This window comes from Lissotriton vulgaris, chromosome 5 (genome assembly GCF_964263255.1).
Source record: "Lissotriton vulgaris chromosome 5, aLisVul1.2, whole genome shotgun sequence".
Taxonomy (NCBI): Eukaryota; Metazoa; Chordata; class Amphibia; order Caudata; family Salamandridae; genus Lissotriton; species Lissotriton vulgaris.
Window position 1 is genome coordinate 1,513,727,662 of NC_141693.1, and position 144,179 is coordinate 1,513,871,840.

The 144,179-nt window shown below is 45.4% G+C and overlaps 1 protein-coding gene across 1 annotated transcript; it reads left to right on the forward strand.

Annotated features, from left to right (window-relative positions):
• Window positions 1-41,905: 41,905 nt before the first annotated feature.
• On the forward strand, window positions 41,906-72,698 carry CYB561D1 (cytochrome b561 family member D1). Its single transcript, XM_086923565.1, has 3 exons — window positions 41,906-42,878; window positions 53,579-53,616; window positions 65,063-72,698. The coding sequence occupies exons 1-3, from the start codon at window positions 42,704-42,706 to the stop codon at window positions 65,564-65,566; spliced, it is 717 nt and encodes a 238-aa protein (XP_086779691.1). The 5' UTR covers window positions 41,906-42,703; the 3' UTR covers window positions 65,567-72,698.
• Window positions 72,699-144,179: the final 71,481 nt, after the last annotated feature.

A 144,179-nucleotide genomic window follows, 5' to 3' on the forward strand; every position in this document is an offset into this window, starting at 1 on the left:
CCACATAAGAAATGCTGCGATCTTTTCAAAGTTAGAAATCAAATAAACTTTACATCTGGTTAGAGTCAGAGAGAGAGGACAGCTCTCTGCACTAAGGGAACTATTCACAAAGAAAACTTACACGTAGGTAAATCTACATGTGTAGCTTTACTCTTACATTTTTGAATAATTTTACCACTATCGGCAATTCACCATTTACAAGTGTAAAGTTACTTAAAAGTGTAGTTATATGTCACCAGCCCTTAAAATAGGAGGTGGAGTCAGTGAAATAGTCAAATATAGGTATAAAGTTACGACTGGCAGTGATCTTACAACTGCATTTGTGGTTCCGCACATTTGCCTCAGACTGCCGTAATTGGGGTAAAAATCTATCTTGGTAAAGTATAGGGAAAAATGTAAAGTTTTATTAACCTTCTAAAAATGTTTAAAATGTTTGTAAGTTAAATGTTAATGTAATTGTACTTTATTTTATGTAAAAAATATATTAAAATGCTACAGCATTATCTTACATTAAAATACAAAAATGTATATTTTTAAATATATTAAATAAAAATAAAACTATTGTCCTTAAGTTCAATTACAAAAAAATCCCACTTAAAGAAAGCAATATTTTTTGTAATATGTATTTAAAATTATTAAAAGTGATTTATAGAATTAACAGTAATTTAATTACTCTAATAAATATTAACGTTACATTAATTTTTACATTTAAAATGGTTAACAACATATTTACAAATTCTTTTACGCAATTTTTTAGACATTAAATACAATTTATTTAAATGTTAAAACATGGTACGTAGCTTAATTTATTTGAAAATTAGTTCCTAAAGGCTGTTATTTTATGTCCCTACCCTACATCCATTATTTTCTATTGGAGGGTGTTGCAGTACCAGTGGCTGGCTATGTGTGATGCTGGATAATTTCTAAATAGGTCCCAAGTTTGCATTATTTGAATAACAGGTCTTGTTTTTTTAACTCTCCAATGTTCTTTTTAATCCTCTAGCGCAGCTTTTCAATATTTTATTAGTAACGTATTTCAGGGATTTTTGTATGTGTTTTGTATTGTCTATATAGATGACTTCTTGATTTTTTCTAAGACACTGGAGACCCACATTTTACATGTGAATGCAGTGTTGCAATGTTTAAGAGAGCATCATCTTTGCGCTAAAGTGTGTAATGCCTTTTTCATGCGACAACAGTGGAATTCTGGGAGGTACATCACTACACCTGAAGGCATAGAGGTGACTGAAATGAAAGCAGCAATGATAGTGCAAAGGCTGATACCTACTTCAGCTAAGGCAATTCAGATATTTTTAAGTTTTGCTGTAGTAGATTCATTCTTTGGTTTTCTAAATGTGTAAGGCCCCTTCTCAAATTATCAAGGAAGGGATTCTTTTTGTCTGGTCAAAAGAAGCACATCAAGTATTTTGTTTTTTGAAGGAACCTGTTTCTAGTGCTTGATTTTTCAACATCCCAGTGTGGAGTGTCCTTTCTTTGTTGAGACGGATGCTTCGTATCATACAATGATAAGGAACTACTGCCCATAAAGAAGTCTTTTAAGGAATGGAGGTATTATTTTTTTGGTGGCAGAGAACTGTAGAGGTATACCCAGCTCAAATGAATTTACATTTCTTTAAGTCAACCTCACACTTACTGCTAGGCGTGATTTATTTTTCTCTGACTATGATTTTGTGATTTTGTGATCAAAAGAATGGTAGGGCTGATACCTTATCAAGACAAGTCAGTTGGAGAATATAAACCTGGTGACCAAGGATCCACCATAAATCTTACCTAAAAAAATGAGTTGACTGATCATTCATGGAAAGGATGAAGTGAAAGAAAGTGTAGAGGTGGCAATCACAAGAAGAGGTGCAGTACTGTCTTTACGGATGTCGCCCATTGGTGCACAGGGCTGACATTTCCAGTGCATATATCTTCAGGCACAAGGACAGGAATTTGGAAGATAAAATGAGTCAGTTATGTCATCAAGAGCTTGGAGGCACAGAAACAATTATAGACATTGTGAGGCCCAAGAGGACACGTGTTATATTTAGTGTTACAGCTGTGTTCTGAATCAATAGAACAAATTGCTGTTCTTACATAAAGACTGCCAGTGCTTTTACAAGCGTTTAGACTGATCACTAGTTGGCTCTTCACTTCCACTTGTGGAAGCCACCTTGGTGCTGCTTGCTGAAGATGCATTGTGGTGCACTGCTGCCCATGCTGCTGTTGAACACAGATGGCAAATCGCTGAAACACAAAATGAAATCAATTCCAACTGTTATCAGTGCTGCACATATAGCTGTCACTCGGACTACCTAACTCTTGGTATGCCTCTGGTTTTGCCTGGATGATTCCGGAAACCAAATTCATCAATGGTATTGCTGGAGAAAAGATTTTAATTTGATGTTGATGCTTTGGGTGCTGAGAGCATAATTCACCTGAAGGGACCCCTCATGCATTGTCTGGGGCCCGACACAAGTGATATCCTCTTGGAATTAGCTGATGCTGACACTGGCACCTAAGACAGACTCAAACACTGCCTCATGACAACTCCAAGCAGCAAACAATTGTTTCCTATGAAAGATGCAAGTTCTATTTAGTGCATGAAAATCCTGCTGAGAACCTTGGATCCTTTGTCACAAGCCTGAAAGAGAGCATTAAACACAGAAAGCACATTAAATATATTGTTGGGGAGGCACTGATGTCATAAATCATAATTATGTGAATTGTCACTCATGAAGAAGCACTTTAGAAGACCTTCCATACTGAGGGCATACAAGCATGCCCACCCAAGTGGCCTAGCGTCACTTGGGTGTGCTTCAACACCTGCAATTGCAGTGGAGCTGGTAGTGAAATGTGGGGTGCAACCAAAAAGAATGTGAGTGTTAAAATTGTCCTGGTATTCTTTTATGTAGAGTTTTAATAAAAAAGTTACTGGACAAAAATAAAAAATAAAGTTGAGATAGTAGTAGGGAAGTTACGGCCTACTTATCTCTATTTTATGTGTTGGTCGACATGTTTCTACCATCAGGGGAAAATCCCCGGTATTCCTCAGGACCAAAACAAGGAAGTGGGTGGTATGTGCCCACCTACTTCCCCGTGCTCGCTGCTTGGGCGACCATGCAGCGAGCACGGGGAAGTAGGTGAACCGCCTGATTCCGCCAACACAACTATTATGTTGTTACCGGCATAGCGCCCTACTCCTGCTTGATGCAGCTCGACTTGAGCTACAGCATTGTTTTGCAGCACCCTTAATTTTAGGTGTGCGTCCCAGAAGATGATTTTTCTTCTGGTCGTTCAAGGATTTAGGACTGGGTGTGTCTTTTAGGGGGCACATACCACCCACTTCCTTGTTTTGGTCCTGAGGAATACCGGGGATTTTCCCCTGATGGTAGAAACATGTCGACCAACACATAAAATAGAGATAAGTAGGCCGTAACTTCCCTACTACTATCTCAACTTTATTTTTTATTTTTGTCCAGTAACTTTTTTATTAAAACTCTACATAAAAGAATACCAGGACAATTTTAACACTCACATTCTTTTTGGTTGCACCCCACATTTCACTACCAGCTCCACTGCAATTGCAGGTGTTGAAGCACACCCAAGTGACGCTAGGCCACTTGGGTGGGCCCCGATGATGAAGCAAGTCACCACTAGGTGGTGAGTGAGGGGTTTCCTAACAAAGGAACAATGTTTCCTGAGTTTAAACAAAAGCCTTCATTTACCCTCATCGGGTAGTACTCCTCCATTTTGTTCTTTTGAACCTTGACCAAGGGAATCAGGAGTATTCCCCGTCCGACGACTACGGACACAACTCCTTACTCTCCTACTTGTTTTCCAAGGCATACAAGCATGGCCAGGGTTCGCACACAACGGAACTTCAAGGACAGGTGATGGCTCACAGTAGACACAGGAAGGCACGAGCAGTGCCCTCCGCTTTGTAAAAAGAACAAGTCCCTGACTGCATCCGCTGTGAAGCAAAGCTCTTGCTGTGAACAGAGCCTCTGACATGCTAAAATGTATTCAGCAATTTGAACACTTTCTAAAGGTATGAAAGCATCCCAACATGGATTCTTCTTCCACACATCAGCAATCTCAACTGACAACGTAAGAGAGGAGGCCTCAACCACGAGATCGGAGAAGTCACAGCTCACAGTACTTTATCAAGGCAATGGCTGCCTCTTGAATGGCTAGCGACACACCTGAAAGGTTTCAGAACATCATCCTAACTGAGTAGGAGGCCATACACTGGTGCATGATATTGATGTTACAAAAATTAACATCCTTTTACTGTTTGACATAGGAGCCTCCATCAATGTTGGGAATGACAAAAAACCCAGAAGCATGCTCAGAGATTTAGAGCTACAGAAGACCAGGGTAAAGATCTACCCCCTATGTCTGCTTGACTCATTCACTGCCTTGCCAAGGTTATTTATTTACCAGCTTTGTCTCATTAAGGTCACCCAGGTAAATGTGATGGCTAAGTGGCTCAAGATGCTTCTGAAACAGGATGTTTATTGAGTTTCTGCTCCGCTGTCAAGATGAGTCTTCTTCAGGTACTCTGCCGACTCATTGCTAAAATGAAATCATTGGAGGAAACAGATGTAGGAAAGCTTTTCCTGAAATAATTCCATGGTTTAGGAAAACGGTACGGCTGACATATCAGACTGCATGTTGATGGGACTTGCTCCCGCTAATAAATTCATACAGACAGAGCGGTACCTTGCCGCATGCATTCAGGCCATGATTCACCAATTAACACTAAAAAACAAAAGTGATCATCAGCTGGATCTGAAGTAATCATCAGGCTACCCCACCACATATGCCACAGCACTCATGAGTTTTCTTAGGTACAAACACATTCGTTTTGGTGTACCTTCACCAGTGGTAATTTTGCAGGAAGAAATACATCCAGTAGTAAGGGGCATTCCCAAATGTCTAAACTACACTAATCAGACCCTGGTACTTAAGAAGACGAAACCCCAACATGATTACACCCTGGTGAAGGCCTGCAGTGCTAAACAATTTCAAGCAAACGTGTATTATGTCATAGAGAAGTCTTGTACACTACCCCAGGCTGACACCATGAGGGTGTACCAGGAAGATGTAACCCTACAAGCAGCGTCGGAGAGGGCTTGGAAGGTGCGTCATCACTCCAAGGATCAGAGATCTGAGGTTGCACGCTCATGTTCAGAGTGAACTGCCTGCTCCATAAAGGCCTCGTTCTGCAGGGATACACGGATGGCCCTTAGCCAAGCACGGTGAAGCCAGGCGATGTATGCTTAAATAAAACTGTTGCGTCATTTGGTATACCTGCAGTCAAGGCCGACAAAGGCCCCTGGTAAACAGCATGGAAATCGGAGACTTTACTAAATGCATTGCCTTCGACCGCTGCTTAACTACAAGTGGTCAAGCTCTGATGTACTCTGTCAGACATTAAGGGAATGTCAGTCAGTCTTAACTTTATTCAATCAACAAGGACCATAAAATGGCAAGCAAGTATAAAAACATCATGGAACATCTAGAAATAATCTACTCACATGGGGACATGGGCTCACAATCAATTGAATAAACAAAAAAAACATTAAGCAAATGCATTAGGGACTAACACATTCCAAATGCATTCACCTTTCGATCCCCAGCAAAATTCGATTAACAAATATAAAAGTAGACACATAAACACATGATGAAGAATTTTGTTTTACTTCAAAATACTAAACGTAGACCTTGCTAAGGTCTCAATGGATAACAAAAGCACATAAGTGATGCATGAAGACATCTCCTCACCTGATGTCTTTCTTCTTTGCTCCTCCAGTTCACTTTCTTCACCCCTTCTTTTCCTTGGTTTACCCCAGTTCTTAATTTCGGTTGTTTTGCCCTCTTTAAGCCATCCACCCCTAGATAGACTATGTTGTTACAGGTCTGATCTGTGCATATTGATAGGTCCAGAGGGAGAGGAATATGGAGCTATTCATAAAGTTAACTTGCGAATAATTTACACATGTAAACTTGCTCTTACATTTATCAGTAACGTTACTACTCTGGGCTATTCACAAAATATGAGTGTTAAGTTGCTCAAAAGTGTAGATCCCCTGAAACAGGGGATGGGGCCACTTTTACAAGTGTGATTTGCTACTGCTAAAAAGAAACTGTAGGAGGATGTAGCCGTACGGCTAGAGCGGTCGACCTTGGAGCTGGGGTACCGGGTTAGAGCCTCGGCAACTACTCTCAACATCCTGTGATTCTGGGACAATCACTTAATCTCCCCCTGCCTTACAAAAATGAATGTGTACATCTGTAACGAAAATGATGCTCATGTAAAAAGCTCTGATACCTGATATCTTCGGGCCTAATTTGCACTATATAAAAAATAAACGGTAGTACTGAAGGAATCAAATTTTACAAGGCCGGACTATACTTACCAATAGCCCATATATAACATAAAGGAATAATAAGGCAGTCGGCAATGGAGAAGGTCGAATCGTTTATTCAATCAAATACAAACCCTGTCAGGGGAGCCTCGGTCTACACGACCCATGGAGGTGTGCAGAGGAGACTGACGAAATACAAGTGATACAATACATATATACGTTTTCACACATTCAGGTTAACACCCTACAAGGAATAACACAAGTTGTCAGTAAGCCAGCAGTAAAACCCATATAAGGCACCACTAATTGCTAGTAGCTAAGCTGAAGCTATTCCGGGGGCAGGTCAGTGAGGCGTCTCGTCTATCTAAAACCCGGGGAGTACAGGAACGGGCTCTGCTAGAAGGCACGCATCCCACAAGAGGGGCAGGTGCGACCTTGGGTTTCCCTGAGCTGCACACAAAAGATCAGAGAAGCAGACTGAGAGGTTCAGCATGGTTTCGTACCAAGAGCTAACCCATGTGACTTCTGGGAAACAGTACATGAACAAAGGGAAACGAAACAAAGTGGCCCTAGCTATATCAATAGGTCTAAACGGGCCTACATGAATCTATCATTGAGCTAACATATATAGTATAATACTATGCGGTTATTCACACGCATATAAGGTTATATGGTACATAGTGAGCCAATCATGAATATATATATAATTTTATATCCCAACAGACGGCCCTTTTGGCCTACTATGGCCAATATAACTACTTCACTCTACAAACACCCCTTCATCGATCTGCATGAGGTCTGTTACCTCCTTCTGAATCATTTGTTTCTCTACTTTTTCCTGTCGAGAAAGGGTCAGAGAAGACGTTATCTTATTGGCACAAAAGGTACAACATGCTGGGCCACATTGGAGGCATAAACAGCATGTGAAAATAATCCCAAATGCTCCTGCCAAGACCATGAATATCTTCCAACCCCAAGTAGCTAAGAGGCCCCAGAACCATCCACTGAGGGACCAAGTACCGTTCTCTTCATGAAGCTCACTAGCTAATCGATGTAATTTTTTAATGGCGAGATGTATGGTAGGGGCCGAATCGGAAATAAAAACGCAACAAGAGCTGCCGATCACGCGACAAGATCCGCCCCTATCTGCTAGGATGACGTCTAACACCATCCGATTTTGAAGAGAAACAAGCCTCTTAGCCTGAAGCTCAACAGTGAGGTTGGTCAAAATCTCGGTCGTGGTTTAAACCACATTTTCCACAATTCTAGACAAGCGCCTTATATTTCGACTATTAAAAATCGGACCCCAGAATGGGACCAGGCCCTTTCAAATGTCTTCAAACTGCTGCAGCGGGGTATCTGTCTGATCAGTACTATCAGTATCATAGCTCCTAATAGTCCGATTAGATTCTATCTCTCTCTTCATTAGCTGATGAGTCCTATGGTAATCGGAAGGGGCAATATACACAGGGGGATAAAGAAAGGATAGATAACACCGTCCTGCCCATCCTCGTGGAAGCCAAGTATAAGTATTTTCCCTGCACACAAAATATACATTAGGGGGAGTGATCATCGGGGGAGTACTGTCGGTCTGCAATGTATAGGTGTAATTACAGGTACTACTCCCTACCTTAATGTGACCTCGCCCCCTAATACAAAACAGAGAGGTGTAATTTATTATGGGGATTGGCAGGGCTCTATCATTTGTAACATTGCGTTCCTTAAAATGCTGAAAATACAAAGTAGAATTAAAAAGTTCAAAATCCTGCATCTCTTCCTTCAACCAGATATCATTTTTGGAATCAGTATATACATTCATACAGGCGTTTGGATCCAAGGAACCCTGACCTTCATCCCCTTCAGCATCAAATCCTTGGTGTCGCTCTATATATTTTAAAATGGCTTCATAATCCCTTTCAGAATATATTTTGGGATTTGCAACATAGTGTGAATACATCAACGATAACATCTGCCACCACGCTTCACAACTAGCTAAATACGACAAAGGGAGAGAGATGAATAACTCATGTTGATGCATGACTGACGGTAACAAGCCACAAACCCAGCAGTTCGTTTTGTTTGTGGTACTGTGGGTCTGATGCAACATTTCAATAAAAACATTCTTTGAATAGGTTTCCCTATGCCTAGGCTTATGCGGAATAATTAAACAACAGGGGGTGGTGATGGACAGAGTTTCTGAATTAAGCAGAATACTCTCACCCAGTCAAGAGATCAGGGCTTAATCCAACACCGTTTTTTAGCTCACTGCACCATCCCAGCTCAGAACCTGGCTATATGCAAATTAGTCTGTCCCTGGCCCAGTGCATCATGGGAACAGGGCGAACCAAACTACCAAGCCAATTCTTTCACTGGGAAGGAAACAAGCTACCGGGGACCCGTTTCTGGCATTTCAGCAGTCTTCGGCCCGGCTTGCTTGAATCCTGATGGTGCAATGAGCAAGGGACTCACGTCTGAGTATACCCTTCCACGCTTATGGTCGACAAAATAATTAAACAACAGGGGGTGGTGATGGACAGAGTTTCTGAATTAAGCAGAATACTCTCACCCAGTCAAGAGATCAGGGCTTAATCCAACACCGTTTTTTAGCTCAGTGCACCATCCCAGCTCAGGACCTGGCTATATGCAAATTAGTCTGTCCCTGGCCCAGTGCATCATGGGAACAGGGCAAACCAAACTACCAAGCCAATTCTTTCACTGGGAAGGAAACAAGCTACCGGGGACCGGTTTCTGGCATTTCAGCCGTCTTCGGCCCGGCTTGCTTGAATCCTGATGGTGCAATGAGCAAGGGACTCACGTCTGAGTATACCCTTCCACGCTTATGGTGGACAAAATAATTAAAAAACAGGGGGTGGTGATGGACAGAGTTTCTGAATTAAGCAGAATACTCTCAACCAGTCAAGAGATCAGGGCTTAATCCAACACCGTTTTTTAGCTCACTGCACCATCCCAGCTCAGAACCTGGCTATATGCAAATTAGTCTGTCTCTGGCCCAGTGCATCATGGGAACAGGGCAAACCAAACTACCAAGCCAATTCTTTCACTGGGAAGGAAACAAGCTACCGGGGACCCGTTTCTGGCATTTCAGCCGTCTTCGGCCCGGCTTGCTTGAATCCTGATGGTGCAATGAGCAAGGGACTCACGTCTGAGTATACCCTTCCACGCTTATGGTGGACAAAATAATTAAACAACAGGGGGTGGTGATGGACAGAGTTTCTGAATTAAGCAGAATACTCTCACCCAGTCAAGAGAACAGGGCTTAATCCAACACCGTTTTTTAGCTCACTGCACCATCCCAGCTCAGAACATGGCTATATGCAAATTAGTCTGTCCCTGGCCCAGTGCATCATGGGAACAGGGCAAACCAAACTACCAAGCCAATTCTTTCACTGGGAAGGAAACAAGCTACCGGGGACCGGTTTCTGGCATTACAGCAGTCTTCGGCCCGGCTTGCTTGAATCGTGATGGTGCAATGAGCAAGGGACTCACGTCTGAGTATACCCTTCCACGCTTATGGTGGACAAAATCATTGCATACCGCCATTGTCTAACCCAGGGTGGTGTGGAGTGCAAAAAAACGATGGATTTGGGCCCAGATCATTGGACTGGGGTGAATGTGTGACATTGATCCACATTCTGTCCATCACCTGTTTTGTTTGCAAATTCCGCCCTAAGTGCGCTGGGGATGCTCAGACGTGGGTCCCAGGCACTCCACACCACTGGAGTCAAGCTAGCCGGGCTGATGAGAGGTGTTACCTCGAAACCGGTCCGGTCCTCGGATGCTTGATTCCGTTCTGGGAAGGACATGGCTTTTGTAGTTCGGACTGGACTGTTCCCATGGGGCACAGGGTCAGAGCTGATTTGCATATCGCCATTGTCTAACCCAGGGTGGTGTGGAGTGCAAAAAAACGATGGATTTGGGCCCAGATCCTTGGACTGGGGTGAATGTGTGACATTGATCCACCTTCTGTCCATCACCTGTTTTGTTTGCAAATTCCGCCCTAAGTGCGCTGGAGATGCTCAGACGTGGGTCCCAGACACTCCACACCACTGGAGTCAAGCTAGCCGGGTTGATGAGAGGTGTTACCTCGAAACCGGTCCGGTCCTCGGATGCTTGATTCCGTTCTGGGAAGGACATGGCTTTTGTAGTTCGGACTGGACTGTTCCCATGGGGCACAGGGTCAGAGCTGATTTGCATATCGCCATTGTCTAACCCAGGGTGGTGTGGAGTGCAAAAAAACGATGGATTTGGGCCCAGATCCTTGGACTGGGGTGAATGTGTGACGTTGATCCACATTCTGTCCATCACCTGTTTTGTTTGCAAATTCCGCCCTAAGTGCGCTGGGGATGCTCAGACGTGGGTCCCAGGCACTCCACACCACTGGAGTCAAGTTAGCCGGGCTGATGAGAGGTGTTACCTCAAAACCGGTCCGGTCCTCGGATGCTTGATTCCGTTCTGGGAAGGACATGGCTTTTGTAGTTCGGACTGGACTGTTCCCATGGGGCACAGGGTCAGAGCTGATTTGCATATCGCCATTGTCTAACCCAGGGTGGTGTGGAGTGCAAAAAAACGATGGATTTGGGCCCAGATCCTTGAACTGGGGTGAATGTGTGACATTGATCCACATTCTGTCCATCACCTGTTTTGTTTGCATAGGCTTATGCGGAGGCAGAGAATAAAAGAGGTGTTCCTCTGGGGCAGGAGTAGTTTTCAACAATTTCTGCACTGGATGCTGAAATTCCAAGTATACAAACACACACATCATTATAACAGTAATTATAACAATAAAAGCAACGAATGCCATCTTCACTCTGGTGGGCCATCCGAAAACAGTTACATATTATGAACATGGCGCCGAGGGGCGAGTGATCGTTCATCTTCCATCATAAATCTATCACTCCCTTCTCACATCCGTAAAGAGGACGACTATGCAAGATTCAGGAGAAACATTAAGACCTGGCTTTTTGAGAAATGATTTGTCCACTCTTCTGCTTTCCATACCTTTTGCTCAGCCATAATGTCTCGGCACCGGGAAACCCTTTGTGGGTAGCTGCGTGCCTTATAAATGCAAAAAATAAATAAATAAATAAAGGGAAACATACTCTCTAAAAGTCCAAATCTATCTCGGTCCCTTGCTAAAAGTCCAAAACTAATCTTTGTATCCACAAAGAACGCACACCACCAGAGGGTTTCTTCTTCCCACTAAGGGATCTTCTCCCTGTGTCCGTTTTTTAGAGCCTCAAAGGCAGACCCTTATCTCTCATCCAAGAAAAAGCAAACTTTCAGATTCCAAAAGCACGATCGCAGCCCTTAACTCAGTATTTCTTTCTGAACAGAGCCTTATTACACAATGTTCCAAGCTCTCTGCGAGTGCAGTCCAGTGTCTCGCTCAGCACCCCAATCACTCTACTCGATGTTTTTCATCACAAAGTCTTGGTCTAATTTCTTCCATTAGAGAGTGGGGTCCCGCGCTGTTTTCGGGGCCGCAGATCGTATCGACAACGGCTAGGTTGCTCCTGGTCAGAGAACAATTCAGTGGCATGGGTAACAAACTCGGTCACCCCCTGTGATGCCTCGGGACTGGCAGTCGCTTCTGATTGAGCTATCTCACCTTCCCCTTCAGGCAACACTTTACTTGATTGCCCTTTTTCCTGAGCATCCGAAAAGGGCGCAAAGCTTTGTATCAACTCCCCTTCCTGATTCGGCACTCCGTCTTTGTTCAGTCGGTCAGAAGGCAGGGGCAGCGGGAGGTGCTTGACGTGGCTCACGTGTATCCAGTGTTTGCGACCGTGCACCTTCACCGCCATCCTCGTGACCAGGATGATTTGATAGGGCTCGGACCATCTGGGCTCCAAACTCGATGTCCGTTGACATTTCTTCACCAGTATCCACTGGCCGGGCTCCAAACGATGTCCAGGACCCTCCGGTAGTGGCTGCAATGTGTCCGATACCTGTTGATGAATAGAACGCAGATCTTTAGTCAAAGCATAAAGGTAATCTGTCATCAACGGATAATCAATATCCCTAAAAGATCTGGGCCTAGGGACTCCCCACACATTTGCGGGACGGCCAAATATCACCTCATACGGAGACAAACCAGTTCTAGAATGAGGAGTCGTTCTAAGGGACAGTAAGGCTAATGGAAGGGCATCGGGCCACTTCAATCTAGTGTCTGCACAGATTTTGGACATCTTGAGCTTCAAAATACCATTATATTTTTCAACCAAGCCCGCTGATTGTGGGTGTCTAGCAGCATGGAACTTTTGCCTTATTTTCAATCCATCACAAACACTTCGTATAAGTAAGGCATTAAAATGGGGCCCGTTGTCCGACCAGATAATTCGGGGCAAACAATATGTAGGGAAAAATTCCTTGATTAGGACCTTAGCAGTGGCAATTGCCGTGGCATCTTTGGTGGGGTAGGCCTCGACCCATTTACTGAAAGCTCATACCACCACCAATACATACTTCAAATTATTTACACGTTCCATTTGTATGTAATCTATCTGTATGACTTCAAAAGGCAAGGATGGCGGGCAAAATTGCCACTCAGAACAGATTCTCTACCTCCAGGGTTATGTCGTAAACACACCGGGCAATATTTAACAATGTGGGCTGCTATTTTGGAAATGTTTGGGTTATTCCATACTGGGTCTAATACTGCGCTAATTCCTTTAGCGCTGATATGGGCCGGGCCATGCGCCATGGTGACTACTGCATATACCAATGCATTAGGGAGCAACCATCACTGCTTCTCAGATCGGTCTATCCAACATCCATTCTCATTTAGTTTCCCAATCTCTCGTTCCCACCTCTGCATCTCTTCAATAGTCGCTTCCTTCTGTAACTCTTTCACACTTTCACTGGTATTATCAAAAAGGGATGTTTTGGTGGTCCATCGGGCAGATGTATTAAGAAACACGGGACTTCCTTTAGCCTGAGCCGTTTCCTTTGCTACTGAATCGGCAAAGGCGTTCCCCTTTCCAGTAGAATCTACAACCTTCTTGTGAGCACTGCATCTAACAATGGCCAACTTCTTTGGTAAGGTTAAAGCAAATAATCGATCAATCAAGGGACCATGTTCAATTTTCTGGCCATGCGTAGTAAAGAAACCCCACTCCCTCCACAGCCTCCCAAAACTATAGGTAACGCCGAAGGCGTACTGGCTGTCTGTAAAAATATTCACCCTCAAACTTTCACTCAATTCGCAGGCTCTTAACAAAGCTATTAGTTTAGCTGGTTGGGCTGAGTGGTGTGAAATCCTTGTGGTTTCCACTACTGTCTTCAAAGTGGTAATGGCATATGCAGCTGTTGCAGTGCCATCTGGTAACTTAAAACAAGAGCCATCCACATACAATTCCCTGTATGGTTCAAGTAAAGGGGTGTCAGTTAAATCTACACGCCCCTTTGTTTCTTCTTCCGTTCTAAATACACAATCATGGACATCAACTCTTTCATCTTTCTCAGGGAGAGGCAATATTGTGGCTGGATTCAAAGTGGTGCATCTTTTAATAGTAATGTGAGGGGCAAACAATGTCAATTCATATCCTGTCAATCTGGCACTCGTCAGGTGCTGGGTCTTAGTTCTACTCAAAAGGATATCCACAGCATGCGGTACCATGACTGTGAGATCAGTGTTCAGGACTATTCCTTCTGATTGTCGGATGGCCAATGCTACTGCAGCAGTGGCCCTCAGACAACTTGGGAGGGCTTGTGCAACAGTGTCTAAAACTGAAGAGAAAAATGCACTGGGTCTCTGTTTTCCACCAAAAGTCTGTGTTAACACTGATAATGAACAACCGTCCACGTCGTGCACATAAAGTGAAAAAAGGCTTTCGGTAATCTGGAGTTCCCAACACAGGTGCAGAACAAAGAGCAGACTTTAAAGATTCAAAGGCTTCTTGACATTCATCCGTCCAGGGCAGGGGTTCATGCACATGTTTGGTTGTCAATTGCAACAAGGGTTTAGAGAGAAGTGAATAGTTAGGAATCCATTGACGACAATAAGAGGTTATTCCAAGAAAAGCACGAACATCACGTTGAGTACGAGGTACAGACATGTTAGTTATAACAGATATTCGTTCAAGAGTTAATCGCCTCCCCGCTTTCGACAGAAAATGGCCTAAGTAGTTCACTTCCTGTCGACAATATTGAAATTTAGAAAGGGACACTTTATTTCCTTTCTTAGCCAAATGGTGTAACAATTTCACCGTGGCCTCTTTGCATCCCTCTTTAGTATCAGAGGCCACTAGAATATCATCTACGTACTTAATAATGGTATTTCCGGCTGGCAAAACTAGTTCATCGAGAAATGCTTTTAATGCTTGGCTATAAATACTGGGACTTTCAGTATAGCCTTGGGGGGCGCGTGTAAATCTAAAACTTCGGCCAGCCAATGAGAATCCGAAGATATGCCTGCTATCTGGGTGAATCGGGATGCTAAAGAAGGTATTCTTCAGGTCTATTACAGAGAAATACTCAGCTGTGGGAGGAATCATAGTCAAAATAGCAGTTATATCGGGTACCACTGGATTCTGTGGAACCACTATTTTATTAACCTCTCGAAGGTCAATCACAAAACGATATGTGTTCTTATAATCTGGAGCACCATCAACTGGGGCTTTCTTCAAAATTGGTAAAATCGGGCTATTACAAGTGTTTGCCGTTGTTTCTTCCACTACCCCCTTTTGGATAAGGTTGCAAATAATGTTTAACATAGCCCGTTCACCTTCGGGTCAAATTTTATACTGTGGAATGCGAGGCAGCTGCGCATTAGGTTTCAGGGTAATGGACACAGGGGCTATCTTTAACAGACCAACCTCAGTGTCTCCTGTTGCCCACAGAGTCTGAGGAATTGTAGAGAATTCAGGGGGAAGATGTTCACTTTTCGTAAAATATTGAGTGTACGTCAAAGAACGTTTCTGCATTGTCAAATATACACCATTCGGTGAACAATAAATTCGAGCATGCAATTTCTTCAAGATATCTAAACCCAAAAGATTCTCACCACAATTTGACGTCAACAGAAAAGGTGACTGTATAGAAATAGGACCTACAGTGAAAGGCAAAGGCTTAGAAATGGGGCTTACCACAGGTATTCCAGAGAATCCTACTGATACATTATTTTGGCCAGACAGAGCAGCCCCTGGGACCATTGTATGAGCAACTGAACTATTCATTGCTCCAGTATCCAATAGGAATTTTCCTGATGCACCCAACAGTTCCCCTTGTACATAAGGTCCCTCTTGGTCAACTGGTACTGTAATGTAGCCCCCTCTCTGTCCTTGGCTGTCCCAGGCATAATCTTGTCCATCGTACCGTCCTCCCTATAATTCTCATTATAGTATTGCCTGCTTTGTGGACTATCAAAATAGATCTTTCGAGAATCCTCATCTTCCCTTCGCATGCTATTTCGATCGATAGTTCCCCGGCCCCGTCCTCGTCCCCTGCCGGGGCCGTTTCTTGCCAACAACAAAGGACAGTCCGCCCTCCAATGCCCCTCCTGCTTACAGTACGAGCATCGATTAAGGCCAATATTCGGGGGACCTCCTCTTTCTCTGCCTGCAGCTATTCCCCTTTGGAAGGAACCACGCCTACCTCGTCCCGCATTTTGTCCTCTGCTAACTTGCTGCAACAAGACTCTAGTCTTTAAATCTTTCGTCTTCTTTTCAGTCCTTTCCTTGCTTTCATTTTCTCGGTGCTCATAATACTGAGCCATACTGAGGATCACGGACGGGGTGGCCATAGTCCACGTACTCTCAGCTGCCTGGAGGCGAGACATAATCTCTGGTAACAAATTTGTCACAAATCCATTTACAAACAGTCGTATTCCCCCATCTGTGGATAAATCCTGTCCGCTAAAATCTATGAATGTTTTCTCAAACTTGGTGAAAAAATCTGACACACTCTCATCCTTCTTTTGTTTACATGCTGTTAACTTATCCCAATCTATTTTCTTAGGAGGGAGGAGGGTCTGCATAAAGGTAATATTTTGTTGGGTACTGCTAAAATTTAATCTTGAGGTTTCTCTCCAGGTTTTCGTTCTTTATCTCAAGTCTTCAGTTGATCCCACATCCCCCCTAGCTCGGGAGCGTGATCTGTATCATGTATCTGTCTCCAAATATCAACCGGGATCAAAAGGCCAAAAAATAACTCAATGTCTGGAATAGTCATAATGGCGGAATTGGCAGCCACGGCCAATTCCTTGTAATAGGCTGTGAAATTCTTACAAGGGTCAGGGAGCTGGGCTTTCAATGTAAGGACCTCGCTTCGTTTCCAAGGGGTATAAACACATTGTTCCTGAAGCCTTGCATCCACTCTCGCTCTGGTAACATTGCCCCCGGCGTCCTTTAATTCAGGTAATTCCGGAAAGAAGAGAGGATGTACCTCTCTCATAGGATTCTGGGTTCCCCAATCAGCACATTTCTGATGCATTCGTTCTCGATACTGTAAGAGAGTTGCTACATTCTGATATACTTCATCAGACTGCAATTGGAATTTGTGGGCTTGGGGCCAGATGTAGGAGCCCTAATACCGGTCGGTAACGGCCGAAATTGGCCGTTACCGACCGGTATTAGGGTTTTCAGATGTAGGGGGCCTATATTTTACAGATTCTGTAAATTTACCGAAACTGTAAATTTACAGAATCGGTAAAATACCGAATCGGTATATTTACCGATTCGGTAAATCCACATGTAGGTGGCACTCCTAAGAGTGCCACATGCCCTTAAGAATCGGTATTTTACCACACAATCCTATTGAGACTCTGTAAATAGGAATTACCTACATCTGGCCCTTGATCTCTTATATCCCTCAGTATTTGAGGAGCGAACCCTTCCCATAGCGAAATTAATCGGATCGCCATATTTTCTAAAGCCAGTTGCTGAGCAACGGGTTCAAAATCTTTAATAGTGCTCAAGATGTCCTCCATTGTATAAATGGCATTCCGCATCCATTGGGACGCCTGATTTACTATAGCCCTCCTTTCCTCCATACCTAACGAAGATCTAGTAAAAATCCGTTGGTCACTCGAATCAGACCCAAGACGCTTAGGCGTGGTATCTAAGGTAGCCAAAGCTCGAGGATCTATAGCGCTTCGAGCCGGAGGAGAGAGAAATACTGGGTGTAAAGTGGAAGGGACGACTGAGTCTGGTTGTAACAAAATCAAGGGTGAGGTAGTTGGTCGGAGTGAGGGAGGGGGAAGCAGAGCACTCCCTACAGACCAGTCAGGCGGGGCTGTAGCCGCTGCTCCCATAGGGTCCTTAATGACCAACGCGGCCCCGGGGCAATCTATTCGGGCCAAGGGCACTGCTGGATATAAACCCTGTGGAGCAAAAGGAGGAGGCGGACGAGTTTCTAATAAATCCTACATCTCATCTCCAGTATCAGGCCGGGCCACATAACTTTTATCTGTTTCCAAACTGAACTGTCTGTCCATTTGGGCAATATTTTCCTCTACCTTTCCTTTATCGTATGCTATGGCTTTTTGAGTTACAGTCTGCCCAGATTTAATCTTTGCCAGTTTCTCTTCCCTTATTCGCCGTCGTTTAGCCTCTTTCAACCATAGGTGCAAGGAGTCAAACATCGACTGGCGACTCTTCTTCATAAACATTTTATTTTTAAAGTAATTAATCTTTTTCTCATCGAACGACCCTGTTAGAGGCCATTGTAAGTCAGTATTATCACTTGTGTACTTGTGCCATAAAGTATTAAACAAAATCGGTGTAAGACCATGTTTAACATACATATCAAAACTGGGGCTTCCCTCAGGAGGGGCAGGCTGTCTTTCTTCCAACCGAGCACCTCTCCGACAGCAGCACCCAAAACATATTTTGCTGAAACAAGGCATGACAACAACAATATCACAATTCTTATTTATAAGTTTTCAATCATTCCTTTCATGCGGGCACGCCGTCTTCACCATTCACTCTCTCATACTCTTCCTATTCTCCAACCATATAAAGTGCTGTAAAGCGCGTCAGGGTAACACTGAGCTCAATACAAATTCAAATGCAAATGACATGTCTTCTGATACGAACAGAGCCCGTCGACTCTCGTTCGGGGAATCAATTCAAAAATAATTCCAGACCAATCCAAAATTCAACCACAAATAAGCCACTCGGCAGGAAAACCACAAACCCACTCCCTAGGTATCCACTGGTCGCATTCTGGTTGGGCCGGTGTTTTGGGGCGAGAAGCTCCAGAACCCTAGCTTACCCAGTTGCTCCCAGGGCTTCCTCGGAGTGACTTTGGCTGAGCGAGCACTTCGTGCTCCGCAAGGCACCAAGTATTTTCTTCAATATTCACCAAACAAATCCATGAGGTGTCTGCCCGTGCAGCCCCTGCACCGCAATGTCAGACCCCTTCTGATTCCCTTGTGGACCAGCTTCCCCGACCACCAACAAAAAGCAGACTGCTATTACCAAGCGAACACTTCTTCCAAGCGTCCGTTGCCCAATTTAATTAAAAGGCTCACTCACCTGGTGCACTCAGGCCGATCCCGACTTCTCCACTGCCGATTTCTAGACAGACCGACACAGTCTGTTCTTCTCTCGGGTTAAGCCCGTAGGACTCCAGCGTAGGGTCTTCAGCAGCTGGGAGGGATACTGGGCTCGAGGGCGGAATCTCCAATTGTCTTACCACAAGCGGGTGTTTCAGATCAAAATACTGCTTGTCCACCCACTTGGCCAGAACTCCTCCCTGTCCCTTCTACTCCTGTTTGCAGAAGGGGACGACCCTATCGTGGAGTCCCGGCGGAGTCGCCAACTGAAGGAATCAAATTTTACAAGGCCGGACTATACTTACCAATAGCCCATATATAACATAAAGGAATAATAAGGCAGTCGGCAATGGAGAAGGTCGAATCGTTTATTCAATCAAATACAAGCCCTGTCAGGGGAGCCTCGGTCTACACGACTCATGGAGGTGCCCAGAGGAGACTGACGAAATACAAGTGATACAAAGCATATATACGTTTTCACACATTCAGGTTAACACCCTACAAGGAATAACACAAGTTGTCAGTAAGCCAGCAGGAAAACCCATATAAGGCACCACTAATTGCTAGTCGCTAGGCTGAAGCTATTCCGGGGGGAGGTCAGTGAGGTGCCCTCTCGTCTATCTAAAACCCGGGGAGTACAGGAACGGGCTCTGCTAGAATGCACGCATCCCACAAGAGGGGCAGGTGCGACCTTGGGTTTCCCTGAGCTGCACACAAAAGATCAGAGAAGCAGACTGAGTGGTTCAGCATGGTTTCGTACCAAGAGCTAACCCATGTGACTTCTGGGAAACAGTACATGAATGAAGGGAAACGAAACAAAGTGGCCCTAGCTATATCAATAGGTCTAAACGGGCCTACATGAATCTATCATTGAGCTAACATATATAGTATAATACTATGCAGTTATTCACACACATACAAGGTTATATGGTACATAGTGGGCCAATCATGAATATATATATAATTTCATATCCCAGCAGATACGTCAAGCACCACATGTGGCCACCACTGATACTGCAACACCTTCCTATACAAACTAATATAAGGTAGGATCTTAAAATAAAAATTCATAAGAACTACTGTTAAGTTATTAAAAATATAAATGAATATAAATAAAAAAGAAATCATATTTTTTTTCATTATAAAATATTTTAACAACCTTTTTGAATTTAACATTTAGGGGCTGATTCCGAACCGGGTCGAAAAAGCTCTCCGACCGAGCCAGATCCGGAGTGTTTTCTGCCCGAGCCGGAGTCCTGCAGTACGACCGAGCGAGTACGATGCGGCTGTATGCTGCCGGACTCGGTTCGGTCGGACTCCTATAGAAGTCAATGGGAGCCGGTAGTACGACGCGTACATAGGCTCCCATTGACTGAATGGGTACGTCTCGCACAAGGGCGCCCCCTACAGTGGGTATGCGTCGGTGCCATCCTGAGTTGGGTAGACCCTTGGGTCTCCCCCTGTGTCTGAGTCATAGGGTCCGAAGTGGACCCCCAAAGGCAACTTTCTGGAGGTTTTGCAAGCCGGACACTCCGGCTCGCACCAGCTGTCCGACGCATGCATCGTACTGGCTCGGTCGTAAATCGCATCCATTGCACGCCACGGTTAGCTGACAGCCGAGACGTACGGAGCGGGTTGGACCCGGAAACAACTCGGTCGGTGAATTTCACGTAGCTCGCATCGTACTTGCTGGCTCGTTCAGCTGTACGAGTCGGGCGGAAAACACACGTACGGCTCATAGTTTTTCCGGCTGGATCGCGTTTGGTGCCCTTCAGACCCGGATCGGAATCGGACCCTTAATGTAACATTAGATTATAATATAATACAACTGAATTACTATTAATTGATTCTATACAACACTTTTAATAATTATTAATGCATTTGGATACTCCTTGGAGTAACAGTGCGCTATGCGTGTCCTTTCACTCATGCATAATAACAGTTTTTTTTTTACTTTAGATGGGGATTTATTTTCTAACTTAATTTACAGCAAAGTTATTTTGATTTAATGTGATGTATTTAAATTAATTAAGAATTTTACTCAAAATAAAGTGACTAGTGCTCTAGACTTTATTTCTTTAGTTCTACATTTGAAACAAATATGTAAAATAAATGTAAAATAATATTTAACATAAAATTACTTTAACTTTTTCCATGTTTAATCAACTTTTCTAATTTTCCCTATACTTTATTATGGGGAAATCTCTGCCTCAACCACGGAGTCTCTCTATGGTAAACTATAGAGAAACATAATAAAGTATATTTAACTTGAAAAAACTACAGTAAAATTACTTTTAGTTTAAATGTTCATGTAAATTAGTTTAATGTATTTATTTTAAATGTAAATCAAAAGGAAATAATTACACACGATTTCATATGGGGTTTTATTTTTTGTCCCTTCCTCTGTTATTTTCTTTCTGAGTGTAGGAAGCTGGCTCTTTATGTGATAAATTAATAAGTTGAAAGGAGTAAAGATTCCAGGGGTTCCCTTATGAGTGGACAGAGGCTTGCTATGCAATACCAAAGTGCTCTATTGGGGGTAGTGTGGTCAAGCAGCCTTAGGCTTAACACAGAGGAATGCAAGACACTCCCAAAATACACAAAATGATTAATAAATGACAACATGACTCCAGAAGGAGATCCACACCAATTTATAAAAATACCAAGTACCTTTAAATGATTTGGCATTAGAGACAAATCCTTACGCTAAGTACGATTGAAAAAAATTCTTTTCACTTTAATAAGTGGACACAGTGCAATTTCTGAGTTCTGCAATGTTATCCTAATGTAATGCGGTGGTCAGAAAGTAAACCGGGCATCCTAATGCGATGCAGCCCGGAAGACTCCGACCATTGGTCGGAGCCTTTCCAGGCAGCATTTTATTTAGCCCCTAAATGTTCTGTATCCTGCTGCACAATTTGGCTTTTCTTGCTGCATAATTTAGTCAAACCTGCTGCAAAATTTAGTCCTGCCGGCCACATAATTTCAGTGGCCCTGAATATAGGCTACAGACAGGGGTGCAACTAGAAGCGAACTTCAAGGTGGTGGGATGCTCGTACTAAACTGTGTTAATGGGGCTACCATTTCGAACACTAGGAGCCGAGATAGCATAAGAATAAACATTTGGAAGGCCAATAGGCCCAGGTTTAAAGTGCTAAGGCATAGAAACTGCATATGTCCATGTCTCTCCTTTTCTGCAGAAGCACTCAATAGCCGGATCTTTAGTCTTTGTAAATGTATTCTCCTGAGACACCGAACACTGCTGGAGCTCAAAGAATGTCTACCAGACCTGTGACCATCGGATGTCATCAAGATGGTCGGTACCAAGCGAGTCCTCTGCATGTCAGAAATGAAAGTACTGAAGGCATACTGGAAAAGTGTATTTTCTGATTAAAAATAGCATGAACTGCATAATGATAATATGCTTCCAGGGAATAACAAGATCTGTGTGGGGGAATCTCCCAATGTGCCCATAAAGTGGTGCCACAGACTAAGAAGTAGACTTAGGGTGTGAAGAATAATTCAGAATAAGAACATTGTGGGAGCTTCTTTCTAGCTGTCACAAATTGTGGTGGGCTCACCAACAGCTCAATTGGAAGGGTTGTTCACACAGAATAATAAACTGGTTACCTGTTCACAATGTAAAAGCATGCAAGTGTTGGTATTTCTATAGCATGACCCTAACCCGAGAGCAACAGAATGTTGCCCATTATGGCAAGACATGGAAAATGATGCAAGATTGTATTCATCAAATGGTGGCTTATATCTTTTTGTTAAACACCCACTTACACTAGTATATGAAACATTTAAATTTGAGGCGCATTGTGATTTCCCAGAACTGCACAATTTTCAGTCAATGGCAAGCTGGATTCGAATCAAGCTTGGCATTGATTGAAAATTGGGCAGTTCTGGGAAATGACTCTGAGATGGCAATGACAAGGCAGCCCTTATGTGTGTTTTATATTACAAGCGGTTTTATTCAAAGTGCAGCTACAATGGACATTAATTGGAATTAAAATGTTGAGGTTTTGTTTCCCTGTCACAAATACATTCTAGATAAAACAATAGGCAATGGTGGGGTCAGTGGCAAATGTACTGAATTTGCCACATTATTTCCAAAATATGCAGATGTCACCAAAATTGATATTTCCAGTTTAACCAGAAGAAAATAATACCGCTAGATGAAGTGCCATTTAATTTGCGTTTTTTGTCCCTTAATTTTGATAAACTTGGCCCTCCAAGCTGCATAATCATAGTAGCCTGGACAATGTAAAACCTGTGCACAGTGGTAAAACAATCTGTATTTCACATGTAACCGTGAAATATTTTTATTTGAATATGTAATGACTACTCAATAATCTCCACTGTACTCATCAGTGTAGAGCAGAGATTGTGGTGGGACTGAGTATCTTTTTTAATGTAGCATTTTCTGTCATCTAAGGTAGCATTTAAACGGTTGATAAATCTTTTCTTTCCCTTTGTTTTTGGGACATGCAATACTTCTTTAAGATGGCTAAACTGCTGTGAGAGAAATTAACCTACATTGTAAATTACAACTATACAGCCAGTTCCTAATTTGTTAGCTCTAAATTAATTGAATAGATATACACACTTACACCTAAGCCAAACCTGCACTCTGTCACTATTTCTTTGTCTCCAAATGAAAGAGGGTTAGACAAATATGCACAGATATAAATTGGTGCATGCTGCAACAGAAATTCACCATGGGAAGTAGTGTTGGCAGCCATACTAGTGAAGGCGCTGAAGCCATATAAAAATGACATTTATTCTTGTTATGGTGTGCATCAACAGCATAAAACACTGCTGCAGATTTCGCTTGATATAGCAAGAAGGAGGCGTATGAGTAGCCCCATGCTTGTAGGGATGTGTGTGCATGCCCATAACCCTGCTGCACCACTTGCAAAGGGTTCCTGTAGCTCCAGCCAGTGCACAACGCCTGCACCTTCAGCTGGTGCAGACCTCATGTTCCTCCACCTGAACAGGAAAATGGAAGGTACAGCTAGCGGTATAGGGTAGTATGTAGAGCTTTTGTTCACTGAGGGGACCATGATTTAAGGGCACTGTGACTGAAGTCCTTCCCTTTGTTTTTGGTGCCAGCAAGCCATACGGTAACGATTAGCGCATATGCACTAACAGAGGCTCCTGCAAGAAACCCTCTTATTGCACACTTGTAGTTGACCAACCATCACAGGCTTTGTTCTTTACTCCTGCATCCACTCACTTTGGAGCTTACCAGCTTCAAACAGGCAAGGAAAGTGAATATATAAAACACCAAACTCCTTCAGTATGTGAAGGGTTTACGTTTGATGTCCCACATGAAACACAATTTAAAAATTGAAAAGGCCACATTTACAATTCTAAAACATAGCTGCAGGGGCGTGGCCAAGATGGCGGATGGGTGAAACACATTTTACAGTCTTTACGTCCTTGTCACCTCATTAGCCTGACATAATGTCCTTCCTGCCGGTTCAGCCTGATCCCCTCGATCGGCTGAGGGCATAGATGATGGACAGATCAATTTGGGGGTGCCGCAGCTCCCTATAGCACTGCACCAACACTAAGGATTATGGGCCAGAGGGCTGAATAGCCGATCCCTGAGGCAAGATAGCGGACACCAATGTGAATCACTTGAGGGCGTCCCAATAGTGATTATACCAAGCTGCATCCTTGGAGAGGTCTGCGGCCCGTGCCCTCAATGTGTCCTTGGGCTGGGCCATGCGGCTCCCTATGGTGGAACCGCGCGGATGTGCCTCCGCCTGCTACCACCACCGCACAGTGTCTAAATTGAGAAAGCAGCCCACTCCGGGCCTACTAATGAGGGGCCAGAGTACAGGTAACCCAGGGGGAGGGGGGGGCAGCATGTGCCGGGGTGGGGGAGGTGAGGACTGTTGCTTCCCCCCTCCATACCTTGCTAAGGACTGAGCTGTGAACTTCAGCAGGCGTACCTGTGGGGGCACAGCCTAGAGACTACTGGTTCCCCTGCCTGCCATGAAGCCTCCCGCCTGGCTATTGACTTTGGTGGCTCCATCTTATCACACCCTGGGCCTGGTTCTACCAACTAGATTCCAAGTGACACCCACATGACCTATCCAAGTTTGATGCATTAGGCTTATGCCTTTTATTTTTAATTGGTTCCCTGGGTACTGCGTCTGGCTGCCTGGCCCTACTTGAACCTTTCCTTGGCCCTAGTGGGTGCTCTCGCCCTAACTTGGTTGACTTAAAGCAGTTGCTGGAACTTTAGAGAATACACTGTGCCCCCCATAGATCTAGAGGGACAATCTAGTGGTTCCCTAGAAGTACTTGGGCTAATACTATACTGCATCAGGGGGTTCTCCTTCAACCCCTACTTCACAGTGGTTTGCAACATGTCAGCAATCAGAGCAAAGAAGGACCGCTCCCTAGACACATGCTCTCAAAGCCAGGAGGGGTGTAGACGGACACTGCGACTGCTACAGATCACCCTTCAGAGCCGAAGGATATTGAAGGCCCGGTAACAAAATTCTTCTTGGAGACTCTCTTTACTTCCCTATGAGAGGTCCTGCAAGCAATGAAAACTGACCTTCAGCAGACCTTCGAGACGTTTGTTGTGACCTACAGGAGGTTGGCAATAAGGTAGGCACCATAGAAGAATGAGAAACAAGTCGAGATGAGGAGGTGGAATGGCTCCATAAAAAGTTTCTTGGTCTGAAGGACCAACACGTCGATCTACAATCTCATGCAGGAGACCTAGAAAATTTCTCCCTCAAACAATGTTCATATCAAAAGGGTGCTGATCCAGGGGTCCTTTTTCAACATATTGTGGGTCTCTCACCAGAAGTGGACCTAAAACTGGATAGTATCCATTGCGTTGGACCACCAAAGCCTGAGAAATCCTAGTCTGTGTACATAACTTCCAGGAGAAAGAAAACATCCTGTGTAGAGCCTGGGATTCTCACTCAATTAAGTTTAGGGGCCATTCCCCGTTGTTATTTTAAGAGCAGTCAGCGTTCACCCTACAGAAACACCAAGAATCACAAATTTGCTAGCATTCGCGACAAGAATTTGCAATTCTATTAAGGACACGGAGGCGAGGATTATGCTTCTCAATCTTTACTAGAAGCTCACAGCAGCCAATGAAAATGCTTGCTTTTCATTTCAATAAACGTTAAACTGCATATCCCATCATGCTTTACATATAACCACGCCCCCTTAGTCCATAAGAGGCCTTAGCCTGCCGCCATCTTCCTCTTTTTTGCGGCGAACAGCTCCAACCGAACTTGTAACTCCAGAACTCTTCCAACGGGAAGGAGAACCTTCAGGCGAACCATCTTGTCATTCTTCGAGGCTCAATCACCCTTTTTTTCCGAACCTGAAAGAAAGGATACGAGACCGTAACCACCGTAACCATCTGGGTAGGCAAGCATTTTATAACTCCATATACAATGCCGGGTGGGATAATCCTCGCTTCCGTGTCCTTAATAGAATTGCAAATTCTTGTCGCGAATGCTAGCAAATTTGTGATTCTATGTCAGGACCGGAGGCTTCTGATTATGCACGTTTAACGCTTACTAAAAACAACAGAGGTAATATCCCCCACCGGCTTATAATAAAAGGTCTTAAAGGTCGATTCCGACGACCAATCTGCACAATGCATAATATCCTGAATGCTGGATCCCAACATGAACGATTTCGATGCCATAGCACCCCTGACAGAATGCGCACCAAACATGGTGATGTCAATGCCAGCTTCTTCCATCACAAAACGAAGCCATCTGGCAATGGTGGCTGCAGCCACAGCTCTGAACGGCTTTTGTAAGGCTATCAACAGCTGCGAACAGCCCTGAGGCCTAACTGCCGCAGTACATTCCTCATAAGTCTTAAGACAGTGAACGACACATAACTTTTCATTCTCCTGAAATGCATTATACGATACATGTGTAGACAATGTTTTAGTACGTCGAACAATCTGAAAAGAAACTCCTTCCGGAGTAAATACTCTACCTGTTATGTCCAGCGCGCGAACGTCCGATGATCTCCTACACGCCGAAAGGCAAAGCAACATAGCCAGCTTGGCTGAAAGCTGTTTCCTGGAAAGATCTTTGTTAGCTGGCCATTTGTCGAAGAGGTCTAAGACTTGCTTGACATCCCACAAACCAGAATATTTAGGTTTAGGGGGATTCTCCACCCTAATACCCTTCAACAATTTACACACGACAGGGTGCATACCGATAGGTCTCCCTTCCAGCTGAACGTGGCCCGCTGAGATGGCAGATCTGAAATTGTTGACCGACCGATAGGCCAGGCCCTGCGATGCCTTATCCGTCAGGAAATTCAACACATGGGATAAGCCGGCCCCCACGGGATCCAAATGTCGTTCCACGCACCAACCCACCCAGCCTTTCCAGGCCGAGGAGTACCGTTTCCTCGTGGAAGGAGCCCAGGCCTGCTTGATGAAGTCTGCAGCCCTGCTCGAAATCCCTGGCACTTGCCACTGTTGCCTGAAAGCCTCCAGGCCATCAGCCGGAGCCTGCCCTCCAAGATCAAGGGATGTGTCTCCTGATGAGGGCCCAGCAACAGGCTCGGCGACTCTGGTAGTCTGGGGAGGTCGCAACTCCACTGCATCAGCTTGGGGAACCAAGACTGGGACGTCCACCAAGGCGTCACCATGACCACCTCCGCGTTCTGTCTGATTACCTGCGACATCGCTCTGGGGATCAGCAAGAAGGGGGGAAATGCATAGTGAACCCCCACTGACCAGTCCTGTAGAAAGGCGTCCGTCGCCTGAGCCAACGGATCCGGTCTCCAACTGAAGAATCGAGGGATCTGGAAGGTCAACCTCGATGCGAATAAGTCCGTCCTGAACGGACCCCAAATGTTCTCTAGCCACTCGAACATCCTCGGGCTCAACTTCCAATCGCTGAAGTCCCGGAGGTACCTCGAGTTCCAGTCCGCCACCTGATTGGACTGGCCCGGGAGGTACTCCGCAATGACCGATATCTGGTTGCGGAGGCAATAATGCCAAAAGTCTTTGGCTATGTGTACAAGCATGGATGACCTTGTGCCTCCCAACTTGTTGATGTACCTCACTGCCGAGATATTGTCCAGACGCAGGAGTATACAGCAGGAAGTCCGCTGAGGGGACAATGTTCTCACCGCGAACGACCCCGCTAGCAGCTCCAGACAATTGATATGGAGGGAAAGCTCCTCCGGGGACCAACGTCCCCCTGTGGAGATGTCTCCACAACGCGCGCCCCAGCCCCATCGGCTGGCCTCGGACTCTATCGTGACTTCCGGGAGTGAACCGAAGATCGCTCGGCCGTTCCAAGCGTCGACGTGTCCCAACCACCATTGCAACTCCGACCGCACCTCCTGCGTGAGGGGAATGCTGTCCGAGTACGAGAGACCCTTCTGAAGGTGTCTGATCTTCAGTTGTTGCAGGGCCCTGTAATGAAGCGGGCCCGGGAAAATCGCCTGGACTGAAGACGCTAGAATTCCTACCATCCTCGCCAGCGCTCTCAAGGAGACAGACTGGCTGCTCAGAAGTTTCCGGATCTCTTTCTTCAGATCTCGAAGTTTGTCCTTCGGAAGGCACATTTGGGCCATCACAGAATCCACCGTGAAACCCAGAAAATCTATAACTTGTGAAGGAACCATGACTGACTTCTTGGTGTTTATAACAAACCCCAGGTCCTGCAAAATAGTCGTGGTCAGTTGGAGGTGTCGTAAGAGGGTCTGCCGACACTGGTCCACTATCAGTATGTCGTTGAGGTATATGATAAGACGAATACCTCGTTCTCGGAGGTACGCCACTACCGGCTTCATCACCTTGGTGAAGCACCAAGGCGCCGAGGAGAGCCCGAAAGGCAGAACCAAATATTCGTACCATTGGTCTCTCCATTTGAATTGAAGAAACCTGCGATGTGGGGGTAAGATTGGAATAGAGAGATACGCATCTTTCAGGTCCAGCCGGACCATCCAATCTCCCACCTGCAGTAGATCCGTTAAAAGATGGATGCCCTCCATCTTGAAATGATTGTAAGTCAGGAATTGATTGAACTCCCTGAGGTTTAAAACTAGTCTGTTTCCACCCCCTTTCTTCTGAATCACAAATACGTTGCTGCAGAAGCTGTGAGGGCACCGAATACTTGGTGCAAACGCGTGCTTCTGAAGCAAGGCCGCAATCTCTTCGTCTATGAAACTGGCCTCTAGTTGGGAAAAATTGAGAATTGGGGGTGCGCATGTCTGAACTGGACTTGAGTAAAACTCCAGATGAAAGCCCTGAATAGTCTTTAAGACCCAAGCGTCCTGAGTAAGGTCCTCCCACCGCCCCAGGCAGTGCCGAGTCCGACCCCCCAGGGGAAGAAGGGAAGTATCTGAAATTCTCACCTGAGCTCTGCTGGTGCTTGAACTTCCCTCGTCCATCTCCCTGATATCTGTTTTTGTTGAACCTCCTCCGGGAGGGGTAGAAGGTTCCTCCTCGAGTTGAGTCAAAATCATTTCTGCCCCTTCCGAAGTCTCCTCTGTGGGGGCCAGGAGGACCTCCTCGGCCTGACGAGCGACCCCCGCCTCGTCCGGCCCTGTGAAAAACACCCTGACTGAGGGCGCGCTTGATGCCCGACTGGGCCTTGTCCAAAGCTGTAAAGGTACCGACATATTTGGAGACGTCCCTAACGAACTTGTCACCAAAAAGAAGGCCTTCTGCAAGGGGTCCCGGCTCTGCGTCAGCGAGCTCCGTAAGATTCGAATCCATCTTCATAAGCAAAGATTTTCTCCTCTCTGCCGAGACAGCGCAGTTCGCGTTGCCCAAAAAACATATGGCTCTCTGAGCCCATCCAGCGAGCACGTCCGGGTTTATGATGACTGAGGTCTCCTTGGCCACAAAGGCCATCTCTAGGATCTTTGCCAAGGGGCCGATGGCGTCTAGCATTTTGTCCTGACACCCCCGCCATGCCCTATCCAGACCTCTCTTCGGGTCCTTGGTGAACTTCTTCAGAAAGGTGAGAAGGTTAGGATCAATCTCCGGTGTTTCCGCCACTTGATTTGGGATTTCCGGTCTAGGGCACTCTGAGCGTAAACGATTTCTTACATCCCTAGGGAAGCACTTACGTAAATTATCATGGATGTAAGCCGTGACTGCAGCAGGCGGCATCCAATCCTGTGATCTAGGGTGTACAATCTCCAATGGGTCAAAGGTGAACGGTGTATCATCCGGCGCGAGGCTCTTGGGCTGCGCCACCTTTGCCTTCTTTGGAGGATTGCGATCCTCTGAGGTGTCGGTGTCCGTATCCGTGTTCGTGCCAGTATCCGTGTCCGTGTCTGTGTCATGGACCCTACGTTTACTGGTGGCCTTGGCTCCAGCGTAAGAATGGTCCGCCGTGTCCGGCAGGGTAGCTAAGGCCTGCATGTGAGGCCAGGTGGCCGAGTCCCTTGAAGGACCCGAGGTGGATGCATCATCCTTCTTCTTCTGAGGTTTATTAAAGCCATGTCTTTTGGCAAAACCTTCTAGTTGTCGTCGGATAGGACGAAGGGCTGATGCCAGTGCCTGATGCACTGTCTGAGGTACAGTAGTTTCCATCGCCCGGTTAACGGAGGACTGGACCGAAGCGTCCAAAGCACTGACAAGGTTGTCCTCCAAGGCAGCAGTCTGCCTGTTCTCAAATTCCTCCTCCTGATAGTACCCCTCATTAAACTGCTCTTCCGACATTCTCACTGGGAATTTTTTCTAGGTTGTGTCCAGACAAACCAGGTACGAGGAGGGTCAGGGGGGGGTCAGCCCACACAGCACACAAACTTTCACTACCTAAACCCCCTCAGCAAAGCTGTAATCAAGGCGGGCCAGAGACCCAGGCCACTGTAATACACTGAGCGTGTGCGCGCTCTAATTGGCCTAATTAGTATTTGTACCACCTCACCAGGCGATCGCTAAGGCAGAGGGATCCTTCCTAACACTCCGATGTGAAATTCCAATTGAAACTGACAAACGCGGTTCGCGCCGCGACGTGCAGCCCAAGCGCGACTGAATCCTACCAGAAAATAGCCCAATTCAGCGCGCTTTGGGTGCACGTCGCGGCCGGGAGCCACCCGGCCTGAATGAGCGTCAGCGGCGATTAGGGAAGCCGTCTGCGCATGCGCTAACGCGCGTAGCCTACGGGGACAATACCGGGCTCCAGCAGGCTCCACAAACAAACTACCGGCATCCGTCTGCCTCCGGTCAACGACCGTCGCTACCCTCGCGCGAATACAGCGCGCTCCTGCCACCTGAGGAATGGATTACCAGGAAGGACGGGCACAAAGGTGCTCCGCCGAAGGACAGCTACTCCCCCTGAAGAGGTAACAACCTCAGCACAATAAATAGCAGTATGCTACTAATAAACAGTATGAACAATGTATAAACAGCATGAACAATGTATACAGTGCCAAGTAATGTCAATCAAACATTAACAAGCGCAATAGAGACACAGAGGGAGTAAACAAGGTTGTACTTAGCTCTGTGAGCAGCAAAGAAAGAGGAAGATGGCGGCAGGCTAAGGCCTCTTATGGACTAAGGGGGCGTGGTTATATGTAAAGCATGATGGGATATGCAGTTTAACGTTTATTGAAATGAAAAGCAAGCATTTTCATTGGCTGCTGTGAGCTTCTAGTAAAGATTGAGAAGCATAATCAGAAGCCTCCGGTCCTGACATAGAATTCCGTACTGTGACCAAACATCTACGTAAAGAGGGCATGAACTAACCCTGAGGCCACCCCTTTAGGATCATCTATCGCCTCGACTGCTTCAACTACGATCTCTCAAGGAAGCCTGCTCCATACTTGACATCACAGAACCCACTTTAGAGTCTTGCAACGATAGCCTGTAGGAAAATAAACCATGTAAAAGATCCAGATGGCAGTGCAGCAAGGGCCCATCCACTAGAGCAAAACTGAATTTGGCGACTATGGCCAAGGAGAGACAATCCATAAAAAAAAATACTCTCTGGGGACACCGACCACCCCGATGCGCTTTAACATCGAGCGAACTAACATTGGCTATTAAAAGTTCTCAAGGCAGGAAGGTATTAAGATGGTGGGCGGAGAAAGTTCCTTATCTCAAGATGTTGCCTCTTCTTCTAGACCCTACCACAGCGAGTGTAGATTCCCATTTGTGGTCAACACACATACTCGCCCGTCCTTGCCTGTGTCATGTTCCTCTAATGATATCTCTCTTTGATGGACGTATGTCAGTTCTGTGGTATTTTTTTCTATTTGTTTATCTTACTGAGGTCGGTTTTCTATGGAGTTTTTTTTGCTCCTCCGCACACACTCTGCCTTGTATTCTTTCATGTAAACTACTTGGGTATCCCTACTCACCATCACGTATAGCACCTGTTGTATATCTTTGAGATTTAGGTGATTATGCGACTTTACTGTAGTCTAATCCAGTACCTCCAAGTTCTTAGTTCTAATGTCCAGGGCCTAAACAGTCCTGTCAAGCGGGTGACAGTGCTATCAATTTGGACTAATCCGGCTGCCACATATATCTCCTCCAAGAGACTTATTTACTTCCTAAAGACACCTCCACATGCAGTCACGCTGGTTCCCTCGCCAGCTTTGGTCCTTAGACCCCTCTAAGAGTAACAGAGTAGCTACTGTTTTTTCCGGGAGATTCCGTGGCAAAGTACTATCCACTATTACTGAAATTAAGGAGCAATTACTTGCAGCTCAAATTCAATGGGGCACCTTTTGTTTCACCTGGGTTTACATTTATGCCCGAACGAACGCCAAAAACCCTTTATAATTAGCACGCTAACATCAAGCCTTACTACCCCCGACACTGTGATTCTGATTGGAGGAGACCTGAACTTGGTGATGGACCTGAACCTTGATCACTCCAGCCAATGTTCTTGCCAAAGAGGAGCCTTCTCTGCTGCAGGTCTACAATGAATGTTGGATGGTGGGTTGTGCGACATAAGGCACCACCTACACCCCATGAAACATGTGCCTGCATTGATCACTTCCTAGAATTCTCATCTATAATAGCCCATGTCAAAGAAGCAGTCATTGAACCCCGGTTGCTCTCGGACCACACCCTGATCTCTCTGACTATCCGAATAGAGGTCACCCAGCCTCGCTCATCTCGTCAGTGACTTCGGGATGCGATATTGCAATCCCACTCCACGGTCAGCTCTTTACGCACTGTCCTGATGGATTATCTTTGTATTAACGATTATGGGGAGGTCTCCTTGTCGTCGGTTTAGGAGGCTTTAAAGCTTGTGCTGAGAAACAAACTTATCACCATCTCTACAACTGAAAACCGCAAACGCCGGAAAAAACGTCAGCTATTGGAACTGTTCCTTTTGGAACTTGAGACAATATATAAACACTCAGGTGCCCCTAGAGTCTGGTGGGAGTTGGAGAAGGAAAGACTTCTCCTGAGACGCCTGGATCTGGACCTAAAACATACATTTTATTTAGGTAGTGATCACTGTGGATGCATGTTAGCTCATCGTCTCCGAAGCAAAGTCCACTCCTGTTCCGTGAAGATGATAACAGAGGTCTATACAGATGTGGAGATTGCCTTGTCGTTCCAGGCTTTTTATAGGACCATGTATTCCTCCTTTGACGGCCCACGGGGAGACCCTTCCAAATATCTACAAGAAATAGCCTTGACGTCATTACCGTGCTACATCAACCTATACAGCTAGATGAAGTAATCACCACTATAACCCGCCGTCAGCCTTCAAAGTCACCAGGGCCCCGTGGATTCACCACCCAATTCTATTAAACCTTTTGTCATGACCTTGTACCTCTTCTGACACAGCATTTTAATTCATTCATTCATACAGGTTCCCTGGCTGGCTCTTTATAGGAGGCATCCATCTCAGTTATACTCAAACAGGGCAAGGATCCCGCTAACAGAGGGACATATAGACTCATCTGTCTTCTCAACATAGATGCTAAACTTTTTACTAGTATTTTAGCACACCACCTGAATCCACTTATGCCAGGTCTGATTGATCCGGACCAATCCGGCTTTATTCCCACAAGGCAATGTGGATATAACACCAAACATCTTATGCACCTTATTGACAACGCCTGCTGGTCACAGATAGAAGCTCTTTTTTTTCCATCAACTCAGAGAAAGCTTTTGACTGCGTTCACTGGCCTTTCCTACTAGAGACCCTTCAACAATTTGGATTTGGCGATAGATTAATGAGATTGGTTCGCTGCAGTTAAAGTGCTCCCTGTGCCTCTCTTCAGTTGAATGGTGTGTCCTTTTCCACTTTCCCTATTCCACTTTGGTGCCCTCTTTCATCTCTTCTTTTCGCTCTCTAATGGAGCCTATGGTGCAGGGACTCAGGGACAACCCACAGATTTCTGGCATTCCGTTTGGAAAGAACAAACACCATATTAGCCTTTACCCTGATGATGTTATTTTGTCATTATCTAACCCGATAACCTCGCAGCCAGGGATACTGGATGAACTTCGTCTGTTTGGAGAGGTCTCAGCTTTCAAGGTAAATCTAAAAAAATCTGTGATCTTTAATCTCTCTGTCTCTCCCTCTCACAAACTAATTTCATACTCTCAGGTTCGCCTTCTCTAGGACAGAGGAGGCAATCACTTACTTGGATATCTAACTAGCGGCAACTCTCCCGAAGACCCTTGCCTTAAATTATAGCACTCTTCTCTCCCAGACGAACAAGACCTTATCCTCTTGGAGCTGACTCCGTCTCTTGTGGATCAGCCGTATTGCAGCTGTCAAAATGACAGTGCTGCTGTGCATACTTTACGTCTTCCAAACAATCCCTTTAGCCCCCCCGCCACGACTCTTCACTCACTACAATTAGATTTATCTGGGATGGGGAATGTTAGACCTGGCGTTATTGGCGTGGGTCTCCCTTCCATTTTTGCTGTTGCCTCATGTGTTTTTGCTGTGTTAGATACTTTGGGCCCTGTGCCACTGCTATCCAGTGCCACAGTGCAAGTGCTCCCTATTGTAAATTGATGTTTTAATCAGTGTTTCCATGTTTGGCTATTTTGGTTTACTTGTCAGACCCTAGTCTAGTGCACTGAGTGTGCCCAGGGCGTGTAAATCCAAATGCTGCTAGTGGGCCTGCAGCACTGGTTGTGCCACCCACAGAAGCAGCCTTGTAAAATGTGTCTACGGTCTGCCATTGCAGAGCCTGCGTGCAGTCTGGTACTGTCATGCTGACTAGGCAAGTGCACCCACTTGCCAGTCCCTAAACCTTCCCTTTTCTTCATATTAGTCACCCCTATGGTAGGCCCAAGGGCAGGGTGCATTGTACGTGTAAGGTAGGACAAGCCATGATGTGTGTGGCATGTCCTAATAGTGAATTTACATTTTTTTTTCGTTTTTCACTATTGCAAGGCTACCTGTTCTCCATAGGCCAGAAGGGGCTGTTAGAGTTATTACATTTTATAATCCTAACAGGCTCAGAGAACATGGTAGAAATTTGAGTTTAGTATGCCTGAACTCAGAATAATAAAATACATCTTTTAGTGATGTTTATTTTAATATTCTGTGTTTGTAAATACCACTTTTAGAAAGTAGGTATTTGCTTGTCTAACCATTCAAACCTGCCTCTGCTAGTTTGTGTATTCCTATGTCTGGTTTCTGTGAGTGACAGGGCTGGGGAATTCCAGGAGACAGGCTGAGTTACCCAGTGGTGAATAGAGAGATCTGCATCTTTTTGGGAGAGAGGAGTGCACCTGAACTCTGAATAGGGCTGTGCCTGCCTTCCACAAGGCTGGCTCCACCCCCTGGGGAGCGGCTGATGTCTCTGCCCTGCACACTGAAAGAAGAGAAGGAGTCCTGTAAACAGAGTGCTCCATGACTGTACTTGCCTTCCACAATGCTGACTCCACCTCCTGTGGGGTGTCTGATGTGAATGCCCTGCACTGTGAATGGAAAGGAGAAGTCGGGTAAACAGAGCGCTTCATAACTGGTTTGGACTGGGCAAAGGACCCTCTCCCCTCAGAGAACAAAGGATTTCTGGGTATAAATATTGGACCCTGCTCCCATGAAATTAGATCACTTTGGACTACAAGAAGAAACCTTTACTGAGGAGAGGAACCTGAAGAAACTGAGGAGAGACTATTTCCAATCTGAAGTGCTGCTTGGGGGATTGGCCTGCAGTGATTGCCTTACTGCCAAAGGAAGGAGAAAGGAACTTTGTGTACTTTGCTTTCAACTTGTGAAGGATCTCCAAGGGCTTGGAAAAGAGCTTGCCTCCTGCTGAAGTCTCAGGGACAACAGACTTCACCCCCAGCTCCCCAGAGTCCTTTGGAAGTGCCTGCTGCTGTTTTGGGCTTTCTGAGGGACTGCTTTTTGCAAGGAGCTGGAAGCGTGACTCAAAGAGAAGAAGCGTGTCGCCGTTGCTGTGCCTGCCGTCGCACCTCCGAATGAGGGTGTCGCCGCTGGAACTGTCGCACTGCACCGCATCGGAGAGAAGCGTGCCGCAACGAAGAGGAAGCGTGTCGCCGTCGCTGCTGCTGCCGTCGCAACCCCGAAGGAGGGTGTCGCCGCTGTAGGTGTCGCACTGCACCGCATCATGAGAAGAATCTTGCAACGAGGTCGGAGCGTGTCGCCGTCGCTGTGCCTGCCGTCGCAACTCCGAAGGAAGGTGTCGCCGCTGGAACCGGCGCACTGCATTGCATCGACCAAAAGCACCTCGCATCCCGAGAAGCGAGCCACCGTCGGAGCTGCTGCCGTCGCATCTTGGATGTTGCCGCTGTAGTTGTTGCATCGAGCGGAAGCTTCCCGCATCGTGGGAGAAGAGCGTCGCCACTGGAGCTGTTGCCATCGCATCGTAAGGGTGTCGCCACTGCAGTCCACGCATCGGACGAGAGCTTCTCGCATCCCTGGGAAGTGTGCCGCCTCTGGAAGATCTTCACGTCTTTATTTCTTTGCACCTGAACGTTGTCTCATTTCCCATCGCTGCGACATTGCTTGTCGTGGAAGCGCAACGCAACTTAAGGTACATTGACGCAGAGTGTTGCATCTAAGAACTGAACCGAACTAAGCTTAATCTACCATCTGAAAGTAATCATAGTGTGTATTTTTATTGTTTATGGTCTTGTGGTAACTCTATATAAAGTCTACCTATTTTTTATGTAAAACCTGTGTGGTCTCCATTTGTAGTGTTATCACTGGGTTACTGTATGTGGTCACAAATGCTTAACTTACAACGCCTCTGTAGTAAAGCCTTGCTGCTCGCGCCACGCATCCTAGAGGAAGAGCAGGGGTTATTTTAGGTGTGTAATCCCCCTTACCCTGACTAGAGGAGAGGGTCCCTACTTGTCACAAGTACCTACCTGTGCCAACTAGAGACCCCCAAATCTAACAGGGAAAAGCAGCGCATCCACCATAAACTGATATGTTGCCAGGAGCCGGATGGAGGTTTGGGGCTGCCTTGAATTGCTCGGATGTGATCTTTTTGACCGAGACTTGGCTAAATCAAGACTCTCAGCCGGATCTGGTACAGGCCATTATTCCTGGTTACCAGATAGCGCGGGTTGATCGACCTCAGGGCAGAGGCGGTGGCCTTGCGATCATTTATAAAGAGAGCTATGTATGCCGCTGCTTGACGGAGGAGATTGAGGATTGCGAAAGTTTCCCTTTTGTGATCGAGTTTTCCCCTAATACCAGCTTCACAGGTATTCTTATCTATCGTCCTCCTGGAACCATCGGACAATTTAACACCTCTCTTTTGTCGGTGGCCTCCCAATTGGTTACCTCTCCCTCTAATTTTACTTTACTTGGAGATTTTAATGTTCATTTTGACAACCTCTCAGACCCCACGGCACTAGAGATGATGGCGAGTTTAGCCGCCATCCCATTAGAGCAATTAGTTCCCTCTCCAACGCATGAAAAAGGTCATCTCTTAGACCCGATCTTTAGTAATAGTGATCAACTTAAAGTGGGCACTATTAGCAGCCTACCATGGTCGGATCACTTCTTGATAGCCTTCACCTGGACCACAAGCAAACCCCCTCCATCCATTTTCACATCTCGGAAAACCTGAAACTGGTCCAAACTCTCTGTAGATAACTGGACGAAGGCCCTTAGCACCACTAGACCTCTACTCTCCCATGACCCAATGGCAAATAATAATAAATACAACGATTGGATCACCACCTCTCTTGATTTGGTTCTCCCTTCATACCTATCTGGGTCAAAGAGGCAGAGTAAATTAGCACAGTGGTACACAGAAGAACTTAGGGACAAAAAGTGCTCCTGCAAGAGACTAGAGAGGAAATGGCGTATGACCTACAACCTTATTGATAAAGCCACTTAAAGGGACGCTATCAGGAACTATAAACTTGCAATAGAAACCTCACAAGCAGCCTACTATAATGACAAAATAACAATGGCTAAATCTAAGCCGAAAGAAATATATCGGATAGTTAATTTCCTGTTAAAACCCCCCCGCCCGCCGCAGACAATAGTAATTCCCCTTCTAGATGTAACGAGCTGATTGATTTCTTCTTTCAAAAAGTTAATAAAATGTATCTTTCCTTTCCAGATCCAGCCATTGAATCACCCACCCAACGCTTTGACTCAGCTTTGAATACAGTAACTCCCCCTCATAATAAGCTAGATTCTTTTCCATTGTTGAATCTGGAAACATTGGAGTCTCTAGCACATCAAATAAAATCTGGCTCACCGTGTGACCCTGCTCCTCCAGGCTCGCTGTGGTTGGCCAGCAAAACCATTCTCCCTACTCTCATGGAGCTGCTGAACTCCTCCATTTTGAGTGGGATGGTACCTGTGGCATGGAAGCATGCAATGGTACGGGCCTTGCTAAAAAAACCTGCCCTTGACCCAGCTAACCCTAGTAATTACCGCTCGATTTCTCTGCTCCCACGGGCATCTAAGATCCTGGAGAAGCACATTAATACCATCCTGACGAAGTTCCTCGAGGAAAATCATCTCCTCGATGCTTCCCAGACGGGCTTTCGCCCAAAACATGGGACAGAGACTGCTCTATTGGCTGTGACTGAGGAGGCGAGACGGATCTTGGATCGGGGTGGGGAGGGTCAGTGGCAGTGATCCTCCTCGATCTGAGTGCCGCTTTTGACACAGTACATCATAAAATTCTGATGAACCGTCTCGCCGACCTAGGAGTGTCCGGAGAAGCCCTGGTTTGGTTCAAGTCTTTTTTATCGGATAGAACCTTCCAGGTCTTTGACGACACATCCGTTTCATCGAGCAGGCCTCTGGGGTGTGGAGTCCCTCAGGGTTCATCATTGAGCCCTACGCTCTTCAATGCATATATGAGGCCGCTGGCTGGGATTGTTCGTCCGCATGGTATTAACATAATTTCCTATGCGGACGACACCCAGCTGGTGGTCTCCCTTGTGCAGAAGAGTGGCCTCCAATCACCGCCCAATTTAGCAGTGTGTTTGGAGGAGGTGAGGAGCTGGATAATGAGCTCATGTCTGAAGCTCAACGACGATAAGACAGAGCTCATGCTCTTGGGCCCGGCGGCCCCCTCTACCTTGGAGCTGCTATGGCCCGCGAGCATGGGGGCGGCCCCTGCCCCCAGAGATAACATCAAAAGTCTGGGGGTATGGCTAGATAAGTTGCTGAGCTTAACTACACAGGCCACCAAGGTGGCGGCCACCTTCTTTGGCCTCCTCAGGGTGATTAAAAAAATTCTTCCCCTTCTTCCATTTGAGGCCAGGCAGATAATTATACAGGGCCTTGTTCAATCCCGCCTGGATTTTAATAACGCCCTTTATCTTGGAGCACCGGACTACACCCTGCAAAAACTTCGGCGCACCCAGAATTGTGCTGCTCGTGCGCTACTTGGAGTCCCATGAAGAACTTCAATAAAAGCTGGGCTAAGAACGTTGCACTGGCTGCCTGTCAGGGACAGAGTAAAGTTTAAAGTTATGTGCATTGCTCATCAGGCTCTCTGGAAAATGGGCCCAGAAATCAACTGTTCCTTGATTTCCCCTTACCTGCCCAACAAGGTGCTTCGATCCTCGTCTGCATCTCTGGCCAAGACTCCTAGAATCTTTAGAGCCAGAGCAGGAGGACGTTCCTTCTCTTATAATATATCAAGATTATGGAACACCCTCCCTCTGCACATGAGAAGCAACCCCAACCTAACCAGTTTCCGGAAGCAGCTTAAAACCTTTTTGTTTCAGTAACCAGAATCGTGTTTGTCAATCTGAGGGCACTCTTGTTTAGTCACAGCGCCTGGACGCCTGAGGGCAGCTGTAGCGCTTTACAAATTTTATTTTCATTTCATTTTCATTTCATTACCAAGCTGCACAGATTCGCTACATAGTAAGAGTGGAATTGGTCCCTCTCTGAAAAACTCTGGTACTTAATGGATCAAGCAGTTGCCAGCTCCAATATCTGGAGGGAGGTCTGGCTGCCCCGCAGACATCGCGCTTGGGGGCTGTACTCCTCACCAGTTACAAATTCAACACTGATGGTGTGGAACTCTAGAGCCCTAAAGCACGGTTTAACGATGTTTCCCTCCCCAATGAGACCAATCCTCAATAACCCTCTCTTTTCACTGGGACAAAACTCAGACTTGTTTAACCACTTCGATGCTGATGACGAGCTCAGCTCGTCATCAGGCTTACCAGCCGTGTGCTGATGACGAGCTGAGCTTGCCATGTAACGCGGTAATTTAAAAAATGCCGCACACAGCGGGAAAAGCCGCCGCATCGATGCGGTTAATCGATGGCACAGCAGCGGGTGCAAACGAGTGGGCTCTCTTTTTGATCAGAGTGGGATTATCCCCTTCGAACAATTTAGACTAGACTATTCTCTACTCACATTGGATTTGATCCCCTATTTACAGCTGAGACATTAGGTGATGTCGTCTGGATGTATGACGGGGTCATCCCTGACCACCTTCGAGAAATGGCTGCTTCTTAAAGGGGACGAGAAGCATCTTATCACTGCCCTATATGTTTTACTCTCTAGTGAGGGCCACATATTTTGATTCTAATATTTAAAAATGCCCTTTCAGCCCAATTGGTATTGCACGCCTGGCTATGGATATAATCAGACCCACTGGAATTATGCGATTGTGCGGCTGTAGCGATTTTTGCATAATTATAGATCTGCCGCATTTGCCACATACTCCATCATCTGCTGCATAATCTGCAGATTTTAACAAAAAAAACTAATTTTGTTTCTAGCTCAAATGGTTCAAAAGTTACTAAAAATGCAGCGACATGTTGCTGCGCAGTGGAAGGCCAGGTGAAAAGCTGGACTGCTCGATCACCTTTCAGATGTTTATTCCTATATCTGGGTATTAAACTGGTACAGAGGAGGTGCAGCCAATGCCCAGACAGTGTTACCAAGTTTAAAACTGTTGAAATAATGAAGTAATACTATTATAAAATGTGCCCTATTATGCCTTTTCTTTCCGTGTAATTTACTCACCCCGGAAACATAATTTGGCCCGCTTCTGACGCATAATTCCAGTGGCCCTGGATATAACACATCCACTTCGTTAAAGACCACAAGTGAAGGCGCGAAAATAACAGACTCACAACCAACTTGTTTAACTGTGTAATATTTGTTTCATGTAAATGGTGGTGGACATGGAAAGCGCTAAGCAATAGCTTAGGGTCGAGGTCGCGCTTCATAAAACAGCAAAAAAAAGAACACACACACAAAGGGAGAGATGGTGCTACAGAGAGCGAGGTAAAATCGAAAATAGCGAAGCCTGAGCTTCTGCGATATATTTGACAGTGTTTACGTACTGTTCTTTTTCTCGATCTTAAGTGTTTCCTCGTATTGACGTTCAACAAACGCTCTAGTGAAAGAAATTGATCTGATAGGATGATAGGTGGAAACTTGGACCAATCAGAGGTTGGGAGTTTTAGGCCAATCAGATAATTAAGCGCATTGCCTCTGGGTTGTTATCCCATCCTTGTGCTTTCGTTTCCTCGCGTCATTGTATAACCCATCCTCACCGTTCAAAGCTTCCGGGTTGTTTTACGTGCGATTGCACTCGTTTTGTAACTAAGAACACCGGTAGCAACAAGATTGTAGAAACCAGGAAGTGAGCACGGCGGCGAAGAGGTTTAACATGATCGCAGAGGCCACCACTGACTAAGGGGTTAAAACCGAGTGAATCCGACGACAACAGGCATGGTTCAATACGGAGGAGAGGGCTGCAGTGAGGGAGAAGGATAACTAAAAGGAGGAGGCAGAAGTTGGGTATAGATGAAGCACTCAATGGCGGCAGTAGAACCTCAAAAGAATGAGGAAGGTTGACCGCTGGTATAACCTGGATTTCTGTACAGTGGTCCGGAAGGCATCCTATCCAAGGACCCCCATTATCCCGAGGAGCCAATAATCCCTGGTCCCCTAATCTGACTTTTGGGGATCTATCGTCCAAGGATCCTCCTACTGCTTCCGAAGTCTGCAGCACTTTCACCCTGCCACTGGGTCCAGTTGTCCATTCTAGCATCCTCCAGAGCCCACAAGCACTGACCTCTTGGGCCATGGAACACAAGAGTTCCCTAGGTTCAGGAAGAAGGATCTAGAACTTCCTCACAAAAGTCCCTGAGATAGGGTGTCCGTCCTTCACTTGCATTTGTTTTAATTAGGACTCTACGCCCGTCACTTTTTGGATAAGCAACTTTTATTCACAAGACTTGCTTTGTTGTCAATATGGGACATTCTTCACTCTAAGTCTGTGTGCTATTAACCCATGTCCTGGAAACTCGACTTCTATAACGTAGTAGATTATTAGCATTTACTACACAGACTGAAGAAGTTACGTCGCAGTTAGCCACTGTGTCGTGCCCAACACTTGATTTATTGTACCGATGAGATGTGTTATGGCGAATTCGAATGCCATTTATACTTCACTGGCAGCCAAAGGGCTCGTGATGACGGACTACTGGCTTTACCGATGGATACGGTGCTTCACAGGAATTCTCGCCCATCTGGTGGCTGTGGGCTTCACCATCTTTCTTCTAGTACTGTCTCGCCCAGGAACCAGTAAGTATGCAGGCTGTTGAATGAAAGTCTACAGAACTCGTAATTATATATAAGGCTCCCAAGTTTCCCTTTTTACTGATAAATACAGATAGAAAACAATGTGTTTCTTGTCTGTGTTAATTTTTAAAAGCGAAAAATACTGAAAATTGTGCTTTTTGTTAAAGACTCACCATGCTGTCTTTCTTGAATTCCAGGCAACAATTGAGCAGATAAACAGATAGGAAGTTACAAAACAGGATCAGATTTTCTTAAGTACAGGCACATGTTAACATATATTTGTAGTATAAAGCTAATGTGCACCTATGGGTGTAGTGTTGTGTTATTTGTGGCTGCTTAACTTTCTAAAACACAACGGGCTTCCACCTATGAGCGCATGTATAATGGTTAAATACATGTAGAAATATACCATTTTATGACTCCATTTATTCTAAAAACACAAAATAAATATAGATAAATAAGGATGGAAATGTAAAAACAAAAATACCATAAAACCAAGAGCCCTAATGATATGCCATCTATGAGGTAATTCTAAATGTAGAGTGTGCTCTTTTTAAATGCCAGTAACATAACATATGCTTGATGTAATCTCCTGCAGAACCTCCCTCCAGTCTAACAGCATGCTAATGACACCCACCTACTTTCCTTAATGCAGATTATTATTTACATCAAACTGTTGTCCTGTAGCTGATTATAATTCATAACTTTCAGTCCTGCTTCATGGATCCCTTAAAAGTCTCACGTTTTATTAGACACAAACCGTTCCATTTTTCTGTGGACATTTATTGCCCTGCCTCCAATCCATGGATCCTCGTGTCAGTAATTAAAGAAAGCATGATCCTAGTTTAAACAGGAACAGCTTTATGTTCAGAAGGTAGGTTTCACCTCTCCAGCAGCATCCTTTATAGACATCCACTCCTGTCCAGCTGCCTTGCTCTACGTTCTACCCCACACCCTCATCTACCAAAAATTCCTCAATGTTCCACACTATAACCAGATAACAGCACTTCATACCCTTTCCGCTTATTGTTCTCATATGTTTCACTGTTCCCTAGTTCAGTGACTTTCTACACTTTCATCAGAGTGTCTATAATTATTACAATACTTTTCTTCTGTACGCCAATGGTCTTCTACTAATTTTTAGCATTACTGACCTCCAATACTTCACATCTATTTATTAAGATCATGTTGTATAGACTTGAAGCTCAGTTTATTTTGTAATGGTGAGAAAAAGTGAGATGATATAGAACCAGTGTTTTGCAAAAAGCGCAGTATAAGACGCAGTTATCAGAAATGTACAGCATTCAGATTTGCATATGCTGGGAAGAAGGAGTGTATTACTATTTGATTCAGTTATTTATAAAGACCTGGTTGGATCCCTCAAAAAACCGTCCTCGTGCATGGATGAAACTTAATCTAATATGATAAAATATTTGCATGCGTCTACTGCATTGTCCAATGTGCGTTTCATTGTCATTCCGCTATTTCACAGCCTCAGCTCTCAGGTATATTTTCCATGATCCTGCCCGGAAACATAGCACCATTCTCGTGGCAGAGGTGGCGTGATCAGTTAGCAGGAGGAGCCTCACTGTGGTTCTCATCCCATTCTTCTCAAAGTGCAATTGTCTTTCCCGAAGTGGACCAAGCAGTAGTTCCCCTTTTCTGCAGCAGGTCTCATCTCTTGACCTTCAGAGGGCTACATTTCCCTTTCTTTAGCCCAAGGACTAGATCTGAGGCTGTCTGGTGTTAAAAGACAATGCATTCTTTTTCGGGACATCACAGCTCTTTTCTCAGCCCCCCCCCCTCCTCATATGTACCATTGTTATGGTCTCAGAATATTCTGTTATTGCAACATTCTATTTTGTTAGTAGGTTGCTGTCGCTCTCCAGCATTCCATGACAATTGGAGGGTGAGCATTCTGGCAAGGTATTCAGTACCTTGCCTCCTACAGAGTTTTTTAACGTCAAATTGGCGACTAATGCTCTCAGTGGTTTCTTATGAGATATGTTAATTGCTGAAGGGGCAGCAGAAATTCCCGTTACAGACTATGGGGTGCAGTTTACATGTGAACGTATACAAAAGTTCCTTCATGTTATGGTCCCAGTGTGTGACACCCAACAATATGATTGTAGTCTCACCCTTTATTTCCTAAAAGCAGGCAACTGGGCAGCAAGTTTACAGGATGTTGGTAACACTATCAAAGTGGATAGGGTTAGTCTTCATCAGCAAAATTGCAAAAAATCAATATGTCAGGATGCATTGTATTGAAAACCAAAAGTAGAAGGTTGGGGAGTCTATTCAAATTAAGAAACCATAGCTGAACAAAAGTAAGGGCTTTCCTTTTTCTCCGCCTCTAAAAATGATCAGGCTGAGGAGTAATGTTTTGGAGTCGGAAAATGGACGAGCATGGGTAGACTAGTAAAGGCATATGTGCTATTAAGGTCTGAGTGTTGTGTCAAGGGTTCACATTTAAGAGATTTAAGCAAGAGATTTAATCAACAAACAAATTCGGCCAAAAACATTCCCAGGTGACACAGATTGCATGACTGGAAATTAATTTCTTGTTTTTCCGACAAGGGATATGTGTTGTAATTTTACTCTGGGGCTAATAGGGTCCCTCTTAAACTCTTTTGGTAATTCCATACTTTTCCCATTCTCCTCTTTTCTACTCCATGTCCTATTGGTGTGGTCAAGAAATAGTATCTATTATTGAAATATTTTATTATATGAGAAGTTTCTCTTGCTCTCCAGTGTTCCACGGTAGTTGCAGGGTTAGCATCTATTCAGGGTTTTTGGTGTTGGTTATCTGAAAAAGTAACCCACATTATTAATTAACCTATTGTACATTCTGGAGTGTTAGTAACACTCGGGCATTCAAGATCTCGTCACCAGCGTTGTAATCCAAGTACCTTTGTACTACCTAGGCAGGACTCACCAGTTCACTTAGGATAGTTCTTTATTATGTGAAGTTCCACACATGCTACAGAGAAAAGAAGTAAGTAAGCTCCAAGCAGAACACTCCACCAGAACAAGGACTTATGTGCTCACCCTCCAGACCTAACTCACTTTCTCAGCCCACATTCCACACTCACCACTTACAACATTCAAGCATCATCACTCAAACAGTCTGAACAGAAATATTCAATGTAGGGCATAAATAAAACTCATCCGTTTCCCTCATGATGAAAAAAACAAGGTGCATATGTAACAGACTTTGAATGGGTGAGCCTGTGTTTCAGAGTTCATGGTGAAATCCAAATGAGTGAGACTTGATTTTCCTGAGCTTATGTACGTCTTTTTCTTGATATTATCCATTTCCATTGTTAGTCAGCATGCAAAAGCTGCATTGCAGGAACATGGTTCACTAAGGATGATGGGTGGAAGCGTGGGCCAATTAGAAACTGGGACGGTTTAAGCCAATCGCATTATTAGGGGAAAGCAGCAGTGGCTGTGGAGGGGTGTCTCACTTTTATGCCTTCCTTTCTTTGTGCCTATGTCACAAATCACTTTGTACTGTGGACACATTTGGAGAAAGTGTTGTAGTTGTTCAGGGTGCTTTAAATGATCGTAGTGTATGCTCTTCTCTGCTAATTTCCGTCTTGACAAATTCCTTTTCAATGGGAGCCCATTACTTTTCCCCCCTGCAAATAGGACTGTTGTTAGCCTAATTTGTTCCTTCCTCAAGAATTAAACATTGATAGTAAATCAGGAGAGCAAGAGGAATGCAGAATTGCAAAAACTCCAGTTTTCAAAGGGAGAATTGAGAGCAGAAAAAACCTGGAAGTTCAGGTAAGCAGACCAAGACAGGCAAAATAAACCAGATCTAGCATGAACAAGAAGTGTCAGACGTATCATGAGCTAGTAACCAACAAGGACAATGTTGCAACACATTGAATCACGTCCCAAAACTGCTTAAATAGGAAGAGTTTAAAAGATGAGAGGAGATCTCATAGAAAGTAAGTATTCCATGTTGGGATGTTGGAAAGGTTTCATAGGACTACTACGGTGAAATAGCTCTAATCTAGTTACATGTAGAATTTCTAGAATCAAGTTCTCAGGATCAGAAGCCAAAGTACCAATACAGAATAGCCAATGAAAGGCAGGAGAGATGCCGCTAGTCTGTTGGCATTGGGTAGAAACATGCAGTTGGTCGGCATTTTGACTCGCAGACAAGCAGTCTATCTCCAACACCTCTGGCCAAGAGAAAAATGTCCTGCATGAACAGGACGCACAAGAGAAACCTCCCTGTTAATTGCGGGAACAAACTCCTCCCGACATTGGGCCAGACTGCACCGGGTGCATATGTACACCACTGCTTACTCCTCAGCTGATTGGCAATCAGGAGACGCTCACAGCAGACAAGGTTTGGTAAGCCCAAAAACTATCACTAGTTTGTGTTGTATGGCAATATACCTGATATTTCTTAACACAGCCTAGATGCCTTATGTAGTTGATAACGTTTTGTCAATGCAAGGCAACAAATTGTTGTCATGCTTACAGAAAAACCTAATTTGTAGCTGCCTTTGTTAATCTGCCTGGATATGCAGTTTTCAATTTATGGTGTTATCTGTTGAATCTTAACTACCGCCAGATGTATATCCTCCAGCTTAAACGTGGGTATCCACCTCTGTTACTGGTAGAGATTATATACCATAATTTTTGATTTAGCAATGTTTACTCGTAGATTGTTGACATTCCAGTAAGCCTCTAGTGCCTTCATTTGGGTGAGATTAACTTTTGAGCTGTGCTATTAAAACCCATGTTGCATTCAAATATATTTGAATACATACTTTTTTTGTACTAGAGTCCGGCTATTTCTTAAGATCATGAAGCAGTCAGAGGGTACTACTGATGAGGCATCAGTGGTGTACTTTGCCATTTACTACTGGGTTGCGTGTTATTGATTCAGCATCTACCCTAAGGTAGCCAGGATCACTGGTTATGTAGTCTTTGATAGTGTCTTTGTTGGGATAGGTGCAGGAAGTTCCCCTGGGCCTTGGTGCCATGCTGTAATGCTGCTCTTGCTGGCTAGACAGAGGGTGGCTGAGCACTGGGGGTGGCAGCCCGCTCCCAAGATGGATGATTGGCTGTGGAATGCCATATACTGGCAGGTACAGTTGCCTGCTTACTGGGTACTCATGCCGATGCACTCTCGGCCAAAGGTCACCTGGGCCCCACCTGTTCAGCATCTAAGATTGTGTGATGCGGTTGATGCCTTGGACGATAGGAAAACCCTGTCTCTTTCGGCAGCTGGCCCTGGCTTCTGAGAGGAATCAGCATGTTGCAGGGAAACTTAAAATAAAGAAAAAGACAAGACTTCTTGGCAAGGCAATCACAGCTTTTTACTGTCACGGCAGGGAAAGTAGCTATCGCCACAAAGGTTTGCAGCTGGTCTCAATTTGCTGCTTCACAGACAGCCACTTTTATAGCAACATGAACAATGCTTATTACAAATAGTCATCTAATTAGTTACTTAACAGTTACATATTGGTTACAGAAAACATCTCATCACCTGTGTCCCTAACCTCTTAACCTATTTCCTACCCTTTCCTCATTGTGTATCTAACAATGCTTAACAAGCCACGTATTTACATATTTTGAAAGCATGTGTATTTGCATGTGTGTTTTATCACTCTACCATCAAGAATTATTATCAGATTCTGAGTACTCTTGGCTAATTCAATCTCCTGCTCCTATTTTTCAATCATGAATTCAGCTCTCTGGGACAACAGAATACGTGCATATATTGAGACAATACATTTCTTCAATCTTACAAACATGGGTTTTCCTTTAACTATGACCATGCAGATCATGCTGTCTATTTTCTAGTGAACTCTTCACCTCTCTGGCATCAACATGAGTTTTGGCCCTACACTGCTCTTCCACCACATATAATTTGATATTGCGTTCTACTGCTCTTATAACATTATTTCTTTACACTTAATTTCCTCTACAACACGTCTAGAACTGGCCCTGCTCAGGAGAGTTCCCTTTTTGCGTGACCCTTTGCTTTATTACGCTGTATGCTGGTGCTGCCACTCTGTCTATTTTGCCTTTCATACATAAATGACTGCTGTTCCTATTTCATGGTGCATTGCTTTCTGTATGGTAAGACCCTACTCCTCCCTGCCCCTTTCACCCCTCCATCATTCTGCTCCCTGTTTGTTGTTTGAAAATCAATTCATATTTATAAGAAAAGGGGCCATTGGTGCTATTGAGCCAGAATTGGATTTACAAGACTCCTTTAGAAGGTCTATTCTTGGATTCCTGGAGCAGACAATTGGTAGGAGGCAGTAGCCTATGTGGTCAGTGTAATTTATCACTTCTGTCCCACAGCCACCAATATTATTGCACATCACTTGGATTTCCCAAATGTTCCCTTTGTTGATCATTCTGATTATTCTAGGGGTGACAAAGCTCAGAAACTCAAATAAAGCATGCACTTCAACAAAGTTCAATGTTCAGCCAGTTTTGCATCTTAAAAAGAGAGTAGAACATTAATTTACAGGTAAGTAAAAAATAACAGCTAAAAATGTGATACACAAAGAAAGCCAGAAGGATCAAATGCTTTTGTGACTTGAAATACACCCTCGCCCCAGAATATTTTTTCAGTATTTGCGCTCAAGGTGCTTGATTGCTGTGTCCATCGTTATCCAGCTGGGCTTTACTTGGCCTGACTCAGTGTACAGCCAGAATCTCCAGGTGTTCCATTGTGTTTACTGTCAGATCTTTTTCTAGGGGACAGCGGTGGCAGATAAAAGTATATAAAATAGCTGAATTGCTTTGCCAGTTTTTTCTACTTTGATTGTCTCGGTTTCTGGGTGTAGCACAGACAGCTCATGGGCACACTCTGCAACTGCTGGGTTCTCTTTTGAAAATAAACACCATGCCAACATTGCTCCCCATTCCTGTAAATGCAATGATGGAGTTTTAAAGTGCTAAAAATCTGTGTTCCCAGTCCAATGATTACAAAGGATCTGGTAACCAATATAGGATAATGTTAGGACACATTTCGGTTCTTAAGACCAATTAATACCAAACTGGTTACATAATTTTTTAGGGGGTAGCATTGTGTCAGTGCCTACTCCAACCAATAGGGAGGATCACACTTCTTCACCTGCTTGTAGTGGTTAAGATATTCCAGCATTGGTTTGCTAATCATTGTTCCTCAAAACTTCTTAGTTCCCACTTAGGACTTGTTTTTTAGGGCTAGGTACCGAATGCAACTTAGATGACAATTTCTCCAGAACCATATTGGTTTTAGAGTTGGGTCACATGCTTCAAGAATCAGCCTAGGTGGCTCCATTCACCAATGCCAGATACCACATTGGGGTAGATAGCTTTAGAACCTCTAGGCACCTCTGGGACTGGCATTGGGCAGATAACAACATGGTAATGATATGGGGCGAGGGATAAATAATGCATGGTCACCAATGATGGTGCCAGAAATATGTCCAGGGTAGTGATAGTGAGAAAGAATGCTGGCCTCTTTTTTCCTATATAAGGATGGTGGCTAAATGCATTGTCTCTGTAAAACACCTTGACAAAACATAGGACTTCTGTTCAGCTTCATCAAGAGATCAGAAGAACAACCAACATGAGCCTCTGGTTGAAGGCAGGATCACCATCACTACGGAAACCAGAATGACTGGACTTTTTGAGACTGTCATTTTCATAGAGCTGAACACCACCTCTAAGAAGATTCTCTCAGTACTGATTTGTTCCTGCAAAACTTGGAGTGTACTTTTAAAAAAAAAACTTTAACAGTTTTACCAAGAACAGAAAAGATGTTTGTATCAATCATCAGCAGAAGCAAGAAAGCACTGTACCCACATCTGTAAAAGAACAGTGATATTAGTAACAAAGAAGTATAAAACAAATGAGGAAAAAAGACAGACCAATGATCGAGGTGTAGCAATGCTTAACACTACTACTCTATGAATACCTGACATTAAAGTGAGTGATTAGTACTTATAGCAGGTTGTCTAACGCCCCAGAGAAATTAAGCTCCCATGAAATGTTCGACACGTCTCACAGGGAGCCAACCGGATGCAATGGTGGAGTCTACAAATCTAGGTGACCATTTGCCCTGGACCCCACAGCTACTGTTTCTGAATACAAGCCAGAAATGTTGGGTCTTGTAAGGAATACAGAATATACGTTTTAACTTTAAGAAACCATGTGCACCAGCATGTAGGAAATGATGACCTAAAAGCAGGGACTTTTGTTGTCTCTCCTGAAGGAGTATTGGGTTCCAGGACTGAGGAAAGTCCTATTGTTGTTGACACTGAGGAAGTCAGAGGACTGCCTGCTGTGCTAAGAGCTTACCTCATACAAGCTCTAAGCCACAGGACCAGCTGATCCATGTGCTGCCTTAGGACCTTGCACTGCAAAGCGCTACCAAGATCAAAGCATTATTACCGCTGCCTTGCCTTGCACAATTTGCACATGATCATCATACCTTATCACCACACAATATACATTTGTGAATAGAAGAGCCCTGGTTATTAGGATTAAACATATTTTCATCGAGGGGGTAAAGTCTGACCATCATTTATAGTTAAGGACACCCCCAGTGAGTAACACATTTATTTAACATAGCCAACACACCCCTCACTTAAGATTCCTTCCTGAATGCCCTTATGTCAGGACAGATCCTCTCTCTCCTGGAGAAGTCGAAATGTGACACCTATGACCTCCCAAATTACTGTCCAGAAGCAAATCTGCTTTTTGTAGAACTGTTTGCTGCAGAGGCTGTTGACTGCCAAATGGGGTCGAACAGCATCATTTTGCAGTGGTTTGAGTTACACCTCGAAGGCAGAGCCCGACTGGTACGGCTGAGTTTGTTCTAACCAAAACCCATTTTTGTCTCATTTTGTTGTTTCCCTTAAGAATCCCTCCTTTAAGCATTTATCTTCAACATGTCTGCATTCACCGCAAGACAAGGATATCTAAATCCACCAGTAAAAGTATGTTGTAGAACTATATTTCAAAGTCTTATTTCGCCATGACATTGATCACCCTAAGCAGTCCCTGGTGACAATCCAGGCTTTACTGTGGAAGGTCTACCTCAACTGAATTCAGCAAAGCGGAGATGTGTAGTCATTACCAGTAACAGCAAACAATAGATAACGATCTGGCTCTCCCAGATAACTCAGGATGCCTTTACTTTTAGCCCCATCAACAGCACCATTCCCTTGGCTTCAACATTGTCACCAACCTCCGCTAAAGGCTCTGGTCGCACTCAAGATGAAGAATGACTTGCATTAATTGTCCCTGCTATGCAGAGCAAACTCCTTCCCAATGAAAGCAGACTTCAGATCTTCCATCAAGATGGAGGTAATTGTCCATGGCAATGAAGGACACACGATTGACGGGAGTCCCTGAGATCCAACTGATTGTACTGAAGAGTGTCCCCATTTACAGTAGCACACTTCGCCAAAGCTCTTCGCTTGTATGACAGGATCACACCACCGCTGACTTCCACTTCCAGTCTACGTCACATTCATGACTTGCTGTACAGTCTATAAGGCAATGATCCCTGGTACCCCTCACGTCCTTAAATAGAGCACTCATGACACACAGCAGCATTGCCAGATTGGAAATTAGAAATGCAGCTGGCAATAGGCATTCATTTGCTATGCGCCTTGGATCCGTACAGCTATTCTAGTCCTGATCTGCAGTGCTCATCTTTTCTTTCCTTCAGGAGCAAGAAGCTAAAAGATATGTTTTCTTTAGGCAATCACTCCTTGCAGGATACCTCCCAGGATCTTGCTAACCCCTGAAGAGTTTCCAAACAGCTCTGCCACTAGTTCCCCAGCCTCACTCTATCACTATTTACCTTTTAACTGTAAATAATTGTGGATTTTTGATAGCGTAATTTTGGACAGCACTGATAGGGGGCAGTTTGTGTTCCACAAGACCTCCTTTACTGTTAGGAACATAGCATCCTGAACACTATAAGTTTGACATATTCTGCAGAAAGTACGCTTTAAGAAAGTAATGGTAATCAGCACTGTTTTTCCTCTTCTTTTTTCCGCTTTTGCTCTTTTGTGGCTTTTGTCACTCAATGAAATGATTGTGCGGGTCACAAATAAAGCTCTTTTTAGTTGTAAACAATTGTCAGTGCTAAAACAAGTACTGGCGCCATTCCGAGAACAGATTTGATATCAGCCTGCAGCCTTCAATTTGATACTTGAGGGGCACTCGAGGTAAAATTAAAACCCATTCTGTGAACACTCCATCTCGACGGATAATGCCATACGGTGGTCTTGATAGTCAAATAAATGCACGTACTCTCACATGGGACATTTCAAGAATAGTCGGTTCTTGGTTTTGTTTATGGGTAGCAGCACTGGATGTTTTCTTAGTTGTTCAGCAATGGTAGGCACACGTTGTGGGCAGCAACCTTGGTAATGTCTCACTCTCTGATTGGTATGGGTTGTTTTCTATCACTTTACCACTTATTATTTGGAGAGCGTGCTTGTGAGGGAGGGCCGTGAGCTGGGATGCTCAGATCACAGCACATAGCCACCACTGGCATAGCTTTGGGCAACATGAACAGATCCGATTTCTAGACGATGCATCTCTGTTGCAATCATCAGTAGGGGCATTGGAGGTGGCTGGGGATAGTGGTGTTGTGTGGAATATCGTCTGTAGCCCCTGTTCTTGGTGCTGACTTCTTTTACTGCTTCTCCTCGCAGGTTTCTTTTCCTGGCATCCTGTCTTCATGGCTGTGGCGGTAAGTATAATGCACTAAAATATAATACATCTGGGTCTGTGGGAGTGTGTACAGTAATCTCACAAAAAACCCCTATAAGTCACCGAACTCAATTACGATCTAGTAGTTATGTCCCGCATGAAAAGTGGAACAACACCAGTGAGCTCAATTTGTTTATGCCTCCGTGATCACGAAAGGGTCATGTATTTTCTCTCCACTAGTTCCCTGGTCGATGTTGCCGAGCATTGCCATTTTCCTCAATTTGTAATGGTCCTCTGTCTATAAAGATATTCATTTTATTGTTTTGTGAGCTTAAACATGGATCTAATGCAACCGAGCAATTGAGTTGGTTTAGGTTGCTTAGTGCATCACAATAGTTACTGTTGAGGCTCAAGAGTTACAACAGTTTCATTGTGTCTGATTTTGATGGCAATTTCATCAGGGTCTGAGGACATGCATGTCGAGAATGATTCTCCACAGACCTGAAATAGTTCAAACGAGAGAGAGAAAGGAAACATAGGATCAGGACCTGGCATTTGTATTACTATTCACACATTAAGGACATGCAGAACAAACCCTAATATATTCACCGCAAGCCCACTACTGCGACAGCCTAAAAATACCTCTTGAAGGACAGCCTGTCGAAAAAAGAAGTCAGTTAAGAGCATGCAGACACATAGAGCTCCATCAATATTTTATGTGTTCACATTTCACCTTCGAGCAAGCCATTATAATCGTGCCAATTTTCAATAATTCATTCCTTAAAAGGTGGCGCCCTATTCAAACTAAGCAGTAGGACCACCAGTGTCCCAGCAAGAAAAGGTTGTTGCTGTTCACACCAAGGAATCTATATTAGTGCATATGACAATAATGGCACACTCATCCGCAGTGCTCTGACATGTGAAACCCCGCACTGTGCACTCATGCCTTACTGCTTAAAAAAAGATGATCAACTTACCCTGTGAAGCTGCCAAGGAAGTTACAACAAAAATGGTACTCAAAACGCGAAGGCCCAAAGTCAGGGTATCTTATATATTTTATGGGAGAAAAGACGGTTTAAAGCACATTATGGGTCCTTGACAATTTGGCAACCTAACAAATACTGCCATGATTTTTTATGTAGAGATTTTGTAGAACAAACACATTACCACACATACCTGTGGGGCTTCAGTGCCACATGTACCTGTGGGGAGACTGGGCAGCTGCTACCGCGTCCAGACGTGTGTGCGTCAATGCAAAGGCGGGGATTTTAAAAACTCGGAGGCCAGGCAAGCCCAATTGGACTTGTATTCGGAAAATACACTCTGTACTGCTCTATTCCCTGGCGTGCCTTCACAGCAACCCAGATAAGAGAAGGAAAACGTTACCTACCTATAACAGTCGGTGTGCAGCCTCTAGTGCCGTAATCACATGCTGTGACTTCGGGCCCCTTCCCTGAAACCACATTGGATCAGGACACAGTCTCTAACATAGATCATGTTTTCCCCCCTCAAGTGTAAATGAAGTAATGTCAGTGTACTGGAAAGACAAATTTCTAATACTAGAGTAGAAATAATGAAAATCAAGATCACGAGTGTTATCTGGTGCTCTCTTTCAGGCAGATGGGTAGAGCTATTGTAACTCTTCAGCACTGCATCATAATACAGACTGTGTGTTACAGGTGAGTAACATTTTCTGTTTGCAGCTTGTCTAGCTGTAGATCACAGGCTGGACATGGATGAACATCATTAGCCACCCCTCTGATTCTGTGGCTTGTGAGCAGAAGTGAAGTAGTGTGGAGCACTGCTTTAAGCACAGTCTGTCTGAATAATGCTTCTTGTCGAACATGAATGCCCACACAGTACTGTTTAGTAAATGGCAGTCCAGGTGGCAACCTTACAAAATCTGCTAATGGAATAATTCCCCAAAATGCCCCTGTGGGTCCTTTATTATGAGTGGATTAGGATCTTTGTAGATCACGTTGTGTGCACTTGACTTTAGCATAACATTACTGAATGCATATGACAATCCATCTTGCTTGGTCCGCTTTAAATATAGGGTTGACAAGATGCAGCTGTGTTGCAAAAGCAACACAAATTGTGAGTTTTTTAGGTTGAGCTGGTGTTAGCAGCGTGAAGCGCTGCTGTCTCCAGCGAGCTCTATTGTTAATGACTTGCTCTGGAAGTGGGACAGGAGATGGACACGCGCGGACAGCGTGGCCCCTTACTGTTCAGACGATGGCAGCCTCATCTGTGGAATACCCAGAGGCTTGTCTCTCAGCCCGACCATCTTCAACACATACATGATCCATCTGGCCACGGTCATCTGCGCTCCTGACATCAACTTCCTTTATTATGCCTATGACATGCATCTCCTACTCTCCCTCTCAGATAAGACTCCCAACACATGGAACAAGCTCACTGCCTGCTTGATTGAAGTCGCCAAATGGAGGAAGTCCAAACGTCTCAAACTGAACACTGACAAGACAGAGAGATGTTGTGATCTTCAGTAAGAAATCCTTGCCATGGGTCTCCACCTGGTGGTCGGCAAAACTAGGACCCACTTCCATCCCAAGCCAGGAACCTCAGGATCATCATAGACAGCAAGCAGGATATGATCACTCAAGTCAGTGCAATCACAGCATCCTGTTTCCACATCCTGAAGATGCAGGGAAAATGTTCATATGGCTCCCTAGCAACACCTGCAAGACCGTCACACATACCCTTGTCACCAGCTAGCTAGATTAAGGCAACACCCTCTGAGCCGCAGCCAGCAACTGATCAGAAGGCTGTCAACCTTCCAGAAGTTGTCAGCCAGACATTCTCTCACTCGCATCACGCTGGTCCTCAAGGAGCTTCCCTGGCTCCCAGTATCCAAACGTGCAAAGCTCCATACTTCTCTCCCACACCTCTAAAGAGCTACTCAACATCGGCCCGCCTACCTGAACAGTCACATCTCCTTTCACAACCCTTCCAGGGACCTCCGCTTGGTTGGACTCCTTGGTGAGGCTGTCACCTGCTTAGCTCAGGGTAACCTCCCGGGGGATAGTGTGCTATTACAAATACAAATACTATAACACAAGCAAACCCAGTTATGTTGAAATAGATACAACACTGATGTGAATATTTCAAAGTCCAGGGCTGAATAAACATGTTTTTCATTTGAGCACCTGTGCACATGTGATTAAAGGAAACACTCTACACTTGTGCATAAAGGTTAATTATTGAACAAACGTTTTCTCATCAAGCATCCTATGGAGGGGTGGGCGTGAAGGCTTAAACAAACCTATTCAATATGCAAAATCATTAAAAAGTTTGATTTCAAATGAGCATGACTATAAACTTGGTAAACATTAAGATTTCTTTCCTGGTAGACAACCAGACTCTCCTTAAATTTGTGTTTTATAAGCCTACAATAATTAGGAACTTGTGATTTTATGGTAGAGGAAAATAAGCCCTTAGATTGCCACCATTTTATAATGCAGACATTGCATACTATCAGCAAACCGTACACTGCCCGCCACGCTGTGCTGCACGTAAGTGCACTTTGTATAGAGTATTGTGAATGTGCACACATAAGCTTTACCATTCATATCCTCCGTCATACTCCAATACCTCAGCAATGCATACACTTAAGCATAATATATAATATTGAAACATTCAGCCAACCTTGAGCTGTATCTTTCCTGAGCTCTACTGTGCTCACAGTGATCCAGGTTATGCCTATCTTTACAATACTTATTTAGTTGTCATGTACAGTACTTCTGGCAAACATAGCTAGCCAAGAATGATGAGAGAGGAGAGAAGGATTGACGAGGTCAGGCTATAATTGAAGATGCAAGAAAAGTAGGAAGGTGAGTGTAGGTTGTTTGGGCTGAAAAAGCTTGACTACAAATGGATAAGCTGACCGAACACATACCATTGGTCTGGGGTGGAAAGTGAAATACGTAGAGCGAGTTCAGTTGAACCTTGCAGGTGATTAGTTGGAAAAATGTATCTTTTACAGCCTTGTTACATGCCTGCATCTGTGAGCTGCAAGGCGGATGGACTTCTTTTCCTGCCCGCAGAAGTGATCCTTGGAACATAGACAAGCTAGGGAGCAGTTTCCCTTCACAGTAGCGTTCACCTGAGCTTGACGCAGTAGCTTTTGTTACAAGTATTGGAAAGGAACATGCAAGGAGCCTCCTGGGAGCCCTGCAAAACAGAAATGAACTCAACCTGTAAATGAGATCCCAGGGGCATTAGCACTACTTCTTACAAAATCGACTGCCCTATTAAGGAAAGGCAACACTGAGCTGCTGTGACTTACCATCAACTGATCCCCTTATTATAACATATCCACATCAAATGAATAGTATAATTGAAGTACTTTACAACATTTACAGCACACGTGTTGAAAATACTGATAAAAAGAATAAACACAAACGCTGCTTACAGTCCGTCTTAAGGGCCAGATGTACTAAGATTTCATTTGCAAAAAGCAGTTGCAAATTGAATTGCGCACTGACTTTTTGTGAATGAAATCTGATTTTTCAAACCAATCTAGCTAGTATGTATGTTTGGAAAATCACCATTTGGATTGGGTCGTAGGCCGACTTACCTCATGAATATTAATGAGGTATGTCACAAATTGCGACCTGCTCCGATTGAATGCCTTTAAAGGGGTGGTGGCCTGGTGGTGTCAGCAGAACACAGTGGCTGTGATCATATTTAAATTAAGTAATTTTTTTTCATGCAACCAGTTTTTAGGTCTCGCGCCTAGCGTTGCAGTGCACAGCATTGCTCACGCAGAGCGAGACCTCTTGAAAGGGCTTTAGAAAGCTAACCACACGCTCATGTGTGTGGTTTTGCTTTCGGCTGCTGTAATTGGCTTTCGAATGCTTTTTTAAAAATAAATACAGCACACAATTAGGGAAAGGCAGGACAATGTCCCGCCTTTGCTCCTCCCATTCCCACCGGTGGCCAGCACGTGCAGCAGTGCACGTTCGCCTCCTCCCCCCCACTACTCTGTGGTGCGCAAGCACACCTACTGTTTTTTTATTATTTTCATTTCGAGCGTGGTGCCCGCTTCAGGGACACCGCGCTCCGTTTTTTTTTGTTTTGTTATCACTTTCATTCCAAAAACGCATAAATAAATAAATATACAATGCACAGCCCACTCACCCTTTCTGGGCGCGTGGTGTGGTTTCCCCTCAGTCCCTTTTCACCCAAGATCCGGGTTATCAACAAGCGCCTAATCGGGGCTTTGGCTGAAAGAGATAACCGCGCGGAAAACCACCAGATACAAGGAATGTCTTTGAAGTTTGAACCAAGACTATATTTCATACACAATCTGGAGTTGCCAGAACAGGGAGTGTGCTCTTTTTACACCAACAGTTGCGTGGCTGGCTCTTGAGAGGTCCATGATAAATGTGTTGCTTGACGCACACAGGATGCACACGTGGGAATGTTTTTTTAGCACGCTCTAGTGTTCCCGGGTGAAGTCACCTCCCAGTGACAGATTTATAATGCACATGTTTATGGCTTCTGTGCCCTTCCTTCTGTGTATCACTTACCAGGGCTGGCGGCAGGCAGCCCTCTGATTAGTCGATCTGTCCGGATCAGTGTTTTGCCTGCTCTAGCTCCGGGCACTCTGATTGGCTGCCATGGCTTTGAAGCACTCTTCTACTGGATAAACATTCCCTCCTGTCTTCCTTCAAAGGCAGGTGTACTGCAAGCACTGAGAACTTCATGTCTGAAGTAGGGTGTTAGAAGGGACACACATTCACGAGGGTGTCATGCACTCTGAACTTGGGCAACCTGAAATGATACTACCGCAAGGTAGATGTGTTGACCGTTTCAGAAAACCATAGACTCTAGTTAACTCTGTGTAGCATCATCATATATACATTCACTTCAAGTAGGCACTGCACAAGTAGTGTATGTAAGTGATGCACACCTATGAAGTGCATTGTGCCAACAGTGCTTAATTTTTGGAATAGTAAGTGCCAGGGCCTTTCACAGGAGGCTAATGCAGCTTGCACGGCCCATTGACCCTGCCAGCGCTGCCAATGACACTATTCAGTACAAGTACTAACAAACCATCACACTCCTGTGACAAGCCAAATTATTCCAGGCTCCCAAAGCTATAAGCATAGCACAGGTGGCGGGTATCATTCATATTTAATGTACATTGAATTACTAAACACTGTTCTTGTGCTCATCTCAAAATTATATAGACAGTGCCACCGTGTGGTGAACTGTCATTAGTGTGGTGTTGAGAATTAAGTGCTGGCGTTGAGCACTGGAAACAATCTGCTCAAATTAAGCACCGGTACCCAGATACTGCAAGCATGGCTTACCTACGTACTGCAACATTATTGCACCCTTATTCTGCAAGTGTAACATACTTGCACATTGCCACCATTTTACCCACTGGCTATGCAACCATCACGTACCTATAGTGTAATCTCGAGTGTGCTCACAGACTGCAAGCATTGTGTACTCACAAACTGGAAGCAAAGCTTGCCTGCATATTGAAAACATGGTGCGTCTAGATCCCTCAAGTATAAAATATCACTCCCTGGAGTATGCCCACACAATGCCACCAGTCTTCCTGCATACTGAAAGTCTAGGCAACCATAGCACACCTTTAGTGTAATCTGATAGTAGCACCAGACTGCAGGCATTGTGCGCACACACACTGCAAGTATCAGATACACACTACCTTCATACCCATGTAATGGCACCAGTTTGTCTGCAGACGGTAAGCCAATGCAACCAACCATAGTATACTCGAAGCATAATCTGAGCCTATCCATAGACCGCAAGCATTGTATATCCATAGACCGCAAGCATGCCATTCCTGCATACTTCAAGCACAGCCTACCTGTTGGCTGCAAGTATAGCATACCCACATACTGCAAACTTAACGTACCCTCATACTGTACGCATAGCGTACCCACATACTGAAAACTTAGCATACCCACATACTGCAAGCATAGCATTTCCACATACTTCATTCAATCTTAGCATACCCACATACTGCAAGCTTAGTGTTCCCACATACTTCAAGCTTAGCGGACCTACATGCTGCAAGCATAGTGTACCCACATACTGCAATCTTAGCATTCCCACAGACTGCAAGCTTAGCGGACCCACATACTGCGGACCACTCCACCATATTCCAATTGTATCATTCAAAAGGACTGTGGCAATAAAGAGGAGGGTTTGGGGAACAGTCACCACCCACAATCTTTTTTTTTTTTAAGACTTCTTTTTATTTCAGTGCTCAGTTAACATTACATAAAGGACACATCACACAGTATATCATCAATCAGTAAGCCACAAGCGCGAACGATACCCAAGGGTCACGTTTGCGCTATATAAAACTTTCTAAATAAGAATAAAAATAAATATCACTTGACTGAATCATCGTAATAAAGTTATATTAATTTCTCCTTTCTGTATCTGATGTCCCTACTTACAGACCCCGGTATGCTTGCCGATCTCCCCATACCTTTTCCCATTTGAGTGAGCACCCTCTACTCATATATATTGTAAGTTCAGCTCGCCAGCTCCAATCCAGATCTGTTTTCTAGTCAGCCACTCTCGGCGGAGAGACCGCTCCCCAGCAGCTCGCTATATTACGCTTTACCACCATGGCGGCCAGTGCTAACCGTAACTTTTACCACACACAATCTCACTTGCCAATGGGAAATTGACAAAGGCAGCGTCTGTGAAACCCTGCCACCATCATTCATCATCTCCCCCAAAGTGACAGAGACTACATATCCGGGGAACTATACCACCAGCACCCCAATGCACATGCCTAAAGATAATGTTCAATAAACAACAGGCATGGCCCTGCAAGCTGCTTCCAAATGAGGCCACTTTATCCAGGACATTTTGGTTCGCTCCACTTTCTGATAGCTAAAACGGGAAGTCTCCTAGCACTAATCTCTTGACTGTCAGAGGCATTTGTTGTGCAAACAGTGCTGACACCACACTGAGACAGACAAGCAGACATACAGGTAGCACCTCCTACGTGCTAAGCATGCATACATTTACCCAAACAAACCTCGTGAGCAGCAACAGTAGGGCGCTGAGCCAGTGGCAATTACAAAACACAACAAGCATTTGCAATGCAATAGGTATCGCATTATTAAAGTTTGAGCTATTGAAATAGCTAAATAATGCAACACCAATAGCTCAAACTTTAATAATGCAAGACCCATTGCATTGCAAATGCTTGCTCTTACAGGAAATGGAGCTGCATTTAAGAAAAAAATATATATTTTTTTAAAAGTTCCTTTAAGAGTTGGCCCATTTTCACACAAACTTTTTTTCATTCACAAAGGAGAAGGGGTCCCAGGAGACTCTTTCCCCTTTACAAATTTGTTACCACCTGTTTTGAGGAGTCAGAAATCTGTCAATGATTTGCGACTGAAATTACGTTTGCAAACCATTGATATATAGCAATGAAAATTGGAATTTGAAAGGGACGGCCTTAACACACCCCTTCAACATTTCGATTCGTAATGTATTTAAAAACCCATTTTGCCTGTTACCGTTACCAAATCGCAAAATAGTTTTAGTACATTTGTTAAAGCCATTTTGTGGTTGCAACCCCTGTGGTTTGACGGGTCGTAGGCTTTACAATTGCTAAATGGCTTTGTACATCTGACCATAAGTTCTGTATTTTTGTGTATGTTCTTTTGCAATCTTTTTCCTAGTTTCTCACTCATATTAGTGGAAGGATGCTTGCAGATATTATGCAGTTGTATACACAGTTGTGGTTCTCTAAATGCAAGATCTAGGCTGTGAACAAATTGGAAGTATTTTTGTTTTTTGTTTTAGTTCTAGTTTTTTAATAGGTTACAGCCCTACAAACCAGCTGCTCCAGTGGTTACATTTGTGGCTTGTTTGTACAGGTTACTGGTAGCGTTTTCTATGTCACTAGAATGATCTTTTAAATGCTGGTTTGTATTCCTTGAACCATGTGTTCAGGACTAGAAACAGTGGGGTTTACACCTCTTTAAGTCCAGCCCTTGCATGTATCAGACCGTTGCTCAAATTGTCTGATAATGCAAAATCTTAGGGCCTTTTAAACCCTGAAAGGTCCTAGATTTGCTTTGCGATCGAACCCTTGTTTCATGGTATACACTGGTTAAGTAGTCCGAAGTTCAACACTAGAGCCAGGCAACTGCCATTAGTGTGCAAAGGATCTGGACAGGGATGCGTCAACTCGCTTCATTTCTCTGTGGCGTTGCAGTGTCAGTCCCTGAAACATTAGGTGTGGTCTTGAATGCAGCATTTGTTGGGGCCCCTGGAGTTCATCCTCTCTTGAGTTGGAGTCTTGGGGTCATATAGAAATAGGTCTCTGTACTTGTTTCTCTGGGGTACTGGAAGGTCCTCGCGTATCATCATCAAACTCGTAGCTCTAAATGCCTTTGGCCACGTCACTGGACAGGGATGCACTAGAGTCCAGTGACACATTTCTGTGTGGAGCTTACACCTTCTGTCCTGTTTCGTAGTTACTGTAGCACCAGAGTATATAGACAGAACGACATGGAGAGAAGCATAACAATTCCAAAAAGAGTCTAATAGCAGCTACGTGATCAGCCCCAAATGGAAAACTGCATTCTGACCCTTTGTGGAAATTTAGAATCTAAGGGCTTTTAAAAGCAAACGGAAATACAATCTGAGACTCTTTTAATTGTAGGGGTACAGCACCTTCTGAGATACCTGCACTCTTTCATGTGTGACTCCAGTAATAAAATTGTGAAGTTCTAGGGAATTTTTGTCTGCAAGACCTCGAAACTACCTATGCGTTACTGATAAGCATCTGATGTTGTTATTCTTTTGGATTGCATTAGGTAAGGCTGTGAATCTTCAAGTGCTTGAAAAATGGTGTTTGACATGTGAGCAATGATCTTTTGATATAGTCATCCATGGAGGCTGTTGAGAGGGACTCAGCCAGGTTTCATTTTTGGAATACCTACTGTAGAACACATTTTCTTATGATAACATTGGTTGGATCAGAACATAATGCCTTCAGTATATGCAAAACACCAGAAGATCGATAGGCCTTGTGCAGATGGAGACATGAGCTGTGTTAAATGCTGTTCATGGGCAGAAGATGTATCCAGTTTCTGGGTTTATCTTTTTGTGGGGACGTTTTTGAAAACTGCGTCGCAGCCATAGATAGTGGTATGTCAGAGTTCAAGCACTTAGCGTTTTAGAATATGGTCACAAATCAAGTCCTTGATAGCTGCTTTGTTAGCTTTGCTGTGCTGGTGCATCTCTGGTCTACTGATTTTCCGCATTTGCTTGTAAAGCACAGAAATCAATTTTCATATTCTTGATCTTCTTATACCTTCATGTGACACTATCCATGTTATAGGGTGCATTACACCGTATTGTGGAGCACCATAGTGCATTAACGGATGGCTAGCACTATAGACTGGGGAAGGAGTGAAAGATGTACTTGCTCCCAGTGTGTGTTTTGGAAAGTTTTTGTGCCATGTGTGAGTCACCAGAGCGGTGCTCTGTATGTTTGTGTGTGTCAATGTAAATGTAGCCGTGTTTACCTGCAATAATATGACTGTGGTGTAAGGTTGCGCAACTGTATATATACTTGTATGTTCATGCATGCATATATGTGTGTGCGTTCGTATGCATACACACATGCATACAGAACCTTGCATGTAGATTACCTGGAGATATTTATGCACGGAGGTTGAGAACAGTTTGTGATGTGCGGCCCTAATGTTAAAGCCTGCGACTAGAATGGTTTGTAATCGGTATGTGCTGCACGTGCACACATGTAACAGGAGTTTAAATTGCACATTTTAGAGAAGGCTACACTTCCGACTCTCAACAAATGGCCGGTCATATACATCACATCTAGCACAGAATGGTGCCAGATGTCTGGAACTTTCATTTACGTTGTAACTAAGTTCAAGATTTACATTGTGCGACCTTGTCAGACGTTCAGCTTCAGTCGCTAACCCTGGGTCAGTGCTCCCTTCCCTGAACTTCTCCGTCCTTTCAAAGATAGTCTACTTTTCCCTGTACCCTTCTCCTGAATCCATCCAGCCCTGGCTGGGAAAGAGTATCCCTGCCCCAGTCGTTGGAGCTCCCCAGCCCTAGAACTGGCTGGCTCTGTTCCGTGTGGTAGTCCCATGAACCTCAGGGGGTGTCCTACTTTGAGGAGGCTTGCCATGAGGCAGCAATTGTGTTCTGTCTGTGCTATCCTCGTGCCCGTCCACTCCTTCAGGTCCGGTAGCCCTGTGCCCTATCGGTGGCAGGCTCTCGCGAGCGCACAGCCCAAGGAGTTACACGTTCTGTATCTTTGGAGCAATCTTAATGTTTCCATTCCTGTGGGTGAGTGGCTCTGGATCCCTTGGGCTTTTACAGTCTTGAAGGTGGTCGGCTGTGTCTCTCTCTGGCGTGCCGATTCCAGTGCTCATGTCTTAACTAATGTGTTCTCTGCTCTCTATTTTCAGTACCATCTTACTTTGACCGAGGCCATTCTTCTCTTCTCTCCGGATAATTCGCCATTTTGTTTCTGCTCCCGGAAGGCGAAGGTGCGCCTGCACTGGCTCGCGCAGGGCACGGTGATCGCGTGTGCTGCGGCAGGCCTGTTCTTCATTGTGTCCAGCAAGAATCGGAGCGAGTTGCCTCACTTCACCTCCTGGCACAGTGTCCTGGGGATGGGCACGATTGTAGCCACGTGCGGCCAGGCCCTGGGAGGATTGCTTCTCCTCTTCCCTGAACTGATCAAGATCTCATCAGTCTCACGGCTGAAGCTTTACCACATCACATGCGGACTCCTCGTCTACCTGCTGGCCACATGCACGCTCCTGCTGGGCATCTCTTCGGACTGGTTCCAGGCGCAAATTAAAGGCGTGGCCTGGTACATATGCATAGCACTGCCGTTCTACCCTGCCCTCATAATCATGAATCAGGTTCTGAACGTTTACCTGCCCAAGAAGAAGGTGCAGATTTGACTTTAAGGCTGATTCCTTCTCTCTGCTGGTTGGTTCTTTCTCACCTCTGACTCTCTAGCTCCACATTCTTATTTTCTCTCTCACACCTCTCCACTTTTCTGTCTATGCTTCTATGTCCATCTATTTCTTTTCCCTTCTCTAATCCATTTTCTCTTTCCCACTTACCTCTTATATTTCCTTCTTTTCTTTTATCCAATTTTCGCTCGACCCTTTTTCTTTGTCTCACCTTCTCCCACCTGTCACCTTTTTCTCAGTCACCCTTCTCTCTCTGCCCCTTTTTCCTTACCTCACAATTTATAAAGCCTAATCCTTATTCCCCTTTACCTTTCTCCATCTGCTTCCCTCCTTTTTTTTCCTTTCACTCTTTTATGCCACATTGTTTCTCCTCGTTACTTTCTCTCCCTATCAGGTTCTGTCCTTACCCCTTCTTCCTCTTTCTCATTGTCTTTTGCCTTCTCTCCACCTCTTCCATCTAGCGATCATCTGATTTATTTGTTGTGTTTAACTATCACATCTGATTTTTGATCCTTAATGTCTGATTGACACAACATCTGACAGTTTGCCGTGCAATATCAGCCCTTCAGAGTTTGTTTATGCTGCTTCGTGGTCGAGTGACTGTGTTAGTATTTTGAACCCTCACATGCAAATGGCCCCAATTCCCTCATTTTGGCAGTGTCTGACACTTGCTCAGATGGTTGTGGATGTGACACCTCGCCCCCAGCCCTTCGCAGTCTGTGAAACGTGTGTTTGTGTTTATCCCACACATTTCGTCATATATGGGCTTCCTCACAGTTTGTTGTGTGATCCAATCAAAAGCTGTGTGTGTGTGTTTAAACTCTAGTGTACAGGTGATATTTTGATACTGTTGCCCTTTGTGTGCTGTCAGAATGAGTCTCCTATAATCAGTGCATCGCTCCTGTAACTCTGTGAACAGTGCACAGAGTATAATAAGCTGATGAGCTACAGGGATACTTGAGAAGCCTGGTTCATCTGAGGATATTTTTTCATTATGGATAGAGAAAAGTTTTGCATCCTCTGAGAAATCTGCACTACAGAGCTTTGCTTCTCGAGGTATCAAGGTTGCACTACTAGGCTCTGCTTCTCGAGGTATCAGAGCTGCACTACTTAGCTCTATGCTTCTCGAGGTTGTAGGGCTGTACTGGTTGGGTTCTGTGCATTTCGAGGTATAAGGGCTGGACTACTGGGCACGGTGCTCCTCAAGATAGCAGAGCCATGCTGCTGGGATCTGCTGCTCGAGCTCACAGAGCAATGCTACTACTGCGACGCGCCTGTATGCTCCTCAAGGTAGCAGAGCTGCACACTGTGCTCTGTGCTCCTTCAGCTAGTCAAGCTACACTACTGTGCTCCTCGAGGCAGCAGAGCTGTACTACTGGGGGTTGATCCTCTGACTAGCAGAATTACACTCTGGGCACCGTGCTTTTAGGCCTAGTTAAGTGCACTATTGGACTCATCACCTCCGGGTAGCAGGGGGACACCACTTGGAACTGCTCACCAACCTAGCTGAGCAACACCAAAGGGATTTGTGCTTCTCAGGCAAGCAGAGCTGCACCACTGAGCCCAGTACTCCCACATGCGAATCTAAGGCTAGTCTTGGAGTTACATTGTCAGCTGTGATCTACATTTAATCTGTAGTCACATACTGATGGAGGTCAGTACAGAAAGACTTCATGAGCTCAGAAGTGTTTGAGGGGTGCACACTTCATAAAAGCAAGAAGTAAGGACACATTCTGCCTGGATGACATGGGCATTGCGGAGCTCCTGGGCCCAGGTGTGGACTTCACCCTACTGTCACTCATTTATATGGATTATTACAAGATCACCAGGTGGATTCCCACATCTTGGACCTCTTTGGTGTCAATGAGATTGACCAAGATCCATAGAAGGATAAAATCCACATGGAGGAAATTGACACGTTTCTCTTTTATCGTTGATAAAGTGACTAGAAACACCTGCATTTTACCTGGGATATTCCAAGTAAAATATGTTCTACCTCTTGATAGGGCTTGTTGAGCTATATGTTATGTTATGTTCTGTTAGGGTGTTTTATATAGTGCGACTGCTGACCCAGCAAAAGGGCCTCCCGGCGCTGAAGGAAAGACCGACAGATTGCAGAGTGACACCAGTTAGTTAGTGTGGAAGAGCAGAGTCTTGATGGCCATCCTAAATTCCAGTTAGTTGTCTAAGCCACGAATCTGCACAGGTAGTGTGTTCCAGAGTGCGGCAGCTCTATAGCGAAAAGAGCGACCACTAGCCCGTACTCTGCGGATCCGGGGGACCACTACCAAATGTTGACCCTCTGACCGGAGGGAACGTGCAGGAACATACGATGAGAGGAGATTAGCTAAAATAGGCGGGGTGGCCAATTTCAAGGTCTTGAAAGAGATACACAGAGCCTTGAATTCAATGTGCCTGGCCACCGGAAGCCAATGGAGGCGGCGAATGGCACTGGACACAGAGCAGAACTTGCGCAGACCTAGAAGTGTTCTGACTGCAGCATTTTGTGCCCTTTGCAGCCTCTGAACCTCTGCTTTATTGGCTCCCAAATAGAGGGAGCATGAGTAATCCAGTCTGGACAGGACCATAGCTTTAATAATAACCTGACGTATAGCGCATTAAAAGAGGCGCATCAGCGGCCTAAGCCCCCGTAAAAGTCCAAAACATGTACCTGCTATTTTTTTGGTTTGGACTTGATAGTTTAAAGATGAGTCCAACCAAACACCCAGGTTATTAACCAATTGCTTGGGGGGAGGGGGCGTGCCCAGGCTAGCTGGCCACCAGAGGTCACTCCACAGACCAGGGTCTCTGCCGACTACCAAAACCTCCGACTTGTTGGAATTAAGTCGGAGGCAGTTAGCAGTCATCCACTCGACCACTGCCGCAAGATCGCCCTGAAACTTAAGGGCGTCTTGCTCGGTGTTATTAGAGAGTGCCACCACTAACTGAGTGTCATCAGCATATGAGACCATGGTCAGGCCCCTACTCAAGGCTACAGCAGCCAAAGGTAGAACATAAATATTATAAAGAAGTTATGCTGTTTTTAGTGTATTCCCTTTCTTATATCAGCTAGTCATAAATCCTTTATTCAGAGACATAAAGCATGCTTAAAAGTCCATCATCATAATACACAATAAAACAGATGTAAATGTTAAAAATGAAACATCATTGCAACCACTTCATCCTATAAAAATGATCAACGTGCTTAGGGAGCGGAGAGCAGATGTAAAAAATGACCCTGCATAGAAATAGCATTCATACTTCGCCGACTGTCGAAGGTAATACAAAGCTAGTCTACAATGTTGTATATTACACTTCTTGATATATACAATTAAAAATGATCTAGTAAATTTCAAATAAAACCTACAGAAAAAGAAAGTGTAGCAGGGACTGGGTGGGCATGCCATCTCAGGGGCAAGGACAAGCCTTAGCCACTTGAGAGTGACCCATCAGAAAACATAAATCCCCAGCAGTGCCAGGTCCAAACAAAACAAAAACTTTCTCTGCCACCTACCATGTGTAATTTTCAAATAGTCCTCCAAGACATGGACTGGCCTCAAACACAAATTGACTGAGCCCAAGGATTTATTACCATCACTAGATAACCTGAAAGCTTGTGCGCAGATTTGCAGCTGGTCTCAATATCTTTTTCTCCAAGAACTAGGATCATCAAATAATTGCAGTTTGCTCAGGCCATAAAGAGTTTCTGTGCAAGCCAAGAGATGCTGATACCTTATTGCAAGCTAAGTAATCTCTAATAATAAGTTGGTTCAGTGCTGCTTCCTCAATCCGACATTTGGAAATCTACAGAAAAATAGGCCTAATAACTGTCTATATCTATATAACTGTGTTCAAGCTCCCTATGACATATATAATGAAAGAGGCCGGAGGGATCATAAAATCTATCTTCAGAAGCAAATCTGTTCTGTAGAAGTTGAAATAGAGAAACACAGACAATACTCACGTTTCATAAGCAACATTTCTATGTGAGGCACAGACACATGAGCTGTGCAGCAGCATGTCCAATTTGCGGAACTTTGATCAGTTCTTCTATACACTGAAACAACAAAAGGCCTGTTAATACATACCCAATCATGAAACAGAAATGAATATTTCCCTAACATTATGAACAAATGCATTGGCTCTTGCTGCCCACAGGAGGCAAGAACTATACAAGCCTTAAGAATGCAACATTGGAATGACATCTCGTGATACATGTGTGCTACAAGATGTCAATGGGTAAGGTGTCTACACATCCTGATTGCTGGGATCATCAAATGCGTCAATACACAGGCTTACACAATACATGTGCAATAAACGTTCGATTTGGCCTTTGCTATATGTAGACATAGATTGACACAATTGTTGCTCAGAAATTATCGCAACAACTTGCTACGGAAATTGTACACCTTGTGACATGTCATTGTGTAAGCTAAAAGGGCCTGGACATGCTACTTGTTCTGCATGTTCTAAAGCCTAGGCCTAATCATTACTGAATGTCACAAAATGTCACCTATCTTCTGTGATTATCAATAAGCCTGGCTATTGCTGGGTGAGGGAAGCAATGCATGTCCCCTGAGGTATATTTGAGCAAGACTTTTGTTACAAGATGTTCAGCAGGGGAAATTAGTTTATCTGAGGTCGCTATATCAGGCACCCAGGACCCAGAGGAATCAAAAATGATCCCCCAGCTAATGGACGCCGTTAATGCTTTCTAAGCACCTATTGCCCACTGTCATCGAACAAACATTGATTCTTTTAGGGCCACATGCCATGATGTAAAATGTTGTTACATTTGTGCAGGGTTCTAGGTCGGCCATTAACTTAGTGAAAACAGTCAATACCAAAACTGCATCATCTATGTAAAGTAAGGTTGGCACTGGTGCTCCATCAATCCTAGGGGTATCTAAACAGGCTTCACAGGTGGGGGCTTAACTTGTTAATACATAATATAAATAACAGGGGTGCTAACACACAACGCCGCGCACGCCTCTGGAAGTTTTAAATTCTCTAGTTAATTCTCCATTTTCCCTGTACCTGATTTTGGCGCTGAACTAATTGTCTCCCTCCATGATAGAGTAATGCAGAGGACCAGATTTAGTAAGCACCTACCTACTATTAGGGTCTTAAGTTGGAATGTAGCGGGCCTTTGTACTAAAATGTCCTTGCCAGAGTGGCAAACGTTGATAGATTATGATATAATTTTTTATTAAAAGAAACCTGTGTCTCTGATATTGTGACTTACAGCAATTATAATGTTTTTGCCAGCCAGCCATACTTCTAGGCAGGGACGTGCCTCCGGAGGGTTTATCAATTTGGATTAAATTGCAACTTAAAGCCCGTTATTATATCATGTACGTATATAGGCAATGTATGAAGTAGATCACATTTATGGAGAGGTGAGTCTATTTGGGACGACCATGGTCCTCTTTTGCCTTTGATGTATTCTTCCAGTGCCTTACTACATTTCCTTTTAGTCCCCCCTGATTGATTGTCTTCCATTCCCCCCACTCTATCCTCTCAACTTTTGGTGAGATAAATTAGCACTATGACAAATTCAGTGCTGAAAGCTGTCATGGCATTACGAAACACCATTATGGCAAGCTCACAGTACAGTCCCAGAGTAAAATTATGTAAGTGTGAACACCACAAAAGCTGGGTATGTATATTTGACGTTAAATCATGTTGCGCAAGTTACTTCAATATGAAGATTGTGGGAGGCTCAAACTGTATAGGAACAGCTTCCCAGTGAATGTTTGAGTATACTGCAGAGAAGATGCCATACAGCTGGTCAGGAGTCTTACCAACAGCTACGGTTGAACATAAGACATACAGTATGGAACTTCACCAACCCCTTCCCACACTAATATTGCCATCAACTGGTAACTTTATTCATCTTCACACATTTGTACAACACACAGTGTTCACCTTTCAAAAGTTTAACGCTGGCCAAAAGTCTTCGTTCGCTCATATTACTATTTTGCTTACAAAAGTTCCCATAGTAACTTAAGCTGTCGTTCACCTCTGTGCTGTATAATGGGTTAATTCGTGCTAGTCAGCAAACAACCCTGGACTGATCCTCTGAGCACCACTCCCTCTGCTGAGCAAAGGTAACTCTGCCTCCCCTAGGCTCACTGCATAGGCTGCCCTTTTGTGGTAAGCATGTCCATGCCCTTTCCTCACTGTCTACAGGAAATACCCTGCTGGCGGTTGTGAGAGGGTGCAACATGTTTCATGCTTGAAGATGCCCCCTCCTGGGACACTCTGAAGCACCAAACGGTCAAAGGTTTTTTTTAAGTCTTTCCTCATATTAGAAAACCTGGATTTACTTCCCATATACCAAAATGTTCTGATTCTGTCAGAATACGCAGGTGTAACAGAAAATACACCAAGCCCTAGTTTCTGGTATTGCCTTTCTTTTCCAGCTCCTCCAGTAATAGTAACTGACCCAATTGTCTGTTTAACTTGAAATGTAATATCTTATGTGAACGTTTTAGTTAAACTAGTAAATCGTAGAATTCTACACTGAATCCCTTTGCAGTCTATAATGCAGGTCAGTCTGTAATGCAGGTATCTGCAGTAAAATTATCACTAAAAAGTCTGGGGAGAAAGCGGCCTAACTCTTTCCGTAAAGAAGGCTAACCTAACCATCTCAAACTTCCCATTTCCACTTCCACCTCTATTGTGCAAAGACCAGAAGCGGGCTGATGATTCTCTAATCATTCAGCCTTTGTCTAAAGATAATCTTGTGATACTCCAAATATAAGTAGGCACGGAAAACTGTACTCTCTGCCTAGAAAATGAAACCGGGTAGAAAAATGTGGATACGGTCCTAACCATAAGATTGCTAATTTGGTCTGCCCCCGTGGTAATTAACCTTAAAGTAAAAAATGTACTGTTACGTTGAATTTCACTTGGTGTAATGCCTTATGTATATTGCGTTGTGCTGACATGCATTGTTACTTATCTGTTATTTATTTATCTCATATTTTTCTACAAGCTTTGTTGTGGTTTCTGGATTTCAGAATCTCCACAGTGTAGGTGTCTTTCTGTTGCAGGAGGTATTGCACTGTGTATGGACTGCTCCTTTCTACATTAAACTTCTTTTATTTTATGACTTTGATGTGCTGGTAATACTTTGTATTTACCTACTTTTGTGTTGATTATAGTGCATTACACCCTGAAGTATCAAATTACATGACCGACTCGGATAGGCAGCGTATCGTATGGCTATTTATTGGATTTTGGAGGCACATTCAAATTTGTAATCAAAAAGAGGGAGTATGAAGTTTAACAGTGGGTACACTCCACTTCTCAACTAATCATTCCACATCATCAAGGAGAGTTACCTCACTTCATCCTTTTGTAGTTCCTCATTATTGCCTACCAAAGGAGGTTCCTATCGGTTTTTAAAAGGAGACTCTCCCACCACGGGTTACCAGGGCCATGCATGGTCATTGAGCACTCCTACAGACAGTCTGTATCTGGGTAGGCTCGACCTTGATAATCAAGACAGCTCTTAGTGTGCTGTTGTGAAAGGGTCTGAATATAAAATTGTGTAAAGGTATCCGTAAGTGTTTTACAGGGGCCCTTTGGCAAAGTTATAAAACAGGGGGAATGTTATGAAGCATGACATATACTCCAACATCACTGGCTCTACAAGTTTCAGGCCCATAATTTTGGCTTACTGCTCAAGCACATTTCTCCAGGCCTGAGTTTAAAATCCTTCAGCTGATCCCAGTCTGGGTCGCTATATTTAAGACTGCTGTATAGTCTGAGCTGGCTTCATTTCACTCATTCAGCTACACTTGTTGGAGCATGCCATTCATACAAACTGTACTGCGTTGCGTATCTGTAGGTCAGTGGAAAAACATCACTAAACAAGTCTGTTACGGCATGTGTCCCAAATAGTGACAACATTTGGTGGGAACTGCGCACACATCCTTTTGGTATGAGCACCCAAGTGTACATGCAGTTCTTTTCCCTTTTTATCAGACTGTATTGCTATTATCTAAAGGCTATTGTGAAGCTTTGTAACTTAACATGATTTTGAATCCCTGTTGGATTCGTCATGTATACACTCTCTCCAAAACACCCAATACATGCTCATTCTCTAATTTTATCCGGTCATATTTGTAGAAACTGCATTATGGAGCCTTGTGACTAAACAAGTTGGAGGCGCTAGGCATTGTGGACCTGGCCCTGAGGTGGATGTCCTCTTTTTTGAAAGATCGTACTTTCCAGGTCTCATCAGCTAATAACACATTCAAGACCATCTCACTGTCCTCTGGAATTCCACAGGGCTTCATTTTGAGTCCCCTGCTTTGTAACATTTACCTACACCCTCTGATGGACGTGATTGAGGAGCCCAGTCTCACCTTGTTCTCCTATGCAGATGATTCCCAGATTATTTTCTCACTATCGAATGCTTAGAATCTAGATCCTTCCCCACTCAGGCAATTTCCCCCGCAGGATGAACAAAAATGCTTAAAAACTTAATGGCAATAAAACAGAAGTCATGGTTCTGGGGAATAATCCTGAACTCTGGGGAGTTAACCACTGGCCGGTCTCTTTGGGACACTTACCCACGCCGGTTAATAAAGTTAAGATCCATGGCTTCATTATTGATAAGAACCTTTCACTCAAGCTGCAGGCCTTCAAACTCACAGCCTCTTGTTTTTCCATTCTCAAATGGCTCAAGAAAATCCTCTGGCCGATTCCTTTAAACACCCAAAGAACCGTTTTGCCGGCTTTGGTAACGTCCAGATTGGATTACAAGAATGCATTGTATCTGGGTGCCGATAAATCAGTGATCCATCGCTTGCATATCATTCAGAACACGGCCACCTGCCTCCTATTTTGGCTGCCTAGATATGCTTCTGTCTCTTCTTTGCTCCACAAACTACACTGGCACACTGGCTTAAGGTCTACAAGCGCATTAAATTCAAGCCCTTATGCTATATATTTAGAGCTAGGCACAGCCTTGCCCCTTGTACATCCAAAGTCTTTTGTCACCTTATGTGCCCACCCGATCGTTGAGATCAGCCAACCTCACCCTGTGTACCATGCCACAGGTTTTTCTTGGCCTGCATGAAGGTCCGCTCCTTTTCGTACTTAGACCCAAAACTATGGAACTTCCTTCCTATAGCTCTCAGTAACAGCCACTCTATACTTAGGTTCCGCAAGAACTTGAGGACTCTGCTCTTCAACTGCCCTGATTGAGCTTCATGGTTTCTGCTTTCGGATTTAGACAACCTTGCTTGTTGTCTCCTCCTGTGCCGGGAGACCCTTTTGGGTAGCTGCGCGCTTTACAAGTCTCTAAAATAAATAAATAAACAATACTGTCTATCCATGCTGATTTCATCATCCATTCTGTCTCATCAAGCTATCGAATACATGCTTATGACATTGGGCATTAGAGGGGGAAGAGCTTGTAGTTACGCTCTAAATCAAAATGAAGTAGATGAGTAAGAAACAGCTATGCCTTCATATGGGCAAATAAGGTAAAAAATGCTCCCTTTGCCCCCGAGGACCTACGTCTTCAAAGGTACGCACCCTCAAAGAATCTAATTGGCTCTTGTATGCTCTCATCTTGTCAGCAAGATGCTATTTCTGTGCTATCCGTGTGACGTGGTATGCATCTGTAGAAGATGTGTCACATGAAAACAGTGGATCACGCTTGACGATATGGCGAGTATTCAACATCATTTTATAGAAAATGGCCCGATAGTGGAAACAGTTGTGTTTCTGCTGCTGCATTATACTTGATAATTATATGGTCTCTTAACAAATAATCTCTTCTTATACATATTTTGATAAAGAAAAGGATGAATGGAAATTGTAAAAAATGCACATTGTTCTGTGCTTACTTATGAAAAGCCTAATTAGATGCATTAGAATAATGGTGATTACTGCAAGCACATCACGGCTTCAGAGAAATACCGGTACTTGTTCTTCTAGAAAGTTAATACCTTCAATATTAGAAAATCATGGTCCCTGCATTAATACAGTTTGATACGGCATACTGCAATGAGTGCTGCTAAACGAGAAAAATGAAGCGATTTCAGAGTTTGCAACAATCTCAAATATTGCTACTCGGATTGGGAATAAGTTTAGGGATTTTAAACTCTATCCTGAAGAAAGCCATTTTACCAGTAAGGCAAAATTATAAGACTGAAACATATAGACTCGGTGATCTCTGACTTATGATGCAAACTTCATACAATTACTTCCTATGTTTTAACCTTGCCCAAGGTAACTTGAAATATACTTTAAAAACTTGGGGATACCTTTACGAAATTTTATATTCACATCCCTCTACGATATACACTCCCTTGAGTGTCAGGGATGAGTCCACCCGGCTACAGACTATACCTGGGCGAGAGCTTGATGATGAAGCCACTGGTAACCCTACGGAATAAGATTCCTTTAAAAACCAATAAAAATCCTCTCTAGTAAGCGGGAGCGAAGAACCAAAAAAGGCTGAAGTGTTGCAGTGAGGGCACGCTCCTTGATGATGTAAATCACGTACATGTATGTTGGTGGCTATGGTCATATCAGTATGGATGGTCGTCTATTGGTAGTTGTGCATACATGCTGTGGTTATCTGCGGTCGTGCATGATTTTGGGTGGCTGACTGATTGTGGGTGCATTGTCATATGTTTGGTGGAATCTGGTTTGACGGACGATGTTGTAATTGTGTGACAATATATGAGATAGTAAGTGTGTTGGCGTTTGGTCTTCTTAATGATTTTGTATATTGTGTAGTGTGCTAGTTTTTCCTTTAAGGGGTATATGATGCACCCTAAAGCTGAAGGAGGAAGTTAAGGATGATTTAATATTGGGAGACACATATTGGAGTTTAAATTTCGAATTTGTGAACTGTTGGTGCTGGATGTATGCACATGTGATGGAAGTATATGAATGTGGCTGTGTGGTTTTCTCTGGTGGGGGGTGGGCATAAACTGTGGGCAATGCTGACATAAGGGTGTGTGTGTCTGCGGTGATTGTGGTTGGTGTGGATTTTTGCTAGTAGGCATATGGAAGTATATTAGTGGGTGTGGTTTTATAAAGATTTTTTTGTTGTGTAATGGGTGTTTGTAGGTGTATATTAACAGACATGCATTGGTTCATGTTCAGTCACATAATTGTTAGGTAGGTGGTCGTATGATGGTGAGTGTGTTGCCATATGATGGGGTGACAATTAGGTGAGTGTGTTGTCATTGTGTTGTGGGTTTGTTTGGGTATGATATTGGTTGTATGATGGTGTGTTACCCATGCTGGTGTGTGTACATATGAGTTTGTATGTTGGAATATGATGGTGAGCATGTATAATGTGTTGTGTGGACATTTTTCATGTTACTTTTCTTGTGTGGACATGCAAAGGTGGGTGCGTTGGCGTTTTGAGGGTGTGTATTGTTATATTTGCATGTGATATTGTAGACCAGTGATGGTGGCTGTGTTGACATATGGTATTGGTTGTGTGAAGGTTTCGATGTTGGGTATGTCGAGGTATAGTGGTGAGTTCGTTGACACACACAAATACATCCTTATGGTGATGGTGGCAGTGTTGGCATATGATGTTGGTTTTGTGGGTGTACAGGGATGGGTATATTTTTTCATCATTGTGGTTGTGGGGATGTATGAGATGGGTGCATGTGAGGTTGGGTGTTTTGGCGTAGGATGGTGGATATCCAGATGTGCAATGCATTTCGTGTGGACACATGATGGTGCCACACTCATTGAAGCATACTATTCATACAAACAGTACTGATAGTGACAATGCACTCTGATAAGGAGGGAAATCAATTGTATGTACATGTGTGTGCTCACACCAAAAGGATAGGTGTGTAATACCCACTGAGTCCTATCACTACTTGGAACATATGTCTTAACACCCTTGTCTGAAGATGTTTCATCTCTGACCCACAGATACGCGGCTGAGAAAAAATCTCAGTATAGTTTGTATGAATAACATGCTGCAATGAGTGTCGCAATGAGTTACATGAGGCGAGCTCAGAGTACGCGGCAATCTTAAATATAGCCACCAAGGTTAGGGATCAGCCTAGGGTTCTTAAACTCGGTTTTGAAGAAAGCTGTTCTATCAGTAAGTCAAAATGGAATGGCTAAAACATGTAGAACAGTAATGTTTGAGCACATTGCATCCTACATAACATTATTGCCTCTTACTTAACATTGCCAACGGTCCCCTGAAATAATATTTAGAGACGTAGGGATACCTTTAGCTAATTGTATATTGAGATCCCTTTCTGAGTGTTTCGCGGCAGTAACTGTACGCGCACAAACACCACCTGCTGCACCTCTGTTTGCCCTCTCCCTCCATTGCATCCCCTCGTTCTCACCCCTGCCCTTCTGTATGACCAGTGTCGAACTGGCCCGTAGGCAATCTGGCCGTGCAAGAAGGACTAGTTTGGCTAGTCAGTGTATGGGTAGTTTTCGAGTGTTAGAGGGCCTGTTGTATGATGCAATGGGCTTCTTTGTACCACAAACATTGCCTTCAGCAAGTATAAATGAGTGTAGCAAGCAAAATTAATGCAACTTCCCATACTTTGAAAAACACCGACACCCCATGTCTTTGCTAGTTGACAACTGCCCAATATGCAAATATGTGCCACCCTTTAAGCAATCTGATACCCTAATTAGGACCACTTTAATTTTGGAGTCCAGGTCTATTTTCACCCCCAGTTCAACCCCTTGTGTGCTCCTATTCCCCCTCAGCTCCCGTGCCCAACCCCGCCAGTAGTCCTTGGCGTACCCTGCATATGCTTTCTCTGCTCCGTTCCTATGCAGCCACTTTGTGCGCAGCTGCCCCGCTGTAATCCCTGTGTGCTGCTCTAGTGCCTTGTCTCTGCAGTTCCTCTATGTGCTGCATCATCTTTGCAGCTCCTGTATGTGCACCTGGCTTACTGTTTGTGTTCTGGACTTCTGCAGTCTCTGCTCCCCTTCAGTCCCTGTGTGCCGCCCTGTCCTGCCTCTGCAGGGCCTTTGTGTGCTCCATAGCCCCGTCTGCAGCATTCTTTTCGACCAAGCATCCCTACAGCTCCCATCCGTTCCATGCTGTCCTGCCCATGTTGCCCCTCTACTAGCCTCTCTGTGGGCCATGTAAGAGTGGATCACTAGCCAGTGGCCCTAAACTTGCTCCTCCATGGGTTCTGCATTAGTGGGCCACGGAGGAGCAGGTACTAGTCAGTGGTCACCTGCCCCAGTATCCTGTTCTCAGCTGGGAGCAAAGTGCATAGGCATGTGACCCAGACCCACCCCAGGCTTTTTTTTGTAAAGCTCCCATTTCGCCCCTTGCTAGTTAGATGCTGCAATATATATTTTATACTACTCTTCTGCCATTGAGGAGAGCGTCGGGCATGGGCGCCGTTAGGGAGAACATAATGTAATGGAAAAGAATGCACCCCCTATACCATAAATCTTAAATCTAATTTCTACCCAGATAGGCTGATTAATCATATCAGTGGTTGTCAATTAAGACTTCACCTTTCTTTAGCCACTGGGTTTCCACAGATCTCTTTTCAATATGGATCTATGCACCGTCAATATAAGATATAACTGGGGACATGTTCTAGCCCTCAGAAGAAAGGGGTCCAAAAGGTACCCAATGGCCCTTAGTTGTCAAAGTTTGCTCAGGAGGTCATAAAGGTGTCAATGCTCTATTTGCCTTCATGTATGTATTATTTTTCTCTTTAATTAGGAATGGCTGTCTCCTGGCCACTTCAATATATAGGCCAACACGTTTCGACCTTCTTGTGAGGCCTGGGTGTTCTTTTGCGAAAACACTAAGGGCCACCGGGTACTTTTTGGACCCCTTTCTTCTGAGGGCTAGAACATGTTTCCAGTTTAAAGAAACATGCAACCTTAATTGGTTTACAATGCTGGACACTTTTTCTCACAAATTGTGATTATATGTGTTGGACACTTATAAATGTATTGTCACCACGCTTTATCATGAAATAATTTTGTATGTTGTGCATACATTGTGTTTAATGGGATGTTTATGTAAATAGTCTTTTATAAATGGCTCATATATGTTTGTTGCACAACACTGAATGCTTTGCGGATGGTGCCCGAGTAAAAATTATTCAACAAAATTTTTATTTAAATGTGTAAAGCACAACACTTACCGAAAAGGCGTCTAGGTGCTGCCTGAATTGAAGAAGACTGAAACTGACATAATAGAGGATTAAACAGCTGAGGTAAGCAATCAGGTTTGTTGAATCTTTCTGAAAACCAAGTGATTAGGGTTTTTACCTTAAAATATCAGGTATTTGGTTCCAAAGGCAAGTAGTTACGTAGAAAAAAACTTCTATCACCCCAAGAGACTTTAGAGATGCTTGGAACTAGCATTTTATTAGCTGATGCTGAACGCAGATGTCTGTTAGGGATATAGCGTCTCAGCTTATCTCTAAACATACTAGGGCCCGCAGGAGAAAGTGATTTGTGCTCTATGCAGAGTGCTTTGAACTCAATTATTTTTCTGATGGGTAGCCAGTGTAAGTTGTTCCTAGCTGTTGACACGTGCAACTTTTTTGGTTTTTATTAGCACCCGGATTGCTGAATTTTGCAACCTCTGGAGTCTCTTTATAACTTTGTATTGGGCTCCCATATAGAGAGTGTTACATTAGTCTAACTTTGAATGCACCAGAGCGGTGGCGACAAACTTGTGTAAGTCTGTTGGCAAAAACGGAAGAATTTTCTACAGCATTTTAAAAGAATGAAAGCATGAGGAGGCCAAGGAGTTAGTTTGGATCTTGTAAGAGAGCTTGGAGTAAAAAATAATTCCAAGATTCCTTGCTTTGACCACCGCAGTGGGGTGAGGACCAAGCACTGATGGCCACCATGAGCTATCCCAGAACAAGGTATTCTTTCCAAAGAGAGGAACCTCAGTTTTTCTGAGTTCAGCTTTAGGCTCCGGAAGACATCCAGTTAAAAACAGCTGGCATACAGTTCTTGAAGCGTGTGGCCACCTCGTCTAAATCTTTGTTTATTGTAACCACAATTTGAGTTTCATTGGCGTAGGATATAGTAAATAAGCTCAATCACTTGATGATGCTCATGAGCGGGGCCACATATATATTAAACAGGGTAGGGCTGAAGGATGAGCCCTGAGGAACACCGCAGGGTAGCAAGAAAGGTTTGGAGGTAAAGTCGCCAAGATTCACTGTTTGTTCCCTGTTATCTAAAAAGGTACATAGGAGTTGGAACGCGGGTCCTTGGGTGCGTATCTCACTCAATCGTTGTTTCAGGACTGTATGGCTTATCATGTCAAAGGCTGTGGATAAGTCCAAAAGGACCACTGCAGCCTTGTCTCCTCGGTCTAAGATCACCCTAACTTCTTCGGACACAGAGATCAGTGCAGTTTCAGTGCTGTGGGCTGTCCTAAAACCAAATTGGGGTGGATCAAGAATACAATTTTCCTCCAAATAGACAGTAAGAGTTGGTATTAAGGTGCCTCACTAAGACTAGCAAAAAAAGGAAGTCTTGCTATTGGGTGGTAGTTTATCTCTAACACTGGATCAAGGCTGAGCTTTTTCAGCAGTAAAATGGTTTTCCAAGCGTTAAAATATCGTCAAATAGTTTGGTCACAGATGGGAAACTAAAGTCAGCTATATCATGTTTTACCTTATTAGAGGATGGGGTCCAGTGGAGCCCTAGATTTAGTTGATTTTAATGAGATGCATCATAGTTCCAGGGATATAACTGGAAATTCTTGAAGGGATGGCTGATTTTGACTGATGCAAGGTAAAGTTGAAGAATTCTGATCAGTTATGACACTCCAGGGAAGATTTTTGAGGATAGTTTCATCTTTATTTAAAAAAAAAGATGGCTAGAGTCACAAAAATGTTGTGATTGAAAGTTAGGAGCGGAGGTGGAGTCTGGAGTCTGGAGGGGAGGCAAGACTATTTACCATTTGAAAAAGATTCCTAGTGAAGTTAGAAGCGGACCAAATGGTCTCCAAGAAGTATATAGTTTTCTCAGAGATAATACGTTTTTTCTATTCCTAAATTAGTGGTTTATATTTCAGTTTTCATTCTAGGGCATATTGAGTTCTCCATAATCTCTCTCGTCTAAGAGAAAAATCACTTCCGTTTTATACATGCTATCTTTTCTATCTCATGTAATATGGGGCATAGTGAAGGAAGTGAGCAGCTTAGGGTCACCCCGGTCACTCACGACCATCTCTCAGCCTCCCATACCAAATGAAGAATCGGTCAGACAGTAGAGAATACAAACCAATATGTGTTTATTCAGATACACTTGAGCGGAGCCTGGTCTTCTCAGTTTCTTAGGAGTGCTGCAGAGGGACTGGCATCATAGAACATGGAGATACATTATGTACAAATCAGAACCAATGGAGGCACGCCCACAATAGAATTTTCCAGGCAGATGCAGCTAAACAAAGATGTACAGAAGGATAGCTTTGATTCTGAGGCCGGGCACACACTATCTCCTACTCCAGGTCGCTCTGTTCGTGCCCGCCACTAGACTAGTGGGAGAGGGCCTCTATCTAGTGGGAAAGGTATGCTTTTATAGGAACAGTGTATTCATTAGCAAAGCAAGGCCCAACCTTGGAGAAACAAAATCTACCACAAGCCGTTTTTCAAAAAGACAAAGATTCATTTTGATCATGGTTCAAAATGACGGCCAAACATAAAATGGTGCAGCAAATGTTAACTTATATAGAATAATGCACAAGCAAAGATAACGAAAACATTTTTATTCCAACAGACCCTCCTTTTAGCATGAGCTAACCTATTTATGTAGTGATCAAAGAAAATAACATGTTTGTGGTCAAAGAAACATCAGTATTAGGAACCATTCATATATTCAGTGTCAGGAATAGAGGTTGCAAGGAAAGATGTAGTCTCCAAAATACCTTCATCTAGGTGCATCAAATCATCAATATCCTTTGGTATCATAATTGCGGAATTAGTATCATGAATTGATATTTTCTGCTTGAGAGTGAGATATTGACACAATAAGTCCAACAAGCTGGGATACATTGCATGCAGAGGCAACATGTAAAGAAGATACCACAACCACAGCCAAGAAAGTTAGGGTCTTCCACCCCCATGATGTTAGCATGTTCCAAAACCATCCTGACAGTGTCCAAGTACCTACTTCTTGGTGTATTTCAGCCGATATTCTATGTAATTTTTGTATAGCCACCACCGTAGAGCGGAGGGCGGACAGGCAGAGCCAGACACTTCCGCCTCACGAGCGGTTAGTGCGCTAGCTTTCCCAACTGCGAGGGCTACATAGCCCTCTCGTCGCTCTGAGCGTGCAGCGGTCGCGCGCAGTGGCCGCCTAAGGACGCGCCTAAGACAAGCCAAAGAGAAGCCCGTCCGCGACCGGACGGGGCAAGGGGCCATGGCTCTTACATCCGCTGATCCAGCCTGCCAGGTGACAACTCGGGTAAGCTACTCATCATTGGACTTTGTAGGCTTATGGACGCCCTTTCAGTTGGGTTGCTCAGGGGAGGGGGGAGCACCCCCGGAGGGCCCTTTCTCATGTCGAAACTGTCACTTTCAGGCTCAACACAACAGAATACCCTGTGACCATTATCATGTTCCCATTAGGGGAGTAGGATCAAACACGCAACTAGGTGGTAGGAACCTATTGTGCAATATCAGATCCTTGTCTAAGCATTATAGTGAGGTCTGGGAATTCGTTTAATCGCTACAACCAGACCTTTGTTTTCTAACCGAAACATGACTAAAACCCCACTTGGTCCCAGCTATCACCTAATGAATTCCGGAGGGCTACACAATAGTTAGGTTAGATCGCCCAGTTAAAACTGGAGGAGGTATAGCAATTGTTTATAGAAGCGATCTATCGATTTCTATTTTAGAGGAATGTAGCACTCCCGAGTTGGAACTTCTGATTTTTAAGGTCTGTACTTCTACTAAGATCAGCCGTAAAGGGGCACTAGTTTATCGCCCCCCCTGCCCCTGTGCTAATTTTTTTATCACGCTGCTGGAGGCATTGGCTAGACATGGTAATTCGGAGATCAAATTCATTCTCCTTGGAGATTTTAATGTACATAGTGAACTGAAGGAATGGGGGGAGGCACAGTCTTTATTGACTGATCTCTCATTACTTGGCCTAACACAGATGAACATTGGTCCCACACATCAGGCAGGACATACCCTGGACCTAATCTTTTCTAATAAACCCATTACCATTAAGTGTTCCCTTCCTACACAAGTAAATTGGACAGACCATTTTGTCATGGAATTACACACATTGTATTTAGGTAAAACCCCCTCTCAGGCACTAGTTCTGCCCAGTAGACGGAGGCAATGACATAAGGTGACCATGGAAGCCTTTCAAGAAAGGTTTGTTGAGCCCCTTATTAGCTCCTCAGAGGGAGTGGTAAGGGCCTTAGCCAATTTCAATCAAGCTATCTTCGTTGCTGTGGATACTATTGCTCCTATGAAAGTGTTCAAGCCACGTCCAGCACACAAGCAGGAAGTATGGTTCTCTGAACACCTACGATTTCTTAAACAGTCCGCCAGAAAGCTGGAAAAGGTGTGGAGAACAACCCACAGTGAAGATGATAAGAACCGTTACTGGGAGGCCCTTACCATCTATCATAAGGCTATTCGACGCGCACGAAAGAATCACATTGTGTCCCTACTTTCAGCTGCGGGCAATACCCCTAGGGTTCTGTACCAAATCCTAAAGTCCTTTGTGAAACCAGTTGCGTGCGAAAGCCCTGAACTGTCTTCACAGCAACTGTGTGATGAAGTATCACAGTTCTTTACAAACAAGATAGACAGGATATATGATAACATTACCAATGCTAATCTGTCTTCCATAGGAGGTGTATTTTTGCTCCTGGGTGAGGAAGAAGAAACATGCCCGACCACCCTTAGTACATCAGTGACAGATGACCTTCATGTGTACCAGGACAGGGGTCATTCTGTTGTCTGGTGCTGCTAGACTTATCGGCGGCGTTCGATACGGTATCCCACAACATCTTGTTCGTACGGCTTGCTAAGATAGGCCTTGAGAACAATGCATTGGCCTGGTTAAGGAGTTTTTTATCTAATCGCACCCAATCTGTCAGCATGGGTACATTTAGATGTGCAGAGACTGAGATCACCAAGGGGGTGCCACAGGGCTCTTGTTTGAGCCCAACTCTCTTTAACATCTACGTGGCCCCCCTGGCTAGAATCTTGAGAGAGTTCGGTTTTATCCCGGTATCTTACGCGGATGACACTCAGCTCTTGTTCCCGTTCAGAGCTCTCACCGACGAAGTGAGGACGTCCTTTTCCGAGGGCATGAAGGCTGTGGCCAAGTGGATGTCATCTAATTGCCTCCAATGTAACGTAGGCAAGACGGAAGTCGTGCTCTTTGGGGAGGGCAGGATCATGTGGACCCCGGATTGGTGGCCGCAGGATCTTGGCCCAGTGCCTGAACCTAAGCAGTTCGTGAAAAATGTAGGGGTGCGCCTAGATCGTGAGCTTTCCCTTAAGCAGCAATTTTGTGGTGGGCTCCTGCTTTCACGTCATTGGTTTTTTGCGGAAAGTCTTTCCCCTGCTGCCTGATTTCACCAGAAAAACCTTGGTGCAGGCCCTGATACTTAGTTGTTTTGACTACTGTAACGGGCTCCTGCTGTCAGCCAATGACAGAGTATTAGCTAAACTCCTGGTGGTGCAAAACACGGCAGCTAGGCTGGTGTTAAACGCCCCTTCAAGATCGCCGTCAAAACCCCTCCTGGATAAATTACACTGGCTCTCAGTCCGAAATAGGTTAAAGTTCAAAACCTGCTGCTTAATTCATAAGAGCTTAAATGGATTAGGACCATCACACTGGACAGGTAAATTTATACCATACAATCCTGTTCGGCCTCTTAGGTCCAGCAGCCAGTTTCTCCTGAGAGTGCCAGCAGCAAGGAAGGTCAGACAGGGTGGCAAGGCTTTGTCCGTTGTCGGGCCTTGTTTATGGAACAACCTCCCTCTGGCGCTCAGGCAAAGCTCAGAACATCTGAGCTTTAGGAAACAACTCAAAAAGTTTTTGTTTCAGAACTAATCTACTAATCTACCTCTTTACTGATTGTTTTCGACTGGGCTTCTGGTGTTTTTTTTGGGCGCAGAGATACTCCTCCGGGATTCGATGCGAGTGCGCTATAAACCCGCAAATAAATAGCTGAATAAACATTGGGGGTGTTATCAGGTATGTAAACACAACAGCTGCTGCCTATGACGTGACAGGCCCCTCCCCGGGCTGCAAGTATAAACTCTAGCACGATCTTATTCTGCTTGGTGACTAATCTCGTAGCCTGGAGCTCAGCAGTGACATTTGTCATTATCTAAGCTGTTGTATTGATAACCGCCTCAAAAACTCTAGTTATCTGACAACTGAAGGCTATTAGCCATGGGGCCCCAAAAGGGTGTTAGGCCCTTCACAGCATCTCCAAATTGCTGTACAGTGCTTTCAGTCTAATCTATATCCTTTGTGTCAACAACCCTTTTGACTCGGGGCAGGAATATACTTCTACGTTGCAGCTGACTAGTTTTGTGATAATTAGACGGGGCAACATATACAGTGGGGAAAGAGGAAGGAGAAATAACATGTGCCTGACCTTACCCTTAGGAGCCAGACGTGAGCTTGTGACCCACAGACAAAATAGACATTAAAGGTGGACTATTAGTCGTATTCAGTGTGTAGGTGAAATAGCATTTACACTCCACCATCTTTATCTCCCCATTCCACAGGACACAAAACCCAGCTGTCTTATTAACCTCTGACACAGGTATCGGTTTATCTTTGGTAATATTTGTAGCTCAGAAGGATTGAAAGTACTCAGAAGTGTTAAACCATCAGAAATCAACCATTTCCATTCAAAACCAGGCATTATGCTTTACTCTATGGTACATTTTCAAACATGACTTTGAGGACACTGTCCCAGGCGTACCTTGTCCTGCCAGTCCTATGGGGGTAAACCCTTGGTAAAAGCAGGGCTCAAGTCCTAAAAAAAAGAAGTGGGGGTGGGGGGCTCTCCAATTTAGGTGGTGCCACAGGAAGTGACATCACGGCAGGAAGTGAAATCACAACAGGAAGTGACATCATGGCAGGAAGTGACATCACAGTAGGAAGTGACATCACATGTGAGGCAGATCTATCATTTGCACATATTGCAAGATTTAACAATTGAAGCTGCTCAGTACTTAAGCCTGTGACTTAATGTCCCTGTGTGGGGGCATTAACAGCCCAAATATGGATGAAGTTTGGGCATGTAAAACTTAAGAGTACATTTCATATCTTTTAAGAACAACTCTGCCCATGGCTGTCCAGGGCCTAGGGGTGACCTATATATCATAAAAGGGAAGGTTTGGTCCTGGCAAGTAGGTAAAATTACCAGGTCGAAATGGCAGTTTAAAACTGCACACACAGGCTCTGCAGTGGCAGGCCTGAGACATAGTTGAAAGGCTACTTAGGTGGGTGGCACACTAGTACCATTTGATTTATAGGCCCTGGGCACAGGTAGTGCACTGGATGCCACTTGTCATCATATTTGAGATACAGAGCACATGCACTTTAGCACTGGTCAGCAGTGGTAAAGGGCTCAAGAGTCCTAAAGTCAGAAAAAACTAAGTCAAAAAATGGAGGTTAGAAAGCAAAAAGTCAGGGTAAACCACACCAATCGATACCAGGTCTAACACTTACAACAATAGGATAATCCTTATGTGCTACACATATCATAACGCATTGACTGTATTGCGCCAAGCCCTACAAGACAGATTCAAGGGCGCCATAAACAAATGACACTATTTTACCCTAAAATTGACCAAATGTGTACCCCGTTGCCCAGGAGTATCAGAAAGTCACTTAATCTAGGGCACCAGAAAACCGTGCATCTCTCATGCATAATGCATGCACACAATGTCACATAGGTGCAAAGATACTGAGAATTAATTGGAACAAACAGGTGCATATAAGCTATTTTGTGGAGTTGACTGCAGCCAATTCAGCTAATTCCGACTGGCCCAGTGGCTCCGCACCAGGGATCACTGGGTGTGGGAACATTGGACCCAGCTTTAACAGGTGCAGCTGTGCACCTGGTAACACCTTGGGTTAAGGTGGGGCAGGAGCTAATGGTGCAAGTTCAAACTGCCCGTAACTCCCACCTCTAGACAATGCTTCACCAAGGGAGACTACAGGTTTTCTTTGTCCAGGACACCTTACACGACCAAGAATCCCAGATCTGCACTCGCTTACCACTAATATTGAAAACTTTCTCAAGTTATTCCACATCCTCAAGGTTATTTCTCTTTCCCAGGACAAAAACAGCTTGTGAAACTTAAGGAAAATTAGTCATCTAAAACTTTCATTATGAGTTGGTTGGATTTAGCTGCAGGGATACCGACCTGAAACCGATATTCTGAGAACCCAATATCTCTGCACCTATATCCCACCACCTCATTTTAAGGATTCAGTTGGCTCACTTCTCAGGTAGCTTAAACTCTAGCACTAAGATGTATTGAAAAATTTGATGAAGGCATGAAGTGATTCCATAAAGCGCTAGTGCAATAGGATATAATACACTTCTAGTAAGGCCGACAGAATATTCATCAAGTGTGTGAAGGATTACTAGTCCGCTAAGCTCAGGCCCATAATCCTATAGAAAACTTTCTAAAATATATGCAAAAATACTTAAAACAACTTGCTACATTAAAATAATTTTGAGCAGGGGCTCAAATATCAACATAATCTTAGATTACGATTCTAACAGAGGCACAAGAAAGGCACAAAAAAACAAGGGAAAAACGAGTCTAACAGGGCAGAAAGGCACAAAAAAACAAGGGAAAACGAGTCTAACAGAGGGCAGAAAGGCACAAAAAACGAGTCTAACAGAGGGCAGAAAGGCACAAAAACGAGGGGAACAGAGGGCAGAAAGGTACGAAAAAAGGGAAAACGAGGGGAACAGAGGGCAGAAAGGCACAAAACCAAGGGGAAAACTAGTCGAACAGAGGTCAGAGAGGCACGAAAACAAGGGAAAAACTAGTCAAACAGGGCAGAAAGGCACGAAAACAAGAGAAAAACGAGTCTAAAAAAGGGCAGAAAGGCACAAAAACAAGGGAAAATGAGGGAAACAGAGAGCAGAAAGGCAGGAAAAAAGGGAAAAACGAGTCTAACAGAGGGCAGAAAGGCACGAAAAAAAGGGGAAAACTAGTCTAACAGAGGGCACAAAGGCACAAAAACAAGGGAAAACGAGGGGAACAGAGGGCAGAAAGGCAGGAAAAAAAGGGGAAAACAAGTCTAACAGAGGGCAGAAGGGCACGAAAACAAGGGAAAACCGAGTCTAACAGAGGGCCGTGATGAAGACCCTCACGGCCGAGGCTTGTAATTACCCCTGAGCCCTAAGCCAGGTCGAAACGTCGAAGCCCTTTCCATAGGCCTAGACCATCCATGCTGTGACCCACATTGTACAAAGGAATTCACCCTTGTATTTGTATGAATCTGATAAATACAACTAATTTATCATAGATGTGGCTAGGCAAACAAGGACGGTGATTTACAACCGGTCCCATTGTAACAAATTGTATAAAAGTTCCTTTTTACTTCACATTGACTCTCCCTTCTCATCTATTTAATCTGAGCACTACTTTTCTATGCACGTTCTTTTCCCCCCCTTGAAGCAACCTTTTCTGTCTCATGAATATTAAAATTATGTATGATATATCACCAGCTTGAACAAAGTACAATAAACCGCATGGTGAATCGGGTTTTGGTTTGTTGCATTTTTGTAAACTGTATTATGAATAATTAACTGAGTATTATGAGCTTTGGAATTCAATTCTCTTTCTGCTGGTTCTTTTGATTGATAAACTAAGTATGAAGGATTAATGATTCATATCTTAGTGAAATCAGGTTAGGACCGCTGTTTTTTGTATCACTAAAGAGAGAATTCAGCATGCTCCGGCAGCAGCACAGAAACACAAGCGCTCCTCGGCTCCCTGGAGACCGCTAAGTGCGTTTTCAAAAACGTACAAAAATGAGCAGCGTTCCGTATCTATAATATCCCTGCTGCGAATGTGACACTTCTGCAATACTTTAATGTTTCAACAAACTGGATTTCACACACAACAGTGAGTGCAGTGTTCCCGTGGCACAACTGGGTGCCAGGATGTTTGTTTACATGGGCAGTTTTGAGGTCTTGCATCTGCGAACGTATCGCGAAGCAATCGTCGCTGCGAGACTTTATTGCAATCATTTCTGCTTACAAGGCGTCAAGCGAGACAGGAGACAAGTGATGTGCACGCGCAATCTTGCGGAATCGGATCAGGTCGCGCGCGCGTTCACCATCCCCTGTGTCCCATGGCTCCTTGTAAACTTTGTCCTTGTGACACGCACGCACGCACACACACACACATAGAGAACCCGCCCCGCTGTGCGCGCGCACACACACACACACACACACACACACACACACACACACACGCACACACACACATACATAGAGAAACCCCCCTCCCGCCACCGCAGCCGCGCACACACACATCCCCACCCTCTACACCCCCCACTCTCCCCTCACTCACCGGACTCTTCTCGCATGTCCCTCTCCCTCCGCAGCAGGTCACTCTTGGCAGCAGCAGGCTCAGCGTGTCTCCTCCGCGATCCACAGCTTGTGCCGGGACAGCCAACATGCCAGTGCACGGCGACGGCGTCTCGTGCGCTCCCACCGCGGTTTCGGTTTCGGGCCCATGCAGTGCTTGTTCTGTTCTGAGTCATCAGCCGTGTGGGATTGGTTTCCTCATATCTGTGTGATAAACCCTTTGAATACTTGTTTCTCTGTGGTGTGATTTCATCAGCGTGCATTTTGCCTGGACTGGCTAAGACTTCCATGTATATCTTTCGCGAATGCGCGACATTCTTTAGCTGTGTGCATTTCATATCTGAGTGAGCATCAACGTCTGCAAACCAGATGCACCAGGATTTAGAAGGTTTGAGTATTTTTATTCCAAGAGATGTTCTTTGATATGCTCATCCGCATTTGGTTGACGCCAGAAGAAGGAGACCCCGTCCTGTCTGGACAGCTTTTGGGGGAGTTGCGCTTTGTTGCCCTGCGTTAGCGAAGGGTCCCCACCTTCGTCGGATTTACCCACTTGTGGCGAACATGGCCGGAGTGGAGGGGCACGTGGCCTCAGGACCCACGAGAACGCAGGCCTGATGAGGTGAAAGGTCACCGTGGACCATGGGAGCTAAGCAGGTGAAATGGTGAGTGGACTCGTGCATGGGGGGCCCGCTGAGCTAGTCTGGGGTGCGCCTAGGACCCAAAGCGCCCTGGTCTGTTTCTGGGAAAAGCACTGTAGGGATGATGTCATCTGATACATTGTATTACTGTGTTATCTGTCATGTGTTGCATGTTGTGTGCTATTATGTTTCATTATTTGTGGCTTTGGTGTGATATTCTATGCTATGTCCTTTATGTTGATACTGATATAGCATTCATGAAGCCTCGCAGTCGCTTCAAGGGTCTTGCTGCTGTGGCAGTGTCTGAAAAAGTGTAATCCGAAGGCCCTCACAGACCAGACCCGGAAGAAGAAGAGCAAATACAATAATCAACCAAGATGGTGCACTGGTTTATACTATTTACACTGATTTATGTGTAGCATTTGTTTATTAACTGTAATCTGGGGCCACAACGCAGCTACTTCAACAGCTAGAGAAGACAGTAAATTATCATGAAATACTAAATCTTGTGTGAAGTTATGTATCAATTAGTGAGATCAATCTCTGCCGAACCCACTGAGCTATCTCAGCCACTTAAACTTGTTAATAATATTAAGCGAGGTATAAATCCAAGTGAAGTGCCAAAAACCTGAATTTCGCAGGTTTGATTTTAATGAGGGCTGACTCTGTGTTTCATCCTTCTAGTGTCTATAGAATCAGCGTTATTGATTCACAGACAATACTTTCTGTCGGTAATATAGGATTATTATCATTATCAACAACAGAGTAAAAATGCCTCTTTATACAGTTCTTCATACAGCAGAGTTGCTGTCTCTGAACGCCGCAAAGAACAGTCTGTGCTATCTATTGTAGACTATAATAATTACTGTGACGTAGGAACAGGCCAAGGGTCAGCCAAGTGGAGGGTCAGCGGTCTAAATATAGCACGTGGGCAGCCCTTCAATCCCGAACATAGCATGCAGGTGTAGGAATAGTGCAGCTGGTGACACCCGAAGACTACGTGTGATCCTCGCCACTGAGTGCCAAACTCTCTACAGCTGTGTACAAGGGCTGGTGACCAGTGGAAGAGATGTTGATCTATCACTGGCAGCGTTTTCATGATAAAAACAGAAGCCCAGCTTTGCTTTAAATGGGTTTGCTTTTTAAATGGCAAGTGGGCCGTGTCTGCTCTCCGCCTGTGAGTAATGCGGCCACGTAACCCGAGCAGCTGCTTCATATGCATTTCAAAGAGCTTGCAGATAATTGTGTCTATGTGTGTTGGTGAGCAGGGTTGCGTCTGTCTAGTTGCGTGGGTGACTGATTTTATATATCTGGCTACGTTCCTCGGTGTCTGTGTGTTGTTGAGCAGGCTTGTCTGTGTGGTCATTTACACTATTTGCACAGCGTCCTTTGCACATCGTCATTCACACTATTTGCACAGCATCCTTTGCACTATTTGCACAGCATCCTTTGCACTATTTGTACAGCGTTCTTAGCACTATTTACAAAGCCTCATTTACATTGCATTATTTACATTATTTACACAGCATCCTTTACACTAATTGCAAACTTTACCCGCAGGTATCACAGCGCTTTAAATCAGCATGCTTATAAAAAGCAAGACTAGCACTCTATATTACTGCCAACTTTGCTTAGCATAAGCAACAGCTAACCATTCACAAACAATGTTTATATACCAATTGCAAATAGAAAAAAATTAATGCAAAGCATTGTCATTTACAATTAGGGTGACCAACCGTCCGTAAATTTCACGGACAGTCCGTAATTTCGTCCGTCTGTCCGTTGTCCGTGAAGGATTCTTTAACCCCTTGCGTGCGGGGCGTATTCCCCGCCTGTGCTGACTCCGCCTTGCGCGGGCGGAGTCATGACGGACCGGTTCCGTCATCAGCACAGCTCAACCGACGCTGATGACGGAACCGTTCCGTCATCAGCATGGAAGGGGTTAACGGACGCCATTTGTCCGTAATTTTAACCAGGCATGGTCGCACATCCCTAAAGCAGGCAAAGCTTCCACTCACCTCCCTTCTTGACTTGACATGCCGCATTCAGGGCTGTTTGCATCTGAATAGATGCCCTTGCTCTTGAAGCTGCAGCCCCCACCCCTCACACCTCCAACCCTTGATGAGCTGTTAAAAGGTGCTTGAAGGTGGCTGAGAGGGAGGGGCTGTAGCTTCAGGAGCAGGGACATCTATTGAGATGCAAACAGCCCTGAATGCGTCTTGTATCTGCAATTTGTGTGAGACATTCCCTTTCTGCCCAGGGCCCCAAACATCCTACAACCGGTATGGATTACACCGAGGCAGCACGTGGTTCTCATCACAGCACAGAGCTTAATAACTGTCACTAAATTGTAAACAAACCTCGATTCTTCAAACATGCAGTCTTTAATGTAATAAAATAAAGAAATGGCACAATCGCACCCACACTGATTAACAAAGTAAAGAGGACAATCAGTTAAATCAGTTCTCTCGGAGTATCTCCTTTAAGTACTGTACATCACAGTGGGGGCTGGTGGTAAAAGTAACATTTTGGAAAGAGAGACTGACTTCTCATTGTCTTGTCCAGGAGGGGGTGAGGAGCCCTACCCCACCCTGGAAGAGACCAAGATGATACTAGGATATTGCATGCCCACCCCTGTGCCCACCATGGTGGATCCTGGTCCCCCTCTTTCCCACCCCTCCCCCCAGTGATGGCTCCTGTCCCTCCCCCCCCCCCCCCCCCCCCACCTGTGGTGGATCCTGTCTCTGCCCTGGGTGGCTTCTGTCCCAGTCCAGGAATGGCTTCTGCAGCTCAAAAAGGCTCAGCTCAAAATGAATATGAAAAGGTGGGCGAGTGAGTAAGTGAAGGGATGGCTGGATGGCTGGATGAATTAGTGAAAGGGTGCATGGATAAATGAAAGATTGAATAGATGGATAATAAGAGGATGGATGGATGGATGGATGGATGGATGGATTGATGGATTGATGAGTGAGTGGTGGAAGGATGGAAGGGAGAAAAGGTAAATAGCTGGATGTATGGGTTGAAGGGTAGCTGAATGGGTAAAAGGGTGGATGGATGCGTGAAAGGATGGATGAGTGAAAAGGTGGATGAGTGAGTGGGTGGATGGATGGGTGAAATGATGGATGGATTGATGAATTGATAAGTGCAAGGGTGAATGGATGGACAGATGAGTGAAAGGGTGGATGTAAGGATGGATGAGTGAGTGAAAGGGAGGGTAGATGGGCTAAAGGATGAATAGATGAGTGAAGGAGTGAAAGGATAAATGGATGAGAGAAAGGATGGATGAGTGATAGGGTCAATGGATGGTTTCATGAGTGGATGAGTAGATGGATGGGTGGGTGGATGGATGGATGGATGGATGGAAGGAAGGATTGCTAACTGAAAGGGACGATGGAGAGAGAAAGGGAGGATGGTGGATGACTGAAAGGGTGGATGGGTGGAAGGATGAGTGACTGGGTGGATGGATGAGTGACTGGGTGGATGGATGAGTAAGAGAAAGGATGGCTGGATGGCTGAAAGGGTAGATGGCTGGATGGATGAGTGAATGGATGGATGGGTAGAAGAGTGGATGGATGAGTGTACAGATGGCTAGGGTGAAAGGGTGGATGGATGGATAAAGGATGGATGGATGGAGGGATGGAGGGATGGATGAGTGAAGGGATAGATGGAAGGATAAATGATGGATAGGTTTGCAAATGGTTGAATATGTTTGGATATGGCTGGGCTTACTTATATACCATTGCACAACCTCTGATGTGTCTGTAAAACTTATCCAATTGTCCTGAAGTTTTGTCCTGAATTTTGACCTCCTGTCCTGAATTTGTGTCCTGAATTTTGACCCTTTGTCCTGAATTTTTACACTCACCGTCCTGAATTTGCACCAATGCCAGTTGGTCACCCTATTTACAATGCCAGTAACTCAAACTTTAATGCTGTGAGACCTATTGCATTGTAAATGCTTGTTCTTCGGAGAGGTAGGAAGAGCTGTCTGTTTGCCACAGAACTGGAAGAATCGTGCAGTTTCTTTACCAAAGGGACTTAAGAACTGTGCCGTATATTTATCAAAGAAATAGGAGACCAGTGGTGTGTGTTTACCAAAGGAAGGGCTGAGCAGTACAAGGCATTTACTAAATACATGATGGAACTGTGTAGGCTTTCCCAGAGTGAGGCAGCCCTGTGCAGTGTGCTGACCAGAGAAGGACGAACTGTGTGCAGCATGCCGATGGGGCCGAATTCCTCTGCAATAGTCAGATCCTGTGTCCCTGCACAGACAGCTCTGCCCGGAAGTGTTATCTAGTTACAACATCTGAAGCGGTATGAGCCGCTGGAAGGAAGGGGCTCTCAGTTTCTCTGTGTATTTGTGTAAGGGGGCGGGGTGGTGGGGGGGAGGGGGGGGTAGAAATGATGTAGAGAGTAGCACTGGAGATGTATACACAGTTATGGTAACAGATACTGCGGGCGCCTCTTTTGTCTGTGAGAGTGGGCTGCAGTGTGCCAATACTGCAGTTTCTCACTGCATCACCAACCATATTGACTCTACCGGCTGCCCTTCTGCGTCCCAGCTAACTTGTCTATCTCTCGTCATCTCTCTGCCCTTCTGCCCTGCACCTCACACTCACCGGCTTGAGTCTCATCTTGAGCACATCAACATGAACACCAAACAGGAAGGAAATGCATGGACTCTGCATTCTTTCTGTTGTGAAAGCAGGAAGAACAGGGAGGCTATCAACATTGAGATCAGAGAGAAGGCCATCAAGACAGTGGGCTGGTTGAGAGAAGAGACACAATTCATTATGGAAGGTGCCTTGCAACTTGCAAAAGCCACAGATGGGCAATGGGTCAGAAAGGGCAGTAAAGTCTTAAAGTTTCAAAACCTGCAGGTCCTGCTAATGGCGAACATGAGGCGACAGTCCAAGTCCTGCTTGGAGGAAATGCCCATGGATGCCGCCTCTCACCAGGCACCGGTGAAGGATGCTGTGCTCATGCTAATAAGGGACAAGAGTAACGGGAAGTTCAGCCTGCTCAGGGAACCCTTGCGGCTCAGTATCTGCGTGGTCTCCGCAGACCCAGACTGTGACGACACCTTTGAACTCTTAGAAATCGGGTGCGAGGCAGTTGTCTTCTGGGATGGCGACAAAGCACGGACTCATCACTGGTTCAGACAAATCAAGAGGTATTCGAGAGAGCCGGGCTCTTGGATAAAGCAACGGAACTCACTACTGAACATCATGATTAGCACAGCTCAGAGCAGGTTTTGAAAGCTACGAACAGTAACCTCACTGGTGAAATACAATTGTTGAAAGACGATCAAAACCTACTTTAGGTCAACAAAAGAACCATTTTAATCAACAATAGGCAATAAATGTATTTAATAATTCATTTATTCAGCATCTCTGAGATTAGAATGGGGAATGTTTATTAGCTTCCAAAGACTCGGACATAAATATCAACCTTTATACTGTGAGTATTACAGTGAAACACATGACAGTGGCAGTTGGTACAGATAGAAACTAAGCTGAAAAACACAGCTGGAGTGCACCAACGAAATTTTATTGATAGGGCAGCTCATCAGTGTTAATTAGCCAGTCTCGGCTCCCATACTCGCGGGAGGGGGAATTGGCCACGCGGGGGTTAACACTAGTTGGGTGGGTGGAGGGGGGACGTTAATATAAAAAAAAGAAAACTTACCTGACTGAGTCCACGTCACCTGTGCTCCTTGGCCCCGCGCCGCCCCTGCTGCTCCTGAACAGGAACAAGCATGCTCCCTCCTGTAAGCCATTCACGATGCTGCAATGGCAGTGGTGTGATTGGTGGGAAGTCCCGGGCAGCACCAAGCCAGTCACCTGTAGGGAGGCCATTTTCTCTATGTAGGTTGCATGCAGTCTACATAGAGAAAATGTAGAGTGTGCATGACTGCTTTGGTCGGCCCCAGGGCCGACCAAGCAGTCAGGGTTCTCAGAGTAGTGCAAGCCACTCCTACCTGACCTGCCTGCCCCCAACCAGGCATACCCTCCCACCCGCCCCAAGCAGGAATACCCCTGCTTTCTGCTTTCTCGCAGTACGAGAAGCAAAAAATAAAATGGTATTTAAAATACCATTTTATTTTCTCTTTTCGCACTGCGAGAAAGCAGTGGGATGGCACTCCAATGCCCTAATGAAGCTGCTGCCTCTGCCTATCACATTATCTGTGTCATAATCATCATGATAATACTGTCCGCCCTGAGGGTCATCAAAGTAATTATTATCAGAACGTCCCTCTCAGACACACTCTCATCTTTCTTCTGGCGACCAGCTGTTAACTTGTCCCAATCAACCATCCTCAGTGGAATAAGAGAATGCATATACGTGATATTGTGGCATGGCAAGGCAAGTATCTCTGCCATAGGCTCATCACTGGGCTTCCTCTCCTGATCCCATGTACCACCCAGTTCCGCAACATGATCTTGTGCGTGCACTTTCCTCCAAATATCAACCAGAACCGGTAAACCAAAGAACATTTCAATATCCGCAAGTGTCTTGACTGTTGACGAGGCAGCTTCAGTCAATTCTTTATTATATGCAAGAGGATTTTTCCTAGGATCAGGTAACTGAGTCTTAAGAGACACACCTTCACTTCTTTTCCATGGAGTACAAACCCATTGTTCTTGGAAACGGGCCGCCACACCTGGTCTAGTAACATTACTGAGCTGATCCGCTAGCTCTAGTATTTCGGGGGTGATACTGAGATACCGAAGTAGGGCTCTTCTCAAGTAGCCTACCCCAGTAAGCAATCAATGTTGTAATACTGGCAAAAACTTTACCAGGCTCCATATTACTGACAAGTACACAATCTTTAATATCATATAAAATCTGTGTTGCTGCATCTTTGAAACACTGCTCCAAAAGACTAATCGGAGTAGCAGACATACGTTTAAGGTCATGCTGTTGTACAAAGGGCTCATAATCTTTAATCAAATTCCACACAACTTCCACGCTGTAAATGGTATTTCGGGCCCACTGCGCAGCTGGTTAGTCACTCTCATTTTCTCTGCATCTCCCTCTTCAGATCGCACAGATGGACCCATGTGCTCTTTAAACTTTTCCCAATCTCCGTCTCCATACCCACGCACAGTCGTCCCATCACTCAAGGAAACTGGTGGATGAAAAACCAGAGAAGGAGAGGCAACCGGAGTGACAGGTACCAACGATGCTGAGGGCTGCGTCACAGGAGAAAAAGCTGACGAGAAAGATGCTGAAACAATGGGCATGAGGGGGTGCTAACAGTCACAGTTGCTGCAGACGGCAAGGAAGCAGAAGGAAGAGAAAGAAGAGAAGAAGCCGATGTCACGGCCGCCAAAAAAGCAGCAGTCGGTACAGGAACAGAGACAGTGGAAGCCACAGGCGGCTGTGAGGGCAATGGAACAGTGGGATATATCCTTTAAGGTGGTGGGGGTCAATTATCTAATAACTCCTCCATGAAGGTATAATTTTCTTCGTGGGCCACATAAGATTTATCGATATGTAATTGAAACCTCCTATCTTCACATTAAATCCCTATCTATTTTTTCTCTCTATCATGTGCTACAGCTTCCTGAGTCAATGTTTACATTCTCCCCTTTGTTCCTCCTTTTCCTTCTTTAGTTTTCTCTGTTTAGCCTCCTTCTGCCACGTTCGTTTCACAAACAATTTTCCTGTAAAAAAAAACTTTTTGTTCATCAGAAGTGCCTGTCAGCGGCCACTGCAACTCGGCATTGTCCCTTGTATATTTGTGCCAATATGTACTAAACATACTAGGGCCAAGACCATGTTTCACATACATATCAAAATTAGGAGTGCCTTCTGGAGGAGCTGGTTGACTTTGTTCTAATCGAGTATCAGTAGAACAACAACGACAACACAAAGCAAATCATTTACTAAAATTAGGCATTTTAAAAAGAAAACAAGTTCCTATTTTATGCCTAGCAAAACAATTGCAATCGCTTTTATCCAAAAAAAGACGGTCCTCAGACCATACCAAATACAAACCAAAATGGTACCATATCCACAAAGAACCAAAACAAACTCACCTGATGTATACACAGGTCAAACAAATTTATTCTCCACTGCCGACTCTTCAGACAAACGGTCAGATCCAAGGGTTTTGCCATTCAGGACTCCATTCGGGATGACTACAGGGTGAGGCACCATCCGGCGGGACAGTAGGGGCAGCTGCGAGTACAGGAACTCTATCATGCAAGGATCCCTGATCTGCCCGTCCGACCAGACAATAGACTCAACCTCCCCACCTGTCTGTGGAAGGGGATGGGCCACTCACCTGAAGTAGTACCTGTTCGGGCGCCAACTGAAGGAAGTGACCTGCTTAGGATCACCCGGTAACTCACGACCACCTCTCAGCCTCCCATACCAAATGAAGAGTCGGTCAGACAGTAGAGAATACCAACCAATAAATGTTTATTCAGATACACTAGAGCGGAGCCCAGTCTGCCCAGTCTCTTAGGAGTGCTGCAGAGGGACTGGCATCAGCGAACATGGAGATACATTATGTACAATTCAGAACCAATGGAGGCACGCCCACAATAGAATTTTCCAGGCAGAAGCAGCTAAACAAAGAAGTACAGAAAGATAGGTTTCGATTCTGAGGCAGGACACACACTATCTCCTACTCAAGGTCACTCTGTCCGTGCCCCCCACTAGACTAGTTGTTACTAAAGACAGGGGTCCCTAGAACATGAAAATTGAGAACTTGAATCAGCATACGCTAAATAGCCAGTATGTTCTTTGTCCAGCCTGACAGACTTTTATTTTGACAAATATAAAAAAAATAAACATGGAATTGAAAGTGATGTCAAGGGGGCACAGCCTGTGACCCACAGACAGCAAGACAATGCAGCAATTTTCAGGCAAACACGGGCAAAGCGGTCTGTTTCCTAGTATTCAGTAGACAGACTTAATTCAATCAAGATACCATTGTGCAATACACATATGGTATATGGTTGTCGACGTTTCGATGCCAAGACTTTAGATGTGAGGCATCATCTTCAGGACAGTATTATAAAGCATGCCTGTCTTGAATTCATACAGTTTCCTTTCATACATATATAACAATTAACATGAAGATTTCATCACAGAAATGGGGAAAAAATGGGAAAAAGAAAGAAAGAAATAACATTTTAGACAAATTTCTAGCATGGACCAATCTTGTCAATATTCAGTGACTTGTAAATTACATGTTACAGAGCAAGCGTGCTAATGTGTGACTTTCAATGAAATTGTGAGGCGTAATGGCTCAGTTTCTCAGTATGCGAACAGGGCGGTGGAACTAATACCAAACCGAGCATAGTGGCGCGTGGGCGGTACATGCAGTGGCAGTGTCCTGCCTAATAGAGTGATCTAGTCATGTGGATTGATCAGGTTGCATACAGCACGGTGCATGAATAGAAACAAACAACGCGGTGCGGGAATACAATAGGAAATTGCGGCGCAGTGAATTAGAGATTAAAAATGGGAATTTTAAGCATTGATTTAAAACTTTTGGACCAGGCCGGCGCGGTGCGGGAATGAGAAGCGGTATGCACGGAGAGGAGAAGTTGAAAGCCGCGGTGCGGACATCCAATCGTGATTTACGGCGCAGTGAAATAGAGATTTATAAAGGGATTATAGGCAGTACTCTAGAACTTAACTCCATGCGAAAGGGAAGTTGACAAGGGCGGTGTGGGCATGCAATAGTGAATTACGGCGCAGTAAAATGGAGATTTAAAAAAAAGGATTTTAGGCAGTGCTCTAGAACTTAACTCCATGCTAAAGACTCTGGCTAGTTCGAGCGCTGTGCAGAGATACAAAGGGAGGTTATTTTGGCGCAGTGGAAACAAGATATAACATTAGAGACTAGGGACGTCCTCCTGGAACCAAGGCCCAAGAAACACCAGGATAGACTCATATGTGTCACAAACTTCTTCCTGGCCTCTAATGCCATACGGAGGAGCATACTAAAACATTGGGCAGTACTCAATGCAGGTGCACTAGACATAGAACGCCCTACGTTTGCATTCAAAAGAGCAAAAAACATTAAAGATCACCTTGTAAGGGCAGCACTACCACAACCTGCAGCTAGGGTACGATAAATGACGCATGAGGCCTACCCACCCTCACAGGCCACGTGAAATGTGGCGAATGTGTAGCTTGTGAATCTACAATTGAAGGAAAAACATTTATGTATGAGACACTTAAGTATTAGAGAAGATACTTCACTAATTGTAATTCATCAAATGTCGTGTATGCCATCTTTTGCGCCTGTATGAAGATCTATGTGGGGCAAACACCACAAAACAATCATGCTTCGTATCGGGCAGCAGCGCAGCAGGATTCGATGCAATACTGCGAATGCACCCTTAGTCGAGCACTTCCAAGCCATGGGACACAATGAGAAGAAATTCACATGGACAATCATTACTGCTATCAAACCACCACCACGAGGAGCAGATATGTCTCAACTACTGAATAAGGAGGAACTCAACTGGATACTACGCACCAATAGTATCCGCAATGGTCTCAATTGCCTTGAAGATTGGACCTCACTCCTTTAATAAGTCATTTCTGAGCAGATTAGATTGCTAACCAAGTATTGCTGCAGTTTTAACCAAATGTTTTCCGCCTTCTACTGTGTATATATATATAATTCTTCCCTTCCAAGCTGGTTTATGTATGTCTAACCATCAGGTGCTTTACTGTTAATTTTTTCCATACCTAACATCCCAAGGCACTACCCTATGTCGTTGTATTCCTACATGCTATACCACGTCACTATTTTTTCTTTCCCTGTATACCCTTCACAATAGGCCCAATTCTCATTCATACCTCCTGTCCCAAGATGGCCGCCTTTTTGCCAATTGCACTGTATATTGTCGCGCAAATCGCAAGCGTTGCATCTTCCGTCTGTCCTTTGACAGGTTCTCTGAATGACTCCGACGCACTAATCATCGCATCCCACGCATCCAAAAATTCATCTCCTTACCACGTTTTTAAATCTTGCTCTGTATACAGTTTCACTCTTTGGTTATCTCTGTATCATACAAGCGTGCTCCATTTTAAGATGGCCGCCTCCTTCCAACCATACAGTACCTTGTCTATCTCCACCCTTACCAGAACCCCCCACGTGACCTAACTCACTTCTCCATATAGCCTGCACATGACAGTGCTTCTGTAGTGATCACTGCAGAACCACGCCGATCGGGCGCCCAACTAGAGTACTATCTCAGTAAGTAAATACCTCTCCCCTCCCCTCTCCCCACTCCCCTTTCCCCAGAATACCGCCCCTGCAGTACCGGAAACTAAGTTTTGTTCTGTTTCCTTTCAGAAATTGCCGTATATCGCCATCCGCGAAGGCATCCCTTCAATTGCGTAATAGTTGCATACCCGTTAAATCCTGGGTAAGCATAATTCCTGTGCTCTCAAGCCACAACATGGTTTCCACCCAACGCCCAGTTTATTAACTTCCGAACTTCTTTCAGGTCATCATCACGCCCCGATGGATTGAATACTCCCGATCCATCCTCAATTTGCATCGTCTGCTTTACCCCTTCTGTATCGATTGCCATCCCACTGGTAATTCCTTTAACTCCAACTTTCCCTTTTTTTATTGCACCGTACATAACCAGGTCGTTAGCCATTACTCTTACTCTGAAAGTCTCCTACTCTCTAATGTTATATCTTGTTTCCACTGCACCGAAATAACCTCCCTTTGTATTCCGCACAGCGCCCGAACTAGCCAGAGTCTTTCGCATGGAGTTAAGTTCTATAGCACTGCCTAAAATCCTTTTTTTTTAAATCCCCATTTCACTGTGCCGTAATTCACTATTGCATGCCCGCACCGCCCTCGTCAACTTCCCTTTCGCATGGAGTTAAGTTCTAGAGTACTGCCTATAATCCCTTTTTAAATCTCCATTTCACTGCGCCGTAAATCACGATTGGATGTGGCTTTTAACTTCTCCTCTCCGTGCATACCGCTTCCCATTCCGGCACCGCGCTTGACTGAGCCCAACTTTTTTAAATCAATGCTTAAAATTCCCCCTTTTAATCTCTAATTCACTGCGCCGCAATTTACTATTGTATACCTGCACCGCGTTGTTTGTTTCTATTCACACACCGCGCTGTATGCAACCTGATCAATCCGCATGAATAGATCACTCTATTAGGCAGGACACTGCCACTGTATGTACCGCCCACGCGCCACTATGCAAGGTTTGGTATTAGTTCCACCGCCCTGTTTGCATACTGAGAAACTGAGCCATTACGCCTCACAATATCATTGAAAGTCACACATTAGCACGCTTGCTCTGTTAAATATCATTTAGAAGTCACTGAATATTGATAAGATTGGTCCCTGCCTAGAAATTTGTCTAAAACGTTATTTCTTTCTTTTTCCCCCCCCATTTTTTCCCCATTTCTTTGTCGAAATCTTCAAGGTAATTGTTATATATGTATGAAAGGCATCTGCATGAATTCAAGACAGGCATGCTTTATAATACTGTCCTGAAGATGATGCCACACATCTAAAGTCTTGGCATTGAAACGTCGACACCCATATACCATATGTTTCTTAAATACTCAGAATGTATTGCACAATGGTACCTTGATTGAATTAAGTCTGTCTACTAGGAAACAGACCGCTTTGGGTTCCCTTGTCTTTGTAAACAGTATGTAGCGCAATCACTAGATTGCAAGGGATTGTGAATCCTCACTACTTTCTCAAGAGGGTCCTCCCTACCCCCTCCTTTTCCTTGTCCTTTCTATCTTCCCCCTACCCTAGTTGCTTGCTAGGCATGTCTGACCACCCACCTCTTTATTTTATTGACTACATTAAAAAGATCTTAGAAGGTCCATCTTTACTATCAGATTCTGCGGATGCACCAAAGGAACCCAGTACCTCCCTAGGTGAGGAACTTGAAAAAATCAAAAAGAAAGAAGTTAGATTGTTGCTGATGATTAAACTCTTGACCGAATATCTTAAAAGACAATCCCGGTTGGTTTGCAAGTTCGCAACGTCCCAGGAGTCTTTACTGACAACCCCAAATACCTAACTGGCTTTAGCTATATCAGTACCACCTGTTCCAGGCACTGGATGGTGCTGGGGATTGATATAGCTACTGAAGAACTACAGAGAGTAATTGTAGAAATCCAAGAACTAGAGAAACAAATCAAAGATAAAAATACTAACACTGAGGCCAAAAAATTCATTGAACAGGTACGAAAAAACTATAGAAGAATTTCACAAGTTTGAACAAAATAAAAAAACTATTAAGGTTAAAAAAGACATAAAAGGTTTTACCCAAGAGAGAGCATACCCATATCTCAACAAAGACTACTATACTAATCGCTCATACAGTGGCCCCCAGAACCAAAGACCCTAGGGTAGATTTAATCAAAGCCAAAACCTTGTAGGTTTCTCGGATAGTTCAGTTGACTCATCTGAACACTCAAATCAAGGTGAAAGTCCAGGCCCCTCTAACAGGAATTTTTTAGGCAGAGGTCAGCCGGAACCCCAACAGTTGGGAGAGGGAAACAGCTGCAAAGGTGGCCCAACCCTCCAGGCGAACGATTGACTCGCCGCCAACATTACCGTTGGTAACCAGTATTGATCTCAATGACGAACCAATCGACACCAATGATAACACACCCCAAAATAACACCTTGCTACCCATTTTCAACTTAACCCAACATCAACTCTCAATTGGGGAGTTGTCTTTGCTCAACAAAGGTCTTTCATTTGTCCCCACTATTCGTCCTAATTATTTGGATGCCCAAACCGAACTGCTCAAATTCTTTAGGAAAATCCGGTTGCATAGCTACTTCCTACTGAATCCTTCACCCACTAAATTCTCAAGCACCCCATCTAAACCACCATCGAATTTCTCTCCAACTGCAGGTATGATTCCTTTAAAGAAAGAATGGAGGCAGCACCAAGTATGAAGTAAAACAGGACCACGTTGTATCAAAAAAATATATTTTCTTTTATTTTCTAATTTTTAGGACAGCCAACGCGTTTCGCTCCCCAACCATGGGAGCTTCGTCAGGGCTGAAAACAACATGAAAATAATACACAAATATTAATGACATATACTCACATTAAAAATTACAACAAGGAGACATACAACATTAAAAACATTCAGTCAAACTTCCAAGAGACGAGATGGCAACACCTGAGAGGGCCATAATCACAATCCTATGTTTTGGAGAACATTTTGCTTAAATCTAAATATGCATACACAAAAGTAATGCAACATGATGACTACAGAAAAACATTGTTACACGGAGCAGAGTGCAACCAGGTATAAAGTGTTAAAAGGTAAGACAAGTAAATAGAATTTAAAAAAGGAGAAGGGGGGACCGGGGAGAGATATTAAAATAAGACACAGGTAAAGAGTGAAGAAAGACAGTAGGGGAGGGGGGGCGGGGTGGCACTTAGGTGGAACTATACAGAAAGATCACCCAGGTATGATTCCACCTGAAATTCCCACATTTGAGAAACTTGTCCTCAATGACCTCACATCTCTGGAAAACCAGAAATCTTTTGTACCCTATAACATTTCGATCACTGAAAAAAACGCCTTGGCCTCACTCAAAAATAACTCATCCCTTGTCATTAAACCCGCTGACAAAGGCGGCGGAATTGTGATTCAGGGAATAGACAATTACAAAAATGAGATCCTACGACAACTGAGTAACACCGACCATTATTTTACACTTCCTTGCAATCCTACAAGAGAAATACAAACATTGATTTTACACGTTACCAATGACGCCCTTGAATCAGGCTATCTATCCAAATAAGAACATGAGTTTCTCAATACTAAGGCACCTAGAATACCGGTGATCTACTGCTTACCAAAAATTCATAAAAACCCTGAAACACCTCCCGGGCGTCCTATTATCTCGGGTATGGCTCCATATTGGAGCCCCTCGTACAATATATTGATTTCTTTATAAAGGAGTTTGTCCCACAAACCCAATGCTTTATAAAAGACAGCATGTCCATGATCAACATGATTGAAGAACATCCCCTTGATCCCACATCCATCACAATGTGCAATTTGGATGTGGAATCACTCTATACAATTATACCGCAGATAGAGTCATTAAGTGTTATTGAGGGAGTTCTAAATAAACGACCACGCCCACACAATGTTCCCACACTGTTCATTCTACAGCCCTTAGAAATCTGCCTGACAAAAAACTTTTTCTTATTCGAGAACCAGTTCTACGGCCAGGTGCGTGGGACATCCATGGGAGCTATTTTTGCTCCCAACTTGGCTATCCCTTTCATGGACAACCTTGAAACATGTAATTCTGAATCCATCCAATCCTTTCCACAGTGGCATTGTCCTGTGGAAAAGATATATTGATGATATTTTTATGCTCTGGACAGACTCATCTGAATCCTTCGCACAAATGCTTCATTGGCTTAATAACAATAGCGGAGGCCTTAAATACACACTATCTGTTAGCAAAGAGTGTATTCCCTTCCTCTACCTTGAAATTAGACACCATGACGGTCGCCTCACCACTTGTCTTCATCGAAAACCAACAGAACGCAATACCCTGCTATAGTAGCCACCATCCCCGCGTCTTGAGAGACTCACTTCCCTATTCACAATTTCTTCGCATTCAACGAAATTGCTTCTTCAAGGAAGATTACTTTACTGAGGCAAAGACACTCAGTAATAAGCTTTGCAACTGAGGCTACCCTTGCAAACGTATGCGTCGTTCTCTCAAAAGGGCCTGGTACTGTCCTAGGGATGTCCTCCTGGAACAAAGGCCCAAGAAACACCAGGATGGACTCATATGTGTCGCAACCTTCTCCCCGGCCTCTAATGCCATACGGAAGAGCATACTAAAACATTGGCCAGTACTCAATGCAGGTGCACTAGATATAGAACGCCCTATGTTTGCATTCAAAAGAGCCAAAAACATTAAAGATCACCTTGTAAGGGCAGCACTACCACAACCTGCAGCTAGGGTTACGATAAATGACGCATGGGGCCTACCCACCCTTACAGGCCACGTGAAATGTGGCGAATGTGTAGCTTGTGAATCTACAATTAAAGGAAAAACATTTATGTATGAGACACTTAAGTATGAGAGAAGATACTTCACTAATTGTAATTCATCAAATGTCATGTATGCCATCTTTTGCCCCTGTATGAAGATCCATGTGGGGCAAACAACACAAAAAATCAAGCTTCGTATCTGCCAGCACCGCAGCAGGATTCGATGCAATACTGCGAATGCACCCTTAGTCGAGCACTTCCAAGCCATGGGACACAATGAGAAGGAATTCACATGGACAATCATTACTGCTATCAAACCGCCACCGCAAGGAGCAGATATGTCTCAACTACTGATTAAACTGAATAAGGAGGAACTCAACTGGATACTACGCACCAATAGTATCCGCAATGGACTCAATCGCCTTGAAGATTGAACCTCACTCCTTTAATAAGTCATTTCTGAGCAGATTAGATTGCTAACCACGTATTGCTGCAGTTTTAACCAAATGTTTTCCGCCTTCTACTGTGTATATATATAATTCTTCCCTTCCAAGCTAGTTTATGTATGTCTAACCATCAGGTGCTTTACTGTTAATTTTTTCCATACCTAACATCCCAAGGCACCACCCTATGTCGTTGTATTCCTACATGTTATACCACGTCACTATTTATTCTTTCCCTGTATACCCTTCACAATAGGCCCAATTCTCATTCATACCCCTGTCCCAAGATGGCCGCCTTTTTCCCAATTGCACTGCATGTTGTCGCGCAAACCCTTCACAATAGGCCCAATTCACATTCATACCCCCTGTCCCAAGATGGCCTCCTTTTTCCTAATTGCACTGCATGTTGTCGCGCAAATCGCAAGCATTGCATCTTCCGTCTGTCCTTTGACAGGTTCTCTGAATGACTCTGACAAACTAATCATTGCATCCCATGAATCCAAAAATTCATCTCTTTACTACGTTTTTAAATCTTGCTCTGTATACAGTTTCACTCTTTGGGTATCATACACGCATGCTCCACTATAAGATGGCCGCCTCCTTCCAACCATACAGTACCTTGTCTATCTCCACCCTTATCAGACCCCCCACGTGACCTAACTCTCTTCTCCATATAGCCTGCACATGACAGCACTTCTGTAGTGATCACGCAGAACTACGCAGATCGGGCACCCAACTAGAGTACTATCTCAGTAAGTAAATACCTCCCCCCTCCCCTCTCCCCTCTCCCCAGAATACTGCCCCTGCAGTACCGGAAACTGAGTTTTGTTCCGTTTCCTTTCAGAAATTGCCGTATATCGCCAACCGCGAAGGCATCCCTTCAATTGCGTGATAGTTGCATACCCGTTAAATCCTGGGCAAGTATAATCCCTGTGCTCTCAACCCACCACATGGTTCCCACCCACTGCCCAGTTTATTAACTCTCGAACTTCTTTCAGGTCATCATCACGCCCCGATGGATTGAATCCTCCCGATCCATCCTCAATTTGCATCGTCTACTTTACCCCTTCTGTATCAATATCCAACCCACTGGTAAATCCTTTAACTCCAACTTTCCCTTTTTTATTGCGCCATACATAACCAGGTGGTTGGCCATTACTCTCACTCTGACAATCTCCTACTCTCTAATGCTATATCTTGTTTCCACTGCGCCGAAATACCCACCCTTTGTATCTCCGCACAGCGCCCGAACTAGCCACAGTCTTTCGCATTGAGTTAAGTTCTAGGGCACTGCCTAAAATCCTTTTTTTTTTTAATCTCCATTTCACTGCTCCGTAATTCACTATTGGATGCCCGCACCACTCTTGTCAACTTCCCTTTCGCATGGAGTTAAGTTCTAGAGCACTGCCTATAATCCCTTTTTAAATCTCCATTTCACTGCGCCGTAAATCACGATTGGATGTCCGCACCGCAGCTTTCAACTTCTCCTCTCCGTGCATACCGCTTCTCATTCCCACACCATGCCGGACTGAGACCAACTTTTTAAAATCAATGCTTAAAATTCCCCTTTTTAATCTCTAATTCACTGCGTCGCAATTTACTATTGTATGCCCGCACCGAGTTGTTTGTTTCTATTCACGCACCGCGCTGTATGCAACCTGATCAATCCGCATGAATAGATCACTCAATTAGGCAGGACACTGCCACTGTATGTACCGCCCACGCGCCACTATGTACGGTTTGGTATTAGTGCCACCGCCCTGTTCGCATACTGAGAAACTGAGCCATTACGCCTCACAATATCATTGAAAGTCATACATTAGCACGCTTGCTCTGTAAAATGTCATTTACAAGTCACTGAATATTGACAAGATTGGTCCATGCCTAGAAATTTGTCTAAAACGTTATTTCTTTTTCCCATTTTTCTCCCATTTCTGTGTTGAAATCTTCATTTTAATTGTTATATATGTATGAAAGGCAACTGTATGAATTCAAGACAGTCATGCTTTATAATACTGCCCTGAAGATGATGCCACACATCTAAAGTCTTGGGATCGAAACGTCGACACCCATGTACCATATCCTTCTTAAATACTCAGAATGTATTGCACAATGGTACCTTGATTGAATTAAGTCTGTCTACTGAATACTAGGAAACAGGCCGCTTCGCCCGTTTTTGGCTGAAAATTGCTGTTTTGTCTTGATTTCTGTGGGTCACAGGCTGTGCCCCCTTCCATCACTTTCAATTCCATGTTTATTTTTTTATATTTGTCAAAATAAAATCCTGTCCGGCTGGACAAAGAACATACTGGCTATTTAGCGTATGTTGATTCAAGTTCTCAATTTTCATGTTCTAGGGACCCCTGTCTTTAGTAACAATTAAGCTTCCAAGGTCCCTAGTGTATTGCCTTTGGGTTCCCTTGTCTTTGTAAACCCCACTAGACTAGTGGGAGAGGGTCTCTATCCAGTGGGAAAGGTATGCATTAATAAGAACAGTGTATTCATTAGCAAAGCAAGGCCCAGACTTGGAGAAACGTAATCTACCACAAGCCTTTCTCGAAAAGACAAAGATTAATTTCGATCGTGGTTCAAAAGAATAAAATGGTGAAGTGAATGCTAACTTACATAGAATACATAGAATAATGCACAAGCGAAGATAGCTAAAACATTTTCATTCTAACAATAGATCCATATTAAAAAGAGATGTGTGGAAACCCAATGGGTAAAGAAAAGTCTAAAAAAAGAATATGAAGTCTTAATTGACAACCACGGATACGATTAATTTGGGTATCTGGGTAGAAATTAGATTAATATTTATGGTTTAGGGAGTACATTCTTTTTCATGAGATTATGTTTTGATCCCACCCTCCGTTCACCACAACGGTATTGCTCCCCGCTGTGATAGACACTTTAGGAAGAACATGACTGTTGCTGGAATATGTAATTACCTGCCTTGGTCCATGCCAGGATTGGAGGTCCTTCTCTTTCTTTTTAACCTCTTTCTGGCCTATCCAACAGGAGGGCTCCCCACAGTGCTGCTTTCCATTTTCTTTTTTTTCTTTTCTTTTCTTTCCTTGAGTATTCATCCCAATGTTTGCAAACATTGGAACCAGGCGGTGCGAGTTCCCAATCTTTGGTTATGGAAGAACGGAGAGAAGTAAGGCTTATCTTGAGAGTAGGATGAGAGTGTAGGTAGGTTGGATTGTAATTTGGAAACTTTAAAGGCATATCTCACGCGAGGGAAGACAGTTGGCAGAGATCAGAGCCAAAGGAGGGAAAACTAGTGTGCACAACACATGTGTAACCAAAACTATTCATCACTGACCAGAGTAAAAAGGCTATGATTGTGAAAACTGTGACAAGGGAGATGCCAAGTCTGACAGGATGATATAACTGGATAGTAAGCCAAGGATAAACTATGCATCATATGTGAACCAAACCATATTTGTGAGAAGTATAAAACCGAAAATCTCCTGCCCCTTAACCACAAGGCTGCTGCCGAGGATCCCTCTGCTGTGCTGAGAGCCTTTGAATCCCATGCCTCATGACGAGCTCAGCTCATCATGAGCACAGGAGCACTGTACTGCATGACGAGCTCAGCTCGTCATGAGCATGGAAGGGGTTAAGGACTAGCCACTCGCTTTGAAGACTGTTAGTCTTACAGTGGCTTCATTTTGGTAAATGGAAGGGGTAACCGATGTGTGCTAAATTTATATTCTGGAATAACCCATCTGCCTTAGCACCTCTTTCTCAACTAAAAAGGAGCTTCAAGACACCTGAGAATCTTTTGATCTTAGTTAAGCTAATCTCACCTTTTATCTCTGCTATCATTCCCCACAGTATTCTAGAGCCTGCACCAGTCCTCTCTGCTGAGTGTGCCTCATCTGGTCCACCAGTCCGATCATCTCCAGGGTTCCAGGGCCAGTATGGGATGCACCTCCTTTACTGGAATGTGGCTCGCATCAATAGGAAACTGGATAATGTGGACTGGTTTGAAAATATTAGCCTATTTGATGTGTATGCTGTCAAGAAATGTGGGCCTTTAATAAGTTTCACGTTAATGGCTATCAATCTTTCTGTGTTCCTGCAACACTCTTATTGTCAGGCCGCCCTAAGGGCAGGTTAGGGGGTGATTATTTGTCCTAAACTAGGAATTACAAAAATCACTGCATTACAGTCCTCCCCTTGGTAGCAATTATTGCTATTGAGTCTTCCTGGATGTCGCATTTTCCTTTTGATTAATTTTTATTTTAACTTTTTTACAGACCATCCTGTTGAAATACTGTGGGAGCTGGATAGACTTATCTTGGATTTTACTGAGAGTCACCGGGATAGGGTTACTGTAATATGGGCAGGTGATTTTAACATTTCAACATGTTCTTTACCGGGGGAGAGTGTTTGCAGTCTCAAGGACTGGCAGGGCTGGGACTTATCCCACTTTCTGCTTAACCCCTACTTGGAAGTTTTGAACCATATTATTTTAAAACTCAATCTACTATCCATTTTTTTTAATTTCTTTTTTATTGAAAGGTATGGTACCCCCCCCTAACCTTTTTAACGGGACATGGTGGTGGTTCAGTTATTGATTTTATTTTGGTTTTTTCCCATCTACCTCCTGTGATGGACTTAGAAATGTTGTTTTCCAACCTTAGCAAACGCAATCAAGTTACTATTTGTGTTTCTTCTACCAATATTGCCATTGATCCACCTGCTCGCCAGTTCCGTTAACCTATATTTCTGTAAAAATAAGGGGATATGTATGAAGTGAAAAAATATAAACTCCGAGTAACTCCTTGCTGATTTGCTATCTAAAAAGAATCAGGATGTTTTAATAATTAAAGGTCCCTGGAGCCAGGTATATAAAATAGGTTGGATTTATTAAAGCTTAGTTCCAGGTTAGGTTCATTAGAAGAAGATAGGTAGATGGAAATGAACACCATCAGGAGCACCCTCCCAGCCGCTCAGCCTGCCTGCCATCAATTGACACTCTACACTCAAGCCAGGCACTCAAACATTCCATGGGGTCATCAGGCATCCTAACACTCATACAAGCTGAGCAGCAGGGAAGACACAACCAGAGCAAGGAAAGGCAAAAGTCAATTATAACATATCCCCCTTCCTTAGGGAAAGAAAAAAGCAGAAGTTAAGGAAAGAAATATGATAATCAATATACACAATGCATTATGAAAGAAAAACATTTACTTTACAAAGTAAAGTATTTACATTGCATTCTCAAATATAAAGACATTGAGATTAGTCCCATCCCCCTCCCTTGGGGAAAATTAAATTACACATTGATGCCACTCATTGGCATAACACTCAAACCTTGAAAATCTGGTAAACACCCAGAAATGGGGCACTAAGCTCCCACAAGGCTTGTCTTCCAGTGGTGACTACATTTGATCCACTGTCAACAAAAATGAGACAGATTATACGTAAACATTGGTCTATTTTAGACTCAGCTTCTGGTAAAATGCCAATGCCACGTTTTCCTTTTGCTTTTAATAGAGCGTCTAATTTAAAAGACAAATTGGTCCATTCACATACACCTACAGAGTAGGGCATTTCCCGTGTGGAGGATGCTCGGTCTGCGGTTTGACACAGAAGGCGAAAAGTGTCATACTTCATGATGGGAGAACCTGGTTTCTTAACTGGTTCAGTAACTGTAATACCACTTATGTGATTTACAGATTGACCTGCAGTTGCGGGCTACACTATATTGGACTAACCTCTAGAAAGGTCAAAATACGCATACAGGAACATCTAAGCACAATTAGAGCAATAAAATTGACAGCACGCCTAGTGCAACATTTTATTGACAAGGGGCATGACCCTAGGGATTTGAGATGGACCGTATTGGAGAAAGTGATTGGTGACACTCACAATCTGGATGCTATCCTAGCTAGAAAGGAAGCCAAATGGGTTTTTTCGGAACGAGCAGATCAGGATGGGCTCAATGATTCTATCGAGTGGAATAAGGTCAGCAGGCGGTAAGAAACCTATGCCTGATATGTATACAGTGGGAGGTAGGATTTAGTATCAGAAATGCTGCTATTATGACTCTTGACGGGGGCTGCATATATAATCACAGTTTGTATTAATTTCTTGACTCTGACTAGATTATGTATTTCCTTTTGGGTCTTTTTAAAATTGAGCTGACTTGAGAGTTATGGTGCATCTGGTATATTGAGACTGGATAGCGACAGCCTGTCAAAGTGGTTAACTTTATTAGTTCTGTTTTAAAGAACTTGCCCCATTCTAAGATGGCCGCCACTGAAAGTGGCAGTTATACGCAGGTGCAATGCTCGAGGCAATTCCCCACAAGTTATAGAGGCAATGTGGTTTATGTTGACATTATTGCAGAGGCCACTTGAGAGGTGGTGTAGTGTCTTAGCGTGGACACGTTCTAGTGTTCCAGTGTGATGTATCATACTCTACACCCACCCACCACAGACGTCATGGTGTCACATGACGCTGCCAATAAAAGAGGCCGAGCGCACGTGCTCGGGACCTTTCCTACCACTCATTCCTGGTGTCCGTGTCCATCATTGCTGCGCCTAACATGAGGGCCCAGGGCCCATTACCATCATCACTACAATGGCGACGAGGTCGGTAGTGAAACCCACGCGTGCCACTACCCTACACTGAGGAAAAGGGGGAGAGAGCTGCCCGCCTGAAGGGCATCCCCTGCAGCAAGGCGCAGTGAGTCGAGAAGCCGGTGAGCACGTCGGAGCCCAGCAGCCACCAAGAGGCTCACAGCAAGCCGACCGGAGCCCACCCGCGTCGGCTGCCACCAACATGTGCCATCAGGAATGAGCGGACCGCCCAGAGCCCACCTGAGACGGCCGCGAAGCAGTGACCCCCCGGAGAGGTGTACCGGCCGGGCGGAGGCCGCGACAGAACGTCAGACCCGTTGGCCGAAGGTGAGCCCCAGGGGCGAAGTGCTAATAAATAAACTGTGCCCAATCATAAGCAGGACCAGCGGAGCCTACCCGCAGCCTGCCTGAGTCATCCCCTGCCCCCGCCGCGTGTGTGACTGTGAGCGGCGGGGCCCAGAGACAAGCGACGGCGTGAGGGAGAGTGCGGCCGGACCCGCAATTAACATAATCAACGAGGGGGAGGGAGCGGAGTAGCTAACCGCCTCCCGACCCCCCTCGCAACGTGGTCCGGGCCAGCGGAGTCCACCCGCGACCTGCCGGCGGCACCCCCAGCGTGGATAGACACTGCAGAGCCTGCGGAGCCCAACCGCGGCCTGCGAAAAGCAAGGCGGGTCTCCGCCGCGCAGCGAGTGCCAGTTGGAGCTGCTGCGGCGGGAGACCGGCGAAAGTGGAGCCAGCTGGGCCAGAGAACCAAGAACAATCAAGTAGGCAGAGCCGGCGGAGCCCAACCGCAGCCTGCCTCGAGCGCCCCCGCCCAGGGAGGAGTGACCGGAGCGACGCGCTCCCCCGCCGGAGTGAAGCACCAACACCCACGCCGGACTGAAGCACCTATACCCCCCGCCCGCGTGAGTACTGCCGAGGTGGCCGCGGGCTGGGAGGGGAAGCAGGGGAGAAGCAAGCGTCTGCACGCGGCCAGCGCCGCCAATATCAAAAGTCCCCCCCTCCCTGTGTGCTCCGTGTGAGGAGCAGAGCGCCGGTAAGCGGTCAACACCGCCAAAGATTAAATGAGCTCCACCATCACAATTAGGGAAAGTGTGCCAATCAAACATCAAAGAGTGCGAGACAATGAGCCTGCACTCCACAGAACTGCCTCGCCATCATGCCTGCGCCCTCCTGCCCCAAATGTACACAATAGCAGGGAAGGGACTCACCAGGAAGGCAGTGTGAGGCCAGGTTCCAAGCAGCAGCTTCAGCCCCAAACCCCCCCTGTGCACTGAGATAGAGAGGCAGTAGAGCACAGAAACGAGGAAGACAAGAGCCACCAGACAGGAGCCCGCCAAATCCAAGACTACCGCCATCTGGTGGCCAAGGAAGGGAAGTGCATCTGCATCTAGAAGAAATAAACAAGCATTGCCCAACACCAGGCAATGCAGCAGCAACAAGGGTAACGGACTGAGTAAAACTGAATTGAATCTCATGCAGCAAGATAGTGTGCAAACAAGCACGGAAAAAAACACACGCACCAGCAAGGAGTCGGCAGACGCCACTTCCAGAGTGACGTGGGAAGAGGCACCAACGCCTCACCAAGCATCCAAGCAAGGACAAAACGTCTGGAGGAAACGACTGCCAAGCACTGGAGGAACGATCAAGGAAAAGACTGCCGCGATCGGAAGACGGAGAGAGCAGTGGCTCCTAGTGGCCACAGGTGTTCACCGCAGCATCAACTACTCCCGCCAACGGTCCGAAGCAGCAAGTACCTGACGCCAGCCAAAGCAGCAAGTACCCAACGGTCCAAAGCAGCAAAGTACTGGACGTCAGCCAAAGCAGCAAGAAATCGACGCCAGCCAAAGCTGCAAGTACCAACGACACGCAACAAGTGTTCGAGAGCCCTGAAAAGTACGGGCGCAGATAACGCGCCACGTGGCAAGGCACTGCCACCACAAGAGTAATGAAGGGCAAAGGTAACGCCACAGTGCGGAACAGTTACCGGAGACGACCACTAAGCGTGGCGCCCCCCAGAAGCCGATCCACAGAATGATCGCGTACCAAGTATGACCCGCGACGGGTCCCCAAACAACACCTGAAAGTGCTAATGCACCAAGTCCGACAGGACGACCGAAGAAGCCTGCCAAAACATCGGCAGAAGTGGACCGCCAAACGGTCCAGGACGTTCAACCTAGACAAAGTCCATGAACACCATCCCACGAACGTCACCAACAAGAATCTAGAGAAGAGGGTTCGCGACACCAACTCTTGCAGCTGAGGAAGAAGGAGGAAGTGTTCCTGTCAGGGACAAACCAGGGTTACACATGCAGCGGGCGCGCCCTGCATGGAGGAGCCAGGTCAGGAGAGAAGATGCAAGATCGGACCAAGTGATGTCGCGAAACAGGAAGGGAGATTAGGAGAGATCCGAGTGGCACATATGCCACCGTGAAAAGAAAGGAAGAAGAGGAGAGAGCTGTGTGGCACGTATGCCACTGTGAAAAGAAAGGAAGAAGAGGAGAGAGCTGTGTGGCACGTCTGCCACTATGAAACAGAAAGGAAGAAGAGGAGAGATCTGAGTGGCACGTCTGCCACCGTGACAAGAAAGGAAGAAGAGGAGAGATCTGAGTGGCACCTCTGCCACCGTGAAAAGAAAGGAAGAAAAGGAGAGATCTGCGTGGCGCGTTTGCCACTGTGAAAAGAAAGGAAGAAAAGGAGAGATCTGTGTGGCACCTCTGCCACTGCTAGAGCAGAAGGAAGTATATCCACGTGGCCGTGGCCACAGTTAAAGAGCGGAAGGAAGTATATCCACGTGGCCGTTGCCACAGTTAAGAAGGGAAGGAAGTAAATCCACGTGGCCGTTGCCACAGTTAAGAGTGAAGGAGAAGTCAGTGCGAAGTAGGTCCCCACAGTGAATCCAAGGCCGAAACTGGTACGTAACCATCATTCCACGGCGAACTACAAGAACTCCAACCGCACCCATTGCCATGGAAGTCAACAACAGAAAGACTGTGAGGACAAAGGGGCTACCCAGTCGTCTACAGACTGTTTCCATCGAGCACCACCAACCGGTGCCAAAGCGGACTAAGGTTCCCCGAAACAGATTGAACTCCATCTGCCAATTCCAAGCAGCGGCGGATAGAAAAGCATGGCGGAACTGAACACTTCACTGCATCCTGAGACATGTTATTTTCCCCAAATGTGAATTCTGATGTTAGGTCTTTGCAATGATTAAAAAGGGGAGTGATGTAGTGTCTTAGCGTGGACACGTTCTAGTAATGCTGATGTTAGGTCTTTGCAATGATTAAAAAGGGGAGTGATGTAGTGTCTTAGCGTGGACACGTTCTAGTGTTCCAGTGTGATGTATCATACTCTACACCCACCCACCACAGACGTCATGGTGTCACATGACGCTGCCAATAAAAGAGGCCGAGCGCACGTGCTCGGGACCTTTCCTACCACTCATTCCTGGTGTCCGTGTCCATCATTGCTGCGCCTAACATGAGGGCCCAGGGCCCATTACTTTCATCATTACAGGTGGTCAAAGAAATTCTGAAAACCAAATGCTGGCGCTCGTAATTTTTCATGACGCGTAATGCTCACCACGCGTAATGACGGGCTCACGCACGCTCCAGATTGCAGACATGAGGCGTGGCCAGCACGGGTGTTTAAACCGAGCGGCAGTGAGAGCAGGTTGTTGGAGCTCTACACGCGCTGGAGGGACTCGGCACCGGTAAGCCTACGAGGATGGTTATCGGTATGAGAAGAACATGGAGCACCCACTAAGTGTTAGCGAATATGTGAGTGGGTTGTGCCGGCTTTTGATTAGAATAAGCAAGGAGCATGCTTGTACCCACAATGGACAGAGAGGAAGGATTTGAATTAACAGAGCCCTGAATTGAATATGTGGGTTTGGCACATTGTATGATATTGTTCGATAACACAAGAACAGGATACCGGCAATTTTTTTAAATGGCCCTAGGGAGAGTCTGGTGTACTGAGGCATTGTAGGAGCTTTAAATGTGGGGCATGTACCACATAACTTGATTATATTGGTTGAATTTTGATATTTCCTACCTTATGTCCTCTTGCAGGGTGCCTGACATTGAGGGGCTACCCATCGGACACGTGATCTTCCGACACGGGGTCCATTTGTGAATAATGGTTGTAGGTATGCAGTAAATGTGCAACCATCAGGTACGGTGAGACAATTGAGATGAAAAGCATTCTCAGGGAACCTCTTGGGTTTCCAAGAATGATTGGGGTTCAATGTATAACCGTTGGGTTATCTAATGCTGGTTCGTTTTTATGTCATAACAGGTCTTGGGAACTATTAAGAGTGAAGAATAAGAATATAGAACCCCCTAAAAAGCCTTGACAAAGTTGCGTAAACTCTTGGCAACGAAACATGTTGGCGGAAATGATGGTATATTGGTAACCATTTTCAAATGGGAATGCTTTCAGCCAGGAATAAAATTGGCTGGCCAGTAAGCATTACCTGATTTTATTAAGTGAGAATTCTAAACATTTCTTCTTTTGAGTTTTCACTGGGGTTCTGAGAGCATAACAGGGGTTAGTGCAGTGGACACACTTGGTGGTGTTCTTTTTGTCTTCACTATATGAGTTGTGTTTAAAAGGGAGCACATTAATTTCCTCTCCAGTATATATTTTCTTTTTTTGCACAAAAAGAGAGAGTGTCCAATGATGAGAAGTGGGTAGACTGGCAATTATTGGTCAGTAACCCCCTCGGGTGTTGCTACCGTGAGGTACTCTCTCTTTACACAACACATTTTTTCACGAGCTGGTATAAGACCTGTGATGACAGTTTGTTGAATATTGAAAGGGCACCATGATAAAGTATAGTAGTGGAAATTAACACACTAAGAGGACAAGGCGGAAATATTATTGTCAGATCCTACGTAAGAATTCAGATAGGTGCAATTCAGGTGAGGCCTTCTATTGTTGGAAACTGCTTGGCAAGCGACAATTGGTTTTATCTGTTTTTCTCTCAGGTTCCGAAGATATCCTAGGATATCGGTGAGTTGATAGTCTTGGATTTTTTTTTTTATTACATTTTTATTTCAAAATCTTGATTTTAAACCAATACAAAAAAAGTGTAGTTGCAACAAGCAGAGTTTACAGGCCAAGGGTTACTGATATCGAAAAAGTACACACAGCTTGTTTTCAAGGGCTCAGCCTAATTTAACTTCTTAAGTTTGTGTCCCTATCTAGTTGATTTATACATTGCAGTGTACCTTATATCAAGTTTGCCCTGATGTGGGACAGTTGCTGTTTGGCGCTTGTGCATCGTACCCAAACATTGAACTATAAGGAAATTAAAAAAAACAGATGTAAAAAAAACATGTACATCATGATGGTTATGTTACGCCTCTGGCCAAGTGCTGGGGCGGTTCAGTGGGCGGGGCGGGGATTGAATCCTTCTCACCTTATGCCTACTTGTTGAGAGCCCCCAATCTGTTAGATATGAAAGAGGTGAAGAGATCTTTAATCTGGGGCCACAGGCAAATAAGGGCAGGCCTTCTGACACATATTCCACCTGTGGGGACCAAACATACTTGAACCCCTTTCTTGACCCATCTGATATATCTGTTGATTGTTCCATTGCTAACGCTTGCCACAATCTAGTATGCTATGGCATGAGGTATGGGCCTCCGCCTTTTTCCAAGCTGCAGCTATTGCCATCTTGGTGGCACCCAGGTACAGCCACGTGATGGAGCTATCCCCATATGTTTGACGTTTAATGTTAGGGTCCCGGATCCCCAGGAGGGTAAGGTCTTTGGTGTCGGGAATAGAGTAGCCGAGAATCAGTTTAATTTGAGATAGTATCTCCTTCCAGAATGGCTGAATAGAGGGGCAGTGCCACCAGAGGTGACAAACGTCTCCCAAAAGCCCGCACTCCTCCAGCATCTGTCTGTAATGTTAGGGTCTTATCTCATTTCTCAACGCAGAAGCTAAAATCCTTACCAAGCTTCTGGCATCCCCACTTATTCAAATTATTTCCAAATTGGTGCATCCTGAACAATTTGGCATTATGCCTGGTTGGAACATTGCCCTTAATTTGCTGCTACTCCATGGTGTGCTGGGTCGAGTGGGTAAAATCTGAGAAGATGGGGTGGTCCTGGTGCTTGATGCTCGCATGGCCTCGATACCTTTAGATGGCCATACCTTTTTGCTGTGTTGGAGCGTATGAGCTTTGGCCCCAAGTTTCTGTCTTGGCTGCGACTCCTCTACTCTAAACCCTACCTCAGGTAGTATTGAATGGGAGGACTTCTCGGGTGTTCCCCATCCAATGCAGGACCAGACAGGGATGTCCTCTCTCGCCACTTATTTTTGCTTTGATCCTTGAACCTTTGGCAGCCTGGGTTCCGATGGACCCATTGATCGGTGGTTTGTGCTGGACAGAGGAATGGAAAGGTAGGATATCTCTCTATGTCGGAGATATCCTGTTGTACGTTGCAACTTCGCAATCCTCCATTCACAGAATATTGGATATATTCAGCAATTTTGGTAAGATACACTATTAATTGGTCCAAATCCATGGTGTATGCTCTTCATGGCCAGGCGACAAACCTACCACCACACTGTGAGGCGCGCATAGTGACAGATGGCTACAGCTATCTTGGCATTTATGTCACCACAGATCTTGTAGTATTCAACACCAGAAACCTCCAAGGCCCTTCCATCAGCCGTGGTGGCTGCAGGTAAGAGTGGTAGGGCGGAGGGGCCAGGTGAGGGGGGATTTCGAGAGACGACTATGAGGGAAAATGAAATAAATAATTAATTTTCTCTCGTAGTTGTCTCTCAAAATCCCCCCTCACCTGGCCTAACTGCCCCACCACTCTTACCTGCAGCGGCCGCAGCTGCCTTCGATGGAACTTAAAAGGGATGTCCAGCATTGGAGGTCAGTCCCACTCTAATTGCTTGGAGAGCTGCTTTGTTTAAAATGAGGTCACTGCCACGGTTTCTCTATGTGCTGCACAATACGCCGTTTCGTGTTCCTGCAACCTATTTTAAAATCATAGAAGGTGAAGTTAGGACCTTGTTGTGGGATGAAGGGATCCCTCGTCTAGCTCTAGCTAAACTGACATGGGACTGGTATGATGGGGGAATAGCCCTTGCTGATATTCAAAAATAGTATTGGGCTGCACAACTGGCTGTGATTAACCAATGAGTTTGTCACCCCGCAGATCAGCTAGCATAGTGTATGGACCGTCATATTTTACACATGGGGGGATATCTGCAAGCACTTTACACCAACTCGAAACATTTGACCCTCAGAGGAGCAGCAGCACTCATGGTCCAAATCTTGCACAAACCACATAAAACATTGGGATGGAGAGGTAAGGTCAGCCAGGCTACACCATTGTGGGACTCTGAGAGGTTAGGCATGCTGGGGACAAGACATGGCTGTGATAAATGGGACCCTATAGGTAAGTCGAAGGTAGGGGATCTCTGGCCCAGAGTGGGATGGTCCCATTCTCTGAATTACAGAGATGGTATGAGCTAGCAACTGCAGTTCGACAGGCTCTTCAGGCAGTGATCCCCCAGGGGGAGGACCTCCTGGAATCGTCACCACTAGAGAATAGATTGTTAACCGATCAGCAAAGCAATCCCCCTCACTAATAAACAACTAATTAAAAACTTCCTGGATACGCTCCTTTACTTGTGAGACCACTGGGATACAGACCTGGGTGGCCTGGCTGATGAGGATTGGCCAGAGACCTTAGCCTCTCCCAGAGATGTGGGGATGAGAGCACGGTTCAGGCTGGTGGAGCCTAAAATACTCCACAAGACTTACCCATCTTGAAGCACAATGGTTAAAATGGGCAGAGGGACTGGTCCGACCTGTCACAGATAGTGTGGTCAGGATGGGTCTTTTATCCATATCATTTGGGATTGTCCAGAGATTCAGGCCTTTTGGAGATCTGTTGTAGCGTGCGTGAACAGTGTATGTGGTAGCAATTTGACACTTTCAGCTAAATGGGGCTTTCTTAATGTTGGGGATGCTACAGACTTGAATTGCATGGAACAAATCTGGATACCCTGAGTATGGGGATTACTAAACGCAACATGGCCCGTCCATGGAGGGCAGCAACCTCACCACTTCTCAGAGACTAGAAAAGGGATATGGACTGGTGTCTGGTGGCGGAGAAGGTGGTTTATGAAAGCAGGGACTGCCCCAAAGGAATATCCTCTGAGGCCAGAATTACCAGCTACACAACATTTGATATACGCTGCGGTAGGAGTGTACTGTAAAATCGGGAGTGACAATGCCCAGGGCTGGGTTGCACTATGTACATTTACTAATTGTATGTGTGACTGCTGTGGTGTGCTAACTAACCTCTGCTTTGCTGTGTGCCTCATAAAAAAAGTTATAAAAAAAATCTTACAAGTATAAGTTTCACGTTATCAAAAAAACTGGTTTACAAGTGCACCTCCCTCTTGATAAATGCCAGTTTCAGAGTAGCGCCTGCTTTTGTCGCACCGCCTCTGTACTGACTTTGGGCCCTTGGTGTTAGGGAAGGCAGTTCACACCTCATTAGGAATGGGCAAAGTGTTAGAATTCAGCAGCTATCATTCCTTCTGGTAAAACAGAGCTGTACTGGTTGCAGTCTTATCGCCTCAATGAGCCCCTTCATTGTTACTTCTAGAAATAAACACCCAGAGGGTGCAACATGTCATTTTAATGAGGACCAAACTGCAACGCATGCATATGTAAGGTCATCTGACGCAGGAATCCAGAAACAGCTGAGAAGAGAAGAGAGTTGGAAGGCACATGTAACATTTATCAATCAGCTTGAAAACCCTGGAGCAGCCGTCTGGAACACTCTGATGTAAATCAACAATTATTTCTCCTTGTAACCGGTCCTCCTTATGTGGACTGACTGCTGGCAAATGCCCAGCCCAGCGTACTGCATCTTGGTTCTGCGCCTTCCTATCAGATGAAGGGGTCGGTTACCTCCCCCCTCATACCAACTAGTATCAGAGAGTCTGTCTGCTGATGAGCTGGACAGATGATGGTCAGGGATAAAATGAAAGCTGTGCCATCACTCAGTTGACTACCTCAGATGGCAGGACCCGAGGTGACACTCTGGGCATCCATGCTGCCTAAGAAAGGAAGAAGGCAACATAATATCCTCACCTTTGTAAGTATTAAGGTCCTAAGAAGCAGATGAATGAATGAATGAAAGGAGTTTTATAACGCGCAAAATTAGCCCCAGAGGGCATCAAGGCCCGATAAAAAACAAACAGAAAGTCCAAACTACCAAGTGAAGACCACTATGACCACCAGAAGCGCGGCCTCTAGTAAGCCTGAGAGAAAAGCCAGGTCTTTAGGCATTTCCTAAAGATCGACAGGGAGGCCTGACAGGAGAGTTCAGGAGGGAGAGAGTTCCAAAGTTTTGGAGCTAAGGTGGAAAAAGTTCTGCCTCCCCATTTTGCCTTCACAACTCTGGGGACCGAGAGCAAATTCTTAGATGCTGAACGAAGGGTTCTTCTGGGAGTATAGACACACAGAAGGGACCTGATTCCCTCTGAGCCTGAGCCATGGACAGCACCATGAGCCAGACACAGAAGTTTGAAAGAGATCCTAGAGGGAATCGGAAGCCAGTGAAGATCCCTTCTGGCCAGAGTTGCCGAGGCTAGCCTAGGAAGGTTCAAGACCATCCTGGCCGCAGCGTTCTGCACCATCTGAAGACGGTAGATGGAGCTCTTGTTAATGCCACTATAGAGGGCATTACAATAATCTAGCCTCAATGAGACCAAAGCAACTGTTGCTTGTTTCCGGGTTGCATAGGATAGATAGGGAGCAATCTTCCTCAACGTTCTTATGATGACACAGCAGGTCAACACCGTTCTGTTTACCTGAGTGTCAAATGATAGAGCGGGATCAATTAGAACTCCAAGGTTCCTGGCGGAGAGGGAGGGAAGAGGGCATTCCCCCAGGGAAGGAGGCCACCAGTCCTTTGACCATAGGTCCCGACTACCACCAAAGACCATGATCTCTGTTTTATCCCCATTCAATTTTAAGAAATTTCGCACTATCCATTTGGAGACTGCCTCCATACATGCTCTAAACTTGAGAGCTGAATCGCTTGCCGACTGGGTGATAGAGACCAGAATCTGTGTATCGTCGGCGTACGATAGTACTTCAAGGCCGAAGGATCTCACCACCTTAGCAAGTGGGGTAACGTAGATGTTAAATAACAAAGGGCTCAATGAAGAGCCCTGTGGTACCCCACATTGCACTTCTTGAGAGGCGGAGAGGAAATTGCCCAACTTAAGTCTCTGCTCCCTAAGATGTAGAAAGGAGGAGAGTATACTGAGAGCGGTGCCCTCTACCCCAATATCCTTAAGCCTGGAGATCAGAATTGACGGGGACAGGGTGTCAAAAGCTGCTGTGAGATCTAACAGCACCAGCAGAGTAGAATGTCCCTTGTCGACCTCCAGGCGGATATTGTTAATCACAACCGTGAGGGCAGACTCCGTGCTGTGTGCAGCCCGGAACCCGTGTTGAGAGATATCCATTAGATTTGAACTCTCAATGAAGGCAGAAAGATTACGATTGATATGGGCCTCAAGAATCTTGGCTGGGGCCGGAAGTAGGGGGATAGAACGAAAGTTTTTTAACACTCCCGGGTCGAGAGAGGGCTTTTTGAGCAGTGGTTTGACAACAGCAGTCTTCTAGGAAGAGGGGAAAATCCCCTCACTGATGGCCATGTTCAAAACCTCTAGTAGCGGAGGGAGTACGACCGCTCTGCAGGTCTTTAAGGTTCTTAAAGGGCAGGGGTCTAAGGGCGAGGATGACTTGGTGCCATCAAGGAGATGGTTAAGATCTTCTAAGGTCAAGAGAGGGAAGCCGGTGAGACCCAATTTGGGATAGACTTCGGTGGTCTCAGTATGGGGAGAGGAGATCATAGGGAGAGAAAGTGCTGAATTAGCATCCAGCTCCTGATTGCAAATCTCAAGAGAGTTATAAATGTCGGCAATTTTGGAGTGAAAGAAGCTCGCGATATTATCGCAGAGCTCCTGTGTTTAAATAATAGGATCGGCAACTTTAGGAGCCGATAGAGAGTCAATTATTTTAAACAGATCTCGTGATGATTTTAGAGAGGCAGTAAGAATGGTAAAATGGCTTCTTTTTTCCTCAACAATAGCTTTCTTATAATCTCTCAATAGAGATTTGTGTAGGGCTTTTCCCCGGGGGTCAGGGTGTGCATGCCAAGATCTCTCCTGTTGTCTGCACTTCTGGCGTAGAAGTCTTAGACGGTCAGAGAACCATGGCTGAGGGGGACTCCTTCGCGCTGAGTAGTAACGTTTAGCCCGAGCTAGGGTGTCTATAGCGTTGGCTAGGGCGTTAGAAAGACCCAGTGCAGCTGCATTGGGATCAGATAGAGTGAGAGAGCTGAAAGCGTCCATGAAAGGTGCAAGGGTGTCATCATTGATCGCTCCGTAATTTCTCCTAGTCTCCCAGATGTTACTCTTAGATGTATTTGGTGACGTAGAGTTAATTTTAAAGTGAAAGATTGTAAACAGGAGTCTCCAACATTACTTGATAAGAGTGTTCATGTCTTGCTATTTCCGTTCTTACAGTTCCTAACTCCAGCATTTAGGGTTCCAGGATGTCACTGCCCATCATCAAGACCTGCCCCGTGTCTGAACAGAGGGGAAAGAATTCCCCCAACCTGAGGTCGAGAAAATTGACTGTCCTGGAATGGCCAGGCGTCTGCCTCCGAGGTGTATGAGGCCTGCTAGAAACCGTGTGAGTGAACCTCTGCTTCAGGGGTTGCCTCTTCCGTGTTGTAGGGCAGAAGAGAGAGCAGGGAGATGAGAAGATGTGTTTTAAACTCCCAGGAGACTTAGGCTTACTCCTGAAAGGAATGTCATGCTACTTTTTCATAAAAGCTTATTATATGTGAGCCCACGTGGGCCCCAAGCAGGTGCTGGCCTATGCAGAAAATCTTGAAGGTGATGTTCTTTTAAACCGGTTGGACAAGCACTCGAATGTAGTAATATGCTACAACTGAAGCATCTGTTGCTAAAAAGGTTTCCCTAAAATAGTCGAATGCACTTGAAAGTCCACTGCTTCCAATTCCAAGATGACAGTCTCAGCAGGGAAATGTTGAAGAATGAATGCATAGTCCACTCTAGCCCGAACACTTCGGATCCTAGTCACATATTCACTTTAGTTCTCAGTGACCATGTCAAATACTCTGGTTCCAGTCTGTTTATGATTCTGGAATCCAGCCACACAATATCCTCTTCTGTTCCAGAGAGAATAGCTGTAAATGCCTTAGTCAGTGGGCCACTTCATGACCAACAAGACCCGGTCATCCTGGTAGTTTCGGAGGTTTCTGGGACGAAAGTCATCAAGCACAGGGGTGGTACAACATGCAAAGCTTCACATGCATCTTTTGCACCTGGACCAATTACTGAATGGCCAATCGGAGCTTGGTTCTGGCCTTGGTATAGTGGGTGCATACTTTCAACCGTGTGGTGGGATGCCCCTTCCACCGGCTTGTGGTCACCACTGACTCCTGAGGGTCGGTTGGAAGCACGCAATCAGTTCCTTATGGGACAGTGTAGATATATCTTTACAATGAAAGGTTTTGCAGCTGATTGGAATCTTCTTAGTATTGGCGGCTTTACTACCATTGCAGAGATGCACAGTGGTGATGGTTCACACACAAAACACCACAATTCTTTTATACATGCAGACCCTGGAGAGGCTCATTCCCTCAAACTTTGCCAGCAGTGCCTTTGTAGGACTGGGAACATCGCCTATGCCTTCTAATCTCCCTCAGTTGAGGGATTCTTAGAATCAACAACATAGAGGCAGACAGCCCAATGAAGCATTCCACTCACCCTACAAGTCAGAGATTTCCCCCATATTCACGACCTGTGGTTTTGCGCGCATAAAAGCCTGTTCAACTCAACTAAGCAGCAACTGTGACCAGTGCGGTTCTTGGATCCCAATGGGTCCGGGATCTGTACTGAATAGCCTGATGTTGGACAGGATGGGTTATATATGTATGCTTCCCCTCTGCTCCTGAGTCGCGATTGTGACGATTAGAGAGCACCTGGGTCTCTTAGTCCTCAGAGCAGATCTACCCTGAAATGATACTCAGACCTACTTTAACAACTGTAAAAGGACCATGTCTGTCTTACCAAGAGAACAGACCTGTCCGTGGAGAGAGGCCAGCTCCTTTACTTGGCTAAGTTACCTGGCAATTTTACCTTTTCTGCTGCATTTAAACTCAGTTCCACTTTACAAGATCTGGCCCCTCCTAAGAGGCTTAATGAAGGACATGTCAGGAGATTACTTTGGTGAAAATGAAACGAGTTAAATGAAATTAGATTTTATGGCATGACACAAAGGCCAATATTATGCAATCTCCTTTTATTGCCTGCTCACAGCAGCAACTATAGAAAGAATTCAGAACTTTTAAAACATTCCAATAATGTATATAGCACAGCAACACAGCAGTCATCTTCTTTCTTTTGTTGCTGCTTCTCACAAGATAAGAACCCATCTTATATTACTTAACAATTGTTTGTTAAATTGTATTTGAAATGAGATTGTCTCATTGAAAACGAATCAGTCTTTGCTGGTAAAGGAGTGATTGAGGATTGAAAGGAAAAGCGCAAAGAATGCCCCTACCAAAATGACCTGGCCTTATTGAAGACAAACGGACAGACGACCCCACCCACCCCCAGCTGACTGCTTTGATCGAAAACCTGTGGCATCTTGGGCCAGTGGATTGCACTGGGGGGTGATTTGTTTCTGGGAAATGGCAGTTGAGTGTTTTAGCTTTTGAAATGTTCTGCAGCATCTTTTGAGGTTTAACTCCTTTTAAAGACTGTTAAAAAGGCAAAATGTCATGAAAGCAGGAGATTCCCTCAGTGAAAATAGATCTATTCCAACAGTTGAAATGAAATGGCCTTACCTCGTTGAAAGGGCACGGCATTGTACTGCCAAAATAATGGCTGAAAGAAAGAAATGGGAAATGAAAGGTCTGCATCTAGCCCACTGATCTAGGGCTGTCCCCTCTGAAAGGGTCTGTGCTGCCTCCAAGAACTACCACCACATCCTAGTTGATGCAAAAATACATGGTTCTAAGTGGATTGTATGTATGTTATGGAGTGTGCCATCCTCAAATGGGGTTCCTAACTTTTTGCACCCGTTTTTACAATTCATACGCGTGCATGAAGCTATCTTGGAATGTTGTTATTTATGAAAAAATTCATTCCAAGATGACCTCTAGGGCATCTTAACACATTTACTCAACAGGGTGCCTGTTAGGAAATATTTCTTCTGATATGTCACTATGCACCTTCTGCCATTTTGGATCTTTTTAAAGTTTAGTTTGCCATATTTGATATGATCGATGACCGTTATAGGACAGAAAGTTGTTGGGGAGGATGTGTGCTGGGCTGGGACAGCTTGGAGTGGTGGGTGGCTGGAATGCAAGTTGAGTCTATGAGTTCTCTTCTGTGAACTCTGTAGTGTTCTATCAACCGTTGCTGCTGGGTGCTGTGCTGACAGGCGACTAAAGCTCTTACTCTCACCCCTGTATCCAGAGCTGCTTTTTAGTGGGTCTGTTTCGGCATTTCCTTCTGTGCCCTCAGCCTGCCGGACACATCAGGCGTCTGCGGGGTTCTGTCAGGATTCCGGTGGCTGAAGACTGTGGCAGTTTAGCACTGCCCAAGCAGGCCTGTGTGCGCTGTGCAGACCAACGTTTCTTGATTAAGCGCTAAACACAACTGGGAGTGTGGTTTGAATGCCGATGAAGAAGGCCTCCTCCACGTGAAGCTCTGCGGTGACCGGGTCTTTGGGTTTCCTCCAAGTGGCTTTTTTCCGCCTATTTCACCTGGAGTGAAGCCTCTGAGGCTATGAAGGACATCTGACTACTTTCATCGTGAAGAGAAGACCTATGGTGTGTGCATGTCGACGCTTTTTTCATATTCCGCATCGGGCGCATTTCTCCCTCATGGGACTTGCGCCCGTCATTTTGTCTCACCTGACCGGCTGCTCCAATTTTGCCTATGCATACGGCCAAAATTATGATACAAGTGCCATTTTCAGCCAGCAGGAAATATCTATGAGGGATTCCACTTAATTTAGAGCACACTTCCTTTTTTGTGCTGTTATCTGTGACTTTGAATATGTTTTTCTCTACTGGCGACTGATTATTTTTGCCTTTGAGCTTCCTGACTTTCTTGTGGAAATTTTCTTTGCTCTCTTGGAGAACAATTTTATTGGTCTTTTTCGAATTTGCTTTTCCTCCCTAACAATTTACTTTTGTCTGTGAGGTTTTTGCCTTATTATCTTCTTTGTCTTCAACGTATAGTTCCTTAGGGTTCCTTCAACTTCACGGAACTTGCATCTTGTGTTGTTTTGTTTACGGGGAAAAAAAGATCTGTCCGACGTATTGTTGAGGGTCCTCCTACTTCTCCATCATTAGTGGACTACAATCCTTTCAGTATTGTATAAGAAAACATGGAGTAGTCGGAGCAAAGTGCGTCACCACTCTGTTCGTCCAACGCCATCTAGCATTCTGCTCCCTTCTTCTGAAGCTGTGTCTAAGTTGCCCACCTCCTCGCTACTTTCATCGAGTAAACAAATAAAAAGAGATCCACCCTTGCCTGCTGTATCTCCACTGTAGGAGAGTAGGGTCTGCTTCCTATGGTTACCCCCATTTTTTGCTGTGATTCTCCGGTTTTTCGACTTTAGTCTGGCTGTGGCCCTTCTAATCAGGACCAAAGCCTAGCTGTTCTCTCACTAAATTGATACCATGAACTTTAGGTACATACCAGATTGTTTACTGGGTCACCCTTGTGAGCCCCTGTATAGTGTACCCTAGGTACCCAGGGCATAGGTGCACCCTAGGCCTACCAGGGGCTGCAGCATGTATTGTGCCACCCCTGGTTTGCCTTCAAAACTGACAGCACAGGTCTGTTCACACAGCCTGGGTAAGCTGGTGTCCTCGTGGTTAATGCTAACTTTGGTTTGGCTGTATCAAAACATGTCGTGCTAAGGTGTCAAACACTTTGGAATACTAGCCCCCCTCCCCCCCACCAGTTCTGGCGGCAGGGGTAGCATTCCACCCTTCTAGAGGGAGAAGATATGTAGTTACTGGTAAACCCGGTTAAAGTTAAACAGAGCCTCAGCATCACAAAATGGAGGCTGCTGCTGGATGAAGCTCCAGCAGGGGAGGCCTGGACAATAGGTTTCTTGGCCAGGGGGGTGCTGGCACCTCCCCAGACCGGGTTTTGTGTATTGGGGCAGGGAAGGCTGCATTCAGTGAATGCTTTCCAGACACTGCCTGGGACACACTAGGTGCTCCATGCCTTTCCCAGTTCAAACCCGTTGCTGGGGCACTCTGCCCCAGCTCTGGCACAAAACTGGACAAAGGGAAAGGGGTGTAACCTCCCCCTTCTCAGGTCCACCCATAGGAGGGTCCTTAATGGTAGTCCAGCTCCTAAACCTAGTATAAGGAACCCAGTCTCTAGGACTTTAGATTACCCTGGACGAAACTCTGAAACATATATGCTGGACCTTCGACATTCCATTTCGACTGGAAGATGGAAGACATCTCCCTTGTGGTCAAGGAGTGACCACCCTGCTCAAACAGGCATCAACAGCAAGTTTGCCGGTCTGCATTTTCCAGGCTCCTGCCAAATCCCGAAGAATCTGCTACACAGGACATGGACTTTCAGACATCTCAGACCCCGACATTCGCTCACAGCAAAGCTGAGACCTGTGGCGGACACGAGAGACATGGGACCGGAACTTCTGGACATCCTGCATTTTGCAAGCTGCACTCACTTCACGAGGTAACTCGAAGTCGTGCATTTGGGTGCTTGAAGCCCCAGACCCAAGCACCATTTGCACTGAAGCTCAGAGGCCCCCACTCACGAGTGTCCCGTGGACCCCACTTTTGCATTTCAGCTTGATGCGTCTTCCCAGTTCCTAGTCCATTGCCTAGACAGCCCCCGAAGACTCTATTTTGAATCTAACTTACTTTCCTGGTTGCTCCAGGCATGCTCCATCTTCCCTACAAAGGAGAAGTGTCACAGACCTTGCTGGTCTGCACCGAAGCCAATCTCGACATCCTGCGTGGGTTGCATTTGCCAAGGCTTGTTGTGTCCAATCCAGATACTGACACTGCCGTCAACTAGATCCTTCATGGAACAACTGGAATCCAGCTCCTGGTCATCATCGACATCTCCTGGTCCTCGTGGCTGAAGAGACAAACTTCACCTTTTAACCTGAAATCACCCGGCATTGGCTGACAGCTTTCCATCGCCATCCTGGTCACTGGCAAGTCACCCAGACTCTGTCCCTTCTGCTTTCAGGTTCTTCAGATCTTTGATCCACCCTTGAATCCACCTGGACACTTTTCCTCTGGTCGCCTGTAGCACTTCTTTGCAGCTCTCCGTTGAAATAGACGACGAAACCCGACACCAAAAGACACCTATGCACCCGGCTTCCCTGGTTGAGGTAAGACAAGTACTTTGGTAGTCTCGAGGGTATTGACCCTCCTAGTGTCTAAGACTAAAAGGGTTTCATCGTAGTCCGTCCGGAAGTATCCTTAAACTGTAAATTTGTAACTTGTTCGTTTCCCATAGAAAGTCAATGGTAACCCGCGGCTGTGTTTAGACACTGCACGCGTCTCCCGTGGGCCTCCTACATTCTCACCTTTGGTTGTTAAGAGTAGCCCCAGCGATTCCAGAGGCCCCAGGCCTGCTTTCTAATTCTCACATGGTTCTTATACCACTATTTTAGTATATGGTTTGTGAGGCCCCTAGGGCAAAGCGTATACTGTACAACTTATCGTATGCTAATTAAGTAACTTGTATAGTACTTTTACCTCTGACCTCATAAAGAGTGCAGAAGGGTTGTGTTTAGAATAACTACATATATATTTGATATATACCTTGTGTGGTGTGCTTTCATTTGGTACTCAAGGGATTATAATTGGTAAAACAACATGCTTAATACGCTCTCTGAAGTCTTAGCCTGATGACTGCTGGTCCATGCTACCACTAGGGTAGCTATCTATAAGGTTGACTTTACAACCACCATCAATAAGGGTCGATTAGACTGGTGCAAGGTGCCCACTAGAACTCGTGGACATCATATGCCAGGCTAACTTCTCACATCCACCACCAATATCCATTGAATGAATTCTCGAGGAAATACGTGTGCTTAAACCATACATGGAAGAAACAAATGCAAGTCTTCAACACCTGGATGACAAATGGTCTACTATGGAACACAATGTTGCTCAACTAGAATATTGAGTAGACTCTGTTCAATCTGTTGTCAATCAGGTTCCTCCTATCCATGTGGAGATTTCACATCTTAAAAAAAAGGTCTAAAACCTTGAAAATTCGGAGCAGATGCAATAATGTGCATATTTATGGCTGAGCTGAGGGAATTGAAGGGCCTGATACTCTATCCTTTTGTCAATCCTTTCTTCCAAAAGTTCTTGGCTTTCCTGAACTTCCAACACTGAACATCTAAAGAGCACATCATCTGGGTCACAACCCAAGATTATCCTCCTCTTCAACCAAACCAAGAGGCATTATTATCTATTTTTTGGAATATACTGATCTACTAAAAGTTTTACAGGCAGCAAAGTCTAAAGGCAAAATCTCCTGGCAAGGATCTACTCTTTTCTTTTCTCAAGATTATGCTAAAGCAACGTCCGATAGGAGGAAAAAGTTCTTGGACATGAGAACTGCACTTCAAAGTTGGAATGCCAGATATGGCCTTTTTCACCCTTGCTTCTTTAAAGTGACTTATAAGAACAAAACCACATATTATTAGGATCCTGCGCTATTGCAACAGTTTTTGGACAATTGTAGAGAAGAAGAAATGGATGTTGCCTGATTATTTACTTAATATTAGTTAAATCTGTCTTTTAACTATATCTCCTTTATTTGGCATGTTTTTTATTATTTTTCTGTTATGTTTCTGTATGCCCTGTTTCTTTTCTCTCACATCAGATGCAGTTTCCATGGGTACCCAATGTGACTGTATAATTCCCTCTGGATGGTGTCTTCTCTGTCCCGTTTTTCATCCTGGAGTTTCCCAGTTGGCAGTGTCATCTTCCCTATGTGGTTTTGCCGCCCCTGTGTTATATATATATATATCTGAAAGAGACATGTTAGTGATAGATTGCTTACCTTAGAATATCCTCAGGCGTCAGACTGGATTCGGAAAGTTTTTTGACAGCAGTACCCCTGTGCGTCGGTAGGTGTTGTTGTGCGGCTCTGCATCCGTTGCTGACGTCGTAAGCCCCGAGATGACGTCACAGAGACTACTTAGGCACCACCCATGCACGCTGATGTTAGTTCTTTCTTTTTTAGCGCCAGCAAGCGCAGATCCGGTTAGACCACGCACAATAGTCACTTTTTGACTAACTTGTTGGAGACTTTTGTCTCTACTTCTTTTGATTCTTGACTCCTGGTGCCGAGTAGGGATCCCTGGGTTTAAATCTGCGGGGCCTGTCGTCGTACAATGTCGGTGGTTAAACCCCCATGGCATTTGTCTCTACTGTCTGGAATGCGGCCATGACTCCCGGTCATGTTCCGACTGTCTGTCCATGGCTCCGAAGGCTTTGCGGGAGTGGTCCAGAAATCTGCTGAAGGCCCGGCAGTCGTCTCCATGCCTTTTGAGGTCTAGGGGTCGCTTGAGGGCCCAACCGCGGAGCCATCATCATCGCTCCTCGGGGTCAAAGTCTTCACCCTCGGAATCGGGTAAGAGTCATCACAAGAAAAAGTGAAAGAAGCGTTACCCTCTCCGATGTACCCACGTCGGTCTCCGGACTTGGACAAGGGGGCCAGGGGTTCTTCTCCCCGTGGCTCCATTGGAGCCTGAGAGTCCCGCAGCCTACCCACCTTATCTGGGTCTGTCGGCCACTCCAGCCCAGGTGCAAGAATTTCTTGCCACCATATACCGCCTTTTCAGGCCTAGGGCTCCTGCAGGCATGCCTTCGGGCCCCGCGGTCCCACTTGAGGGCCCTTGGTTGCCACCGGCACTGCCGGCGGCTCCGGCCCCGGCGCGGCAAGGCCTCTGCCGGCAGTTCCAGCCCCAGCGCCACAGGGTCCTCCGCCGGTGACTCCGGTGCCCCCTGCAGCTTCGTTCACAGCGCCGCAATGGGTCCCGTTCGTCCCACCTCCACCCTTGCCTGGGTTTCCGAACAATTGTGCTCCGGCATGGGACCCTAATTGGGACATGGTTGAACCAATTGTATTCCCCTGTTCCTCCCCCACCGCAGCAGCCTGTGCCTTGGGCTGTGGAGGAGAGAAATGACTGGGAGGGGTCTGAGGACCCTCTTGCACGGCAGTGCGAGTCTGAACAGGAGTGGGTGGAGGAATCCGAGTATGCAGTTAGCCTTGATCTCTCCTCTGAGCCTCATTTTCTGTCTCCTCCCGCTGTCATGGAGGAGGGTGCCACATATACTGTGGTGCTCTGTTGAGCAGCTGAGGCCCTTGACCTTGATGTGCCTACTGTCACTCTCAAAACAAACCTCCTTACTGAAGTACTTCGGCCGGCGGCAAGTTCTATGGAACCTCAGCTTCCTTTCAATGAGGCTTTGATGGATGTTTTGATGGGCACCTGGTCTAGACCAGTCACAGGGGTTCCTGTGGTTAAGAACGTGGCCAGGCGTCATCGCCCGGCACCGGGTGACCCTGCCTTTTTAACAAACCTCCGACTCCAGAAAGCCTGGTCATCCAGGCCTCCACTTCCCAAAGCCCATTCCCTATCGCCCCGCCGAATAAGGAATCAAAGAAGCTAGAGCAGTTTGGCAAGAAATTATTTTCCTCTGCCAGCTTGGGGCTGCAGTCAGTCAACACTGCATGCCTCTTGGGTCGCTACTCTCACGCTGTGTGTGACACTGTGGCGCAGACACTGCCCCGGTACCCAGACGAGGTTCGGGCTGTACTTTCCCAAGCTGGTGCAGAGACGAAGGATGCCGGAAAGTTTGCCATCTGGTGTGGGCTGGACACGCGGACTCTTTGGGTAGGACGATTTCCACGATGGTGGCCGTACATCGCCACGCCTGGCTGCGGTCCATGGGGTGTTCAGGGGATGTCCAGAGTTCCCTCATGAACATGCCTTTTGATGGAACTCACCTGTTTGGCGATAAGGCAGATAGTGCGCTGGAGCATTTCAAGGACTCTCGGGCTATAGCCAAGTCCTTGGGTCTCTCCATCACACGCCCGGCCACGTCTACTTTTGTTCCTTTCATGGCCACGGAAGGGGCACCCCTGTTCGTTCGTTTAGCCAGAAGCCTGCGCAGAACCAACCTCCAGCACGGTTGTGGGAGTGGTGGCCACCGTGGCAGCACAGGGGGCCAGCGTGCGGGTCAGTCCACCTCTGCTCCCTCAGCATCCGCCTCTAAGCCTACCTAGTCCGAGCTTTGGGGTGCACCCCACACCGGCGGGCGGCAGGATTCAACATCACCACCCCCACTGGCGTTCTGCCACTTCGGACAGGTGGGTGCTGCAAAACATCTGAAGGGGCTACTCTCTCCCCTTCGAGTTTGCCCCCCAGCCATGCTACCTCAGTTCCACCGCATGTCAGGGGATCAGTTTGCGCTTCTCCAACAGGAAGTTACGCCCTCTTGGCCAAGAGGGCCATCGGCCGCGTTCCTGGGCCATAAGTAGGACGTGGTTGTTATTCCCATTACTTTCTAGTCCCCAAAAAGGAGAAGGAAGGCCTGTTCCCCATCTTGGACCTCAGGAACGTCAATCGCTTTTTCCAGAAGGAGAAGTTCAAGATGTTGACTCTGGTTCAGGTCTTGACTGCCCTTCACCATGGAGACTAAACGGTAGCGTTGAACTTGCAGGACACATATTTTCACATCCCTGTCCTGCCAGCCCACCGGCGTTACCTGCGGTTCACGGTAGGCCAGAAGCATTTTTAGTTTGCCGTGCTCCCCTTCGGCCTTACCAGCACCCCTCGGATGTTCACGAAAGTGATGGTGGTGGTTACAGCTCATCTGCGCAGGTCAGGGGTTTCAGTCTTCCCCAATCTAGACGACTGGTTGTTGAAGGTGGGCAGTCGTCTCCTACCTCCAGACTACGGCCGACCTCCTGCATTTGCTGGAGTTCTCCATCAACGTGCCGAAGTCACACCTGAGTCCCTTTCAGAAGCTCCCCTTCATCGTTTCTGGATTCTACGCGGTTTCGGGTTTATCTTCCCGAGCAGCGAGTCCGGGATATTCAGGCTATGATTCCGATCTTTCAGCCTCTATCCCGGGTTTCAGTCAGGATGACCCACCGGCTCCTGGGCCTGATGGCCTCCTGCATCCTGCTAGTGCAACATGCCAGATGGCATATGCGGGCTCTGCAGTGGGATCTGAAGTACCAGTGGGCACAGCATCAGGGCAACCTGTCCGATCATGTCCAGATCTTGGAGGGCACTGCACGACAACTGCAGTGGTGGCTCACGAATTCGCGATTGGGTCAATGGCAGATCCCTCTCCCTTCCCCAACAGGAGCACACATTGGTGACGGATGCGTCCCTCCTGGGATGGGGCGGCCACTTGGGAGAGGTGGAGATCAGAGGCCTCTGGTCTTGGGGGGAGTCCCGGCTCCATATCAACCTTTTGGAGCTTCGGGCGATCCTACCTGCACTTAAGGCATTCCTTCCCTCTGTCCAGGGAAGTGTAGTGCAGGTGTTCACGGACAACACCACTCCATGTGGTATTACAACAAACAGGGCGTGTGGGGTCGTGGACCCTATGTCAGGAGGCTCTGTGCCTCTGGACATGGCTGGAACATTAAGGCATTACCTTGGTGGTTCAACACCTGGCAGATTCTCTGAACGCCAGGGTGGACAAACTCAGCCGCCAGTGCTTCATGGATCACGAATGGCGTCTGAACTTGGACATGGCGCAAGATCTCTTTCTGCAGTGGGGAGAGCCTTGGTTAGATCTATTCGCCACCGAAGAGAACGCACTATGTGATCAGTTCTGCGCGTTGGAATTTCCAAGGCGGCACTCACTCGGCAACGCTTTTCGTCCCGAGCTGAGTTGCGGTCTGTTGTACGCCTTCCCGCCTATACCACTTCTGTCGCGAGTGCTGAAGAAGATTCGGCGCGACCGAGCCCAAGACATCCTTGTGGCTCTGAATTGGGCACAAAGATACTGGTATCCCGAGCTACTCAGCATGGCGATCGATCCCCCGATCCGACTGCCTCTTCGGGAGGATCTTCTGTCGCAGCAGCAGGGGACCGTCCTCCACCCGAACCTGTCCAGCCTCCACCTCCATGCGTGGAGATTGAGCAGCGACAGTTGACAGCTTTCGATCTTCCTCCCGAAGTGTGTGATGTCATTCTGGCAGCCAGGCGTCCCTCCACTAATATGGTATACACCTGCAAGTAGAACAAATTTGTGGCATGGTGCACAGAAAAGGCTGTGGATCCCCTTTCTGCCTCTCTTTATGAGGTCCTTCTGTCCCTTCTATCGTTGGCCCAGCAGGGTGTAAGGATTCAAGAGCAGTTTCCGCAGGAGTGCCAGGAACCTGACGAATAGCCCAGCCCTTCCCCCCTACACCTCTTGCGTCTATCAAACACTAGAACGCGAGGGTGATATGGAGGGAAAGGAGGGAACAAAACAAGGAAAGTAGGGGAAGAGACACTGGACTTCTTGGACGTTTCTCCCTCTGCATGGAAGTAGGCCCTAAAAAGAATGGTTAAATTAATACAGCAACAGTCAAAACACATTCACTTAATTTCAATACCTGGATAACCTTTTACCTGACTGTGCATAGGGTATCAAGAGGTGTGTACTGGAATCCTAGTTGCATTCAATGTGTCTGGATAGCCACGGAATGCCTGGTGTAAATAATATGAATTACCCCTGGAAGCTGAAGTATCTAAATATATTGTAACCTAGATATACGGCGTCTTACCCTGTAATGGCTATCGCTTGAGCTTTCTGGTGAATATTGAAAGGATTAGGTCCCAGAAGTAGCTCAACTGAAAATACAGTAAAGACAGACAATAACATCAGCTGCGTCCAACAAGGAACGCTATGTAAATATAGGGCGCTACAAGCGCTTTACCAGGTCTTCGAGCCCCATGCACTGTGACGAATGCCAGCATCCAAATGAGTCCAGAGAACAGCAAAATCAAATATAATGGGGACAAGGATTACACGGAGGATTTGCCAGCCGGACCACAACTCCCACAATGCCCTCCTGAGCATCTACACACACGCCTCCACTCATCCAGCCGCCCGACAGGACACAAGTCCAGCCGAAAGACAAACTAAGCAGCAGCCCGGGTCAGGAAAGCCTCGAAGGAACAGAGTGAGAGAGAAAAGCCCGCACGGACAAAGGGAAGAGAGGGTTAGACTCAGAAGACCGAGTACACGCCACAAAACAGGATAGACGTGAGACGGACCAAAGAAATAGAGCCTCAGGATAGCGAGTAGAACGCTACGCTCTATTTTCCCAGGAAACAAGGTAGAGAGTATGGCTTCGTAGCAAACAGCCGCAACGGGAGGTCAGAAGCAATGAATCAAAAGAATAGGGGGCGAGGCGAAAGTGACGCGCTGTAAGGACAGCGAGAAACTAGAGCGCAAAGCGCTGAGCCTCGGGCAGGTCGGACTTTGACTCCTGCTCGAGTTCCTCGTGCATGCTCAATTCAGGGAGGCCATCTTGGATTGGTCTCGCTTGTGTCTTGCGTTCTCCTGGAGACTGGCAGGCGTGACACAGGGCTCTGCTCTGGGCACTATCAAAGGTTATCTTTCTGCCATCTCCGCCTTTCTACAGCTTCCACATCACCCTTCTCTTTTTAAGTCCCCGGTTGTTAACCGATTCCTGAAAGGCATTACTTACACGTTTCCTCCCGTGCCTCTCATAATGCCTCAATAGGACTTGAATCTTGTCTTGGCCTATCGGATGTGCGCTCCCTTTGAGCCCCGTCATATCTGTCCTTTACGTCTTCTCATTCTAAAGACGGCTTTCCTGGTAGCTATCACCTCTGCCAGAAGAGTGAGTGAGCTCCAGGCTCTTTCTTCTAAACCCCTTTTCTTTCTGTTCATCCGGACAAGGTGGCTTTAAGAACCCGTCCTTCTTTCCTGCCGAAGGTTGTCACGCCCTTCCATATCGGACACACCATCACTTTGCCCACCTTCTTTCCGCCTCCGTATCCTTCAAAAGAAGGAGAGAGGATCCACCATCTGGACCCAAAACGTGTGCTCTCATTCTATCCGAAGCGCACACAACAGTTCCGGGTGGATGACCAGCTCTTTATTGGCTACGTGGGCACCAAAAAAGGTCGGGCCATGCACAAACGAACCATCTCTCGGTGGGTCGTTCTGTGCATCAAAGCATGTTACTCGTTGGCCAAGAAGGAGCCTCCTGTGGGGCTATGTGCTCATTCTACCAGGGCAACAGCAGCCACTACTGCCTTGTGAAGCAGCGTTCCCTTGCAGGACATTTGTCAGGCAGCTACGAGGGCCTCGCTGCACACGTTTACCAAGCATTATGGCCTTGACAGTCAAGTCCGGAGAGACGGCTTCTTTGGCCGTTCTGTTCTCTGTGACTTTCTGGTGTAATCTTGTTCGCAGATCCACCACCAGGGTTGGTATTGCTGGGGTATTTATTCTAAGGTAAGGAATCTATCACTAACGTGTCTCTTTCAGATGCACAAGTTACTACTTGTGTAACGATGTATCTGTAAGAGACATTATTTTTTTTTTTTTTTTTTTTGGTAGACCTTTATTGTACATTATTCATTTACACAACGGTGTGCCTACAACCCACTTATAGGGCCGGCCGCAATCAGTGCACCACAGAATAGGCAGGCCCAACAATACACCTTTTCAGTTCAAACGCATATGCAGTGTATGCTAAGCCCATGAAGGCACCACAAATGTTCCAGAAGCAGTGTCCAGGTTACACTATCAATTCCGGCCGTATAGCCCTTATGTGATCTCGGTCTTTTTCCAATTTTTGCAGAAACAAAGTTAACCGACAACCAACCCCAACACCCTCCCAACCCTCTCAATCCTGGTCCTAATGATTATTCCAAATCTAGCATATGTATAGACCATATGTCAGCCGGTTCAATAGGGTACAGAAAGTATATGAACGAGGTGGGCATCACCCCACAGTCTCTCTCACAACACCCACATCAGTACGGAGCAGCAAAGGGTAGCAAAGTCTCATCATTTCTCAGGGCAAATGCGAGAATCCCAACGGGTACCACTAGCCATACACCCCACGTAGCAGGGACGTCCCACACATATTGAGGCAGCATTCAAGCAGACTCCTGGTCCCCCCCCGGCAAATCAACTATCTCACTCCTTTCGCTATCAGAATCGTCCAGTGACAGCACATATAGCGTAAACGGATCCCACACATCCCGCGGGCGAGATTTCTCTGGCAGCCCCTCATAGTAGCAGTGCAGTTGGTCTCTACAGTAGGCCATGTCAGTCAACCACAGCTGCACATTAGGCGCCCTTCTCCCCCCCAACCCAATAGCGACCCTCCTCTTAGCCAATTGTAAAGCCAGAACCACAAGCCGTCTCGATTGTGCTGTTACCCCAGAAGCAATGCCCAAGAGGCAGAGACGCACGTCTAGTTTTACCTCACTGGAGATCATGACAGTCAGTCTCTCAGTCACCTCCCTCCAAAAGTCATACACACGCGGACAACCCCAGGCCAGGTGTATAAAATCGGCATCGTCAGCACCACATCGGACACATTGGGCATTAGCCCGGAGCCCATATCTGACCAGCTGGACCGGCGTGTAATACCATTGGTGCAGAAATTTAAAGTGCAGAAGGCGAAAGTTGCCATTAATCACACATCCCCCAGTCATGTTACAGCACTCCTCCCATTCATCATCGCTCAGAGGTTCTGGTAGGCTCTTATCCCAGCGTGCCCTGGCCAAGACCGCCCCTCCTCCTTCATCCTCCTGCGCAGCCTTATAAAGTTTAGAGAGTAATTTAGTTCTATCTTTGGCTGTGTAGAGTAGCTGCAATGCCCCAAGCGTTAATGGTTCCGCCGGATACGTTGGAAACAAATCTCGTACTGCTGCCCTCAAGCGTGCATAAACAAAGGTAGCCATAGCTGTGTTAGCGGAGCATGCTGTCATGGCCTGTAAAGAGAGAAAGGATGCCCCCGGAAAGAGGTCCCCCATGGTCTGTACTCCAGCTTCCCTCAAAACCTGCAATCCCCCGATCTCACTGGTCACTGAAATATCTGAGTGGTACAGTAGTGGCATAGCCGGAGCATATAACGGTAATCTGGCAGCCCGTCTACCAAGGTCCTCCCAAGCGGATGCCGTGCGTCGCACAGTATCGATCTCCCCCTTCTCGAATACCGAATGTTTGTTAGCTATCATCGCCCTTAGCGGATACGGCAAGACTGCACTAGCCTCAAGCGCCACATGTGGTGTATACGGCGGAGCATTTATCCAGTAACTAGCAAATTGCGCTTGCGCGCACAGATAATAAAGCTTCATGTCAGGCAAGGCGAACCCACCCAGTGCATGCGGCTTGATCATGACATCCCAAGTCACACGCGGTTTCTTGCCGGCCCAGGTGAGCAAAATCAAAAGAGACTTCAGCCGTGCGAAAAAGTGCGACTTCAACGGGACAGGGATATTCACAAATAGATAAAGAAATTTCGGCAGCACTACCATTTTAATTAAAGAAGTTCGATCAGCGAGTGTCAGTGGGAGCCGAGTCCATCTCGCCACCTGATCCTCCAGCTTAGAGATGGCTACCCCATAGTTAGCCCTTATGACTTCTTGGCAGTCCCTATGCACCCAGATGCCCAGATAGCGAACCGACTCCGTCGCCCACTCCAGAGGGAACTCCAGCGGGATTTGGCGAGTCGCGTCCGTGAGTGGAAGTATTACCGATTTGTCCCAGTTTATAGTCAGCCCGGAGTGTCGACCAAACTTAATGAATTCGCGAAGAATATTTTCAAGATGAAGTACCGGGTCTCTTACATACAGGACCATGTCGTCCGCATACATCGACACAGCCAGAGATCTGAGGGGGAACTTCAACGCTGCTTCCGCATACCTCTGCCGCAGAATACAGGCCAAAGGTTCCATCATGATGGCAAATAATAGCGGCGACAGAGGACATCCCTGCCTTGTCCCCCTCTGGATCGGGAATGAAGAGGATACATGCCTGTTGACCCTGACTCTCGCAGTGGGCGCAGTGTACAATAGAGCGATAAGTGAAGTGAAAAAAAAAAGGCACCCCCATCCGGTGCAGGACGGTTAGCATATATTTCCATGCCACCGAATCAAAGGCCTTGGCCGCGTCAAGCATGACTGCAGCTGCAGGAAGGTCTGGCTTAAGCAGGTGTAATACTGCGAAAAGCGCCCGCAGATTATGCGTCGTGGACCTGAGGGGGATGAAACCTGATTGGTCCGGCAGAACCATGACTGGCAGGAGGAGACGCAGTCTCGTAGCTAACACTTTGGCAATGATTTTGACATCAGTATTCATAAGTGAGAGGGGACGATATGAATCACATTTATTTGGCGGTTTCCCTGGTTTAGGCAGCGCCACCAAGAGTGCCTCTCTCATGGTCGCTGGGAGTCGTCCGCGCTCAAACGCTTCTTCCAAGACCTGCGCCAGCTGTGGAATCAGTAAATCCGCATATTTTTAATAAAATTCGGGGGGTAGGCCATCCGTGCCAGCCGCCTTCCCATTCGGAAGTGCCGCAATGGCGTCCCTGAATTCAGCTTCCGTAATATGGTGCATTAGGAATTCTTGCTGACCTCTGGAGAGCCATACCAAGGCAACACCCTCTAGGTACCGGTTCACTTCCTCCTCGTCAGCCGTGTCCCTCCGCTCATAGAGTTGCGCATAGTGCTTCGAGAAGCAAGCTAAGATACCTTCTGTGTTAGTCACCACTTCCCCCTGGTCCACGATCTCTTGCACCGTGCAGTGACGTGCCCATGGATCCCTGATGCGATCCGCCAGTCCCTTCCCCGGCCTGCCCCCTTCTCCATAGTATCTAGCAGTAGCGTGTTTAGCCAAGAATTTCACCTCCTGCTCCGCCAACTCATTGTACTCAGTGACCTTCAATCTGATGTCTGCAAGGATCGTGCCCTTCGCACCCCCTTCCAGCCGTCGCTCGAGGGACAGCAACTCCCTTTCCAGCCTGGACATGGAGTCCCTGATGAGCGTGAGCACCCCTGACCTTAAACCTATACATGCACCTCTCACCGTCACCTTAAAGGCCTCCCACACCGTACTCATATCTTCAACGGATCCCACATTGTTAACAAAGAACTCTTCCACGATCTGTCCCAGGCGCTCAGAAAGCACCTGGTCGGTCAGTATCCCCGGAGAGAGTCGCCAAGTGAAAGGGGCCGGAGCATGTGATGGAATCTGCAATACCAGTGTAGCAGGTGCGTGATCAGAGATAGTGCGAGGCAAATGAGTAGCTCCCACCACCCAACCACTCACATCCCTAGTCGCCAGCCAGAAGTCCAGTCTCGACCATGTATCGTGTGCTGAAGTGTAGCAAGTACCCACTCGCGCAGTTGGATTACGTAGTCTCCACACATCTAGCAGTTGCAGCCCATTCATACCCTCGCACACCGCTTCCGCCGCTTTCTTGCGCACAACAGGTCTGTCTTGTTTCTTGTCCAGTTCTGAATCCAGCGTGACATTCCAATCCCCCCCACATAAGATAGCTGACGGTGCAAGCAAATAAAGTTTGTTCCAGAGCATAATATAGAAATCAGGATCATCAATATTTGGACCATACACATTGAGCAAAGTAATCAGCGTACCACATAATTTGCCCTGTACAATAATAAACCTTCCTTCCTGGTCAATGTCCTCATGTACCACTTCAAAGGGTATATTTCTCTTGATCAGAATCATCACCCCCCGAGCATAGGAAGAGTACTTAGTGGCCAGTCGCACCCCCGCCCACTGTCTGCCCACCATTTCAGCCGCCCTGCCCTGAAGGTGCGTTTCCTGAAGGAATACCACCTGGGCGCCATGTCGATTAAAAAATGCAAGCATTTGTCTTGTCTTTTGTGGCCTATTAAGACCCCGCACATTCCAAGTTACACATGTGACCTTACCCCCCCTGTCCATATCTCCAATTCTGTAAGCCTCCCAAAAGCCAATAGAGCAGCCCCCCTGCCCACCCCATAGACCTCACCTCTGCACCCCGCAAACCATAAGCGACAGGAATATCTTCGTAGAAAAAGCCGACTCTCAACCAGAGGAGTCGAGCATATGTTACCAGCATCTCAAATCCCTCATCCCAGACCAGGAAAGAAAAC

What these genes read in the sequence shown, in the direction of transcription:
- CYB561D1 (XM_086923565.1), top strand. Translation starts at nt 42,704, where the DNA reads ATGAGATGTGTTATGGCGAATTCGAATGCCATTTATACTTCACTGGCA. An exon ending in ACTGTCTCGCCCAGGAACCA is followed by an intron (nt 42,879 to 53,578) that starts GTAAGTATGCAG and finishes TTCTCCTCGCAG; the next exon opens with GTTTCTTTTCCTGGCATCCT. An exon ending in CTGTCTTCATGGCTGTGGCG is followed by an intron (nt 53,617 to 65,062) that starts GTAAGTATAATG and finishes CTCTATTTTCAG; the next exon opens with TACCATCTTACTTTGACCGA.